At 31.7% G+C, this 144,179-nt stretch overlaps 3 protein-coding genes, 2 long non-coding RNA genes and 2 other non-coding genes across 14 annotated transcripts; 4 read left to right on the plus strand and 3 right to left on the minus strand.

Annotated features, from left to right (window-relative positions):
• Positions 1–7,595: 7,595 nt before the first annotated feature.
• LOC121116071 (uncharacterized) lies at positions 7,596–10,122 on the minus strand. Its single transcript, XR_005863754.2, has 4 exons — positions 9,989–10,122; positions 8,329–8,378; positions 8,089–8,247; positions 7,596–8,020 (listed from the first exon to the last, which is right to left on the minus strand). It is a non-coding gene; the product is annotated as an uncharacterized lncRNA (long non-coding RNA).
• Positions 10,035–16,707, plus strand: LOC121116070 (1-phosphatidylinositol 4,5-bisphosphate phosphodiesterase delta-1). Of its 8 annotated transcripts, none has more exons than XM_040710286.2 (11): positions 10,140–10,281; positions 10,406–10,773; positions 10,898–10,942; positions 12,184–12,402; positions 13,041–13,171; positions 13,230–13,387; positions 13,441–13,570; positions 13,632–14,091; positions 15,139–15,801; positions 15,874–16,344; positions 16,407–16,707. In XM_040710286.2, exons 2-11 carry the CDS (start codon positions 10,629–10,631, stop codon positions 16,493–16,495), a joined length of 2,511 nt encoding a protein of 836 aa, XP_040566220.1. In that variant the 5' UTR covers positions 10,140–10,281; positions 10,406–10,628; the 3' UTR covers positions 16,496–16,707. The 8 variants fall into 8 exon arrangements, with proteins under 8 accessions (XP_071744096.1, XP_071744094.1, XP_040566221.1 ...); XM_071887994.1 differs by having other exon boundaries at positions 10,173–10,269; XM_071887995.1 differs by lacking the exon at positions 10,898–10,942 and having other exon boundaries at positions 10,035–10,281.
• On the minus strand, positions 16,667–20,600 carry LOC121116069 (double-stranded RNA-specific editase 1). The gene is made up of 5 exons (XM_040710285.2): positions 20,001–20,600; positions 19,321–19,921; positions 18,009–19,262; positions 17,617–17,853; positions 16,667–17,550 (listed from the first exon to the last, which is right to left on the minus strand). The coding sequence occupies exons 1-5, from the start codon at positions 20,460–20,462 to the stop codon at positions 17,357–17,359; spliced, it is 2,748 nt and encodes a 915-aa protein (XP_040566219.1). The 5' UTR covers positions 20,463–20,600; the 3' UTR covers positions 16,667–17,356.
• Positions 20,601–21,819: 1,219 nt separating this feature from the next.
• LOC121116074 (uncharacterized) lies at positions 21,820–119,105 on the minus strand. The gene is made up of 5 exons (XM_040710290.2): positions 118,695–119,105; positions 56,592–57,009; positions 56,163–56,305; positions 23,426–23,617; positions 21,820–23,358 (listed from the first exon to the last, which is right to left on the minus strand). The coding sequence occupies exons 1-5, from the start codon at positions 119,020–119,022 to the stop codon at positions 22,409–22,411; spliced, it is 2,031 nt and encodes a 676-aa protein (XP_040566224.1). The 5' UTR covers positions 119,023–119,105; the 3' UTR covers positions 21,820–22,408.
• Positions 28,762–30,111, plus strand: LOC121116075 (uncharacterized). Its single transcript, XR_011779863.1, has 2 exons — positions 28,762–29,139; positions 29,271–30,111. It is a non-coding gene; the product is annotated as an uncharacterized lncRNA (long non-coding RNA).
• Positions 37,488–37,559, plus strand: TRNAT-UGU (transfer RNA threonine (anticodon UGU)). The gene has a single exon. It is a non-coding gene; the product is annotated as a tRNA-Thr (tRNA).
• Positions 37,814–37,885, plus strand: TRNAT-UGU (transfer RNA threonine (anticodon UGU)). The gene has a single exon. It is a non-coding gene; the product is annotated as a tRNA-Thr (tRNA).
• Positions 119,106–144,179: the final 25,074 nt, after the last annotated feature.

Below are 144,179 nucleotides of genomic sequence, written 5' to 3' on the forward strand. Positions count from 1 at the left end.
AACCATTAGTCCTACCCTACTGTTTGAAAGACAATAATCCATGCTTCATACTTAAGTATACAAAAAAGATTGTATTTCAAACTTAAATAAAAACTAGTTCGTGAATACATTGAGAAAGAAATTAGTTTATTTCCATTAAATTATAACGGAAATCGACCTTTTTTATTTACTATGGCCTCCCTCACTTTCAATGATGGCCTCCACCAACTTCCTGAAGGCTGCACAAACCTTACAGATGTATTATTCTGAAAAGTCACCCCATAAGGACTTGACGGTGGACTTCAAAGATGTTACAAACTCGTGAGGCTTGTTGCAGGCAGCTCCCCCGACCTTTGCCTAGATGGCACAGTCCTAAACATTCAGATTGGGAGAGCTGGAGGTCCCATGTTCCATGACCAAAAAAAAGTTAACATCAAGATAGTTTTGGGTCTTTTGGCTGTTGTTAAAGGGAGCTCCATCTTCTTGGAACACTATTCAAACTATACACTAAGCTTGTATTTTGGGTGCTCAAATAGTGTTCCAAAAAGATGAAACACGTAGTTACCCGAAGCAGCGCAATATAGACTTCAGAGATAACCTTCTTGTTGTTCTGAATTGACACTTCTTCTCATTGGACCCAATGACGCCCAACCCCATAAGTGAGTATGCATGCTATATTTTAAATGTGAATTTCGGATTAGTTATTAGTTCATTCACATCGAGGTCCGATATGCAACTGTCTATTTTGCTATGACGACCAATCGACCCTGACAACTTTTCGTCCTAGAAAATTATGACTGTTGGCTTGTGGTTGAACACATTCAAAAGAGGCTTGGCTCTAGACAACATCTTCTCCATGTTGACCGTCGTAATGAGGCTTTTCTTCCTCCTTGCTCTTGATTTTGCTCCCAATTCATCTTTAATGATCATTCGGAGCGTAACCTTACCCTCATTAATCTTCTGGGGCATACCGTAAATCGTCCTAACTGGATTTATAGTAAGGTGGTAGCATAGCCATGGTCTTTGTCCTTACTGTTCGCTTCCAACCTTTCCCATACTTTTTGGTGACTATTCCTTGGGCTTCAAATCGCTCTTAATACCATCCGGCTGATCCTGAGGTTATTGGCAATCTCAGTTGTGGTCTCCTGGCACACAAGCATTTTCAGCGCAATAATTATTACGGCTTCCATTTTGTTGTCTATGAAGATAGAGCGAGTGTTTATAAGCTAATACACAAACGTATGTGATTATGAAAATATAACGCAACCTCGCTGTTGTAAAAATTCCTATCAAAAACTTTGAGCTATGAGCATTTCTTTAAGTGTAAACTGGGGATGGGGAAACTATAAAAGGTAGTATGATTAAGGTGACATCACCTTTATGAAACTAAATTATCCCCAACTTTTGAATTGGTTTGGGTCATTTTTTTAATATCAATCACTCGTGCAAATACTCCGATTGTCTGCCACCCTAAAACCCATTTCCTGTAAATACAGCATCAAGAACAAAGAGTGATTGATTTACTTCAGCTAGAATAAATTTTTAAAAAAACCAATTTTTCAATTCATCGTTATCACAACCGGAAAATTATAGATTCTGACTTCTATAGATATTCTTGACAGAAATTATAGGATATCAGTGAGAATCTATTAATACTTTTTGGAAAAGACGGCGGTTGGCATGAAATTTTTTGAATTCTGAATAACCAGAAAAAATATTATCTCTTTAAATCCATTGGGTGACTCTAGTTCCAAGCATCCAGTCCAGATTATAGTTCATATCTAGAAATTATAACCTAAGGAGTTCTCTTTTTGAATCACAAGTTCATGAAATGTTCAGTTATATAAAATAGAAAAAAATCGACCTAAAATTAAAATGAATTATAGAAAGACTAAAATACATTTTTTAAATCAAAAAGAACAAGGTTAGAATAACATTCTATTAACTTTTAGGAGATCAAGGTAGCACAAAATATTAAAAATACCTAATCGACAATAACTTTGGAACATATTTAGATAGAGAGCTCAAATTTGTTTCATTATGAAGGTTTAATAAAAAAGTTTCATATAGAAAAAATTTCAAGACCAAAGTATAGTATTAAAGTCACACAAAAGCTCGAAACTGTGTAATTGACCATCACTTTTGAACAACTTGAGATACAGTGCTCAAATCATTTCTTGTGGGACAAAATACATATACTAGAATGAGCACTCGGTCGAGCACAAAACCTCCGCTTCAAATCAAATTGAGTGATGTATCTCATTGTGCTCCAAGCTTATATCTGATTATGCATTTTTTACATTTTGTGTTACTTTGAATTAACATCTCAAAATGTTATGGCTTCTAACTGTGACTATGTATAATCTTCGTACCAAAAATTTGATTAAAATGGATTCGTAACTTTTGCTGTAACCCTACACAGTGACTAACAAGCAAACAAACAGAGGTAAAAATATAACTTCTGTTCAACTTATTTGCAGAGGTAATAACACATATTTCGGATCTGGGTCCAAGATCCGCCTTATCTTTAGTGTTATGTTGCTACTAATTTCTTCTGTCCAGTCCAGTATAGGACTTGTTCTTATGAACAAATGAATAATACTAACTCATTAGTAGAGAGGGGGATTTAGTAAGAGCCCGAGGAAAAGGTGGGAGTGAGAGATATAGTACAGCTGAATTAAGACCCATATTAATATAAGCTGCCTCTTTTATGATTTTGGAAGGAGAAAATGAATTACTGCTACTTTTAAAATAGCATTAATACAGAGAAAATATTCTAATTATATTTAAATTCATATATATTAATTGTAATATGCATTTTTAAATCAATTTACAACAGAGATAGGCGAGAATTCATTTTATAGAGGGACAGATATTAACACATCACGACTTATTAAATAATGAACAAAAGGGAAAGAAAACACGCAACAAATGTTTTTATTTTTATTTTTTAATCACTAAACTTTGTTTTTATTTACAAACCTTTACACCTTTAAAGTATGAATCACCGACCTATATAATAATTATATAGGTCGGTATGAATACAAAAGATATTAAATTTCATAGAATACAACATCGCATATATTTTACTTTAACATAATGAAGAAATGATATTTCAGTTAGGAAAAATACCCACAGATGGAGTTTGGCAGCCTAACGAGTGATCATTCTAGTTATAATATACTATACTGTCTTTACTATGATCTCAAATCCTGCAATTAGGTAGGCAAATTCTTTCTTTTTCTTTTTTCACTGGAAAAAAGTACTCTTTTTCTGAGGACTTGAACTGGACTCCGTTAAAATATTCAAGAATATCAAGACTCGACTTGGACTTTCAGTATAAGAACTTTTCCCTAACCTCTGTAATCAAGCACAGGACCCAAGACAAGTGCCTTCAATGAATTTTACCATCAAACCGACATTGGGATTTACACTTTTGTATATTCCATTATGAATGGGATTTTCATCAAACCAATCATTTGATTTAAGACGCTTGACTCATAATATGAAAGGAATCAATCCCGTGTCTCAAGGGATTCCCCTCAAGGTTTTCAAAGATTATTATATGGCACAGATTTAATACATACATATATAAAAGCAATCAATATAAAGTAATATTGAAAAAATCAACTGTAACTAGTCATTTCTTTTTCTAATACCGAGTGCTCCATTAAAATCTGAACACGTTGAATTTTAAACTTTAAACACAATATAACTAATTAATTAAGAATAGAATTTCCAAAAAGTTAATACTATAAATAGATGTGTGTCCGAGCCCTCTTAATCATTAATATTGCCTCCCTTAGCCGCAATTATGGCTTCCAGTGGTGGTAGAAGGCCTGGCACCCACTACGGATGTAGTCCTATTTTATGGCGTCCCAGTGCTGGCTGACAGTAGCTTTGAGGGCATCAGTGTTTAGATTGTGGGCACTGCAGGCTTTCCTCTCGACATGTATCCAAGAGGTTAGCATCAGGATTTTAAGGGACCAAAAGTGTAAAAAAAGAGTTCAAAAGAACTTAAAAGACTCATTCAATAGAGTTTTGCAGCGGAGGAGATGGGTTACTTTCGTTGAGTGCGTCAAAAGTGGCCTCTCCACTCTCACAAGGCTCCTTCCCCCCCCCCCCACTTTTTTGATAGATCTCTCCGGTCTAAGCACGTTTCCTCATGGACTTGAGGGGATTGGCCTGGGCTGTTTTCTTTAACTCCCCCGGATCCAGTTGGACCTTTTTGACAGAGCCCTTCTTCCTCTCCAATGTTTGGACTTGCTGATGGCGTAAACAGTGGTCCTGGAGACGCCCATCTGCTTGGAGTGTGTGTGTGGAAATTTGTCGATTACGTTCAAGCTGCATTTTTCAACTTGTATGTAAGCTAATATGAATTAATTTCAATCACTCAACCTTCATTAATTATTGAATTAGTAAGTCTTCAGATTTTGATGGACCACGCGGTATATATATTTTTTAATTCGATAAGAAAAGCTCAAAGGAATTAACTCTCAGTAGAGTGAATATATATTATATTAACTATTTCATTATTGAAAATAATTGTTCACTATAGGTATATACTTTGTATTGAGTAACAAATTTAATCTAAAAATCCAAATGAAACACACAAGGAAAAAATAGTTTTGGATTCGAGAGAAAATTTTCGAGTTTGGTCGCTTTATAGTTTTTGAATTTTGCATTGAGTTAAGTTTTTGTTGGAGTAACATACCAGTTTTGAGATTGGTCGAGTTGGAGTTTTTATAATTTTTCCATGATGTAGTGTAGTTTTTATTTTATAATACATATGGTAGTTCAACAGAAGAACATGCTGGGATTATTTTTTCAAAAGTGACCCTAGATTACATTTGTATTTTAAATATACATAAGGGTCCTGCATATCGCGGTTTCAAACATCGTGAATTTTACATACTGCGGTGTTTGAAATTATTCTGACTCCCCATATAGTGCAGTATACAGAGTGCAATAGGGAAATTTTCCGCGTTATTATTATTATTATTTTATTGCGCCAATTAAGGTTTCAGGTAACATATCAAGCAATTTTTCGATACATGTGTTGTTTTTCTTGTGCATTGTTTCGATTTGATCAAAATCGGACAGAAAATGAGTGAACACGAATCAAAGAAGAAATGGGGTTCGGATCTTCTCGACCCGGATGTTGATCCAAAAACAATTTCAGACATTGTCGGCGTGACCGTGAGGACAGTCCGGAACATAAGGTGGCCTAGAAGAATGGGAAAGGAATCAAAAGGAAGGCAAAAAGTGCGGAAAATGGTTTGAAGCGAGATGAAACATTTCTCAAGTCCCTGGAAGCTAAGATCAAGGAAGTTCCAATAGTATCAATGAGCCGCTTGGCTGACGAGTTCAACGTAGACGAGATCACCGTCAGGAGGCAGTACATGATTACCTAAGCCTTAACAGCTTTGTCAGGACTCCAAGACATCTTCTCACCGACAGGATGAAGGTTTTACGGCTTGAAAGATGCAAAAAGTCCTTAAGAGTCATCTGACGACTGTGAAGATCTTCTCAGACAAGAAGATCTTCACAGTCTAACAGGTTTTCAAGGGCAGAAACGAAAGATATATTGCAACATCACCTGAGGGAGTCCAGGTCACCTTCAGAACAAAACATCCGGCCCTAACAACATGCTTGGAGTCGTGGCCTCTGATGGGAAGAAAAAGGATCCCTTCTTCTTTAATCCCAGTGATATAAATAAACAACAGAAAATCAAATTACCAGATAATTAATCCTAGAAAATGAGAAACTTTAGTACACACGTTAAGATAATAATACAAAATCTTGACTCTTCTATTTTTATAAAAGCTTATATGAAATATATACAAAGAGATATATATAAAATAATACTAATTTTCTATATTTCAAATGTATTTAAATACATTATATTTAAATTTCAGAATTAAATTAATCTAAAAAGAATTTAAATTTCTTGCAACGCTCTCCAAAATTTCTTGTTACCTTGGACAACTCTACAAAACCATCGGGCTCCTGTATTTACTATTTATCAACCACTAAAAACGATGCTTTATATAGGAAGGGTCTGGAAATTATGTTTTTCTTCCATTCGTTAAGGTCCAAAATCCTCACAGTAATAGGAAGATGGTTAGTTCCATATAGAATCACAAAATATGCATAAGATATAAACAGACAAGACTTTCATGGACAAGGTCCCCATCTTGACCTATAACTCCAGTACAATCATTGATGTAAGTAGAGATTTCAAAATTTCTTCATGGCATTTTGATGAATAAATGGACTGCATATTAATGCTAATAATTCTTTGCAACTGTCGTAGCTGTAGCATTCCGTGATTCCTTCCCAATACTTTGAAACCTGCGTACTATTTGTATATATAATTAATTAAGGTTTGAAGAATTGTAATTGTCTAGCTTGTTTACATTTTTGTTTTTAATTTCTCAAAGCTTGAATACAACGGTAAAAATTTTAAACTAAGAAGAAGTAGTATTCCCTCTATTATTATCCAAGACAAAAAACCCTGAAGGCGAAAACGTCACAAGGCAAAACAGTACCAGGCGAAAGCATCACAAGGCGAATATGTACAAGGAAAAACGTCAAAGGCAAAATGGGTACAAGGCGAATCCCCCTTACACGGTGTGGAGCGTCTTAGAGAGCAAGGTTGGGAAGATATAACACAGAAATGTGCTGGAGCTCAAGGCCAGCATCAAGAAGCAATGGGGAGACATGTCCGCCGATTATATTGCGTCGACTTGCCCCGGCCTCTTGAGGAGACTGTAATAGAGGCTGGAGGCGGCCATATTGAATAATTCCTACCAAGATTGATTGCTAAAAGTGTTTTCAATAACATTTTTCCTTACACTTTTCTAATAAAAAGTTGTAATGTTTTGGTTTTGCTTAATGATCACGAATAATTTCCCTATCGTGTTCTGTATTCCCCTTATATTGCATTTTTTTCATATTCTGATATTAAATTATAAAAACCATGTATTTAGGTATATAAGAATTTCAGTGGTTCTTGATGAGTTTCTTCATATTATGCCTATATTTTCATATGTATAAATTTTTGCATACGGGGAGTGTCCCTGTAAGTATTTGATTTGATGCCTAGACTTAAAACTTTTGGTTATGACTTATTATACAAACTTGCAATCAAAAAGGTTGCTAAATAAATATTGTTTAAGCTCCGATTATTAGCGTATCTTGTATAGCATACACTATTTTAAATAATTTAGGATGAATAAAATGTTTTTAATTTCCGAAGCATACAAAAAAAAAGACAAAGTAAAAATGATAAAGTGGACTTTGATATAAGTCTGAATTTTCTTATTCCCAAAAACCTCAATAAGCAGGGACCCTCTGTATTTACCTACCATAGCTATTAAATGATCATTTTGATAAATCATTTGGAGACGCCGCAAATTGAACTGAAATACCCTACCAAAAATAGATCATTTATAGATAAAATAGAATATATATTAAAACGGCTATATCACAATTAAACAAAGTATCATATATCAAATAAAGGTTCCAGACAATAATTAATATTCTTAGATATCTCCTAGATATCCTTACCGCTTTAGAAAATTACTCACCAATTTATAAAAAAATCAGAATAGTTATTATTCAGATATTTTTTATTGATAAGATATAGTAAAAAAATATATATTTTTAAATTTAATAAATAACATGTTCTAATCCTTCATACTTACTTTGATACATTTATAAAAAAAAAAATTGATGACCAAAATAAGCATTTTATTTTTTAGAAAATCAAAAGTTGAAATTGGTAAAATATTAAAAAGAATTGCATTCAATTCAAACATTCACAAACAAAAATATAAAATAAATTAATAAAATCAATGACATTTCCAAATGGGATAACACGATCCGCTTAAAAATTACAATTGAGATTGTGTTTTGTGCATAAATCACTGATATCAAAACCTTTTGACCTTCGCCTCTTGTTTATCAAATGCTATGTGATCTATAAACAACTACATTATTGAATCTTCACGGAACTTCCAATCGTATGAGCAGTCTTCTGTAAGAATCAACAATTAAAAATATGTAAAATATACCCCAGTTTTGTAATAGTATAAGTGTTCATACAATATTTTTATCCAATGAGTCGTAACCGTCCCATTTCTCCTTGATATTCTGATTCAGCTTCCATAGTTTGCCCTAAATTCTTCTATAACTATTTGAGTTACAACAACTTTTAACCCCTTCTCGACTGTTATTCGACGGATTCTTCATTGGCGACCCTTTCTTAAATTTTAAAATGACTTTTACAACAAGTTTTTACTATTAGATATAAAAGGTTTCATTCACGGCATTATGTGCACTTACGTTGTTCTTTTCTTTATATACCCCAATAGAACCACGTGTTTCGTATTCTCCTAAAAATGCAAATTATATATATTTTATTTTTATTTTTAGAAACTATAGTGCAGGTCCTTTTGAAAATAAAATATTTTCAAGTTTTTATCAAATGACGTTTTTTTAAACTTACCAGCTTTTTTTAGCAAAGATCAAGACTTCTTGTGGCCTTTTTTAAATGAATTATTTCATTATCTATTATTGATGTTTTTTTAATAAAAAATAATCCTTGTGCCATTCATGCCATCTTGCCGCAATATTCAGGTCTACCTAGTTTTAGGTGGAACCCTCCCCAACGAGGATCAACGTGATTTTAGGCCGGACCCCATCTCCCCTAATGGGCCAAGTGGTTTGTGAATACCCCCTTATTGGCTTCGAGTTTAATCTTTATATTAATATTCAGTTAGTTATAAAAAACATTATCAGAAGATTATTTGATTGCAAAATGACCATGCAATCCACACTATATATACACAAAGTGCTATTCTGGCTAAATAATATGACGCTCGGAGAATATATCATTGTCATAATAATACATCTAGTACGAACAATATGATGAAAACTAAATTATATATTTATCATAATTATTTATAAAAAACAAACTCATGTTGTAACGTTTCTTATAGTTATATTACTATTATGTACCTCATATATAAAATTGTATTGTATCAAACAGGGTTTAATACTTTGCTAGTATATTGGTAAATACTATCAGTTATTCCGAACCTTTTCATCACTACAGAGTCCTAAATATCTTGCGGCATATATAATATGATCAACTAATAAATGTTTATATATTTTTATATTGTAATATTTCGTAGAACCCTTAACGATATATCACGGAGAACAAGACTCCGAGTAGCTACAGTTGGAAACCATGGTCCTAAATAATCAATTTTAAAGTGATATATTCGAGAATCAACAACAAATAATCGATTTTAAAGTGATGTGATTAATTAAAAATTTATTCTAGATACCCCCCAATTAATAGCCATATTTTTATTAATTAAACGGAAGCTTGTAACTCTAGAAAACCTCTCCACGCAAAATGATCACAGCATTTTATAAATAGTTCATCTATGTATATATAATTAAATTTTTATTTAATCCATTTATAAATTTCCTTATCTCAATTGATAATGATAATTGATCTTAGTCATAATCGCTATGAGTCAGAAAACAAATTTGTTCAATACGTAAAAGAATTTATTTTTAATCGTCAAAGAAGTCCTCTAATGTCATATACTTACTTAAATTTAAAAATATAGCATTTGTTGAGTACCAAAAGCCTAGTAATTTCAGAGTTGAGATATGTTATTACATAAACAGTAGGTTCATTCATTTTAAATAATCAAGACTAGTGCAAAACAAAATGTATTCATGTAAGTACAGCATACTTGCTGTCTCTAGAGTGAAATTTAAATAATAAAATACATTATAGAACAATTCCACTCAAGGTAGGTATATAATAATTAATATATTATTATATGAATAGTGAGCAGCAGAGCATGAACTATAGCCTATAGGCGACAACACTGCATAGGTATGAAATATATGCCACAAGCTGACAATGAGAGCTCTAATAGTCGTATATAAATAACATAAAAGAGTTCAATGTTTTATTTTTTACCTAATATTATTTTTGCAAGGAAAGAAGGATTTGTGACGTCATAGGTATTCCACTTTGATTTTATACCTTGCTGGCTAGCTCCTCAGCTTTGCGTATATAAATGAATGTTGGACACTGTTTTATTATACTACAAAAACACATTTGTTAAATCAATAGAATATTAAATAGATACCCCCTACAGTCGTAAATTCGAATTGATTTAATTCATAATACAAATGGTTGTCACTTATTAAATAATAAACATTGAGCAAACCCATTTATTATTACGTCATCACTAATCAGTAAGAGAGCGCGTGAGTGATATTATTGTTACAAAAATATTCGTAGCGAGAAATTATTAAGATATAAAAATTGCTACGAATTTCTGGCTCATACATCATTTCATGAATAACTAATTTATTTTTTGATGATATCTAGTTCTAGGAACACAGTTATTATATTAAGGAGTGTTCCTGGAGGGGATCATTGAGTGATTCACACTACAGAGCTGCTCACTCTCTCTCTCTCTTCCTCTGCTCTGCACTCTAGGATTTGAGTTGTAGTTGAGCTGCTTACTTGTATAGCTATAAAGAGAATTGTCGAATATTTATGATTTCCACCAATAAAATGAATTGTTCTGCCTGCTCATGAATTTGAGCGTATGTTAAAAAACACACCCTACATAATATTGTCCACAATTTCACTACTAAGAATTAAAGTCATTCGCAATATTTGTTGCCGTTCACGTACGCACCCATCTCCTGGAGATTCGTCATCAATCATCAACATGACACAGGACAAAACGGGTAAATGGTTATTCTTGTACTAATAAGTAATAGATATTATTATAAATAAACGTCTTATTCACGAATTTCTATACAATAATATATTTAGAATGTTTTTTTTTATTACTATTTTTCTTTTCCAAAGCACAAATGAGCGAAAAAAGAGCCTTTACAGCAGGCATTATCTCTGGTTAGCACAGTTGGTGGTTTATTCAATAATTTTTGATTTCATTTTAGTTATTAAAGCATGTATTTATTACCTAAATGTGTCTTCTTTTTATAGTATAAATCCATGTGACGAACACAGTTTACTCTAGTCTACCAATTGCATGCTTTTTTTTTATGGAATATGACATCATTATTTTATTAATAGAAAAACCTAATTTGCTGTATAGTACTATTGTAGTGGATATTTCAATTTGTCCCTATTAAAGCCTTTTCAATTTGAATGTTTGAGTGCAATTTTTAGAATTTTCATTTCTTTTTTAATCACATTAATATTTGCCCTTTATTACTCCTTTGTACCTATTCTATTAATAATGTCAATCCAATGACTAATTTAAATTCGATTTGATTTTTATGAATATTAATATACAATTGTCTTATAGTAGTTACTTGAGCCTATTAATTAAAGCCTTCTCAATTTGAATGTGCAACTTTTACAAATTTCATTTTTTTTAAATGGTACGATATTTCATACCATTAGTCTATGAATATGTGCATATTATTTCTCTTTTGTAGAGCACACCCTATTACTCTACAACTTTATCGTCAATACCTAGTGCATAATTATGTCCCATCAACACAGAAGTAAGCAGAATGATTTTTTCCCAAAAATGAGTCTGGATTATATTTATATTCTTCCACGAGTTGTCGTCAATTACTATCAACATATTATTCTGATCAATCCCTTTGGTATGTCGTAAATTGTGCTTAAAGTAGCCAAAATTGATCGTCACAATAAAAGAAAGAGAAATTGATAGATTTTATTTGAAATGCCATATGGGGACCAATAAAAGTTCTTTAAACAAAATAAAGGTTCTAAACTATAGCTAAAATTATTGGGTATATTAATGCATCTCATAAATTTGAATAATAAGCATATAATGGAATCAAATATGTCTATGAAATTTGGGTCTATATATGCATGAAGTAAAAAAATTAATTGGGGTTTTCTCCAATTGTTTGTATGTTGACGCACAACATGTTAATGACAATTTTTAATTTGATTTTTTATTAATATAGTTAAAAAAATAAGTATCTTTTTATCACTACCACCAAGGATAGATAAGACAAATAGTCCTATTGGCTTAGAATTTTTCTTTATTACTAAATTATATATAAATATATATAGTCGCTGTTTTTTTGTTTTTTTTGTACATTGCTCAATCATGAAAACTAATTTGTCAAATACTCTTCTTGATTATTCAGATGTTTTGGAACGATCATTTTCAATTCAAGATTCCATCGATGTTCTTCAAAAGGGAACTATTCTATATAAAGTTCGTGATAAAGGCGTTCGTGGTGTCAAAGTCTATCAACGGAAATGCAAATTGGATTTGGAAAATCTCTGTGTTCTCTACTATCCCAATAAAAGACGTATCAACTCCTGCTTCAAGATTGAGGGTACATCTTCTTCTTGTTGTGACAGTAAATTCTTTAACACAATATTCAATAACTTTTCTTAATATTCATTCTGTGTTATTGGTTTAGATATTTACGACGACATACACCAATATCTCGTTTAGTCAGGGTTTTGCAATCTTACGGTTTTTCATTTTATGGCGTTTTTTTAGTAATAAAACCCACGATTTTATGTTGAAAATAATATGTATACTTTAATTTATTCATTAAATTATGCATTTCATGGTTTATAACAGTATTGATAGGCTCGGAACACTCCCAGACCATTTAGCCGAGGTATTGCTGTATATATTGAATCAAAAATGTGATTTCTTTATGCTTCAATTGAAACTTTATCTATATGAATAGCTTATAATAATGAGTACGTCAAATGAATTGAATCGCTACAATGGTGATTTACTTCGACACACGAATGAATATTTCCTCCGCATATCAATGGATTGCATATCCATCATTATAGCTAAAAACGCAAATAATATCTCAAAGTACTTACCAAAAAAAATAATTATTCACACTCACTTCTTGCTTGTGTAGAAATGCACTGTTTTACGTACTAAAAGTTCTTTATTTATATATATACATAATCAATTAAAGAATCCGTATAAATGCTCTTTTAACTGATGTATTATTTGCTTTTTCTACAGGTTCTCCTCACTATGACTTAACCAAAGTAACAGAGATTCGAATTGGACATGGTACTGATACTTTCAACACATTAGTCAAAATAGCACGTAGTAAACAGTCAGGTGCAGGTCTTCCAAGAGCATTCAATAAAGTATTTTAAGTATTGATATCGATGTAACTGAAATTAACGGTCATTTTTAAAATTACAGAATTTACCTGCTCATTGTTGTTTCTCTATGATTATGGATGATAACGAATCCGTTGATTTCATAGCTGATGATGAAAATACCAGAAATATTTGGGCTGACACCCTAAGTCATATGATCAGTACGCTTCACAGTCTCGGAGAACAGAAAAAATATGAATTGTAAATTAATCCTCTTTTTAAAAATTTTGTATTAGTTTGACAATTTTTTAAAGGTTTTTAAGAGAGAAATTTCGCAATGCTGATAAAAATAACTCCAATTGTCTGTCATTTAAGGAAGTACGCGATCTCATTGAGGATCTTAATGTTAAAATGGATAAAGGCGAATTGAAATCCTTATTTGAAGTGAGTTTATCGGGATGAAACTAATGTGAAAGTTATTATAATTATGAAAAACTTATTTTAGGAAGCAAATGGGACGCAAGGGAAGCCAGATGCATCACTCTCCGAGTCGGAGTTTGTGTCTTTTTACTATAGTCTTCTGAAAAAACCTGAGCTGGAAAAGATTTACCGAAAATATGCTAAAACCAATTCCAAAATATCTGTTGATGATCTTACTCGGTTCTTCATGAACGAACAAAACACGGAAATGTTGAAGATTGAGTGTGAGCAAATTATCGAGGCTTATGAGCCATCCAAAAATAAAAAGTATATGAGTAATGAAGGCTTTATTCAATTCATGATGTTTTCTGAACTCCAAAATATCACGGCAACCAACTTTATTTATCAGGATATGACGCAGCCTCTGTCACACTATTGGATTGCATCCTCGCATAACACGTATTTAACTGGAAATCAAGTCACTGGCGAAAGTAGTGTGGATGCCTACATTAAAGCTCTGAAAGAAGGATGCCGATGCGTTGAATGTAAGTGGTAATTTACGTATTTCATGAAGAATATTTCCAAAGAGAACATTGCCTGACATCTATTTAACATTTTAAAAAGTTAGCTCCTGGTTATCAAATTAAAATCTACAACTTTATCATCTTAATACCTGGCAAGAGTGCTGTAGTTTTCTAGGGAAGTGATTACATCTGTGTCTTATCTTTGCCCATGCAAAGAATATGTATTATAAAAAAATATTTGCCAATTTCTCCAACTAAAGGCTTTAGATAGTCTCATTGGATTGATAAACGATCGTAATGTTATATTGAATGTATTTCAGTATCAATTTTTCTCGATCCAAAAAAGATAGATCATATTCTTACTTTGACACTCAACTATTGAAATTAAAGATTCTCAATTTGAGAAGTTGGTAAATACAGAAATAAGGAAATGAAATAAAGTTGAAAACGGGAAAAATGAAATGGGATTTTCTTTGTACTTTGTTTCGGCGTTTTACATTTAGCCAGCCGTGCATTGAGATGATAAAATTGTAGTTATTTATCTTTTCATATATACACTGAATTTTTTAAATTAATTATTAATTGACGTTGGACAATTTTCCCTCGTACAGTATTATTAATTATTTTCATAGTCTATACACAGAGTCAGTTATACTTTGCAAAGATGAATATGTGAGGCCTTATCTTTCTTGTTATTAATTTGAATTTAATTTCATTTTTTCTTGGTTTTTAGGAAATAAATTACCAATATTTTTTAAAGAAAGTAATTTCGAATCCTAGTATTATTTAGGAAAATGAATTCCCGCAGTTTATATATTTTTTACGATAAAATGTGGGACTTAGTGGCTGTGGGCAAAGACGAAATTTGATTTTTCTTTTTGTTTGTTTTTATTGTCGAGGTATTTTGGAAAAATTTTAATAATACATTTATGACATTTTATTAGAAATGTCTTCAAATTACGATGTTCTTATTTTTTACTATTTAATGTGAGGCCTACGGCAAGTGTCCCCAAGTCTTTCACCTAAAACGGACAAGATATTAATACGTATTTTTATTCTCATTTTAAGTGGATTGTTGGGATGGAGATGAAAACGAGCCCATAATTTACCATGGTTGGACACTGACTTCTAAAATTCTTTTTAAGGACGTCATTAATGATGCTATTAAGCCCTACGCATTCGACCGTTCAGATTACCCATTGATATTATCAATTGAGAACCATTGTAGTCTGGAAATGCAAGACAAAATGGCGGATTACATGACTACAATCCTCGGAGATATGTTGTACACTCTACCACCTGATGAGAAGAAAGACAATCTTCCAAGTCCAGAAGCTCTTAAGCATAAAATATTGATTAAAGCAAAGAGATTGCCTCCAGGAAAGACTCAGGATGATGTTGTTGAAGATGACGAAGATGAAGAAGATGATGAAAGAGATGAGAAAAAGAAGAAATCTACAAAAAAAATCTCGAAAAAATTGTCAGATTTAGTAAATTATATTCATGCTGTTCACTTTCCCGGCTTTCCAAACTCTGATAAAAATGTTGTTTATTTCCACATGAGTTCGTTTGGAGAATCGAAGACGAAGAAATTTTTGGAGGATCCTCATTCTGCACAAAAATTTGTTAAATATAATGCTAAGCAAATATCTAGGGTATATCCCAGTGGGAAAAGACAGGATTCATCTAATCTTAAGGTTATGTACCCATGGAATGCAGGTTGCCAGATTGGTACGTTTACAATTACTAAATTGTGTACCTAATAAGTAATACCCATGATAATTTTGAATTTATTTCTTTTAGTGGCGTTAAACTATCAAACGGAGGACAAGCAGAATTTTTATAACCGGGCAAAATTTAGAGATAATGGAGGTTGTGGATACGTTCTAAAACCCTCTTTTCTCAGACGTCCAGATCCAGACTATTCTCCCAGTAGTCCATCAAATTTGATTACTAAGCCATGGAATATGACGATAAGGATCTTAAGTGGTCAGCACATCCCAAAACCAAAAGGAAAGATTGAAGGAGAGGTAATTGATCCTTATGTCAAAGTCCGGATTCGAGGGCATCCAGATGATCATTCTAGTGTAAACAAAGCAAAAACAGAGCCGGTTTCAAACAATGGTTTTAACCCCGTCTGGAACACAGCTTTTCATTTCTCTATTAAAGTACCATCCCTTGCGTTCTTAGAGTTCAAAGTAAAGGACCATTCGAAGAGTGGACCAGACAAGGATGTCGCATCTTTTATATGTCCAGTCAAGAATATTAAAGAAGGTACGGTTAATATTAATATTATTGAACTTATTATTACAACATACTACTTTTTATTCTTATAGGATATCGTCAAGTCCACCTTGAGGATTATAGTGGAAAAATTCTTAGTCCATCCGCCCTTTTTATACATATAAAAATTGACAAGGCGTAAACATCATAGTTGTTATGATCAATTACCCCTCCTTAAGAGTTTTCTCTTGGTTGCCTAACGCTGTCTATATATTTATAATTATTTTGATATACAAGTCTAGAATTATATAATTATTAATTACCTTAATGAAACATTTAAATAATTATTGGCGTAAATCAGCTTACACATATGTTCTGTTTTAAATAAATATTTTATTATATTTTTAACAATAATATTTATTGATATATTATTTTTTTGTCTTTATTCACATTTATAAATCTAAAAACATAAGTTATTTATTTTGCAATATCGTCCTCAAATAGTTTTCGAATGAAATTGGATTAACCACCTCGAGGAGCGTCAAAATAAGGAGTGTGGAAAAAGTTAAATACTTTGGGTTCTAGGATAACTGAAGCGGGTGAGAAAGAAACACGTAATAACTATTTTAAAAGGAGTGTTGAATACGCAACTAGACTTAAGTATAACTTCATAAATGAACTTTGACGAATAATGATAATGATTGCAAGGACCGCTGTTGGGTATGGATGTACTAGTCTATGAATGGAAGAAAAAAATGGCAGTCCTCGACGGAACAGACTTGACAACGCAATTGTGAAATCTCAAAATACCAACATTTGTTCAACACGAGATGGGGTTGACTAACTTGGAACATTCGATCATGATCGTATCTGAACAGTAGTTGAGATTTACTGATCTATCTTCTTAATTTGTTTATGGTCCAGATAATTGAAAATAATTAAGTAATTAATTTACTCTAGTACTACGAAATCTTCCATCTTGATCGAAGAAACGAAAACTTATCCGGATAATACCTCCTAATTGAAATGCTACTAAAAACCGTGTTGATATTTTGTGACTTCCCTAGAGGGAAAATTGATCTTGTTCGATTGGTTTATCGATCCAAACACCACATCCAGCATCTTTCAATGCCAAATTAAAAACCGATTTAGCTTCTTGATAATCTGAAGCCATTTGCTTCACTTCGCTATATCTACATGGAGAACGGAACGGCACTTTCAATATTCTTCCATTCAAATCCAAAAACTTTTGGAAAACTAATGGAACAATAATGTTAAGAAAGTTCATTCAATAATACCAATAATTAAAAAGGAAAAACTTACGCATCTTTTTGCTAAGTCTTGAAACACTATCATTTATTGTTTTCCCTGTAGAGCCATTCACAATCTCGGGTTGACCCTGATCCATAACCCAATTAACGCTGTAGTCGTGTGCTTTTGTGGCCTGACGCGTTTCAGGGGATGTAGTAGCCAACAAATCTGCATTGTTCATTTGAAATCCTTTAGGCAAATCGCTAATGTGAGGTTCAATTCGATCGTAGAGTGCTCGCTTCATATGACCTTAAAAAAACAAAAATAAAACTGATATATAATTATATAACACATTTAAAGAAAGGAACACTTAGTTTCTAGAAAAACTTACCAATGATAGATTACCTTATTTAATCTCATTAAATAATTAATTGATAAATTATTGCTTGTTTTATTATATATACCTGGATGAAATTTGGACCCAACAGTAATCGTTGAGAAATAAATTGGGTAAACCAGATGAGTAAGACATGCACCTTGAACACCGAGAACATTCCACCTGAGAAGTTTATCAGAGCAAGCCATTGTCAACAACCGATCACCTGACATTACTCCATCCCAAGTCTGAATTTGAACTTTAGGACTGATTGGAACAGTCCCCATTCCACATTCGATCTTTGAACGAAGCATTCCTCGAGATGAGTCACTCGATTTTTTTTCATTAGCAGGGGCTGCAGCCGATTGATTGTCATTTTCTACCAAAGAGGTTGTTGAACTTGACAACTCAACATTATTATTTTCATCCACAACTTCAATCGTAGGCTCATAATTGTTAGCATCTACGACTTCAATCTTAGGCTCATTATCGTTAGCATCTATGACCCACATCTTAGTCTCATTATTATTAGTATCTACAGTCTCCATCGTAGGTTCGTTATTATAAGCATCTACGATATTCATCTTCGGTTCATTATTATTATTATCATTTAATGGAGCTATAGTATCACTAAGTGGAAAGTCGTCTGATTTTTCGGCTAACGAAGATTCTTCATCCTCATCAACGGTTGTTCCAGGCTCAGCTTGTTCAACTTCAACAATGTTGCTCTTGTCAACAGGATCGTCCTTGATTTGTTTATCCTTAGTGACTACTTTATCTTTGTTACCATTTAAGGAGGTTTCATGCAGAGAGAAAATCCTAGCATCCCCACAGGGTGAAGTTGTAATGAAAAGATGAAATTCCACCCCGTCTTTCAAATGGCATCTTGAATTACCATCAAGACGATAAAATACCGAATCACCCTCCTTGTCAGATAATTTATCAAGTTGAGAATATAGGTAAAGTAAAAGACAACGGCGAGCAACAATCTCTGCATGAGAATCATTCACAACGCATCCCTCCAATGATATCTGCTCACCATTAATGCATTTGGTACCAGATGTAACCGCTATCACTATAGGGTTTTTATCTTCCTCAGTCATAACAATTGCAGCCATGACGCGTCTTTTGGAGTAAGTTGTAGTACCAAAAAGTTCCTGATATTTAGAATGAACAAGCTGACTTATTTGATCCGCAAATGTATGTCCAATAGCAGCAGCATCATTGTTTTCTCTAGTAGACATCATATCACCAGTCATTGGATCAAATCCTACTTTATGAAGATGTACCAATAGAGCTTTAGAAGCATTAAGCTTGGCATCTTTCTTAGACTTTCCAGAACCTGAAATATATATGTATGTAAACGTAAGCTAAATGTACAGATGTTTAAAATACCATACCTTCAAACGACATATTATTAAGCATTGCCTTGATTATGAAATTAGGCGCGTGAGACGGTCCTGTAGTGGATAACAATTGATACTGAATTCCAGGATATAATTCATTCAAAATAGATACTGGATTTTTGCCTTCTAGTTCCATCCAATCATCTAAATCACAATTGGCTCTTGGATTACTTTTTTCAGGAACAGACCGAGTTTCAGATCGCTTGTATCCACAGAGAACTTCAATCGCTTTCTGTGACGAAACTAATTTAGCTTCTTTTTTCGACTTTCCTTCTCCAACATAAGATTTGTTTTCAATGGTGCACATCATTGTGAAAGTCGGATTGTTTGGTGGTCCCGTTTGACTTAATACTTTGTATTGAGGTGCCTTGGGTGGAGGAAACATTTCATTTAACATCATAATAGCGTTTTTGATGGGAATATTGCGGAAATCCAATTTTTGTTCCTCCTCATCCTCTTCTTCGTCCTCTTTGGTAGATTTTCCACGCGTATTGGAGGTCTTTTTACCTTTGCGCTTTCGTTTCTTTTCCTTCTTATCCACAAGATCTTCTTTTGCAAAAGGACCTAATTTATGCTGTTTGATGTATTTCACAGCCTGTATTTAGAAAATAGGCACATTAATTCAAGAGATACAAGGAATGAAAACCCTCGGTTAAACCCAAGGAGGAACAAACCTTGAGGCAACAACGCTCGCACGCATCCTTCATCGTCGCACTTCTCCCAATGAAGAGTTGATCAAAAATCATGGTACGAATTTGAAAATTTTGACCATTCACTTTACAGGGTTTTTCGATTGAAAACTCCAACTTTCCATAAATGCCTTCCAATTCATTCCTCGAATAAGTTTTCATTTCTTCGTCTTCCACATCCAGATGGTCCTGAACAACAGAGCTGTCCTCCATAAATTCGGAATGGCAAGATGCAAAGGAAGCCACAGAAGAAGCACTTGGACTGGATGGAGGTTTTCTCAGCGAGAGAGGAGTTCCAAGGGGGATTAGATTGGGGTTCATGGATTCTCCCTTTCGCGGAGCTCCATCCCTACTATTTGACCAACTGCCTTTTTTGGCTGCATCGTCTTCTTTTCGAGCATCTACATTGTGGAAGTCGATTGATTCGGCGACTGGCTCTAATTTCATGACCCTGACCTTAAGATCGAATTGATTGCCAGGTCTATACGAAATATTAAATATCCAAGTCTAATGCTAATGAAGAGTAGGATCGAACTGCCCCACTTACTGATCCCTCCCAATACACGATGTGAATTTTATCATGAGCTGGAATATAAAAAAATATATTTTGAACTTGAGTACTTTTCTTAATCAATTTTTAAATGTTCTTCATACACCAACCGTTTGATTGTGTTATTAACTCGATATCTTTGGAATCCAGTCGGTAAATCCAGTCTGTTGGAAACAACTAGATTTTAATTCATAGATCCTGTAACTTCTCACACATGTGATATTTAGAAACAAGTCAAGTTAAAATAATGATAGGCAAACTTATATAATTGCAAATAGATTTGAAATAATTTTTGAGACTGATAAATTTGAAGCTCTCAACTGACATTAATTTGAAAATATGATTTAATTGATATTAATCAATTTTCTTTTCACAAATTGTAATTATCCTTTCTTAAACTATTAAATTTTAATTAATTGCATATATATTTTGGTTAATGATTGAATACTTTATTGGATATGAATTTCTGATTTCAAATACATGGAAGGAAAGGAAAAATTGAGTAATCAAAAGCTGTTTGGGGGATTAGGATAAACTGCATATATATATAAAATATAGTTAGTGTATCCTTTATGAGTACCCACACCGTTGGACCTAGGAGGCTGGAAATTTGCATGGGTGCCTCTTGATCCTGGTTAGGCTAAGACGGGGGTGACAATTTGGGGTGGGGGTCATATAAGGGGGACTTATTCCATGTTGAATTGTAAATCAAAAGATGATTGACGTCTCAAAAAACAACTTTACGAATAATGACGTTTTCTAAATTAATTAAAAAGTTATGGGCAAAAAAAGAAATCGGTGAAAATTACAATTTTGTGTTTTCAGGTGCAAAAAAATGGATTTCCAATGGAATATTGGATTCGTAAAGGAAATAAAGTTTGTAGAAATTTGACTGGAGATTCGTTTGTATTCAAATTTGACACATACAAATTTATGTTTAACTGAAATCTGTCATTTCTGAATATTTTTTCATTTTTGACGATTTTTATCGATACAACACTAATCGCGAGAAATTAGTCCAAAAATAAATACCCGCCAATCTAACAATGCTTTCTCCGCCCTTGGGTAATAAACGGATTATCCCTCAAATTTGAAAAATTACTTGAATACTCTTCGGAAAAGAGAACCAAGGTTATTAGAATATAATTTTAGAGATACTTTTGTTTATGGCTTTAGTCGTAATTATAATAGATCGTGAATAAATAATAATACATTAATTTGTAAACACGATGAAAAAAAGTACTGATGAAGAGGTTTTGAGGTTTTTACAAAAGAAAAGTTTCGTTTATTTCTGATTTTTAATATATAATATTAATTAATATCAAGTTTGTAAGGAACGACCCGAGGTAAAACATTGAAATATTATTAATTAATGAAATAAATATTAATCGTTGAGGAAAATCAAAAAATGTATAAATCATGGATAATTATTTTGTATTTACAATCTGAAAGAAAGATCTATGTATTTGTAGACAACAACTATCAATATTGTGTTTGATTATCTTAATTTCTAAAAATAAGCTTATAAAATAATAATAAAACAATAGTTGGCAATAAGCAAAAGAATTGATTGTGCAAATTTTCATTTGTAGAAAGCCGCATGAACCATTAATTTGTTTAATAATTGTTATTTTACAAAAGAAGTGAAAGCGTAGACTGAATGTTCATTATTTGCTGGTTGTCATTTTTCTTGAACGAAAAAGAAGTGTACGATGTATGTGTTATTCAGAGTTGACGATTAAAGGATCATGGAGCTTATTTAATGTAAAATAAAGGTTTTGGCACTGAGTTTGAGTTTTGGAATAATAAAGAATAAGATTCTATATTGTAGTTGAAGAAGAGATTATTTCGGAGTAAGTTCTTCATCTGTAGGATTTTCAATAATCCCCATATCGATAGCTAATTGTCTAAATCTCTCCACAATTTCCTCTTGTACTAAATTGATTGCCATAGAAATAACTGCAAGTCCCATAAGCAAGTAGATACAAGCCAATATAAGTTTAGCCTGACCATGTTCTGAGTCGTCATTGAGAACAGCATCTCCTGGTACAAAATCTCCAAAGCCAATTGTCGTTAATGTTATGAAGGAGAAATAGGCACCCTCTAGTAATGTCCACTTTTCCCAAGTTGAGAAAATTGTAGCACCTAAGGTTATATAACCACCCACAAAAGCCAAGACAGGGAGCACAGGAACCCGTGGAGGAGATTGCCCGTTCTGTCCAACCCCTGAAACATTGGATTCTTCTAGAGCGAAGGAAGTGGCCTTTGAGTACTCTTCCTCATTTTGGGTTGAAGGTTTCCGACTATTTGAATGATTATGATTATTATTAATATAAAGAAATTGTGGAGAGCTATTATTATTATTCAAGAGCGTGGTAGTGGGTGTCCCAGTCGGAGTGGAGATGCTCACAACACTCTGAAGATAATTATTCTTCGATTCATCAGATTCGTTATTTTCATCTTCAATGACATTATCGTACACACTAGGTTCTCTCTCATTGTTAAAGTCTGATTCAGGTTTTATTATTCCAACACGGACGGGTTGATCAAGGCTCATTTGACTACTTGCATCCAAAAGTTTGGGACTACGAGATGCTTTCGCTAAAGCAGCCCGTCGCTTTTGTCCGCGTATACAGAGAACACAGCATATATTAGAGTACAAAAACTGAAAACTATGAGCGAGGAATGTACCCATTTGTGAGGCCCACATTAGAAAGAGTGGCATTCCAAATATGGCATAAACCATGGTCACTATTCGCCCCCAATTTGTTTTTGGTGCAATGTTACCATAGCCTGAAAATAGTATAAAAACAATCATGGAATAAATACCAGTCAAATATGTATAAAACATTGTCATTACCAATGGTAGTGATAACAGTTACGGAATATAACAAGGCACCAGAAAAGTTCCACTGTAGAGTGGCAGTGTCTTCTTTGTCGTGGCCATCGTAGCCCTCAGTTTTTGCCTTACGAATAACATCCTGCTCGAATTTTTTGAGTACTTTACCAGCCTCACGAGTCCAGCTTTCTCTCCAAAGAACGTTGAAATGCTCTATATATCAAATTAAAAAAGCAAACAATTATATTTCCAAACTATAGTATTTTCGATTTTTGTAAAAAAACAAAAACGGAAGATAAAAGTTGGGCTAAAATTACTTTTGATCATTTTTACAAATTAACACACCTCCCTATGTATATTCAAGGTAGTAATTATATAAAGTAGTGTTGGGTCGTTCCTAGGTCTGCATTTCTAATCAGCATTTTGTCTAATCGGTCCGGTCTTTTTTATCATTTATCCGTCCTGAGTACCGATTAGTCAGCACTACAGTCGTAACTATATTTTCAACTTCTGAAGTAAACATGTTCGCCTATCTTTGGTCATTAAAAAAAATATATATATATATATAGATTAATTTAAATATAATTATGATAAATTCCCTGCGCTACTGCTGTTTTAAATGTAGGAGCTTCTCCGCTTAAAAGCAGTAATTCATTTTTAACCCTACAAAAACATATATCAGATAGCTAATATTAACAAGAGTTTTAATTTATTAGTACCGTATCTCTCGCTCTGCCTTCTCCTCGCACTCTTTTATTCCTTTCAAAAATGTCAATTCTATCTATGATATGTATTCGTATATACATTTGTTGGTAGATTAAAGTTTTTTACTTCACAATAATTTCTAATTATATTATTTTATTCTTTGACCCTTCATTCACTCAGAAACAAATTATTTTTTCTTATTTTGAGGAGAAGGAAAAAAAAATTATTTGTTCGACAATCTGCATTGACAACTTGTAATTTAAGTAGAAAATACTTGTAAAAGATCAAAAGGATGTGCAAAATAGTTGAGAATATTTTTATAATATATATACTAGTCCACGTCTTGATGATTTTTAAATGAAAAATGATTCGATGTCCCATGCTGTCTGTATGGGAAAAAATAATTAAAAGTCTTATAGATATAGTAAAAGATATTAATATGAACATGTTGACTATGAAGAGGTAAAGATATAATCAAATCATCATCAAAAAAGCAAACTATCAACATATCATTATTTTGCAATCTTTGTTACATCTCTCAACCTTTTCAGTCAAAAAGAAAAGGAAATTAATTGCCTGATAATCACGGTGTTGCTTCACTAACATAAAAATTAGTGATGGTACGATAAATCAGAATCGCAAAATTGGGTGTTGTGTATGGAATCGGGATAATAATCTTTAATTTGCGATTGTGATTCTTATGTATTTTTACTTATCACTGGTATTTAACTATTTATTACTTTCCCAAGTTATGAAACAAAAATATTAAATATATCCGTCAAGATATAAAACAAGGGCATGTGAATTTGTAAAAAAAAGTCTTATAATTTTATAAATATCTTAATAAAATAATTTATTATAAAAAATGCTCGAAAACTAAGAAGAAACCAATTGAATACAAACTAAACGTGAATTAAGTGTTCTAAACACATGCAGTTGGTGCAGATATAGTTATTTTAGGGGAATAAATTTTGTAAAGGGATATTAGAAAGCTCGGGTTTGGAAAGTTTGCTGTGTCATTACTCGCCCTGAGAAAATTTGGATTGGAAAAAGCTCGCTGGGGCAAAGGAATTGCCTCACTTTATCTGTTGTAATTCTTAGAAATTTACAGCAAAATTGTATTTTTTAAATATTATTTAAAATATTAAAAAATCAGAATCAGCACGAGAATTCTTACTAGAATTGCATCGGAATTGGGATTGGTTTTTGGAATAGTCACATCACTAATAAAAACGTATTATACATTTTGTTGTCAGCTGTCGATTTTTCTGGTTCCCCCTTCCAGCAATCAGCGTTTTGAGAATAGGCTTAGGAGAGTAGAATTCTTTGGAGGATTTTTCAATAATGCCCAAATATTTGGTACTAACAATTCTTTAATGATAATTCCATAGTTGAGAAGAATTGGATATCAACCAATTGGTTTCTGGCCTTTTTATGTTTCTTTTCAGATATATTGTTCAATAATATAATAAAAGTAACGACGTGAACAAGATTCACTCAACTCAAGTACAAAAATATACAGCTAAAAACGAGAAAACGTAGTGAATAAAAAAAAAAATATTGGATTTTGTAATCATCTGTTGATTTTTTGGCTTCTTATCCTCTTATCTGTATTCTGAACGTTGATAGGTTGAATAACTTGAATTATGTCTCGTTAAACTGAGAACTATTCTCAACAATTATGGAATAATAATTCCATAATTGCAAATAATTGGATAATAGCTACCAACTGATTTTGTCCTTTTTCCACCTGTTTATTTTTGGGGGAAAGGTTGCGTCGTAAAATATAAAACAAGGACTGGAAAGTTCTGAGCTTAACAAAGAAAACACGCTTTTTTATTTGAAAGTCGACTATTTTCAAATTATTATTGATTTTTTTTATTCGCTTTATGAGCAGAGTCCCCAAAACACTTTTCAAATCATTGCTAAGCTTGAACGGTATTTTTTCCCATAAAAAAGCAGTATAAAATTAAAACACAAAACTGTTTTTGATCCATTTTTTTTAAATAACAAAAATAGCTTCTGAATTATGTGCTGAAATTTGGCACACATAATCTACTCATAAATTCGAAAATTTGTGCCAAAAAATTATCCCAATCTGAGAGGGTCGGGTAACATGCTCTGGTCAATTTGACATGGCATGACCCGAACGTGTGTTGCTAAATTATTTTTATACATCATATTAATTTATAAAGACAGCCCAATATTTTTTAGACATATGAGTCAATTATGGAAATTGTATTTAAATTTGTGGAATGATTTAAAATACCTAAGAATTTGAACATATCTACCTTTTTAAAGCCAAGTTATTGACGCTCATTTACTCCTCTAATGCCTAAGACTCCCTTGAGTACACTTATTAGGGGCGTACGCAGGGAATGGGCTTGAGGGGCTTTTTTGAAATTTTTCTCGTGAAAATTTAATATTTGAATTTTTTTTTTTCAAAAAATTTAACATTTGAGATCTAATTTTTGAAATTTTTTGTGAATAACTATGAATTTTTGAAAATTTAGTCCAAAAATTTAAAATTTGAAGTTTTTTTTTTAAATTTTACATTTGAAATTTTTTTCTAAAAAATTTTATTAACAGTGAATAAATGTGGTTTTTTAATTTTTTTTTTTAAATTTAATATTCAAAATTTCTTTTGAAAAAAATTTTTTTGATTTTTTTTCGATAAAATTTAATTTTTCAAATTTTTATCAAAAAAATTCTAAAAACGCCCTTTTTTCCACAATGCTTTATTATTCCATGTTTTTTTTTTGTTTTTTCAATGAAGGAATAAATAGAAAAATGAACAAATGAACGGTAAAAAAGTTAACGAATGAAAAAGGAATGGTTTCTTTTTAGAGATGAACAAAAGAACAGAAAAAGAGTAAACGTGTCTAAGCATGGAATTAAGCAATACCATAAAAATCTAAATCATGAAATCATTCATGTCTTTTTTAAGATTCGTAAAAGCTAGAGTACCCAAAGCCTGTTCAGATCCTGGATAATACAAATTTACCTATACGTTACCCGAGTCCTTTGAATCTGGATCCAAGACTCGTCCTCTCTTTATGAAACAATATTATAAGCTTTTTAAGATCTGGAAAATCTCTCGGATTTTTTAGATCCGTAAAAGTTTGAGATCCTGAAGCCTGTTCGGGTCTCGATCTCAGATATTTTTTGGATAATACTAGTTTACTTATAAAGTACTGGGATACTTCGGATCCGAGTTCAAGATCCGTCCTATCTCTAGACGTGTTGTTAACAAGAAATATTTTGAGTAGAAAACCTTTGAATCATTGTTAATGATAAACAAAGAAAGGACCGTGCTTCTGTATCTTTTGTTTCAATAATACATCCATTTGAAGGAAATAGGGTATTTTTAACAAACCTGTCATATTTTTGAGTGTCCAACTTTACATATTTTGTTGATAATATGCCAATAACAACAAAAATAATAAAACTTCTAAAGTTGAAAGATGTTTTTCAGGCTATCAAATGGATTTATATATTTTTAATTCCTACTTTCTTTTGTATTATGTAGTGTGTTAAATGAATATTTCTTATAGCATCCGAGATGTTTGAGTGTCAAAATGACAAAGTGAAGGAGAGTGGTAACTCTTACACGATTGTCGATTACTCACCGCCCCCATCATTTTTGTGAACGTATTGGATGGAAATTGTATTCGAATATGTAGCATCATGACCTTACCTTTATTGTATCACGGAAATGTTCCTTCTAAAAATCAGGAAAAAGGCACGAAATCATCTGGTAGTTAGCCAAATAAGTCATTTACACCATCTGCTATTTATCGCTTAGGTACACCCAGGCTATCATTAGGTCGATTCTTGGTGGATCATCGGGCAAAGGAGAACCATGCCTCATTTGCCCTATGGATCCTTCCAAATCCGGTATCTTTTTTCGTGGAGTCTTTAAGTCAAATTATTGCACAAGGAGACAAAGTAGAACTATGAAATCATACTCCACAAAATCTACAAATAAGGATACAGGCAGCAAGGAAGGGTCCATAGTACAATAAGGCATTGTTATATTACTTATATTTTAGCTGTTTTTTGGAGCTCAAGGAGACTAGATAGGGGGTTAAATTAAAAATCAAAAAGTAACTGGCGTCTAAAAAATTCAACTATACGAATAAGGACTTTTTCTATATTTATCCAAAATTAAAAAAGTTATGAGCAAAATAAGAAATCGGGGAAAGTTGGACTTTGTTTTTTTTAAACCCTAACATTTAGTATTTTTAATTTACGGAACTTTCCCAGTTATTTGTAATATTGCTTGGTAATACTTAAAGTTAATAGAAATAAAAGGTTATACCATCATTGTCGAGTTACCAACTTACGACGTTTCTACTGATAAACGAGTCTATTGATACTAATACAAATACATTCTATACAAAAGTACATTCCAATATTATATACATAAAGGTTTTAATCTTTCTATGCAAGGACCTTACATCTCCCCCAAGACGACAAATGCCATGATATTTTAACATTAATATTGCATAATACATTAATCACAAAACATTAATATACAACACTGACGGATAATTATGTAATATTAATATTATGTAAGTCATTTTTAAGGACATTCTGGTTGATATGTTTTTTTATGACGCGTCTTTTACGTATTATGATATTCTACTTTCATTCTATATTAACAAAGTAGGAGCCTCCCGAGTTTTAATCATTACTCCACGTGTGTCTCACATCTTTGTCGTTGTATTTTGGATCCTTACTTGATTTCCAGGAATGAGATGGTTTCGATTTGGAGAGGTGCGATCATAATGTTTTTTGGTTGCGAGGTCTTTCTCTCTCTTTTTCTCCCCCGCCCTCAATCTTCAAACCACGTCAACATGATATCAGTGACTGACTTAGTTGAAGTCTTTCATAACTGACTTATGGGAGCCCACCCTTAATATTGGTCCACGAAGACGACGAGCTATGTTATCCCCGTTGAATTCCATTAGTTCGGAAGACAGATTCAAATGGCCTTGACGCTGAAGATTGTCGGAGTGATTCTAGAGGTAATGAAGTGCCTAGCTCTTGGCATGAATTACAACTTAATATCAACTGTTTAATTTCATTTGACCTTCTAGGTACTACTTTTTTTATATTTTGGAAAGATGTATCCCCTGTCTTCGATATTGTCTTACAGATGATAGATTCATTTGGAGTGAATTGAATGACTTAAGAAAAGACTAACGTATAATCCTCAGTTTTTGTAGACCATGCCATTAAACAATTAATTCATCGAGCAGATCTGGAGTAACGTATGCCGTGATGTCTGTTTCAGAGACTTCTCCAATTTTGATACGAAGACAGACGGCGCACATGCATCTCAAGCTTGAATTATTCGCTGTTGTGATGGAGAGTCTTTTAGTTGAGTCTCTTTCGATGTTGTACTCCAATACCAAGTCGTGAAAATAAGTAACTGTATCAGGCAAAGCTTTCATGGTAAAAGGGTGGCCTGACCTTGCATAAACTTCAACCTCGAGATATTGAGTGATTTGATCGTCGACGTTTTGATTGGCTTGGCCTATAGCCATTTTGAAATTCAGGAAATAGTTATCTGACACCTTGGTATTACATATATTTTTAAAGATGACCGCTAGTTAAATAGACAATAGAGGATTTGACTTAATTTTCATTATTTTGGTAATGTTAATACTTGATGTCATTTAATTGGAATATTGACAATCTCTTAATAGTAACTCGTCCGTTGGAAGTTCTCAAACATTGAGATTTTTTTAACCACAATCTTCCCCACCTTCCCCTAGGTTTTTCCACATTTGATTCTAAAATACTTATTTGAATCTCATAATGGCGGATAATATAATTTGAATGTTGTGTACAGTATATACGTCATCACATACAAGGATGTGATTGTTCGAATAAGTTTACAAAAATATATCTGTTGATGGATACCCATTATATATTTTACAATAACAAAATTTTTAAATCAGAGAGAATATAATATATGCATAAATATAAACAAACTGAATTGTTTTCATTCATAAAAACAAAAAGAGTTAGTGCAAATGATTTGCCGAAAATGTTGTAAACTTATCCAAATCATTCAATGATATGACTGTCATATTTTTCAAAGAATAAAACTTCTTATAGATAATCTGTATATATATAAAATACAGTTTGTGTGTCCTTTATGGTTGCCAACACCGTTGGACTAGGAGGCTGAAATTTTGCATAGGCACCTCTTTTGAACCTGGCCAGGTTAAGAGGGGGGTGTAGATTTTTTTTTGTTTCTATACCAAAAACACAAAATTGTTTTTTAGAGCTAAGGGAGACTAGATAGGGGATTGATTGGCTATAAATTCTATTAACTACTTTTTTTTGTGCAAAATTAGTACAAATCAGTTTTTGCAGTTTTCTTCGCAAATTTTGGTTTTGCATTTTTTTGGAAAAAATAAAATATCCTACTTCTCATCTAGGCACATTTTTTATGCATATATGTTGGTATGTTATTTGAAGTTTATGACAGATTTTTTATTTATTCATAATAATACATTTTACATATATTGTACAGGCGGTATATTATAATGCTCGCCCGCACTGAAGGGATCTAAACGTGAGGAAGAACTGCATTTACCATTGTCAATGGGATTCCCCGCACCCTCCTTGGCCCGAGCAACGCCGGGTAATATTTTGCTGGTTACATAGGTTTATTTTATATGTATGCTAGTAAAGAGAATGAAGATGAAAAAAGAAGGAGAAAGATATTGAAAAAGGAAAATTAGGTTTTATTTTGGTCAAAAACATGACTTTGGAGCCCCAAAAATATATCATAGAAACATGCTTAGTTATTTTATTCGTCTACTTTCTAAATTTCATACTGATCTATTCCAGATCGTTAATCGAAATTTTATCGTTTTCAAATCGTGGACCAATTTTTTCAGTCTCAATATATGGGTCAACTTTCTCTCCTATCCACCTGAGGGATTAGTTCAGGGGCGTCCACAGGGAGTAAGCTGGAGGGGATGTAGCCGCTTCCCAAAACTAAGGATTATTTTATTTTTACTATAATATTTTTCCGTAATTCGGGCGATGCAGCTGAGAAAAAAATATAAAATTTGGTTTTTGTGTGAATAACTATGGATTAAAAAAAATATTTGAGATTATTGAGCCGATGCTCATAATTTTAAAATACAATGACGTCATCAACATCCCATCCATAGAATCGGTCCACATAGACCCAAATAAAAATTAGACCGATCCAGACCATATTTTTCTTTCCAGACCGCTCTTCAATTGACCGAATTAGTTCGGTTCACTAATAATCTACGGGTCTCAGACCGGTCTAAGATTTTCAGACCGAAACCCAACAGTAGTTTTTATGCAATTTGGTCAATTTTCACATCCCTATTTAGCAGCAGGTGCTGTCTGGATGCAATAAAATAAGAAATCAGTTAGTTACTATTTAGTAGAAATAAAAAAAAGTTATGTTTGTTTATGTGGAAGAAAAATATTGTTTTAATTTTTTTAAATATGACTTGCAAATTTATGGTAAATAAATGTTGTCTATTATGAAATCATATATTATTATATATATAAAATTTTGAACAAGCAACATTCATAGTCAACAAAATGATTATAAGTAACATGGATACACTTTGTGTGTTTATATTTTACATGTTTTTTCAATCCCAATTTGTCATATTTAACATGACGTATACAATGACATGTTGTTCAACATATTTGTCATTTCAAAATGATAAATCATTTCTACTCTTCTAATTTGAGGAAGGAGTGTTAAATGCTTGCTTAGATTTATTTCTAGTTTTAGATTCGAGTATTACTGGAACTCGAATTGTTGGTACATATTTTGACATCTCACACCTAAGGAAATCAATCAACAATTTTAGGCCTCCATTTAGGCATCAGGAATTTAATACGGATGGAATAGAAAATAACTTCTCATATCAAATGAAGATCTTGAATTGAATTGTTTTGTATTTGGAAAATATATATTTTTGTACGAAATATTTTCATATTTATTGACGAACAACATGGATATTTTGAAACATGTACGAGGAATGGTTGTAATTTTTTGATGATGATTGCAAAAATTCGGTAGGAACCAAGTTTAGTAAATACTATTTGTAATCCAAATGAAGTTTTTATTGAAAAAATACAAATAATTGTAAAGAATAGGAGTAATAAAGTAAACTTTTGGACTTTTTATCTTACTTTTAATTACCTAAATTATCTCTTTTCTTTTTACTGATTCCAAATGAAACTGTCGTCTAATATTATCACTATACTATAAATTATGGACTATAAGAGTCTCATTTAAATGTATATATTTAAATATAAATCAATGATAAAGCATTATTTATTGGAAATGATGATCGAACTTTCAAAAGTCACTGGGTTGGAGTACAAAAAGATAGGAATAGACAACAGCAGATAATTATTGCTTGTCTTTGAAAAGATAATTAGTTTAAGTCCCTCGGACTCGGAGAGACTTCATAAATCCTTGGCTGGAGTTAAAATCCGGAGCAGAGAATAAACCATGAATGAGATATTGAAGGAACCATAGGAATTGGTATATACTATCATGACACCGGAGACAATTTATTCCTTCCCAAGGTGGAGTTGGTGGTATAGATTAAGCTTAATAGAAATACAAGGTTATACAATAACGCTTTTCCGACTGATGTTTGACATCCATCACGCTTTTTATAGTGACACCAAAAAGTATAACTGTTAGCAAGATAGCTATATATCGCCTTCCTTGACTGTTATTGTTAGAGTACTGTTGTTATACTCTATGACATCAAAATCTGTCTGTCTTGCCAAGCAGTCGGTACGGTACATCAAATTGAAAATTAAAGAAGTCCCTATTACATTTCTATTAACCTTGGTATGGATAACGTGTGAAAATCTCGAGATTTGTGTTCCCATCTGATTGGAAAGGTTTCTCTTCCTAATTATTTTTTCTACTTTATATTGGTTGGGTCAAAAGGGTGGCTGTTTACTTCAATACTGTAACGACACCTTGGCAAAAAGAAATATTTTTTTAGTTTGCTCACACACTATATTCTTAAATCATTGAACTTTGATTTTATCCGTACGATGAAAAAATATTTATCTTTCTCTGATGTCTTTTCTCAAACTCAACTTGACTCAATACTCAAAAACGCAAACTCGACTCAATATTCAATTACTCGAACTCGATATTTATAACACGACTCCAACACTACTCCTTTCTATGAAGTACTCGTTTATAAAATTATAATTATCTGTGAAAGTAGGGAAAACATGAACAATTTATTTTCAAGAAATAAAAGTTAAGTCTACTACTTAATATTAAATTAAACACTCCTAATGAGATTTTAATGCTTATTGTATTATTTTCAATAAACTTGTCCGTGTAATCTATAAATTTTGCAATTATGTATGTTCTTAATATATAAAAAACGAAAAATATAGTGACCAAGTCGTAAAAAGTATCAAATTACAGGATAATTGTGTTAGGTACTAACAGACTACTACTGCTAAGTTAGAGGGATATATAATCAATCAAGGGATGAATATTAAGACGTTGTGAACGTTGGCTTGTTGCTTTTTGAGACCATAAAATAATGTTGTAAAACGAGGAACTGCCTTTATGTATACCTTCAATGAATGGAAATATCCATTATAATTCCAAATCAATGGCATGCAACAGATACAACCCTGGGCCTCGAGTTATAAATATTATTGGCACAGTATATGTAGGTTTGTACAAATATGGTATTCCTTTTCTTATCCATTGTACAATCCATAGGTTGTATTCATGTGTTATATTCAATAACATATTCCGCCGAATACATTTTCATATAGTTTGGTTTTAGATTGGAGTGAAATATCATTTTGCGTACTATCGTAATTGTCTATACTAAGATCCACTAATTTATCATTTAGATTTCATTTCATGTCTACAACGTCTCAAATGAATCGAATCTATTAAACAAGTATTGATTTATATAATAACATAATAATATATAATTCCCGTGTCTCTTTAACTTTTGACCAATCAAAAAGCTTCTTTTAAAAATTTTAAATTAGTGGTGATGATGTATTTTATTCATCTTAGATCACAACAGTTTTAGCTCTAGCTATACTTTCATTCATTGGATAAAATTAATAACAATTATTAATTATTTATTAACAATGCTAATATTATCAAAATCTTGTCAGATGGTAAGTAGTAATTCTGCATTACATATATTTGTATTTATCGCCTGAAGACTATCACCCTATCCACATTTTTTCCTCTCTAGAATATTGCTTAATACTTTTCCTAATTCATTAAGTTGTGTCGCTGTATTGAATGCGGGGATATTCATCATTAGTCAATAATGTATAAAGTTACATTACTCAAGACATCTTTATCAACAAAAAATCACGAGCCATTCTTTTGATCATCAATATGCCATAAGTTTGGTTTTTTCGAATTTCGTCTTACTATGAGTCAATATTTGAAAAATACTTTAGTATAGAACTATAATTGTTGGAATAAGTACGATGTTTTTGATTTCATCAATTTATTCTGTTAGTTAATTAATTACACGGAATTCGATTTTACCCTTGACAATCTTGATATTTCTACAATGTGTCTGAGGTTTTTTTCTTTTCTTTTTGTGGACAATAATTGTATTAACTTCAAGATTGTTGGAAAAGAAGCGCTTTCTTGACTATAACAGTTATTAATTATTTATTAACGTTGCTTCCTAATAACATTTTAGGCGTAGTTCAGTTTAACAAGACTCTCCCCTCCCTTTAATCTACGTATGTACTTATTAAAAGAGGTCAAAAATACCACATAAGACCCTGTTAATTAAGTTATTATCCGTTGAAAATTATTTTAAATTAATTATCTACCTTTTTAAGCCCTTGGTCAAATGAATTTTACTTTTAAAAGAAAATTAATTTTCTCTTTCCTTAAATAAGCAAAACAAAATACGAGTTATTGTCATAATTAATTACTGACCTCGAAGTTCCTTATGTCCAGTGATACATAGTTGTACGGATTTACTAAGAACTATGTACATTGTAATTAGTTGTACATATTATTTATTTCCGTTAAGTCTTCCTTATCCACCCGTATTAAATTATTATCTCATGATTTACATGACCCAACTTATATATCATATGAAATAAAATTTCGAGAAAAAGGCACTTACAGATTTCAAAATATAAAAATCTGCGCAAAATGGGCGCACACCCAAGGAGATAATTAAGTATGAAGCTGGCCAAATTAACTGTTTATGATGGCGCCAAAGCTTTTAAGGAGTCTGATGGGCCGGAAAACCCTACAAGGAAGAATCATGATCGTTTTGGGTCAATATCTGATAATAAATTAACGGAATAAACGATTAAAATGAATCTTAATGTAGCCTCCTCGAAACGGATCTGAACCCCTTGGACTACTACGTGTAGGGTGTCTCGGAGAGAGAGAGTCCAATAAACGTGTACATATTATTGTTGACTCCTTGTGTGGTTCTATTTTTGAGGTAGTGCCCATTATAAATAAGGACCGTCTCATCAAGGCCTTTGCCCGGTTCACAGTCAGGTAGGAGGCTGTGGATGAAACTGGAGGTGGTTGGTTTGATTGATTATTGATTGCCCCCTACATGTAAGAGCCAAAGATGTGTGATTAGCTGAAATAATTTTGGGAAATAAGTTGTAATATACATTATCCTGTAAGTAGATTTTCTTATATAAATTCGTATTTAAATTTGAGGATTACTCAGCAAATTTGTGTCTTGGAATGAGTACATATGAGTATTTAAGAATCTTTTTATCTTTGTGAATCTTTGTGACGCAGTGTATTTTGATTTTAGCGAGTGTGGTATAGTACTAAATAGAATATCAATTGATTTAATATTAGGATAACTTTGGTCAATGCTTTATTTCTTGATTTTAAGCAAGATGCGTCTAACGACTTAACACCTTAATTTATAGTTTGGTTGTATTTGTATATTAACATTTGGTAAATGTGGAGCCATGGTATGATGGTTCTAGGATACTTTACCGAAATCAATTTTGCCAAAGGGACACTTTGCTGAAAAAAAAAAAGAATAAATATATTTGATGATGATTCATGGTACAATACTATCTAATTATCTTCTAGACTACTCCAATGACAAACACATATTGATAATATCAGATACAATCTCGGGATGGAGGATTGTAGATCAGGACTTGACAAGGGACATAGGATCTCTGAGACATTAGATCCTAACGAATGACTCCTTCTCTTCTTTAAATATTTATATCTTTCCAATTTATTTATCGGGCGGATGCCATGATGAGGGATGTGAAAAGTGTACAAATCCTTATGAACATACATTTCAACAAAAGTATATCTTGGTAATCTGCAATATATTAGTGCTCTTATTAATTATTTCTCCCTATTTTGAAAATTCAAATGTATTGGCAAGTTAGAAGCACTATACTTTATTTAGCTATCTTTTTCAGTAGAATTATGTTGTCTATCAAAGTTGCCAAGGTATACTTTTCTTTTTGATTTACACTCACGAGGGTTAGACAATTTTCACATCTTTGGTCATGATTTTTGTTACAAAAGTTCTAATAGCGACTCGAGATAATTGTTGAAGCATCTTCATAATGAAATTGATCAATTATCAATAATCAGCCCTCATTCATAGGAATGTGTGACAAATAATAACATATTTTATCTTTTGAAATCGGTGTAACATGAATGGGAATCATAACTAGGTAGTATTGGAGCAAGAATACGCGAATATCACATCATCAAATATATTTATTATTATTTTATTCAGGAAAGTATACATATATATACATTTAGGGGGGCTTGGTTTTTGGATTTTTTTTGAAAAATGTTTAGAAATTGTTAAATTTTTTTGCTTTGCTGCATAATTTGGACGAATGACCTTATTTTTAGGAAAGAAAGTCTTAACAAAAAAAATTTTACCTTTATTTTTCCATAAAAAATTTTCATCTTCCCGAAAAAAATTATAATACAAAGTAAACATTTCTTGATAAGGAGGGGGGGGGGGTGTACATCCCCACCTGCGAACTCCCCAGACACGGTTATGAATATATTATTTTGTAATTTACATTACTAATTATACATGTGTCTAACTGGGTAGGTATTTTATTATTGTTAATGGATATTTTATTTATGTATATATACGTTATATATTCTAAAAAGTAATCAATTGTGCTGAATCAATTAACTATGAAAAGTAAATCCATGTCAATACACTATTTTCTCCTAGACTCCTAATTTTCACAAGTGTTTTGATAATACATTGTGTATACATGTAAAACTTTATATTAAAAAGGTAGAAAATATAGTATGTGTATTTCATTAGTATCAATAGCCTCTATAGCTCAGTGGCAGAGCACTGGTCTTGTAAACCAGGGGTCGAGAGTTCGATCCTCTCTGGAGGCATTTATTTTTACGACATTATACCTATCTAAATTAATTTCGTCAAAAATAGTATTTTGTTACTATCTATATAGAAATAAAGTCTTATTACTTTAATATAGGACTGAATTTACAAGGGAATATTTTATTGATTCAATATTTATTTTAAATCTGTTCTAAATAATTCAGGATTCATTATTCCACAGGGGCCAAATATACATAAAATAAATTTAAATAATTTTTTATTGTAATAGTTTTTTTCTCAAATTGTCATCTTAGCCTCTATAGCTCAGTGGCAGAGCACTGGTCTTGTAAACCAGGGGTCGAGAGTTCGATCCTCTCTGGAGGCATTTTTTAATAATTTCAGACTCTAGGAATTCTTGATGATTGAATATGTATTTAATTTTAAAACATTGTTAGACAGCGAAAAGTATATTTTTGTAACAAATTGCTGTTGTAATAATGTCTACTGTACAATATGTTACACGTAATTTTGTCCCTTGCTTCCTCCTTTTAAATTTCAAATATCTTATTTCAGTAGAACACATTTTAAGGATGCATCAATAAACAGTGTTTTATTACAGAATTTCCTTTAAAAAGCTTCTTTTGTATGACTATTGATTCTCATTTCTTGAATCAATATAAAATTAAATAGAAACTTAGAGGTTCATTAACTTAACGTCTGCATAATAATATTTAGAAGAATGAGAATAGTATTTTTAAATTCTTGGAATGTGTATTCTCAATGATTTAAAAAAAAAATATTTTGTAAGAAAAATAGACGCTGTTTGGTATATCGTATCGAAATCAAAAGACCCATATATATTGTGCAAAGATTGCTATGTTGCACAATTCTTAGAAATGTGGATATTTGCTCAGACATTTTTTTATGGGGAATCAGAAAAAAGCTGGGAATGTAAAAAGAAAATGTAATTTGATCATTTTCACTGATGTCATAAACTGCATAATAATTATAGGAGACTCCATTCTGGGGGCTTTAAATTGATATTTTTACTACATAAAATGTACGTATTTCCAATAAATCTACATGAAACTTTATCAAATGGCTGTATGAATGAAAAAATGTACAACACTTGCATTAAATACTACTTATTGATTTTGTAGGCAGTCCAGATAGAGATGCAAACGGTCTTTTCAGCCTTCTGGGCACTGACACCGGCATGGAGGAAATCGTAAACGTGTTGCCTTTTTTGTTGTTGCTTTGACATTTTTAGACTCAGAGACATGGATTAAATCAAAACTTTTTATTTTTGTTTCAGCTGTCGTTTAGTAGGGTAATGGCATCTCGTAATTAAATGCAAGCTTGGGTCCCCACTCAGTACATAGAAATAAGTCGTAATTTTGTATCGTCGTCATTTGAGTAGATAATTTTCTGCTTACATTTTTATTCAAATTGAATTTCATTTTGCTATTATTACTATAATTAAAACATTTTAAATCCCCACATTACACCAAAATCTATCATTCTCTCCAGGTTTGAAATTATATGTCCAGTATAATTTCATTCATTTTCAGTTAATCCTAAAGTGTATTGTGAGTCATCTTCAAAAATGTTCAACGTAGGCTTTTTTTATAAAACACTGGACTTCGACCTATCAATTAATTAATTATTATCAAGGAACTGGGATACCTCTAAAATTAGATCTTCCTTGAGCATTTCCCCACTATGACATATGCATTTTTACTACATTGTATGTGTATACAACTTTGTCAAAAACCATTCTAGCTTGTTTTTGTGTTATCTATGATATCTATTTTGAAAATGTTATGAAACCTATGGCCTGAGGATCTTTCTCCTTGTTTTAAGTTGGTAATTATACATTGGATTAATATATATATTTAGTTATCACTTTATTTATTCACCCATTGCTTGGACTCTCTGTATAAGGAGGTCTTTTTCCACGTAGTATATACAGGGTGCACAAGTTATATGTAGCGCAAAAATGATTTTTTTTACCGGAATTTTCTCTCCAATCAGTTGTCCGATTGAAAAAATAAAACTAGATTTTGAAAAATTCATGGATTCTGATTTATTTTATTCAATAAAATCACGTCCAGTCTCAATGACAGTCTCTATACGAGAATAAAGCGTGAGCAGGCCTTCACCACTTGTTCCTTTGGCAAATCCTAGAATTCCTTCTTGATCCGACTGATAAGTTCGTCTTTGGTGTTGTAGGGGGTTTGATTGGTTTGTTGTTCGATCGTATCGTACGCAAAAAAATCCATCAGATTCAGATCTAGCTAGTTTGGAGGCCAAAAGTATGGTTAGAGGAACTCTTTAAGATGGTCTTGGAGCTATTAATACTTTTTTTCGAGGTATGTTTCAGGGATTCGAGTCCTGCTGCTACATGTTAGGCCTCCTATTAGCAACCATACCGCCGATCCAGGGCTTCATCTTGATATCTAGCACGACTAGGTGGGCATTAGTGTCGACTCTAAGGCATTGAGTGAACAAAAAAACAGTTATATTTCTATCACCTTTAAAGGCCTCAAATTCCCTTCTAACCTTGCAAACAAACGTCGCACTGAGTCTCAGAGTTCGATTAATTGTTATGTTTTCGTTCTGCCGCGGATACCAAGGATGGATCTATGCCTTTTCCAAATATATGGGACAACGAATTTGTTCATTGATTCCATTTTTCCCCAACGGGTGTAGGTTTGAACAGGCTATCTAACAAAAGAAAAAAATAACCAGCTACCTAAGTACCCGAGTTTGCTCTAGACAGTGCACCAAAGTAGCGAGATAGATAGCTTGCGCACCCTGTATGTGTTGATGATGAAACGAAGAAGATTTTTTCTCTATGTATCAATTAGCAAAAAAAAAGCTAAAAAAACTGTATGATGAGATTTGTGCAAACCTCAATTAAAGTAAAATATATTATGTACCTACCTACATGTTGTATTTTGGGTGGTCAAATTTCTCTTTTGTGCATAGCACAATAAATCAAGGATTATTTTGTAAAAAGAAGAATTAAAAAAAGTTTAAAAAAAATTACAATATTTTATTTGAGTCGAATCATGTAATTAGTTATAATGCTTCATGAGAAAATAATAACTATTATTTAACAAAGAGGAAGACTTATGTCATTCAAATTTATAGAGCGTGTTTTCAACAATGATAACAGCATATCGGTAATATTGGAGGCCTAAACAATTTAGTTTTGTAACCCCTTTTTTCATTGATATTAAGAAAAATAGTGAACTCGGAGATGTCAAGGGATAAAAGCACATAAACCTTACTGTCTATCAAAGATGTATATCTCTAATACCTAGATTTATTTATTCCAAGCATTAGTGAGCGGTGTTCAATTGAGCGAGAACGTGCTCAACATTTTAGAAGAGCGATGAAATAGCTCGAATTTTCGCTCAGTTATGTAAGTTTGAATTACTTTTTCTGTTTCTACTTCTTATCAGATAACATCAATAAATTTGAGAGATAAAGAAAAATTTCAAAGATTGCAAAAATAGACGGTTAAAGTTATGTCTCAAGATAAGATAGATGCTGTATCTGGGACTCTCAGATGTTTTTGGTTGACGAGTTTGCCTCACATGTAGCTGGTCACTTAAAGAAGATTCAGATATCGGTTCCCCTAGAGACACTTCCTGCTCCTTCCTGTGTGGAGATACCGTTGGGAAATAAATCTTTATTTTCTGTAAACGAATTTTCCCAACTGAAATACGATTTTTTTATATTTTGATGTAGTAAATTTACCTAGGATATCAAAATCTCACGCAAGCATAAGTTCAAAAATTTGAGAAACCTTTTTTCAATCTCCAGCTATTTATCAGGCTTAATTGGATGATAGTGCACGAAATCTCATAAATACATGTTCCCTGAGACAGTGGTTCCCAATCTGTTTGTGCCCAAGACATACCCAAAGACAAGTAAAAATTTCTTGACACACCTACTTTAAATAAACCAATCATTTGGATTATTATAAGCTATTGCAAATAAGGTATGATTTTCACAAATCGTACGGAACACTTGAACTTGCAATATATTGCATTTAATTCCAATCATGAATAGTTGTCAAATTCAAATATACACCTAAACGAGCGAAAAAAACGAGTGCCGCTCATTTTTAATTGAGTGGGAGCACGTTCAGGATTTTTTGGGCGGACTAATGCTCAATTTATTATAGATATGACCCTAAAATGTATTAAGAATATGTTATAACTAAGGGTGATAATTTTGGTGCGAGGAGGAAGGAATAAATACGCATGGCATCATTGTTTAAATAGTATACATCTTATTCAATGAAGAACGTTATCATTCCCACCTTTATTATTCAATATTAATATATTAGATGTTGATAGTCGATAGAGAACTGAATAAAATGCCTAAAATAACGTCGCCTTCTGTCTGGATTTCTGAAAATGGAGGCCCAGGAATTTGGAAAATACTTACCGGATGAGAAACAGATTGCTTGTCGGATTTGTCGATATAAATTTGCCTTTAGTCCCCTATCTAGAATTACACGCCACTCATTATCTTCATCTCATATCAAGAGCATGGAAGTTCATCTAAAAAACCAAATTAATGATGAATACATCAAGTCAGACTTTAACTCTGATCTCACAAAGATGCTTATTACATGTAATATACCCTTATTCATTGTTAATCATCCTACGTTCAAAAAAAATTATGGAGAAATACACGGGTAAACACGTCCATTCCTGAGGCACCATCATTAAATTAATGGAGGATGTTGGTAATGATGTCATTTAAAGAAATACCCTCATTGTAAATTGTGAAGTTGGGATAATTTTCAGCATGTCTTGAGTCATCTACATCAAATTACGATCAAGTTATGAGTAAAAAAGTAAAAAATATTAACTAATTTCGAAATGGAATTCTGAATTTTGTACTATTTAACAGTAAGTATTCAATTTTTTTTTAAATCTAACCATGAAATATGATTCTATTTTAGCTAAACATTTCCAGAATTATGATACACAACTCATTAAATGGCAAAAACAACGGCTTAAATGGTCACAACAACGGAGGTAGTTGCATTGGGTGTAGCATTATAATTAGCAATTGTGTGTATCCTTCATGATAATAGTATGTTGTTATACAAGTCACTTAAGGAGTAGCTATGGTTCATAAGCTCCAAGAAATGGTGTTCCGAAAACTCATTAAAAGGCAAAAACAACGGCTTAAATGGTCACAACAACATAAATAAGCACAAATATTCGGGGGGAAATCTTTTTTTGATGGTCTTAATAAGGAGTAATATGGCCGGCCATTACTACATAATTAGCTTTTGCTCTAAATCTTTACTATGTCATGTTAGAAAACTACATTAAGTCAAGAATGGTTGCCTGAATTGTCTTATCAGTTATAAAGGAGTCTTATTTTTATATCTAAGATAAGTAATTAAGGTTTAAAATTTGACTGCATGGATTAACTTTTCTTTTTTTAGATAAACATGAAATAAATGAAAGTGGGATTCTAAAAGCTGTTCGTACTAAGATTGGAAGAAGATATGGATTTAAATCTAACCTTATTTTATTATTTTGACATTTACTTTATTATTAATAATTATTAAGATCTCATCGGTAGAGATATATCTATCTTGTGCACAATTGTATATGCAACTTGCATATGAGGTAAAAAGGGTAATTATATTTTTGATTAAACTCCGCGTCTGGCTTGTGTTTTGCAACCTAAAGTTATGACATATTGAACTGAATTCCGATGTTAGAACAAGAAAATATTATTTGGATAAATCTATTATTTCAATATTCTGTATTTATAATCTATTATTATTATTAGTTATAGGATTCTAATTGTATAATTTTGTATATTTAACTTAAATGTATGATGGTTTATTTTTTTAGTATGTAGATTATATTTAATTTAAGCCTTCTATTTTAAACTTGGAACTTCAAATATATTTCGAAATACTCTTACTTTGTCGTTTTATTAGTTATTATTCTGAGAATATGGTTCATAATGAATTAGAATTTCATGGAGTGTGACGTTTTCAAACCTACTGTAACGGATAAAAACCGTCCAAGTCAAACCGTCGTAGTATATCTTTATTAAACATTTTGCTAATAAATACTTTCGTTATACCCTCAAAAATCATAATAAAGTAGACAACGGATAAATACTGATGTGATTTCAGTGAGAATCACATCAGTATTTTAAACAATGATACCATATGTCTTCCCCCCCCCCCATTTCTCCTCGCACGCGTTTTTCTATACAATATTACCAACTATAGTTATAACTAAATAATACATTATTGTTTTGAGATTAGAAAAGGAAAAGTGTTGTTGGGTGTGCTGTTTCTTTTTTTTTTTTTTTCATTATTTACTAATAATTCTTGTGATAACATCTCCCTCCAATAAAAAATATAGTTCTAGTATTCCTTGCCTTGCTGAAATATTGAATATAATTAATGTTATTCGTCAAATGTCTTAAAAAAGTTCCTCTTCCGCCTGGATTGCATCTAATTGGGTCTACATGTATTCATTTTCCATAGGATTTCATATTTTTTCATTTGGATATCCCAGCCACACGCCTTCTGATCCTCCCTTCATTTTCTGTTGAAGGGATCTTGCCTCTGTCCCACTCACTCGGTGGACCTCATCTTTTTAATGGAATGATCGTTCATTGTGCAGATGTCCCTTCCCATCAAGGTCTATGATTGTGACTACTAACCTCGTTAATCATTGCCTGTATGCTCAAAAATGCATAAATTTCTCCAAATCTTTTACGGAATAATCGTATATTGGTATAATATATATATACTAATGAGTTCTATAAAAATACATAATAATTGACTGAAAGCCAAAGTGAGGAACAGAAAAGGTTATCATCTTCAATCCACTGCTCCTTCATAGAAATTCTGAAGTCCTTATCTTCTTAAGTCAACTCTGTTTCATCTCTTACTCAAAGAAAAATATTTCATTGAAAAAAGACCTTCAGTTTCCTTGATGACTACCTGAGGCATTCTTTGAATGCTTTGCCATACAAACCTCGTCTGCACCCTAAACTTTTAGAAAACCAAAGGAAGGCCCAGCTTCAATTCTATCGTGAGCAAGAAACACTGAACTGCAGATGACTGGAAATGTATCCTCTTCAGTGATGAAAGTCCATTTGAGTTATTTCAGGCCCCAAATCCCCAAACAGATCGGGTTTGGGCAAAAGATGAGGGAGATGTGGAACCCACTTTAACTGTGAAATTTGCTCAGAAAATTCAGTTTTGGGCTGTTATCAGCCACCAGGCAGTGTCAGATATTCACCTGATTCCACGAAACCAAACTGTAGCCGAGTACTACATAACAGACATCTTCGGCAAGTTTATGATGTCAACTTTGTCTCGTACTGAAGAAACTGGACCTCCTTTGAATAGGAAAATGTTGTCTGATACATCAAGAGCCATTTTCCCCTCGTCACAACTCCAAAAAGGCACAAAAACGGTGTTCAGACAACTTGGATTCTTTCTGGGGCAAAGGCACATGGCCTGACAACACTCCTGATTTGTCTCCCATTGAAAATTTATGAGCCTTGGTCCACAGGGAACTCAGTGAAAATGCACCAGCAAATTCACCAGATGAATTTAAAAAAAAAAAAAAAACTGACAAAAGTCTGGGAAAAAATTTCTCCAGATACTTTGAATAATCTGTATGAATGGATGCCAAAACTCATAAAAAATGTATTGAGCTTAAAGGTCAGCATATTGGGAAGTAAATAAAGTTTTTCGCAAAAAAAAAAATCTCTTGTTAAGGTTATTTCATGATATTTTAAAAAACCACCATCATTTTTTGGACATACTGTATAATAGTACCAGGAGAACACAAGGTCCATCGCCTCTCCTGCGATTAATATTTAATAGGGCAGCAAAAGTTAGAAGGGACACGAAACTAAATATTAAGGAACAAAATAAGATACGAAATTTATTATCTAAAAGAAATCACTGTAACGAAAATAATTTTTTTTCTTGAAAGAATAGGTCTTGTCTAAACATGTAGCGCTGGAGTGGTAAAGTTTACACATGGCCTCCCCATTGAAAGTCACGCCACTCTGCGACTGATCTACAGGTAGTGATGTAAATCCTGTGAATTTTTTAACTGCCCCGTTTTTTTGTTTTTTTTTGGAATTGTTAATCTGAAGAATAAGTGTTCTTTTCCTTAGCAGTTGTCATTATTATTTAACTACTCAGAAGTGAACTTCCCTTCGTTCTACCTTCAATTTTTATTTAAAACCTGATTAAACATTCATATGTGTGTTCTAAAAATTCAAAGGATTTGTTGCGGAGTTATGGCTGTACGTCCAAGTTGAACACAGAGTAGAATTGCGGATTTACATTCTTACCAATGTCTTTTTTTATTTACTTCTCCCTCTCCTCTCTTGTTGCAGTTGATTGTTGCTGATCTCCTCCAAAAAATTCCTCAAATTATCGGGGTTACCATGTTGATTTAATATCAACTGTTGTTGTGGTGGTCCTTATTTATATTGACCGAAGACAGCAGTCCAGTACTGTCTAAGAACACATTTTGGCCTTTTTACTTTCTTTAAGTATTCCCCCCCCCCAAACGCTCCCAATCAATCCCTCGTGACGTACACTTTATTTTGTTGTCAGCTGTCGATGTTTCTTCTTCTTTTCCTCCAGTCAGTGTTACTAATTTGAAAGAGTTCTTATTAAACTGTGATCAATGACAAATGTAACAACAATTATGTTCTAGGTAATTCATTGTAATGCATAAATAATTAGTAAAAATGGAACCGTAATCCACCATCTATTTATTTTATTAAGGTCCAAAATTCGGTTAAAGTGCTTATAAAATTCGAGACAAGTATCCGTCTTATTTTGGTTTGAATATGTGTCTGAAAGTTTGGTTACCCGAATATTTATGTCTAAAGAGCCAAACCGATCCGCAAAAATGTAGATCCGTCCTATCCTTCTTCATGACGTCATTTATAATTTAACTGTTATCCTCAAGGAATACACCAGTTAAATATAGCCCATGACTTTTCTTTATATATTTTTTTGCATATGTAGGCATATTTATAATGATGACTTCATGTCCATATATTTAATACTTACATACTTTGTATGTAAGTATTAAATCTGACACAATAATATGAGACAATCATCATATTTGTACAAATGTATAAATATATAGGTATATGATTATATAGTGCGTACATGAGTGAGCAGACAAGTACATACGTAGGGGAGACAGGGACGGTTGTAACTACTGTTGTGTGAAGATGGGACGAACATGATTTTCTCGGATCTGGGTCTTTTCGAATCTTTAGATGTAAATAGTTGGGTACACAAATTTTCGGATCAAGATCCGAACATAAAATTAGATGGCTCCAAATGTATTAGCATTTTACCTAAAGTTCGGCCCTAAATAAAATCGAATAAGGATTAAGCTCATATTTTTACTGATTACTGATGCCGAAACATTAAATAACCCAACGTTATTACTATTAAAAATAATTATTAGTTATTACACTGTAAAACAGCTTTTTTGCGCTTAGGGTGAAACCCACATTTATTATTTTAAACTTTAAAGCCTTTATAAAAAAATTCAAGTTTTTAATGTATAGCTACGATTCAGCGGCATATTTCGACATGAAAGAACTATATAAATGAAAATCAAACTAAGTTGATACAAACATTCAGTATTTGAAAAATGAATCATTTATTACTTTATCTTGATTACCTTTAATAAATATGTATATAAACACCCTCGGCATTAATTACCAACTGTAAACGGAACATAAAGGCGGATCAGGCCTTTATTACATCTTGTTGAAGCGGGACATGTTCCTCCTCACAACAAGGTTCAGGGATTTCAACAAGCTATGGGAATGTTCGTTTACCTTCGTTTTCACCACTGACAACATTTAAAAGTTACCCCAGTAAAGGTCGAGGCAGTTGCTTTGATAACGATATCAATTGTAATATCTATTACATTAATATAAGTTTTGCCGTAATCTGGGGTACCAACAGACAAACAAAAAGAGGCAAAACATAACCTCAGTTCAACTTCATTGGAGGAGGTTATTATATTATTAAATAATTAAATGCAATATTTCTCGGATAAATAAATATTTCCTAGTAATTTATTCATATGTATGAAACCCTATAAATCCAGTGATCCCGAGAGACTAGTGTAATTAAATGAAACTTTTATTATGAAATAATAAAATACGGATTTCCCGGGGAAATAAATATATTTCCCAGTAATTTTCGATACGCCTAAAACCCCTATAAGTCACAGAATCATGAAAGACTAGTTTAACTAAATGAAACTTATATTATAAAATAATTAAATGCCGTATTTACCGGGGGAATAAATATCACACAGTAATATATTCATAGGTATAAATCCGTTGATCCCGAGAGAATAGTGTAAGTAAATGAAACTTATTTTATGAAATAATGAATTGTGGTATTTCCCGTGGAAATAAATATTTCCTTATAACCCCTATAAATCCGGGGATCCCGAGAGACTTAATTTAATCAAATGACACTTATGTTATGAAAGAATAAAATGCGATATTTCCCGGTAATTTACCGTAGGTGTAGAATCCCCATAAATCCCGGGATCCCGAAAGAGAAATCCTAGTACATACTCGTATACGAGTATGTATTTAAATGAAGTTTATGGACTGTTGTGTTCTAATTATTTATGCTTGTTTTTAACTTTTATATACTTTGTTCAAAGAAAGAATACTCTGTTTATAGGCAGTTAAAGCAAAGTCATAAACGTACCTATGTATGCCTATGAATAAGTATATTTCTATACCTATATGACTTTGAAATAAATCCCTTATGTATTTTCTCTTAAATATTGAAAAAGTTTATATAAATTTTCTAAGTACATAATATATTTAGTATTTGTTGTAGTATTTAGTCTACTCTAATCTACGGTGATTTTTTATGTCCTGGATGTATTTAATAGGGGAAGGCATTTATTCTAATCCAAGTGCTGCTCTCTTGGTTCGTTAAATTCCACGTGGACTCCCTAATTCTTTGAAATACTACCATGTACTAGACGTGGGCTGAACTATTGGATTAAAATCGGAAAAACAATATGTCAGGCAAAATATCCATCGTATTCTTAAAATTTCGATACTTCCTCTGATATGTTATATGAGGGGAACAGGAAATTTATTCTCCAGGGATGGAGAATAAATTTTAGTTCAATTTTGTTGCAACTGAATGCGTAATACTAGTGATGGGACGATTATCTGAATCGGGAATCAGAGAATCCTGTATTTTTCTGGATTCCGAATTGGGATCGGCATCGTGAAAACAGTGTTTAATTTGAGATTTTAATTCTCATTTATTACTGGTATTTAACTATTTATAACCTTTCTATGTTATGAAAAAAAAAAAAAAATCCCCCTCCAAATTGAGGAATTTTTGCTATTTTCTAAAAAAATTAATATTTGAAATGGAGATTTTGAATTTGGTTTACTCACACATATTTGATGACTTATATACTTTTTAAAAAGAGTGCGACACAAAGTTAAGTTACAAAGTTTGCCAACTTTACTTGTTGTTACTTTATGTACAAAAATCCTACATTTATTCATTACCAATGCTTCTCATGTCTGAGATAATTTATGTAAGACGGAACTCATTCGTCCAAGTTCGGTCTGGACCGATATCCTAGTCTAATTCGGCCTTCACACAAAAGTTTGGGCTTTAATCGGTCCCACAAAATAAAATATTTTCTTATTTAATAGAAAGTCCTCAAGTTAACTACAGGCCGTTACCTTCAAGAAACAGGAAATATAATATGCTAATTTCCCAAAAAAGTCAATTATACCAACTGCTCTATATTTCTTTAAATATTATCCCCCTTTGTTTTGGTATTGGTAATCAGAAGAAGGAATTTTCTTATCCTTAGCAGTTGTTCTTAGTATTTAATTTCGGAGTAGTGAACATCCTTACCTAAATATTATCAGTGATATTCAAAACCTGATTGAACATTCATGTGTTCTCATAAAAGACGGAGATAGTAACCCTGAGGATTTCTTGTGGAGTTATAATTGTAAGTCCTTGTTGGACTCAGTGTACAATTGGGGATCGACATGGGATTATTTTGTGGCAAAGGCCTATTTTATTTCCCTTTTCCCATAGTCACAGCTGATTGTAGCTGATCTAAGGAAACGCCATGACAGCTAAGCTGCTCTCTTCCAAAAAGTCTTACAATTAAGTTACCATCTTGATTTTCAGTTTCTTTTTTTATCAACATGCCCAAAATACACACGATTTTCATCAATAATGATTAATTCAAATTGTCAAAATTAGAAATTACAGATAAAATTCCATACAAGCTCTTTTTTCGAATAACTCCGGCAATGCCGGATACTAACTAGTAGGTAAATAAATTATACAAGTAAAAAAAATAAAATGATTTTTCACAAATCTTTAAGTTCTATATCTAATTCTAGTATTCCTTAACGTCCTCATCCTGGAAAGTAATTAATTTTCCTATCCAATTTCGTTTCTTAGAATTTTCGATTTTAATTTTTTTTGAGTAGATTTAGTCAACTTTTGATTAAAAAAAATTATCGGTAATTCAACTTTAGTGTTCTCAGATTAGCTAATTTTCCGCTAGATATAGTTTATTTTTGACTTGTTTAGTTGAGAAAAATATCCTTTAGCTGAGAGTCCGAAATCCTAGGTAATCTTGGCAATGGTTTAGACGATTTTAGTGATGTGATTAAAAATTTATCTATATGTACGATTTAATTAAAATTGATTATATTTAAACAATAAGTGTTAATATAATAGACCACAACACAGCTAGGGCTGGATCAACCTTATAGCAGACTAATCTAGGCTGCAGACTTGGACAAAGATTACTCTATACATGGTACATTTTTTATTTAGAGTAGAGTAGTTACAAAATTAATAGGGAATTGAATTAAAACAATTGGTTAATGAATTTCATAAGATTTTTTTTTTTTTGGCTGATCTATTAATTTTGGATTATCAAAAGTATCTTTGGATTTGAATCTGTTTTTACTCTTTATGGTCGAAATTAAAGTATAATTTTTTCTCGGAGCAGCCTCACTTGCCTCGCTAAAACTTTAAAAAAAATATAAATCTATTAACCATTCAATAGATTTAATCTAGTTTATTTGCACATTTAAATGTACATATAGCCAATTTTGGTAAAACATACCTTACAGTACTGTATTTAAACAATACAGTTATTATTTGATTATTTTATGTAAATTTCAAATAAAACCTCGGGGTTTCCTTTGTTTTTAAGTTCAAAAAAAGTATTTAAAGTTTAAATTTGTAATCCAGGCAGTTTGAAGAATGTTTGAAAGGAGAGTAGTTTGGCTACCATGACGTTTTATTAGATCAGCTGCAAGCAGCCAAGGGAGGAAGGAAATTAAAAACCAATCCCATTCTATAATTAATCATAATATATGTAGATATTTTTACAATGTCGATCTTTCATTCTACGCTTATAACTCCCAATGCTACTGTTGGGATTTTTGGGTAGAAAAGTTAAAGCTCTTGAAGAGATCAAAGTAATAGAAAATGCTATTTTCAATTACAAGGCTCTTATCGCGGAGAAACTGACACAGTTAAAACAATGAATACGTTAGGAAATTGGGCGAGCTATTCAACTTTTATTTCATGACAACATTGTCTCTGATTTACCTTGTCTTTACAGAGGTATTTTGATTAGAACTAGATTAAAAATGATTCTTTATTTTTAATCATTAAATAGCAAGAAACATGAGGTTAAATTTTGTTTGACCAACCAAGAGGAGCGAGAAAATGGAATTACAATAAAGTAATTTTCCTACAGATGTGCAAAAATAATGGCATCACAATAAGTAATCATTTGGATGTCTTTGGATTAAATAAATTTCATTCATAACTTCATTCAACGGGTGTTTTGCTAGTCTAATAGTAAAACATTGTTCAAAGATGATTAAAAGATATTTTGTGTTGAACCAATTACTGTACAGAGTACTAACAACTGACATAAGAGTTTTTGGAGTAAAAAGAGAGAAACGTAAAACAATTTTGATATCTCCTTTATGAAAATGTAAAAAAAAAAAAAAAAAAGATGCACGTTATATGCGGATCTTCAAACTTTCCTAACTTTTCCCTCTATTTGTGTTCCATAGGACAACGGAAAAGAAATTTTTTTTGTACTTTTTTGAATTTTGATTACGGGTATAAAAATTACCTATGCAAAGTTGCATTGTCCTACGTAGTCATTTTTAGGTAAGCCATCTTGTTCAAAGTTTGAAAGGAGACAAATGTTTTTTAATCATTATTTTGCCTTAATTAATTATGATAAACACAATTCTAACCTATAAAAAGATGAATAACGTTTTTTTTAAAATCCACTCTATGGAACAAAAAGAGAGAATAACGTAAAACAATTTTCATCTCTCCTTTCTGAAAATGTAAAAAATAAATAAAAGAAGATGCATGTTATATGCGGATCTTCAAATTTTCCTAACTTTTTGCTAATTTGATGGAGATATGCGGCCTAAAGATGACCTCGTAGGACAACTTAATTTTGCATAGGTCATTTTCTTTCCATATAACAACTTTTCCTTAATACCCGGAATCAAAATTCGAAAAAAGTTGAGAAAAAAACGACTTAGTTCTCATATCTATGCCTGTATATCTTTGAAACAGACCAATATACAATTTATATCTAAGAAATTTGCTTATTAGAATCTTTAAAAATTATCAATTGCTTCTCCCTTTCAAAATAAAGAGGTTCTGTGATTTAAAAGGTGAGAGATAAATTAAACTTTAGAAACATGGAAATTACTAACGTTGCATTTTATCTTCCCCAAACAATAAAGATTTTAAATCACCGAACTTCTTTATTTGGATAGGAAGAGATGTTGCAGTTTGAAGATTATAGTATTCAAAGTTCTTAGAAATGATTTACGTGTACAAACATGATATATGTAACATATTTTGTCTAGAGCGATCTGAACCGAAATTTCGATCCAGCACTTAAAATAAACCATGGACTGAAACTGACATTGTAGATCGAAATCTCTTTTTCCAAAAAAGGATTGTGATTTTTCTGTAGACCGAATTAGTTATTATTTTAACAACCTTTGACCTATCATAGTTTCCCAACCAATAGCTAACACTAATTTGGTGTAAAAAAAAATAATTTATAATTTTTGCAATAGATAGCTTTAGTAATGTGTATCTCACTTTATATAAGTGCAATTAGTTTATTCTTTATGGCTTTAGATAAGATTTCCTAATTATTTTTTTTAAAAGACAGTTTTGTGCTTATTTGATTCATGATTTGTTTAATATTGTTCAGTGTTTATCAAAGATGGACAAAAGCAAAGAGAAAATACGCTGTATTTTACAGTTTTTCTTAGATATAGGCCCACACGCAAGTCAGGTGAGTATAAATGTGAATAGTGTTTATGGTCTTGCCACTTTAACAACCAATTAGTTAGATTTGACTTACCAATATACAAAGATACACGTGTCGTTCAGTAACTTACAGTTTTTGGATATCTTAAGCAACGCAATTGAATGTTTTTTTAAAAATAGTATAACGTCATCATGACTCACTTAAAGTTTGCTATTCTATACAGTGATTATTTTTGATTAAAAAAACGAAAATAGTACATATCATATTCTTAATTCCCTATTTCGCAGTACATTTACAACACTTTCTTAATGAACCCTTTAGTTAGCTCAAGTGTTTTTTTTTTTTTACTAATGTAAGTAAAGGCCAATTAAGATTGAGTTCAGTAAAAAAATATTACTAGTGTTGGGTTTAGGTCTGGAAATACTAACTGAGTCTGAGATCGTTATATTTTTGTTGGGTTGTACTAATTTATTCATTTTACGAATTTAACACTAATATCTTATTTTCAATGTAGACTGTTTTTTGCACCAGAAGTGATATCTCGTACTAAAAGGACACATTATTTAAAATAAAAGATGGATAATTTAAATGAGCTTAAGCCATAGAGAATATATAGGGTGAGAAAGTTTTACTTGATGGCGCTGCAGTAGTGGATTATGAGTCAGCTGTTGTCGGGTGCATAGTTATGTTATGAATTGAATCCTGCTAGCATTTAATACTTATCGCTTTATTAGTTATAAGTAACTAATAAATTGTTAAAATATCGCATGGATGGTTAATGCCTTGCTTATGAAATTTCGTCAGATGTTATATGAAACATTTTGAATGACAAATTTGCGTTTCAAACAAGTGCTAAAAGTACTATTTCGAGAATTGAATAATACATACTTAATGTTATATATTTATAAAAATTCGTAGAAAGCAAAAAAGTTCAAAAAAATGAATTAATAGAAGTTGTAGCGCATACATAAAATACAATTTAAAATATCCAAGAATATTTTTACCCACCAATCCTAGACAAAAAATTATGATTTGTTTGAATGAAAAAAGATGTTATTATTATGTTAACAGAAATAAAGGATTAAATATTGCATAAATGGGTAGTGCTGTACAATTTCGTCTAATGATAGATGAAATATTTTGGTCTAGTAATTGTTGTTTAAAAATAAAATATTAAATATATTTTAAACTTGAAAAATATCAACTCGGAATAATTGAGTAAAAAAAAAAATCAAAGCGTATTGTGAACAATTATTTTGTAGGAAAAACGACGAGTATATTTGGACGGGTTGCGGAGATAGGAACATCAATGCGGGAAGTTTGTACAGTTACAAGAAGACTATTTTAAAAAATAACAACTTAGAAAAAACGAATTCTATCTTTGTTAGGTCAGACATTTTTCAGATCATCCTCGTATATGCTATAAATTTAGTATATATCTTCATCTCTTGTCACTGACATATTCATTGAAGGAAGCGAGACTGAAAAAACCACAAAAAACAACAACAACAACATGAATTTGAAAACGATTAAATATCTATAAATATGGATTAAATTGAATGAAGTATTGGTCCTAATTGGCATAGAAAATAAATCACTTAAGACCAAACTGGTAAAAATCAGTCTTGGAAGGGGTTTCCACACATATAAATATATTTTAAAAAAACCATAGAAGAATAAATATATAGATACGACAAGTTATTTTGAATCTTGGTATTATTATTCTTGGGTAGCAGAATTTAGCTGCTATAAAAAGAGTTTGAGTAGGGATGCCCTTCTTTTTGAAGAACAAGTTTGGACTATTTAACTTTAAACTTAGTTTTTTTTTAGATCAGCTGAGTTAATTGAATTGATTAAATGATTCGCAAAAACCAATATCCCAAAGGGAAGAAAAAAAGTATATCCCTATTAGGATGATTTACTCGGTAATAGTGTGACTGTGTTCTCTTTTCCAACTCTTCTGTTTCCCGGGTATATTTTCCACTACATCCCCGTTTGTTAACAGCTGAAATTTAGATCAAGCTTATTCCCAACTTGTCGCCTGAGCTGTATATTTATTTCAAATGTCCGCTCATTATTTTCGACGAGTGTCATCTTAGCGACATTCATTTCTACAAATTTTTGATTCAGGTGAACTTCTTTTCAGCGATATTTTCATATAACAAACATTATGAGATGAACAATGTCATGATACACAAGAGTGGTGTTTAAAATAAAAGGGGAGAAGTCTAGCAGGAGTAACTGAGGCTTTTGTTTGATGTCAAGTCTGTATGATTCTGTGCAAGGAATAATTTATAATAACTTATTGAGTGTGATGGCGTTCAAACACTTTGATCAATGGTTCTATGTGGAGCAGGATATTGTAAAAAAGAATGCACATTCTCCGGTTATTATCGTTGTGACTGTTATGAACGTATAACTTTAATTCCTAGGTTTTTTGTCTAATAATAATGTCATTCATAAGTTTTATTACATGAAAATGTAATATAACTTATAAAATTAATTTTGCTGAAAAGCAGTTTCCCTATATAAATCCTTTTCATTCCTTTCCATATGACTAAAACTGAGCAAAAAGTATGGATTAATATCTGTTTTGATATTAAAAAAGGAAAAACAGTTGTTGACAGTGATAAAATCTAATTCTAATAAAGAATAAATAGTTTACCTTCACCGTTGTCCAATATAATAATACTTTAAACTATTTTTATATTAACTCTCCTCTAGGATTATTTGAAATTTAGAAGATTATTTTTACTTGTGCAGAAACACGTCATATTCTATCCTTCCAAATCATAACATAATGGGCAGCTGATTTAAAAAAATAAACATTAATCAATAGTACTATATGTCTCGCTTCTTTTTGCATTCACCTATTTGCCCAGCCCATGGAATTATAGAGACCTGGAATAATCACGTAGATCTATTATTCCCACATGAGGGGAATATAAAAGTAGTTTTTTGGTTGAGAAAAAGGGGGGAGGGAAAATGAACCTCATTTTTTGCTCCATTCCTTCAAGAGTGAAAAAAGGAAAGAAAAAGAAGCTAAACTGCATACATGAATTATATGGCTCATGACCTATGTATGTACCTATGACAAAAACTATCAATTAATTTGTTAGTAGAATCACAAAAGCAATCAGTCAATACGAGTTAGTAGATATATATAGAAATCTGTATTATTGTTAATTATTAGGTGGATGAGGGTATACTGTATCACACGTGTCTTACTGTCATCACGGCTGTTCTTTTCTAAGCGTTCTTCATTATCATGGAAGTTTGGATCACGAAAACTGAGACAAAAGGTTCTGAATCCTCCATCTTCTACGACGCACTGAAAGCTCTTACAATCCATGAGTACTTCAGTCTCTTCCCTTATTTAGACCAAAGGGTTTCTTAACCGAGATGTTTCTGCATACATTTATTTTTTATTCATGTCTTCCAGGAATGCAATTGAAATTGCTTTAAATCTGTGCTTTTTTTTGTTTAATTTGAAACTTTAATGTGTCAGTAAGTTACACATAAAATAAAAAAAATTAAAAAGTTTTTTCAATGTTTTTGAAAGAGAAAATTGCATAGACGTCAAAATAAAGGAAAAAGTTGTTTAAAAAAATACAATCTATTGATTGAGAAGACGAATAAAAGGTTAAGAATCCTTGCCTTATGAGGATATCCTCCCCCTCTTGTCCAAAGAAGATTCTATTGGAGGTATCACGGTCAGAAAGACCTCGTTTATTCTTCATTGACACTTTAGGATGAGTTAATCCTCCATTGGATCCTTTTCCATCACTAGCATCCATCATCAACACTTTTTTAACAAGAGCACAAGACTTGGCTTTATAACAGAGTTCATCACAGGTCTTGACCTTTAGTTTCTGAGCCCTACAGAGCATATTACAAGTCGAGTTGGTGAGTGGAACATTATCACCTTTATAACGAGATATGACCTCTGAAAGGAAGTCTTTGTGACGCTCAAGGCGACGATCGCAAGTTGTGTATTGACTTTGGAGTCGATCTACCTCGGAGCTAAGATGTCTGATCTCCTCTTCTTGAAGGATCAGCTCTAATCTTAAATTGGCTATAATATAATAAGATAAATATAAGATACAGATATAATTTAATGTGTGGAGTACATACAAACAATCTTGAACAAAAATCAAGAAAATGGACAAATACCCAATAAATTTTTTTACATTATATTATAGACTTATATCTAGCCCAATATTTCATTCACAAATTTTGGTTAATTATTGGCTCTGTACTCGAACTTTATACCCAAGTTTTATGCCCCCTCTGAATAAAAATTACGTCTAGGGACTCTGCAGTTATAAAAAGATTGAGAATCACTGGTTTATAGTTTTCTTTTAATTTTTCCCCAATCTTAAGCCTTTCAAATATATAAAATCTATAAGTTTATTATCAATTCATTATGACGTTGAGTTTTTGCTACTTTAAGTGATAATTAGTGGTGTCCCCAAAGGAATAAACAGAATAATTTGACTATACAGTCCATGTAGGGCAGTGTTTCCCAACCTTTTCATAGTTTGGTGTATTTTTTTAAAACTTTACTTTAATTGGTCTGATGTTCCATAAGTAAACATAATAGTATTATATTTAATCTATCTGACTTAGGAATCCTCTTTGAAGTCCATTTATATAGAGTATATCTCTTTCCCTAGGAACGACCGGGGAGCGAAGCTATGCAAATTGAATTCAAGAGAATAATTTCTTCCGAGGACGTTGTCCATTGAGCTACGTCGTTCCATTTTTATTTTTGTCTAAGATTTTTAATGACCTTTTTTTAGAATAGATATTTGTTGGAAATTTTTGATGATGTTTTTATTTTCATCAAAAAATATTTCTTTATACCATTTTCTTTTAAAATACATTTCTTGATGAGTTTTTCTTTAACAAAACAGCACATTTTTTGATTAGTTTTTCTTTAAAAAAAAAAAACCATTTCTGTATAACCTTTCCTTAAAAAGATATTTCTTGATAACTTTTTATTGAGAAAGACATTTCTTGATGACGTGAACTTAAAAAAAGATAGTTGTTCATAACACTTAAAAGAAGACATTCTTTGATGACCTTTTCTTTAAAAAAAAGACATTTCTTTATGACCTTTTCTTAAAAAGATATGTCTCGATTATCTTTTCAAAAAACCTATTTTTTAATGACCCTTAAAACAAGAAAACATTTTTGTACGTATGATCTTTTAATAAAGCAATTTCTTGATTGCACGGTTGAGCCCTGGTTGGAACTCACTGATGTAGGGAATTGATATATATCTAATTAGGGAACAATGAACTGGCGGTTGAACGCCACAAATTTAATAAATTTTGTAATATCACCAGTTACTTCATACATATTATATTAGATTTTACTCATGTCATTTTTGAAAATCCACATTGGCTATACTCCAAGGCATTGTTACAAAGTCATAGGATATGTATACATAACTTTAGACGTTATATGTGTGTAAGGAGAAAAAGACAGTAATAACAATAATAAAAAGGATTGAATTTAGTGAAATACCTAGATCATAAATTATGAGTTCCTCGCCTTTGAAAAAAAAATGCATTTTCAAATAAATTAAAGCATCATTACAAGTATCACTTTACACAATAATCAGACTATTTTTAATTATTTTAAAGTATGGGATCAATTACACATTATTAAATATATGTTATTGTAAGAAGTGGGCTGGAGGGGATTTAGCCCCTCCAAATGAAGGAATTTGTGTTTAGGACACAAAAAATTTAATTAGAAAACATTTTGTTATTTTGTCAGGATCTCTTTTTTTATTTAAAAAAAAAGGTAATTCGATCAAATTATGCAACGGAGCAAAAAATTTATTCCAAAGTAAGCTCCTATTTTGTATTTATAGACTACTTCATAGGTATGTCCTGCACCTCTCGGAGCTATAGGTCGTCGACAAACAGACAAAAGATAGACAAAACTTGTCAAAAAGAGAACTCATTCGGCCATTAAATAAGTTTAGTTTAAACTTGTCTCAAAGAAAAGTTATCTCTAGATCAGTCCCAAAGAAAAAATCAATTTGATTGAAAATTCGGTCTAGGCAGATTCTATAAATGACTTATTGTTACGTTATGTGTGTGTTTTTTTTGTGAACATTGTCACAATAACGTCAAATGAAGCTAAATGTGTTGAGTGAATCAACTCATAAATTAGGAGAGTTGAGAAAATTGGTCCATAGATTGAGACCGAAAAAATCGGTCCACGATTTGAAGAAGATTAAACTTCTGTCTACGGTTCAAGATTGCGATCTGAACCGAAGTATTTTAAACATTTTTTTTTTAATTCTGGGGGATATGAGCAGTTTAATTAGTTCATATAAATAAAATTATATTCAAATTAAAAAAAATAAATATACTTTTTTTATATCATAATTTTAAAAAAATTGTTAAAATATTTTGTTGCATAACTAAATAGCTATCAAATAATGAAATATATGCTTTGGATCTATTCAAACCTTTTAATATTTGAGTTTTTCCTGTTCTATAGATAGTTTATAGATACTAAATATCCTAGTCATTTGCAGTTTGGACTACGGCTATGTCTGCCGCATGGCCCTTTGAAAATTTATCGTTGGTGGCTATAAAAAGGCAAAATATTGTTTGTATATTATTAGATTAAATAAAAAGCTCTGAACGTTCTTGGCTAGATGTTTTTAGTGAGCTATATCTCACAATTAATGCATTGCATAAAAAAAAGCTTAAAGTATGCTTACTTATTAAGCGTACAATTAAAAAAAGGCTCATTTACAGGTTTGTGTTCGGTGAAGCCAGTTGTAGGTTACAGCATTCCAAAATAGAAGTAAAAAAAGAGAAAGTTCGATACATTCAACAGTATTACTACGAACAAGGTGTAAAAGCAGAGAAGATGGCAAAAAAAAAAAATGTTTTGTTTATGGATCCAATATAGTATCGAATGCAACAGCAAATCGGTGGTTCCTACGATCCCGTTCTGGTAATATGGACGTCGAAGATGTCGATAAAATAATGGAAATCGTCGAGTTGGACCGACATCTGAGCACTTTTTCATTGGCCAGGAACTGAAGATTACCCAGAAAATCGTTTGGAACCCTCTAAATGGAATAATCCCAACTATGTTAATTTTATTGTCAAAATAAAGTGAAAAAACGCTCAGATCTTTTTACTACACCTATCATATAATATTATAAATATTATTGTTTAATAAAAACTCGATCATCAAAGCATAGAAAATAGGGTTCCCCTTTGCTTATTTTTTTTTTTTTTTTGGGTTTTTTTTTGGATATGAGTTAATTTATTATTACGATTAAAATAAAAATGTAATTCTTGAACAAACATGGTTCATTTATGAGCATATTGTTAGTCTGATTTTTTTTTCAAAATGAATAAACTAAATTGTGTGAGAATAAGATTGATTTTTTTTGTTATTTTTATAATATTCTTATGGCTCCTTACTCAAGTAAGCTATGAATTTATTCTATGCGATACGAATTAGTTTTTATTTTGCAGTTATTAACTACTACTGAATAATAACTCTACAGTTGGAAGAATCAGCTAACTACCAACTGATCTTGCCTTTGTGTGTTTCTTTTCGGATGAGAGGTTGCAAGATATAATAAAAGTTATGGCGTGTTCAATGTTATAACAATAATAATTTGAACAATTTTGTTCTAATAGTATTAATATTGAGTTATACATTGTTTCAGCATCAAATATTAGTATAAATGTAACGCTTTTTAAAAGCCCAATAGGCATACCTTTTTATACAATTCTGACAAACGTCGAGTTCTTTCTCTATTACACCTTCCAAATTTGTTGGTATGGGTTTCTTGTTACATCTGCAAGAATATATTATAACTTGCACTTTACGTATGATGCCTCCACCTTTAAAGCCCGGGAAAGATTTGGATAGGTGGCCACTACCCAATCAGTTTCTTACGGCGAGACTTGTAGTTTTTCTTTTAATTTTACTTGACACATCCTTACTAAGGATTCACCCTATTACACTCGTAGAAAATATGTGCTGACGTTTCTATTTTATCGCTACCGAATGTGCAGTTCATACTATCATCCTCGTTATTTGATTTTTTCGGATAAATTGATGAGGTAGCAATTCTGTAGCGGATCCATTTTGGCTTTGATGAAGAAAAAGGGGTTTTAAATAGTATTTTTGTATGGAAGTCACCCTTCCGGAGACCTAGTCTGTCCAACCGTTTGGTTACCAGCTTTTTCGCTGAGGTTTCTCCCAGACCTAGTAGTTCCATTATTGATCTTTAATTTTTTATTGTCTCCAAAGATATGAAAAAAGGGAAATGTAGAAATGGAATCTGTATCTTGATTCTATTTATTTTGGTCCAAACCTTTGGTAAAATACTAATAAAATTTGAGACTAGTATCCGTCTAATTTTTTCTCCAGATCTGGATCCAACAGTTGGGTGACCCGAAATTTATTCGAATATTTACGTCTAAAGATCTGAACCGACACGGATCTGGGAAAATGTGGATCCGTCCTATCTAACAGGGAGTCGAATGATTTCGCCTTTACATGAAAATATTTATGGTCCATTTTTGCGTCTTCTAATTAGTAATTACTTTTTTGTTCGAACTCAAAAGCAGCATCCGTGTTCTTAAAAACACATACATTTATTTATGACTCTGGTCCTCTATTGTTTACTAGCTGTACTTCTCCTTAATAATGATAAATAATAGTGATGGGATCCCCCCCTCCAAAAAAAAAAAAATACCGATGCCCATGTGGTTCTAACAAAAAAATTATTCTGATGCGGTTCTAGTAAAATTCCCGATTCTATAATATTTTAAATAATAGTTACAAAAAATACAACTTTGCTATAAATTTATAAGAATTACAATTGATAAAAAAAAAAATTGCCGTCCTTTATTTAATGTCAATAATTTTTAATTTAAGTAAAGGAAAACGATTCTTCTGCCCGGCGAGGTTTTTCGAAGGCAAATTTTCCACGGCAAACTTTCGAAGGGCGAGCTTTTCTTGATCTCATTACAAAACTTATTCCCCTAAAACAATAATATCTGCACCGACTGCATATGCTTAGAACACTTTTGTTAACATTTAGTTTGTGTTCAATTTGTTTTTCTTAGTTTTCGAGAATTTTTTATCATAAATTATTTTATTACAATATCCATCAAATTCCAAGACTCAAGTAACAAATTTACCTGGTCGTTTTTTATATCTTGACGGATATATTTAATAATTTTTTTAATAACTAAGAAAAATAATAAATAATCAAATACAGGTAATCAATAATTATACTCAAGAATCGGCATCCCAAATTAAACAGTATTTTTTAGATGCCGATTATGATTACAAAAAACGCCGGATTCTCCGATTCCTATTTATCGTCACATTATGAATAAATATGAATGAGGGTAAAGAGTTTGAAGAGTTACATCCTAAGGGTAGTTATCAGGGGAGGGGTCCTGTTCCAGCAATTATTGTTCAATAATTCCTTTTGGGAATCATTCATAACTTAACAAAAGCTGATTCGAATTCAACCAATCAATAGCTTTCATAACAATCATCAAAGGAAAAGAAGTAGAAAAAACTGACTGCTGACAAAAAAGTATACTGTAAAGTTTTCTATTAGTGAGGTTATGTCGTGGAATATGATATTTTTGTACATACTATTCATAAAATGTATATATGCATCTTTTTACAAGTTTTGTCTGATTTATGAGCACTTTTATTGGACGGTATACACTTATTTATAGTGCTAAATAGTTGTAGTAATTATGACCGTAAATGCATTAATTTATCAAGCAAAAAAATGCATAGTATTTGATTTTACATACTCTGAGTAATTGGATTTTTTTTTGCTCTTTTAAAAATTGAAAGGTTTATTATCCCTTTTATCACAATTATAAATATATTTTCTTTTTTTAATATAACGTGCACGCTCGATTAGATTGTTAGTTATTACAGCATCCATCTAGAATAAAAGAATTTGCAAATTGCAACATGGATAGGGTTGTCTATTTTCGAAGCTGTGATAATTATTCTTTTATTCTTAAAGAGATAACAATAAGTATAAAGTAATCAATACAGATCTCATTTTTGTAAAGAAAAAACTATGTTTAGAAATTAGGAAAGGTTATTGCGTGTGATCATTCTTCTTCTTGTTTGTTATTTAATAGGTTATTGTTGTGTTAAATTCTCCCTCTGAAGTAAGCATTCTTGCCTATCTTTGATGTCATAAAAAAATGCATAATAAAATATATATCCTATAACAATTTAAATATAATAATGATAGTTTTCCTCCATTAATGTTACTTTTAATCTAGAAATTTCTCCTCTTTATAACATTAATTCATATAACTAGTAGTCGTTAGTAACAAAGGTCTTAGTATGGTAATGCCAGAAGTCCCGCTTCGGCCTCCTCCTTGCCATCTTTTTTCCTTCTCAAAAAGGACATCCTTACTATTAACTATTCCGTCCCAGAGTAACACAGAGGATTTTTTGGTGGATTATAAGGGTAAGTCCATGTTGGACTCCGATTGTAATAATTGAGAATCAACATCGGGGTAATTACTGTCTAATTCATAGAGAGATACGGAGTGGGATTTATATTTATTTTTCTTGCAGCTAATTTAATGAAATGTCACATAGATTAGACAAAATGCACTTCCCCAAAATGTTATTTAAATTTTCAGGGTGACCTCCTTTATTTTCTGGGTTTTTTTACGAACCAGTATCTCATAATATTTGAATTTATGGTACGCACAGACAAACTCTGTTTTATGAATATACATGCAGTAACACCTGGCATTGCCTTGATTAATTAGGAGTTGACAAACAGACACATTTTGCATTGGTAACATAGAAAATAACTCCTGTATACATCCTTATTGTTATTCTTCTCTTTTCATGATGACACTCGCACGTAGTTACAAAATATTTAGATGTTCTCTCCTCAAAAATAAAAAAACCTATAATTACAGCTTGAGAAGATATAATGTTAAATGTTCCATTCCCGTTCTAAAGAATTTATACAATATTCGTTCTGCCCTTTTGTAATATGACGTCTGCAAAATAATTGATCACGAGACACCTTTTGTTTTTGCTCAATTACTCCGAGTTGGATTTACTTAGAAGGCTCAAATTTTAACATAACAAACCTTTATACGTCTGTTATTGTTTAAATCTATTTAAAGGTTACACTTTCAAATATTTAATGACAGCTCGATACTAAATTTTGTCCATTTTCACAAAAGCACTCACATCAACCCACCCAATCGACTGTTACATAGCAACTGACCGTCCAAAATGGCTGAAACTTTAGTGAGTAACTGTTAACAGATGCTGTGTTAGATATGATTAACTTTTCTTTACAAATGCTGTCATCTTCACGTTGAGGTCAGACAATTTTCAGACCCCACTCGTATTTATCTATTTATGTACATACATCTAATTATCATGTCGAATATTAAAATTATCTTCTCATTTCTCATGAATGTCCCACTGAAATGTGGGTATAAAATATAAAATACTCCTTCATATTTTATTGATATTAATTATTTGATAGCAAAATACTGCGTACAAATATTATCCATATTATTATTAATGGATAGATAAAGCTCAATTAAATTGATGGATTGGAAATAATAAAACGTAAATGAGTTCTAAATGGTGATTAAATATTATTGTTATTACTTATATTTCGGAATAAAGTCTTGAAAGAAGCTTTTTGAAAACATATGTCCTTTGTTTCGTAGTTTTTAATGTATTTTGATGATTTTTAAAAATATGTTTCATCTGTATTAATAATTCAAAGTTTATGTGCCTGTCTATCGAGGCCTCATTTTTGAATATGTTCTGCAGTTTTTAGAACTTTGACACAGTTTTATTTAAGTAAAAAACAATTTAGCAACTTATGTTGGTATCTAAAGCTCATCACGTCATATAAATCCTTTCAAATCCATAAAGTATTTCAAAATATCTTTTATTGAATGTTAATTTTTTAAGGTCTCTAGGATTACCCTAACATTATTCATAAAAATATTCAGGCCTTGTTATAGAATCCACCTCTTCGATCAATCAAGTCCGTTTGATCCGATCCTGGTACATTATTCTTCGTTTGGCTTATGCATAAGATTAATCTTCATAAGACTAATTAATGATTCTCCTATTTTTGGACCATTTTTATTTGAAAGAACGGGTTTTTGGGTAAAAATTTGTTCCTTTTAAGCTTCTTGTAATGTCCCAAATATGATGTTAGTCGTCAAAGATTCTACTTTTCCATAATTTAAAATATTTGGTTTATCCGTAAAAAATAGTGTGTATCTTGTTATTAATAACTCAAGGAGTCTAAGTTAACTAAGATTTGCAGTTTCCTGTTTTATCAAAGATAAAGTTTTTCTTTTTTGTTCAACAAAAACAGGCTTAAATTTTGTTCATTTTCGATTTATTTTATTTTTACATACCGGTGAGACATATATTATGTCTCTCTGGTTTTCTATTCTTATATTTATATACATAATACATTCATTACTTTGAACTACAAATTCCCATATATTGTGATTATGAATTATAAATTATTTATTTGTGAAGTAACTCTCATTCCGTAAATTCTTCCTCCTAAAAAAAAAAAAAAAAAAAAAAAAAATCGGTCGCCATATTGTTTGAGATCATTAAGAAACCAACTCCATATGGAATTATTGTTGCTTTTGAATCCAAAATGGACTCTCCACAAATCTAAATCTATCTGACTTCCACCCAGCAGCATTGACCACCATTGACACGTTATTCCTACAAACATCTAGCCACTAAGTGAAAAAAAAAAAAAAACATCGGGCATATACCACCAAATTTGGCAACCTATAGTTAGAAATCAGCTAGTGTCGCAATGCAATACTCGTGGCAGGGGGCAACAGCGGTGGGGCAACCAAAACCAAACAGAATCCAAACATGCTCAATACTGGCTCAGACGTTGTGTTGTATGACTATAGGAATTGAGTGTCACAGTTTGAATAACTATAATTGTCTCAATATGGTTTTCAAAGTTTTTTATAGAATATTAGCATTCGTCATAAAGACAATTAACGGTCCCATTTGGGGTTGACACCCACAGGTTGGGAACACCTGGTCTAAGTATTGAGTGAGAAGCTACGCGTGAGTGTGCTCATGAAAAACGTAGAGTAACAACAACGATTTGATGGGGAGTGTTCTTCCTTAGTATTAAAGCAAAATTTGTATGTTCGTCGACGCCTAATTAATGATAAACAGGGAAATCCCAAACCCTACACTAGCTCTACTTGTATGTCCTTACTGAAAAAATTGACCTTGCAATTCGTATCGCCACATAAGTATAAGGATTTTTAACACATCATTTGACGAATAATTTTATGATATGGGCTGACGTCCACAAACGGAAATAACATAGGGTAAAAGATTTATTTGACTGACATATCATAACTTTCTCATTTCCTCATGTACATATGTGTATTGTATATATGTATACAAGTTTCAAGAAACTTGGATATCTGACTTATAAATAAATAAAAAATATTTTATCTAAGTGTTTGTAGTTTGTACATATTAGGGGTGTGTTTTGGTCTGAAAATCCTAGACTGCTGTGATATCCATTATAATTTTGACTAATTTGGGACAGCTTCATTCGCATAGTAAGATTTGGTCTACGAAAACAGTCTGTAAAAATGAGGATTTTCTTAGAAAAGAGAAATACAATCGGACTAAAAATAATCAATTAAGACCGAACCGAATAAAAAAATCGATCTCAAAACAAGCCACAACACTATCAAATACGTGCCTTGTACAAATAGCTATGTGGATATCCTTCACAGTTTTTGAGATAACGCTATTGTATGAATGGGATGTTTATATCAACATGGGTTCACATTATATGATATATCCCTATCGAAAAATCTGATGTTTTTTTTTCTACTTTAAGTATAATTTATGACTATGTCAAGTTTTGTATTAATATAATATATTTTGTAAAATAATAAAAAAAATACCTAGAAGCACACTCTTTTTCTCTCCATTCTTTGTTTTTGACCATAAAAAGAAGAGGTCAAGGAATAGGGTGAATTACCACAAACGGAGTAATTTTGTAAGCTTTGGGGGTAATGGGCGTGGATATTATTTCCATGCAATAAAGGAGTACTTTTAATTTAATATTTGAAATTTAAATTTTCCAACTTTTTTACAAAAAAATTAATTTCCTGTGAATAAATATAAATTTTTGAAGTTTTTTTACGAAAAAATTTAATATTATAAATTTTTTTCAAAAAATTTCATATTTTCAATTTAATTTTGGAAATTTAAAAGAAAAAAAATTAAAGCATATGAATATCTGAGGATTTTTGAATTTTTTTCTAAAAAATTTGAAATTTGTATTTGTGTGTATTTTAGGCATTTAAAAAAACTTACATGGTAAGTCTAATAATTTGAAAAAGGTTTTGAAGGAAATAAGCTTACGTTTCATGACATTTCATTAGGCCAGGTACAATCAGCTAGTTGTGACCAAGGAAGAGGGAAACAAGGATATAAACAAGGACATTCGCAAGAATTACACCGATGTTGATCCTTAATTCTACTCTGAGACCATTATAACTCCGGAACAAATCTCTGTCTTTTATGAGCACACTAATGTGATGTCAGGTTTTGAATATAATTGAATGTATTAGGAAAGGATGTTCACTACTCAGGAGTTAAATAATAATGACAACAGCTATGGAAGAGTAAATTCATTCTTCAGATTACAATTACAAAAAGAGGGACCAGCTAAAAAATAGACACGACTTACATCACTATGAAGCAGTCATCTAGCACCTGATGTATTTAATAAAGATATTTTTATCTAAGAAATAACAATGTAGTCGTATTAATAAGTATTGTCGGTGTGTACATGTAGCACCGAGCGTAAATAGACTGTATATAGTGCTTGCTGATGTGTATCATAAATAAATGTTGGTTTTTAGAAATAACAATGTAGTCTGATTAATGAAATATTGCAGGTGTGGAGATGTAGCATCGAGTATGTATACAACAAGAACTGTTTTTGTTAGTGAGCGCTCTAGAAGCTAAAGTACTCACTAGTCCTCACGTCATATTCAATTATTTTTCTCCAACTCTTATAATTGTTCTTTCATTCTCGACGTGCAAACACGTCATATGAATTGATAGTGCTCATGAATAACAAAAAGTAATACTGAGGATTTTAGTGGGAGTTATCTTCTATTATTAGAGCAAAATTTATCTTTAACCGACGCCTAATTACTCGCAGTAATCCAAGAAAATACTGCTGTCTAAAAATTAAATATTAAGTTTAAAAAAAAAAAAATCCAAATAGTAAATTTTTTGAAAATGTTTTTAAAAAATCAACAGCTGTTTACAAAAAAAAATTAAATTATAAATATTAAATTCATTGGAAAATAATTTCTAAAACCCATAGCTATTCACATAAAAATTAAATATTTTGGGGAAAAAACTGAAAATTAAATTTTTGAAATTTTTAGTGATGAAATATATATATTTTATTGAAATTTGCATATTTGAAGGGAGGGGACTACAACCCCACCAGCCTACACCCTTCAGACGCCCTCAAACCCCTTTTGTCTTAACAATAAATATGTTTGTGGATGTCACAGTAAAGATTGAAATCCAGTAGAATCGTTGATTCTCCTAGTAAAGATCACAATCCTATTCTCTCCTAGGACAAATTACAATTTTACTGAGAGAGATAGTAGCATTGAATATTTGAAGAAGTTGCGTGTTTTCGAAAATATGACGCCAAGTCATACGCCTATTGTATTGTATATTGCAATTTTGTACAAAAATGATTCTTTCATTGCCGATTTCTTTTCTTTTTTCGTGAAAGTTATGCTTTGTCACTTTGTACACAATAGTTTAGGGAGTGCCGATTCCTTTTACTTGTGAACTGAATAACTTTTTCGGAGTGATTCAAACTGATATTTAAAAAACCTGTATTGAATCAATATAGTAAATTTTTAAAGATTAAATAGTAACAAAAAAATTGTAAACTATTAGATATAAGTTTATTTACTATATATAAAAGATACATTTAATAAATATGGTCGTGTCATTGATTACTACATTACGGTATTCATTTGGATCAAACTGCATTTAATCCAGATTAGTATTAAGAACTACAAGCTGATCGACCTTAATTGGGCACAGTTCAACATTCCTTATAGGCTAAAACTTCCAGATCGCATGAATAATGATCTAACATCTTTAACTTGTCCTCTAATTAAACCAATATTAATGAAAGGGTTCATTGTAGTTAACAAATGATTTTTAGTTAATAAAACCTAGGCAATCGGTCGGCCGTGATGTATTTTTGGATATCATATGGGATTTATTATGCTGAGGGAAGCAGCTGTGGAAGAATGTTTTCATTCAACAGTTTGAGTAGCCTCAAATAAATTGCTCCTTTAATGTACGAAATACGAATAATCGGTAAAGAATTCAGTTCTTTTGATTGCCCCATTAATGTTGCCTTCATAATTAAATGAATCATAGGGATGAACAAGATTCTTATTTTTGGTGCATAAATAGAACCAATTGGAAACATCAGTCAGACTGTATCAATTTTCTAAATTCCCATTGATGTGCTTAAAATGATCCAAATATTGTAAATTTTACTAACTAGGAACAAATATTCCCATGAAGTTATATTTATGGCTGATGAGTGAGTCGGGAGTCAGAAGAGTCACATTGATTTTCTCTTTGAGTTGGTTTGGAACATCGAGAATATGAATATTGATTTATGATTTGGAATCACAAATTTTAAAATAGCTGCTGATTCGGAGCCAGGATTTCGAAATATTATAGATCCAACCTCAAGAAACTATTCGAATCATACTCTTGTAATTAAATTAAATTATCAGTTCCTAAAATAATGAATAAACATATACAATTTCATCAAAACTACACACATCTAAGCATCAATTGTTCTTAATTTATAGATTGGAATAATATTTTGTGATTTTGGCTCTAAATCGAGCCCTTTGAATTAAGCGACTACATAACGATCTTGTACAAACCCAAACTGATGTTATTCATTTATTTTTGAAGGACAAATTCATCAGTTTAAATAATTAATTTTATAATATTTACGTAAAAATCCTTTTAATATAAATATACTTTAATTTTGTACTGAATATATTCAGTCAAGCTATCATTAAATAATTGAAGACTTGCTTAAAATACCACGTGATGTTGAGAGAAAATTACAACTACAACAAATATTAAAGCTTTATATGAGTTTACCAAGTCGAATTCATCATCAAAAGTTATATTTTACACCACAATTGGGTGATTGGAGCTTGTGCTCCTCCAGATAGTATTAGAACTCATTGGAACTATGCTAAAATGAAGCTTGCCCAAATGAATACTTGAAAAAATGAATGTTGCTAAGATGACCCTCGCTGAAATAATTATTGCTCAAATGAACCGATACGACATAGAGGGTATGACTTGGCCTCATATTATCGAAAACACACAACCCCTTCAAATATTCAATGCGCCTATATCTCTCAGTAAAATTGTAATTTGTCCTAGGAGAGAATATGATTGTAATCTCTACTAGGAGAATAAACGATTCTACTGGATTTCAATTTCTACTGTGACAAAGATAAGATCTAACTTATTAATTAATCAGTATAAGACAATCTAGTTTAATTGAAGATACAAAAAAACATAATATAACAACTTGCTCAGTCTCCTCTACTGTTTATTTTACATTTTGTACATATAAATTTGGACCTCCACTTCTATAAATGACATACATGGCTGGAAATACAAAATTCACATTTTTATAAAAGTTCAATTGGTGGAAGAGAAATGGCATTAATCATTAGTGTATTTTATATATGTATTTATTTGCATTTCATGCAAATATTTTACAGTCAAATGATTTCAAAGAAAGACGTGTTTCTTGTTTCTTTCTTCTTGCATTTTGCAATGAAAGATGATAGTTTGTTGTACTTTTAGGGAATTGAATTAATATTGTATGTATGATAAAAAAGTGAAAATCTGTTTAAATTCATAATCTGAAATCCTGGTTGGGTTTGTTGATTTTATTAGTGAGACACTTTTATATATCAGAAAATTTCTATTTGCAACTTTTCCTTCGTATGATAAAATCAAATATTTACTAACATCTAAAACAATTTTGAAATGGGTTTTAGCTCCCACGTTAAATAATTTTTGATTTTTTTTTAACTTTTTGTGAATAATTGTAAATTTTTGAAATTATAAAAAAAATTGAAATAAATTAATATTTGAAATTATTTTTACAAAAAAATTAATTTTCCAAATTTTCTCTAAATAACGGGGGATTTTTTGTGAATAACTATAGATTTTTATAATTTTTTTTCTAAAAGATTTAATTTTTTTAAACAACTGTGAATTTTTGAATAAATTTAATATTTGAAATTTCATTACTAAAATTTCTTACAAAATTTCAAATTTAAAAAAATTAAATTTTCAAATTATTTTTCTAGAAAAGTTTAATAATTCATGGATTTTCATGTAATTCATGGATCGGTCTGAGATCATTATAATTTTTCTAAAACCGAACTTATTCAGTCACAATCAGTCTTGTTGTTAAATAAGTTTTACACAAAAATGGGGAAAATTTCGGTCCACAATTTCAGAGCGTGGTCCGGACTGAAATAACACCATAGAAAAAATCACGTAAGACCGAAATTTAAAGAAAAATCTGTGTCATAGTGAGTTTCAACACTAATTTATATCTGCATTTAAAGTGCTTCAACATAAAAACAATTTTCATCCAAAATAAAGAAAATGATAAAATCTTAATAGTTTTTTTTTTTTTTTACTTGATATATTTGTTTATACTGTCCAATATTTGCTAGATATATTTGAGGCAATCTTGGACTTTGTATTCAATTTTTTGGGGTATATTAAGATACCAAATAATTTCCGCTATATATTGATGCTGATTGGTCTTTCAAATAAAATCTGTCAATTTCTGTTTTAAAAAAACAAAACTAAAAAACTTCAACTGCAATTTGTGGTGCCTCTAATGGCAATTATGAGCTTTTCATTCAAAATTGGAGGATATGTTACGATACCTAATAATTTTAGCTATAGTTTTAGATCCTTTATTTTATTTCAGAAACTGATATTGATCCCGATATAGTCTTTCAAATAAAATATGTCTGATTTCAAAAAATAACTTAAACTTCAATTTGTAGCGCCTCCAATGGGTTAATATGAATATTTTGTAAATATAAGTTTTTGTATAAAATTTTTTTAGAAAATAAAACTTCGGTCCATATTTTCAGACAGCATATTGAACCAAAAAAAAAAAATCCTATGTTAGTCCGAGTCTCAACGCTAATTTAAATCTATATATTTCCAAATAGGCTCTGTATTTATTGTAAGTTGTATATTTTTTTTTTTTTTGAGTAACGTAAGAATGCTTGGAAAATTTTATTTAATGCTCCATAAGTAAAAACGTCGTCTATTTATAGATTTACAAAATTCTTTGATGGACCCTTTCATATCTAATTCAATCAAAACGGAACTCATATCCTTTAATATATGATGAATATGAAGAACTCATATGGTATTTGATATTTGAGTACATACAAAATTAATGAATGAAAATAATCCAATCAATAGATGTGCTGAGTGAATAAATATAGTATTTTGACAAAAAATAAGTTATTTGCTCACAATATTTTTCTAATTAACATTCTTTAATAAAAATATAATATCCATATTTGGAAGGAGGTTTTAATAAAATTGTATCTGATATTTACATACTTATGACTTAATCTTTTAAAAGAATCTACTTGACTGATGACTATACAACGTGTCCCAGCAAATCGTGAATGAAACATTGGAAGAGTTTAATTGTCTTAATGAACCATAAATATAAATAATTATTAGGAAATAAAATTCTTCATCAGACCAAAGATAACTACCATGAAGGTCAAAAGAAATAGTGGTTCAGCGTTTCTTGACACGGGGCTGAGTTATGTCGAGATTTCACCACAATTTCTGCTCCAAGGGTCGTATTACCAAGATTAAAAAGCTGAAGGACGACGTCAAGAGTACTCAGAGGAAGTCTGGAAGCCACAAGGCAAACACCTCAAAAGTATCGTGAAGACAAGTTGGCAAATTTCTAGCTCTGGTGAATGTGATCTCAATCCTCACTAGACTGCAATTATTTTGACTAGAGGAGCTGGGGTATCATCTAGTGGAAGGCATGTTATCTACCATGTAAATGTGTATGACCTAAAGGCTGCAGTGGTGATTGAGTGGGCTGACAGGCTTATGATCAAGGCCATAATGGAGGTATTTGTATTTTCTATAATTTTCCTTCCAGAGCGTGGTGCATTTTTAACATCCAAAATTAACAGACGGAATCCACCAAGCCAAAATTGCGTGTAGTTGACTGTTACAGTATCAGTACAGTAAACACTATTCAAATTTTCAGCTGCAAAGCTTGCATTTTCGCCTTGTTCGCAGATAAACTGTAAAATATGTCGTAAGTTTCTCTTTGCTAATGTCCATCTTTGACACGAGTTCAAACAATACTGAGTCAAACAATTACAAAAGTGTCATAATAGTTTTTTTAGTGCCAAATCTTATGATTCTAACACTATTCAGTGTAAACCGATCGCACAAGATACACATTACTCACGCCATCTATTGGAAAAATGATGGATATCTGTTTAATAGACATACTATATAATATATCACTGTCGTTTAGCTTAAACTTTTTGAGAATCTTGATATAGTTGAGCTTGGGGAAATTTGTTCACGTTTCCCGGGAGACACTGTATGCATATTTTCATACCTTTAAATATGCATATAAAGGTAAATAACATATGTATGTAGGCCCCTAAATGACAAAGTATACAAATACTTGAAATTTGAGAAGTAGCGTATTTCCTGTCAAAAACATGGGATAAAAATATATTGTTATCATTATTTTTATCCCTATTCAATAGATTACCTGATTGATATTTGAAAGTGAAGAGGGGAAGAATGAGCATGACGAATGACTTATATATTTGTATATCCAATACCCATAAAAAATGTCCAAATATTGTCTGTCTTTTGGGTATATCTAGTTGATAAGAGGATATCATCATCATCCGTGACCAAAAGGAGAATTTGTATTTGATTCAAATCTTATGATATTTTGAACAAGACATTTTTGTCATTTATATTATACAATATAAGAAAAAGCAACCCTATGGAATCTCAAGCCTATCCAGTACCGTTTTAATGAGGGGCTGGGAGGGGAATTCAAAAATGCAATTTTTGCGAATGAAAAGGACGCGACTATCTTTTTGTATTTGTGGAATCTGGTCCCTTCATAGCACAATAATGTCCTCACAATATCTACAACTTCTATTTTTTTTTCCTTCCAGATTCTCTATTCACAGCTGACAAACAGTGCTGGTTTATATGATGAATATTGTACATAAGAACAAATTTAGTATCCTCAGAACTTCTACAATTAATAAGTATCTTTTGTCAGCTGTTGACTTCTTACCCACAGCTGAAAAACTGTGGTAGGAGGAAGCATTTGCCCAAGGACACGTATTTCAATGTAAAAAATAGAAACCCACACCGTGCGGTATTTATACTAACATAAAAAAGTATTCTTAAGGACTGCGGTGTATAAAATTAATAATTTGACTTATATACCAGTTATGCACCTATGAAATGAGAGTTAAAAAAAAATTGAACTTTTATTGTAAAAAATGGTTACAAATTTAATTTTTAAAGTATGCACCTTCGCTAGCCACACATTTTCCCATATTTCAGGCAATTTATGGATGTCTTTCCAAGAAAATTGTTCGTCTTTGGGTGCAAACCAGCCATTGATCCATTTTTTTTGCTTCAGTGTGAGAATCGAAGTATAAATCATTGAGTGCGTGGCCCATCGATGCAAACAAGTGATAATCGGAAAGCACCAGGTCTGGTGAGTAAGCCGCATGAGCAAGAGGTTCCCAGTTGTGCGATTCAATAAGCTGGCAGGTGGCTATAGAGCGATGGGGTGGTGCGTTGTTATCAAGGATAATTACCTTGTGTTGCCTGGCCTCATATTTTGGGCGTTTTTGGCATATGGTTCAAATCGGCCAGTTGTTGTTGGAAGCGATCATCATTAACGGTTTTACTGGGTTGTAGAAGGTCAGACCATATGATACTACACTGGTCCCAGAACACACACAGCATTGCCTTTTTTCCTAAGCTATATGGCCTAGCGGCCAATCTGGCCTTGCCCCCACAGTAACAACATATGATCTTTTTCGTTTGGGATTCTTGAAATAGACCCACTTTTCATCCTTAGTTACGATTCGATCCAAAGACAACTTCCTTTTGTACCGGGCGAGCAGCATTTCACAAGTGGTTTTGTGGTTTTCTTGCTGCCGTTCATTCAGTTCATGTGGCACCCATCAACCGATCTTTAAACATATTTCCAATGCTTTTAAACGTTTCCAAAGGTCAACAAACTATTGTTTTGCAAGCTGTTCTTGCGTTTGGCTATCATCTTTATCGAGCAATGCTTGCAATTTGGCGTCTTCAAACTTTTTCGGTGGCCGGCCGTGCTCTTCATTTCCCACGGCAAAATCACCACTTTGGAATTTTTCAAACCACCTGAAGCACTGTCCTCTGCTTAGAATATATCCACTGTAAGCTTCCACAAACATTAGATGGCTTGAGAAGAATTTTTCTTAAATTGGTAACAGAAAATGATATCCACACATCGTAGATTGTAGGCACAACATTAGACATTTTTACGAGCGGAAAAAGTGCGTTGTTGAATGGAAGTATACAGACAATGAATTAAATATTGTTGACACATTTCAAAATATGCATTTAGATTTTTGGACTGGTTTATAATGTTCAACTAGCGACACCTAGGGACCGATAGCCAAGTCTTATTTAATAGGCGTATACTTAATATATAAAAAATTAACTAAAATTTTTGTCAAAAAAATCAAAGCTTATATTGAACAGCAAAACACTTAGGAAGAATGACGGAACATTTATCAATTTTGGTATTTAAAATTTTTTTTAGACATATGATTAAGATATACAATGATAAATGTCATGACGTATTTTTTCATAATGAAGACGTTTGTTTGTCTGGACTTTAATGAATGAATAATGTATAATGCAAATTGTTTTCCTAATATTCTCCTTAATTAACATACTATGTACCCATAAACATGCATATTTATGGGTATACACCTACCATTCAAAGCACAGACATCTTTCTGTGAACAAATTTATAAAAAACTTATTTTTGGCAATAGTTATACATAGGTAGACAAAAATACATAAATGTACAAAAGTTATTATTTTTTCTTAATATAAGATATTTATATAAATGTATGCACATTTTTAAAGTATGGGGAACAAACAATAATAGTTTATTTTTAAATAATAAACATTCGTGTTAGGTTTGAGTCTGAAATTCCTAGGCAGCTCTGAGAACTTTATAATTTAAACTAACTCACTCCAACTTTGGCCTGGACTAAAACACACCTGAGTAGACTCAATGGCGTTGTGAAATATTTTTCCATAAGTAAGATGTCGCTTTTTATGATACCACAGATGACGTCACTTTTTTATTTCCTGTCATTTCCCTTCATTACTTATGAAACTTTTATTTTATTTTCGGAATTCACCTTGTTAATATATATATATATATAAAGCAAAGTCTGTTTGTATTGATGTATCTATGCTAAAAGTAAGTCATTTTGAGTGTAGATACGTCATCTAAGAAATGACAATACAATCGAGCGTTCACGTCATCTTTTAAAAAAAAGAGAGCATAGAGTCTGCGAGCTGTATATGCTGCCACTTTGGTGTGCTCTCTTGTGCAAACACAGCACAACTTAGGTAGCTGATTTTTGGTTTTTTAGGTATCTTGCTCAAGCCTATACGAGTAGGGAAAAAATGAATTTACGAATTCGTTGTCCCAAATACTTGGACCCGAGCTGAGAGTGACAACATAACTATTGTTGTAGGACTCTGTGAGACGTTCGTCTATAGGGTTTGCAGGGAAATTGAGTCTCATAAAGGTGACTTTGAGGCAACATCAATGCAGGCTATGGTCAAATGGCTCCAATATAATTTTCCGTACTTCATTTTGCCGGGATTTTGGCCTCCAAACTCGCTAGATCTGAACTTGATTGATTTTTTTTTGTGTCTGATCGAACGACAAAACAACCGAACCCCTGCTCACTCTTTCGGCCCCATATAAAGACTTTAATTGAGGCTGGATGTAATAAAATAAATCATATTCCATCAAACTTTCAAAATTGGGGTTTTTTTAAAAAAATCTGATGACTGGTTGTAGAGAAAATTACGTTAAAAAAATCCTTTCACGACACAGATAGTTTGTGCAACGTTTTTTTTTTTTTTTTGTTTAGAATGGTAATTTAACACTATGTAAAAATTTAGGCCAACTCTTATTAAAAGAAGAAAAAAAGGAAGTACTTTATATAAAAAAATAATGACCTTAGATGAGTCGACGCCTAAAGCTCTGGGCAATGTAAGGTACTACCACTAGTTCAGATATAAGCGTGAGTTCATGGAGGTTGAGTAGTTATCTACAGAGTAATATTCAATTATACTCGACTCCCCTAGCAAACAAAGAAAACTTCGCTACAAATAATGATGTGTCGTCCCTAGAATTGATTTCCTAATAAGTCTCTTCCCTCCCCTCCTTTAGTCTTTTTTATTCATCTGTTTGATGTTATTTATCATTCAACGATCCTAAGATCCCAATAGTCGGTCATTCAGTTATACGGTCTTAGCTATATTTTTCTACCTTTTAGAAATAAGTACTGTAGAACAGCTAAATGACGTAGTTATTAACTACGTCATTTCAGCTATAGTAGTTATCATAAAATACCGATAAGGGTGGTCCAGGGGGGGCAATTTTATTAGAAGCGGACTGATGGGTCTGCAGTCTTTTTAATTTTTAGACCGATCTAAAACCAGGTGCGACCACTATTTGGTTCAAATCTTGATCACGTGGTCTACGTATCACCAATTGGTTCATAGTCTGGACTAGTCAGTAAAATTTGGTTTATAAAACTGTATGCTTTAGTACGTCAAATTTTTTAGAAAATAAATTTCAGTTAAAAGAAAATTGACTGTCTAAGAAAAATATTTTTTTATGTGGTACGTTTTTTTATGAAAAGAAAATTTCGGTATCCATCGGTCTCTGACCGAGTGCCAACCCTAACGAACATGACGTTATCTTCTATGTCAAATACGCTTTATTGATCGAATACAACATATTTTTGAACTGCAAATATATTCATACTTAAATATAGGTAAGTATGCCAATATACAGTAGTAAAATAGCAGAAATATATTTGTATAAATATTATTTATACAGTTTTAAGTCAGAATCTATTTGTGCATATTCTATATAAAAGTATTGACCCATTTCTGAAAAGGTTTAATATTCATAAAAAAATACAAATATTTGTATTTTTTGCATTTATTGACAAATAATTTTCGTAAAGTATCTTTTAGACGTCAATTCAAATAATGTATTTGAATTTTCTTTTTGAAAAGTATATTATATACAGTCAAACCTCTATTAAGCAGTCAGACAAGGAAAATTGAAAAAGATATCTCTTAATCCAGATTTAGTATTTTGGAATAATTCAAAAATCGAAAAAAATGGATAAAAATATACAGTTTACGTCTGGTCAGTAATGAAATAACATTTATTCTCAGATACAGAGGAAAGGAAAGACAGAAATATGAGGGAAACATTCATTTATCTCCATGCAACATACATATTTAATTTATTAAGTCGTCAAGAACTATAACTTATACATCTGTAGCCAATTTCTTTGTTTTGAACTCAAAAGTACAAGAAAGTATAAAAACCTATGAAAAGTGAACTTTTAAAGCAGGTATATCTATCAACCTATGTAATAATTGGTGTGACCCATGGCCGGGGATAGTAAGGACACGCATTGTGGATTTTACACAGGCGGGAAATTCCTGGTAAATATCGAATTTAATTAATTTATTATATAAGCTTCATTTAATTTTATAATAGGTGGGGGAAAAAGTAATTTCGTTTTTTTGTTTTATTTCAATGCTTTATAAAAAACTTTTTACAATCGTCCGATTTAAGGCAAATATGCCCGGTTCTGTTCGATAAGATGTTGTAAACAAGAATCCAACTTTATATTGCCCTTCTCGTAGAAACCCTTGTCCCTTTTTTCGCGGGCCTAAATTTGAGAACAAATTGTACTCACAAGCTCGATGGCCAGAGATGGAAACAGGTGGTAGTCACTTGGTGCCAGGTCCGGACTGTAGGATGGATGCATAAGAACTTCCCATCTGAGCTTCTGAGCCTTTTGGGGCGTCATCAAAGATGTGTGCTACCTGGCGTTGTCTCAATGATGTCTTGTTGTCTCTTATTCACAAATAATAACATTTATTACTTCATTTTAAGAAATACTTAAATTTCAATGCATCTTATATTTAGTATCACATCTCGTAATTCAAAAATTTGTTTCGTGGGATCCAGCTCAAAGACAGTTTTAATTTGCTCATTATATATTTATTTTTTAATTAAAAAAAAGTCCTTTATTATACCTACTTAGGCAAAGTACTGAAAATTAATACTTTAAAATGGTTAATCTCGTTATTGAGTTGGAAGTTGTGTAATTTATGATTACAAGTTATATAATTTTGATAAAATCACAACTTTTGCAAGAAATATATATGTAAAATGTAAACTTATATAAGCAGACTGTAAAATTTTATTCTCTACAATGCATTATACTTTAATTGACTAACTTCTTCTTCTAAATTAATAAAACAAAATTTCTCTCCTGGGTATTGATACTAACATCAATCTTGTCTTTCTCCAATCTAAAAGGATGTTCCATTTAGGAAGTTAGGACATTTCATTATGTGACAATGATGTACAGTTTGAGTAACAAATGAGTTGGTGGAATTTGACAGAATTGAGTGAAACATCTCCTCTTTGCAAAAAATATTGTTAATTGTTTTGAAAAAGTCTTTAAAAAGTAACATTGAGTCAACTTAAGAGCCATCTAGCTTGTAAAATATAAATTATGTATTTAAAAAAAAAAAATATCATATCCATATTTTTATCTAAGAGTATCAGACTTGTATAAAGTGCTTATCTTATTCAGATTTCTCATCTAAGAAATTTTCAATGTAGTCATATTAATTAAATATCGCTGGCGTTTTGCATGTAGAATCGAACGTGTGAAGCTAAGGCTAAGCCAGGTAGCACTAAAGAGACTGAAGTAATCCCTGACTCATCAATCGTACCAACGTTAATAGAAATACAAGGCTATAACATAATGATTTTCCTACAAATGTTTGACTTCCACGACACTTTTTAATAGTGATGTCAAAGAGTATAACTGTTACCAAGTGTTGCTATAAATTGCCTTCCTTGCATGTTATTGTTAGAGTACCGCTGACTCTACTCTTTGACGTCATATCTCTCTTTCTTGCTCAGCAGTTGGTACGGTACATCAAATTAAAAATTCTGGTTAGCCCGATAACATAATGGCAATACCTTGTATTTCTATTAACCTTGATTCATTTGTCATATTTTTATTTTTTGACAAATTATTATTAATCTTTCATTCTTGAGGAGGGAACATCTATCATCTATGTATTGAGAAACTACGTGTGTGTGCTCTCATGAAAAAAGGTGAGAACACCGGTAATTTCTTGGGTAGTTATTGTCTACATTTTAAAAACAATTTTTGTCTGCTCGATAGCGCCTAATAACTCCAGGCAATGTCACGTATTACTACTATTTACTACATCAGTCATTCAAAAATAATTGATGTTATCATTTCATTTTGATATGTAAAAATACGCATTTATTATGTATTTACCAGTAATAAAATTAATACCAGAGGCGTCAGTTGGGGGAGGGGCTGTAAAATCCCTAAATCAAGGAATTTTATTAAAAAAATTAGGGTGAAAAAAAGAATCTCCAAAAACAAGGGATTTTTTTTAAGGATTGATTTTCTAAAAAAATAGATCCCTCCAGTAAATTATGCAACAGAGCAAAATATATAATTTTAGATTTTTTTTCCGAAAAATTCCAAAAACCCCGACCCCCAAAAATATAATGCTGCGGACGCCCTTGGCTATTGACATTATCACTTAATAATTTGGCACAGAATACAATTATAATATACAAATTTTTGTTCAATAAGTAATAAATTACACCATTAATATATGGACCATCGATGGAATATTCAATTTTTTGCATGCTCCTTATCACAAACCTACTTTAAATTATTCAAGTCAAATTAATCTCATTTTTGGTAGCAACTTAAACAATCTGCATATTCAAATTACAACTTGTACATAACATATATAAATATAACATCATGTACATTAATTGATTTGAGGGCTTTGAATATATTGTTGAAGGCCATGTAGGAAATTGAGTTCTATTTGTCCAAAAGTTGAGTTAGTAATGTCTGTATAAATCAATATGAAAATAACTGCCCATATAAATATGGCAAGAGGGACTGTTATATACTTTTGAAAAAATTATAAAAAGAAAGCAATTGAGGGGGAGAATTACTCACATAAATGGAAAAATATGTACCATTTATCCATATCTAAATGGAACTAAAAAAAACATCATTATATGAAATTATATATACTGATGTATTGGAAGGTTATATATATAAGGTTGGCATATACAAATCCCCCGGCCTAGTCTGTGTCGCTATTGTTTTTATTTATTTGCCATTTCTTGCAACATTATGGATGTTTCTCAATCATATACAAAATATGTTCAAAATGCAATATTAGTAATATAACTACAGTACATATTTAGATTGATTGTAGCTATGAAGATCTTAAAAGTGGAAGGTTCGTTGTATTTTTCATTAGTTATGTCACAAACGCTGAGAAATGTACCATAAAGGGGAACAAGTAACTTAGACGTATGAGTATAGATAGTTGGTTCGAAACCAAATTTTTATTTTTCGGTCAAAAGTTTTTTTTTCTTCCCCGATCGGGACCGATATTCCCGTACTTACTTATATCTAAATATGTCAATAATTGTTTATTTCTGAACCTTTATAGAATATTACTATTATTATACTGTTATTTTTAAAAGGACCGGGAACCATGGTCCACTCTAGTTACATACAGTCCAGTCTCTCTAGTTGGTACTTATAAAGGGAAAGTCGATCCTTGAGTCGTTATTGAGAGTGTTCTTTATTTTTTAAATTATTCCGTTACATATTGTAATATATTATCTAATACAGGATATATGTGTATAATATTTATATAATATTATATATATATAATATTATCGTATCATATTGAATTTAGCAAAAATATGAATATGTTTTGCTAAATATTTGTATTGCTCTTAATACAAAACTCCTATATCTAATTTGCTTAATAAAACGTTGACATTTTTTATGAAAAATTACAAGAACGGATCTCAGGGACTGACAGTCCTAAGGACCGAATGTAATCGACGTAGATCATGTATAATGCACTCAGGATAAACTATTCTTTTGAACTCAATGAGCATAAGTTCGCGCCCCGGTCACTCATAGAGAAAGAAATATACTTTATAAATTTATTTTTATACTACAAAAAAGTGTGGATAACAAGTTTTTAATTACTTTCAATAGATCTATAGCATATGCAGGTATGTCATGAAATGAAATAAAAAGTATTTTTTAAGAAGAGTTTTACTTTCATGAGAAAGGGTTAAACTTAATCTTTTGATAAAATATTAGGTTTCTGTAGGTTCTTTTAAGTAAAATGTCATAATAATACATAAATTGTATCCTTGTAAATTGTAAAATGAACATATAGTACGTAAAGTAACCTTTCTTCAAAAAAAAAAAAAAAATAGAAAAAAAGGCCCAAAATCAGTTGGCAGTTAGTCGATTCTTACATGCTATGGAATTATTTATAGAAATAAAGCATAATTTTTTTATCTGTATTTATGCTCTCTGTAAAGTCATTTTTGAATATATCTTAGGGGTACGTAATCATGAGTTAATGGCTTATTTTTTATCTACGAGTGTGTTGAACTAAAGCTCCCATTAAAAAAAGGATTGTGCCTTTAGTCTTTTGATGAGGTTTAGCAACGAGTCAGAAAACACTAGAGACTAAAGTACTCCTTGGCTCATCCCGTCATATTAAAAAAAAAAGTCAAGCTGTTATTCTTCTTCTTTTATTTCATAGGAGAAAACACATATCTATAAAGAAACTACACTTGAGTGTGTTCATGAAAAAAAGGAAGTAACACTGAGGATTTCTTGGGAGGTTATCTTTTAATTTTAGACTTGACATTTTAGAAAGAAATAAAGAGCGCAGGGAGAAGGTGGGAGCGATAGATATGATATTACTGAATTATAACCCTTGTTAACATCCGCTGTCGGTTAAATGACTTTAGGCAGAGAAAATGAATTTCTGCTGTAGTGAGGATAACCTTCTACATTTGAAAGAAAACCAAATTAGTGCAGGGAAAAAGTTATAATTCTTTTTAAATTTTGATATACCTATTTTATTATGCATTTTTAAAGGAATTGACATCAAAGATGGGTGAGAATGCGTACTTCTGAGGGAGAAATTAACAAGCCACGACGATCTATTAAATAATGAACAAAAAGGAACAAAAAGCACACGCAACCACTTTTCTAATTTTTTAAAGTAGTTATTCGCTTACAAATATGTAAACACTATTTATATTATGAAAACAATGTTTGTTTGTTCGTCAAAGCTTAATAACTCAGGGCAATGCCGGGTAACCCCACGTTATATTTAATATTGGAAGGATATGGTTAGGATATTGCTTACAGAATTAAAGGGAATTATTTCTAATTCAACTAGTCAACCTTCACAGCTAGTAATGTAAATCGTGTGTATCTTTTAACTGGCCTTTTTTTTTGGAATTGACAATCTGAAGCATGAATGATCATTTCCTTAGCTGTCGTCATTGTAATTTAACTCCTGAGTAATGATTTTCATTTAATTATTCACCCTACCTGGGTTAACAAACGTGGGTGCTCATAAAAAACAGAGAGTGCACTTGAGGATAAGCTGCAGATTTATAATTGTAAGTCCTTGTTGGACTCAGAGTATATTAGGGGATCGACATCGTAGTAATGCTTGCCAATGTCTTTTTTTAATTCCTTCTCCTCTTCTTTTCTCGTCACAGGTGCTTGCAGCTGATCTAACATGAATTCATGACTACTAAGCAGATCTCCTCCAAAAAATCCTTTTCAAATTATCAGGGTTACCATGTTGATTTTCGATTTCTTTTTTGAACATGCCCAAAATACACACAATTTTCATTATCATTACTCATAACACTGGAGAAAAGAAGGAGCAACATCGACAATTGACATAAAAATACGGAGTATATTTTTTTGTTTAGGAAGCAATAGGATTAATATTAACACCACACATTTTGTAGACAGTGAAAGTTATAATAATTCAATTACTATTGTTATCATAAATTATAATTAAGAAAGTTATGAGGTGTAAGAATTAACATGTTTAGTAATACCGGGAGTAGAAAAAGTAATGAGACCTTCGAAAAATACAGTTTTGAATGGGTGTTGTTGATTAAATCTTAAAGTTCGGATTATTTTTGAATAGCTTAGATTCTAAACCTTTGATTAATGTACAATGGACATGTTGTAAACAAAAAATATGTATATGTCGCAATGGAGGCAAGAAGATCCATTATAAGCAATTTAGTCCGCGCCGGAAGGACGACCTCGGACATCATGAATACCTTAAACGCCAGCAAGGCTAGTGTCTTTCGGCAGAAATTGTTTGACTGATGGAGACAACCTTCAGGACAAACTCAAGAGTAGAAGCCCCACCAAAGTAAAGCCTGTAGACATCATGGAGGCTTTTAAGGTCAATCCCTCGACGAAAATGTCAGAGTACGGTTACAGTACAACTAGTAATGTAAATCGTGTGTATCTTTTAACTGGGCCGTATTTTGGAATTGGCAATTTTAGAAAAATAAGGTGCATCAATCTACTGTGGGCAAGGCCATCCAAAAGGCTAGAAGAAGGTTAGAAGAATTTAGAGGTCACTCCTGCCCCAACGTCAAAAAGAACTCCGTCTTCAGCGATGCGAAAAACTCTTGAATGATCTGAAGCACAACAGCAACCGGGTAATTGTTTATGCGATGAAAATACCTTTGCCGTTGACCCCATCGACAACAATAAAAATGATCGGGTGGTATGCTTTAGTATGGCTGACAAAACATCATCAGGATAGTCATCAAGACCAAACATCCGGCCTCTGTGATGATGGCATCAACTGTAGAAAAAATTCCTCCAATTTGGATTCCCGTTGGATACCAGTTACCCACGGCTGGCCACTTGAGGTTGTTGAAGGAAAAGGTGGTCCACTGAATTTCTCCATTTGGTGGCAAATTGAGAAGAAGTCCTGAAAAGTCCGCCACCCGAATATTGATGGTCTGAAGACCTTTGTTAACCAGCAGTGCAGGATTATGAAAAAGGACAACTTTGCCAATGTGTGCAAGGGGCTCTAGAGGTGGTTGGAGGTTGTCATTGAGGCTGATATTGGTCAGATTCATATTTAATGTACTTTGTTTTAGTAAAAAATATTATAAACATCCTCATCAATTATGAATATTTTAATGACTACTTAGAGGCAAGTCTCAGTGCTTTTTCTATACCCGGTACATTATATAATATTATTATAGATGATATGAAAGCACATAGATATACTCATATGTATGCTGTCATTCGACAAAGACTAAAGAATAGCGAAAAAGTAAGATAAAGAACAAGGATGATGATGCTAGGAGAACTCATAATAAATGATACTTCATCATTTGTGTCTATTTAAGCATTCATTTCTTATTACGTCACAAAAAGTAATACATCTATTTTTAAATCTTCTTTAGGAGTAGTAGTGATGTTCGTTTTTTTTCCTCACACTAGTTTCATGCTGAGATTTTTATTTGTAGAAAGAAGTACATTATTTTTCGAGTACTTATTTATAAAGGCCATACTTGATTAAATTTAAAAGGTTCTTAAATACGGGGATGTGTGGCTCATAACTAAAAGTCTTATAATTAAAAAGGACATATAAAAAAGTAGAAGAACAATGTCTAATTACTTTATAGTCATAAGTAAAGCCACAGAGGGCTTCGGTCGTCTTTTTATAAATAGAAGAATCTAATGATATAATTATTGTTGAAGATCAGGGATGACGTCTTTGATGATATATATTATTTAAAAAAAAAAAAAAAATTACTGGGCATACTTTCTCTCATAAGAACAATTGTATGGAAATGAAGTATATATTTTTCATAGTCTTTAATGTTCTTTTTATGGAAAATAGTAATAATTCAATTAAAGAAGAATTTAATGATTGCTTACAGTATTTGTATGTATAAAGGGTGCGTATGTGAAATCGTTCTATTTGATAATCCTTTTTGTAGGCCGGAGGGCTGTGGCTAGTACTTTTTTTTTTTGAAGAGGGGGCTTTTTGACAATTTTGAATTAGTATTTTTATGCCCCCCTCCTCAAAAAAAGAGGGGGGACCCGAAAATTGTAGTAGAATTACTAAATTACGAGAAACGTGGTTTTTATGGAATCAAAAAAAGATAACTCAAAACCAATTTCCGATATGTTAAATACTACATATATTTTTTATACATTATACGTTCTGTCAAAAAAGTACCGGGCATTGTTAAATAAAACATAAATTTCTCAATTCATCATTAAAATTTATTTTTTTGCCTTTAAAGTAATTGCCATTGGATGCATTACACATGTGCAAAAGTTTTTTTCCAGTCCTCAAAAAAAAGTTATAGGTACTTTTGGGTATGGTCTTTAGTTCCTACAACGAATTTTGTTTTATGAATTCAATAGACTCAAAACGGGTTCCATGGAGTGGTAAAATAAGTTTGGGGAACAAAAAAATAGTAACACAGAGCAAAATCAGGTGAATATGGTGGTAGATTAATTGTATTTATTGCGTGATTGGCTTTGAATTTTCTCACAGTCGTGGCTCATCAAAATGGCGCGTTATCGTCGTTTGCCCAAATAGTACCCCTTATTTACTGTTTTTCCCTTTGGAACAAATTCATGATGCACCAGACCGCAGATATCAAAGAAAACACTGACTATTATTTCCTTGACTTTTGATAGACTATCTTTTGGTCCTCCTGGAACACTTTGTACGACTTATATGGACGGGTTTTTGATGAAACTGATTCACCAAAAACTTTTTATAACATTTTGAACGAATTTTCAGTATATGAAATTTCATTCGCATCATCAAATTTAATGCACACTCTTTGTAAAAATCGTGGAGCTCTAGTGAGTAAGACTGACTTATCCAGCTGTTGCAAGCAAACTGGTCTACTGATCACACTCAAACTTGGTATCATAATGAAAGACAGTGTTGCCGACCTAGAATTTTTTTTTTTTAATCCCTTCAGTGCGGGCAATTTTTAACGATTCCCGGTACTTTTTTGACAGATTGTATCTTCCTTTATAAGGTATAAAAGCCTTAAAACGCTGGCAAACAGATTGACAGCTCTTGGCGATGAAGGTTGTGTCTAGAGCGTACCCAGCTGCCATGACGACAGCTTTCTGGAATACAAATTTGGATCAGAGGTGGCAGACATTTTTACCCAAGACACCCCAAACTGCAAAGTCCAGAGGGATGAGGTCAGGATCAGATGAGTCCCATATGGAGGCCGGCCAGAAGTGATTTATAATGTTGCCGCAGAAGTTTTGGTTCTTTCTGCCTCTCTTTAAAAATGAATTAACTTTCGCAGGGGTTTGGTATTTAGCATGAGGAGATCATTAAATTGTCTGTTTTTGCTAGTGGGCGCTCTAGACACTAAAATACTCGTCTGTCATCCAATCATATTAATTTTTTTTCCCAAACTCGTCCTATTATTCTTTCATTCTGGAGGAGGGAACACATTCAATGAATGGATATACAAGTAGTGCTATATCAATCCTTATTTGTTAGATCCAGTCCAGTCTCATGACTGTTCAAATCAGTCATTGGAACCAGTCTTTAAGACGGTCAGTCCTGCAGGCTGTCCCTAATATGACTGATTACAAAGGCAAATAATTACAACAGGGGGGGGGGGATTTTCTACGAATGAATTGATGACAATAATCCAATTTATTTTTGAGCACAGAATCCAAAACTAATCTCAGTTTTTCTCTCAGTCATCTGAATTTTGAAATATTTGGGATTATATTAATTCGGGATAAAAAGTGTGTTTGTTGATTCTGTATCTTTTTCGAAACTGTATATATTTCCATTTTTAGGCTAAAAAAGGATTAAAAACGACACTTTTCTTGAGACCCTTATAACTTATTAATAATAAATAGTGATAAAGAATATCATAGCTTATATTATAGAGAAATATTCAATGTATAATTTAAATAAAGATCTGTTTAAAAAATATGCACTTCCAGGAATTTTTGTTCGATTTTGTAGTGATTCAATTTTTTATGGGGTGTACTAGCAAATAGTCAACATTGCCATCATATTTTTTCCGATTTCCCTTCCAATTTCATGACGTCATGCCACATAGAAGAGGAAGATGGAGGAAATCAAAGGAAGCTACTTCTAACTTGATCATCAATCTCAAGAGATGTTCAATTCGGATCCCACGAGGGCCAACCCGAGGAGAATTTATTTTAGGAAAACTACCGTACCATATAATGAAGTATAGTGGACACTTTCCTTGGGAATGATATACAAGGATCGAAACAATAAAGCGTTTTATTCATGATGAGTAGATAATTTTAATATTTCAAAAGGGGATCACTTAAAAAATACTAAATGGAACAAAAATCCTTGGAGATGCATATTTTTGAAATAGATCTTTTCTTAAATGACATATACATTAAATATTTATTTAAAATATACGCTATGATATTCCTCATCGCTATGTATTATGAATAAGTTATAAGGGTATAAAGAAGAGTTCGTTTTTCATCATTTTTCAGCCTAAAAATGGAAATATATCGAGTTCAGAACAATAACCCTTTTTAATCATAAAAAAAAAAAACACCTTACACATTTTTAAAAACTTGTTATAATTTCTACTTTTAATTTGGGGGTTGTTTTAAGGGTCAAAAATGACTATGAACGATAATAGTCCAAAATTACTATAATTCCAGATATTTCAAAATTCAGATGAATGAGAGAAAAACAGACATCAGTTTTGGATTCTGCCCAAAAAAGAAAAAAAAAAAGTTTTTTTGCCTTAAATTTGTTTGCACTACTGAATTTTATAAGTGTTAGGACTTATATGCAGGACTGAACTGGACCGAACCAAGACTGAACTCGACAGGACTTCAGTCTTCAGTCCTAAATAAGGATTGACACAACACCAGTTACGTGTGAGTCTGCTGATGAATTTTGGAGAGTAACACTAAGGATTTATAGGGGAGTGACCTTCTATTATTTTTAGAAAAAAATTTGGATTTTCGTAGACAACTAATTCTGTGGAGAAAAAATTGTTTGTATGAGTAACAAGTATTCAGGATGAGGAATATGCATCGTTACAGGGGTGTCTGCAGGATTGTATTGTTGTGGGGCTTGGTTTTTCGAATTATAAAAAAAAAAATAAAATTTTTTTTTTTTTTTAAATTTCAAATAAATAACTTCTCAAAAAAATTTAAGTTCTTGGAAAAATGTTCAAAAATTAATTTTTATTTCAATAATCTATTCACATTCACATAAAATAATTTTTTTGGAAAAAAATCTCAAAAATCCAAAGCTAAAAACTAATTAATTTTTTTTTTTTTTTTTAAATTTCAAAATAAATAACTTCTCAAAAAAAGTTAAATTTTTGGAAAAATGTTCAAAAATTAATTTTTTTTTTCAAAAATCCATTCACATTCTCGAAAAAATAAATTGTTTGAAAAAAAAAATTTAAAAATCTAAAGCATTAAACAAAAAATTAAATTTTTTCAAAAAAAAATTCAAAAATCCACAGCTAAAATCCAAAAATTAAATTATTATTATTAAATGTTTTGGAAAATAAAATTCACAAATATATAGCAAAAATTAAATGTTTTTGAAAAAAAATTTCAAATATTTTCTTTTTATTGTGTGGGGACACACACACGAACCCTTGCAAGTTACCTTGAAGAGAATAATGCAGCTCGTGGCACCTCAAACAATTTATTCGTACATTTTAGCGTGTGCACTCTGTACACTAATTGTACAACACTTACTGACTTAAATAAAAAAATTATATATTTTTTTAACCTAACTGTCCAAAGTATTTAGAGAGTAATTATTAATTTAAATATCTAATAAATTGAAATAATATTATTTTTTAAATTTTGGAGGCCACGAGATCTCCTTGACATTCATTCTCACGAGAGAGATGAGGATTTATCCCGAAATTTTATACACATCACAGTACATAAATACATATGTATGCAATTATGTATAAAATGTTTGTTTAATTAATGACAGATTGATGGGCTTAACATATTTATTACATACACATTGTAATTCATCAAAGTTATCATTTGACTCTCCCCCCTCTTTAAATACATTATTTGAACATAATAATAATATCCGCTTTCAAAAATATTTGTTTAATAATAAATTGCAAATGGTTCATTAAATATTGATAAACAAGTGTTTATGAAATAACTAGGGAAAATAATTCACTTATGTGTATTATACAAAGTGGGGAGTCAAAACTTTCAGTAGTATGAACAAATAACAAAAATGGGATTTTTATGGAATCAGGAAAAGACAACTCAAAACCAAGGTTACTAAAAATTTCAAATTTTCAATTTGATGTACCGTACCGACTCCTCGGTAAGACAGACAGAATTTGAAGTCCAAGACTATTAATCATATAATTTCTAGTATTCTCGTTGTTAAACTATATGACGTCCAATTCTGTCTGTCTTGCCCAGCAGTCGTTACGGTACATCAAATTGAAAATTCTAGCAAGCCTGATTAAATTATGGTCTAACCTTATATTTCTATTAACCTTGTTCAAAACCAATTTTTAATATATTTAAATACTAATTTAACAATAACAACCTGGGCACACCAGCAAACATACTGGTAGCTCTTGACGATAAAGGCTGTGGCCACGGTGTACAACGCTGTCATGATGGCAGCTCGGAGCGAAACCAAATATGGATGAGAGGTGTGGCAGACATTCTTCTCTCATATGACCAAAAACGGAAAGTCCAAGGAGTTGAGATCAGGGCTGGTGGAGGGGCAAATGCAGGCAGGGCAGAAGTCAACCTTATTGTTACCACAAAAGTTTTGGTTCTGATTTGCAGTATGTGGCTGTAACGGCCCTTTTGATATTGAAAGCAGTCCAGATGGAGATGCCGATGGTCTCTGCATTCTTTTCAGGCCCATCACTAGCGCAGTGGAGATCATACACAGGCTGCCTTTTGTTTTTGCACTTAGAGACATGGTATAAAAACCCAACTTTCTGATTTTTATTTTGGCTCTTAATGAAGTGAAGTGCAACAATAATAATAAACACATAAGATAAATTATGCATTCTCTATGAGGCTGTAAGCACTTCAACAAACCCACCTTTACTCTCTTTCATACATGAGCAGCACCACCGTATCTAAATTTATTTTCAAGTGAGGGCCAAATTATAGGTATAATAATGAAGTTGTGAGGAAATCCTCAGTGATTAGTATCATTCTTTTTATTTTGGGGCGGTGGGGACGGTTATGTAGCTGCAAAACCGTGATTTTTATTTTTTATGGGGGTGGGGGCTTTTTTGACAATTTTGGCAAATATTTTCTCATAACATTTTAAACAAACTAAATTTGAACGTATTACCATTCCCCCAAAAAAAAAAAAACTTTAAATTCTTTGGTCAAGGTAACTACATAAGAATGGGGGATAGGGGGCAACTGGCACACAAAATAGTGATTGCTTTATGCTTAGAAGTTTTCTCTTCAAACATTTATGTATAATGATATTAGCTGTAGAAATTTTAAAAAGATGTTGAGATTGCCACGTAAAAATATTTTTCTCGAGGAATAGTTCATATATTATACAACTCTAATTATATACATAATTTTTAAACGCGTTAAAGACTGTTTTTTTCTATTAGTGCTATAGGGATTGAATGAAAGAAAGGACTGAATTAAAACTATCATGAAATAAATGTCTTAGGAAGTTAAAATAGCTTTTTTAATTAATTATAATTATCATTACACAAAATAAAAAGATGAGCCCAAAAAGTTCTAGTAAATTCTTTAAGACATTCATTGCACGATGATTATTGTAATTCAATTCCCTTTTTCTACACTATTTACTCGCTCTTGGTTTGAACTAAAGATAAAAAACAAAGAAACAAACACCACGTGATCAATATTTGGACAAATAGTGGTCGTAGCTAGTGTTGTGTCGCTTCCTTATTTCTTATTCAGTATATTCAAGTCCCACATCTTGCTCCTTAAAGAAAGTAAAATTGTTCCATGATGACGTCATTGAGGTGTTTTACTATTTTTTATATATTCTGTCATAAAATAATAAATTATTATATTACATTAGAATGAAAACATAAATATTATTTACATATATCATAAACAGTGAGCGGTCGTTGTTTAACTACAAACTTTGAACGATTGCAACAGCTGCACATGCGTATAATGGACGTTGTTTGTTGCTTTAGCAGCTAATTGGAAGTGTTTGACGTCTGTTATAAAAAATGGCATTGATCAACAATAGTGGATAAGGCATAGTGTACCTTTTACGATCCGATACAGAGTTGAAATTGCACACTTCATAAACCTGGGCAGTTCCTTTGTCTGTAGAGCTTGGAAGGAACTGGAACTGACAGTTACACCCTGCTCCTTGCCATATTGTAAGGAAAACGTGTACTTGATAGTAAAAAAATGACTTTGTTGAACACAGTTTTTGACCTCCAAGCTCTCGGACCTCAATCCCATGAACTTATTTGCGTAGGGCACAGTTGAGTAACAAAACAACAGATCATCCTGTAACATCAAAGCCGAAATTATGTATAGGATCTGGGAGGAATTTCAGAATCTACGAAAGTAGACTGTCATCAAGACCTTGCTCCTGTTTCTGAGGTCAAGTCGAGTGTGTTATTGACGCCAAAGGGGATTATACTGAATAATAATTTTTTTTTAATATTCAGATTTCATTTGGCATTATTTTTTTCTAATAAAATCAGATGATAAGCTTAGGAGAAAATCCATTAGAGAGAAAAGTTGTGTTGGTTGTTTAATAGAGGTCGTTGTATATGTTATTTGTCTAAATAAATCATTGACACTTATATGAAAAATTTCAAGGAACGACAGTTAAGGATCTGCCTCAAAGACTGCCAGTTCTATGGACCAATAGGAATGCTCCTAAGACTGAAGTGGACAGAATAAAGAAGTACCAACATAACTATAGCCATAACGAAACTTTTTTTGTTGTTTGTGTTGAACGTTTCTCCATAACTAACTGCATAGAGTCCATGAATTCACCCCTTTAATTGAATGAAACAGGTATATTTGTGGAGGGAAGAACCAATTGTATAAGTCATGAGGGAAAATGACACATAATTATAAAGATCTTATTGGGGGGGAAAAATAGATATCACTACGGCCACAGGGGTGTACGCAGGATGATGTTTTTTGGGGAGCTTGATTTTTGGAATTTTTTTGAAACAATTTCAAAATCCACAAGCACTCACGAAAAACATAATTTTTTGGAAAAAAATTGCAAAAATTAAATTTTTCGAAAAAAATTGCAAAAATGTATTTTGAATATTAAATTTTTTCGAAAATTATTTTGAATATTAAATTTTTTCAAAAATTATTTTGAATATTAAATTTTTTTCAAACATCGTAGTTATTTAGAAAAAAAATATATTTTTTTGTTGATAATTTCCAATATTAAATTTTTTTACCTGCTTCATAAATTGCCCGAATGATCGTTCTTTTTAAGAAAATGTCTTAAAAACAAATTTATTGCTGTTTTTGCGTAAAATTTTTTAATCCCGTCCCAAAAAAATTCTATTAAAAAGCATACACTCCTTAATTATTATTATTTTTTTTGTAGGGGGAACTACAGCCCCTCCAGCCCTTCCCCTGTGGACGCCTATGGCCCATGTATCTCCTTAAGCTAACAGGCACGTTTCACTACCTCGTTTTAAAGCTTTAGTGTAAAGAACAAAGAATCAAAATAGGAAGCGAACAATGTGGTGCCTATTTCATGTATCGAGTATTTATTGGAATACGTGACTTCTGTTTTTAAAGAAACTGCAATAGTCATGAAACTATTTCCCTTGACAAATGAATAACAGATCGATTTAATCTAAGCTATAATATATGCTTAATGACATGAAACATTATCATATGCATGACTAGTTGGATGCTATGCATTCCGATGGAGGTCAACAAACAACTGACTCACAGGGCAATCTATTTATTATTTATTTAAATGTAAATTTCAACATTTTTGTACACATCAATGCAAATTATTTCATTCGGATGAATGCTATTTTTATCTTCGTCTTCTTTTTTGACCAATATTGCAACAATACCAGCAAATAATTACGATACAGTCAACGTCTTTCTATTTCGTTTAAATGATGACCATCTACTCTGTGATTAAAAATAGAATGGGTCTTGTACCCGGATCCAAAGTATATGTATGTATGTAAACTCATATCATTGTAATATATTCAAATTGATATATATTTGTTTTATTATACATTATAAGAAATCTAATTTGCCAAAACAAAGGGCAAGATGATATTAATATTATCTGATAGCCTGTCCGCTATAGATAGTTTAAATATTACATAAACCAGGGGTCAAATTGGTAGAAGAAATTCCTTGCTGTAAAAATACCCTCAACAATTCCAAGAGTGATATCACAGTTGTATGGATAAAGGCTTATAATAATAGCATAGGGAACGAGTTTGCTGATGCTTTGGCTAAGGAGGGTTGAGAAGGGGGTACACCAGTCTCTGTCCCCAATTGCGTGTGCCAGGGTAGGTAAGCTCTCAGAAAAGCCACTTTGAATATGTGTCGAACTATTTGACAAACCCCAGCACCTTCATGAGTTCATGTACTGCTATGTACTCACATTGGCATCTTCAAAGAACATATAAAATGACTGGTGTTGTGTGGGTCATTATTTATACGATCCAGTCTTAGGAGCGATCCTATCGGCATGTATCTCAATTATTTTCAATTTTGTTTGCCCGCTCACACTACCTCAAAAGACAGTGGATCCTTGGGAACGGTCCTTAATTGTCATTCCTTAGAATTTTTATAAAAATTACCCTGGTTTATTCAGCCAAATAAGATATATGAGTTATGTATTAAGAGCATACACATATCTAGCAAAAAATATTCATACTTTCATTATAATGCAATATGATATGAAAATATTATATTGCTATTTAGTTTTTTATTTATTCTAGTATATAAACGAACGAATTAAAAAAGGAAAAACACCCTTTTTGACGTCATGAGGGATGAATTTTATCTTCTCTAAGGACCGACAAGTGATACTGGACTGGAATGTGGTTCTCAGTTCTAATTAAGGACTGACTGAAAACTAGACATGACTCGACCTTCATAAGCTCTTGTATGTCTACAAGTAATATATTTCAACAAATAAAATTTGATTTATTGACTTCAGTTATCGGATTGCATTATGACATACTACTACTAATAAAGATATGTAATCTCTTCAATTAGGAGTATTACTGCATACTGCTATGTATAGAAATGCATGAAATAAATTCATGTTCTTACATTCTATTGCTAAAACTTAAATGTTTAAATATCCTATATAGATCTATGTAATTTAAACGCTTAAATACTATAGCCTACCTATTCACTCATAAAAAGATCGATTCATCATTGATTACATTTTTGACAAGTTTAAAAAGACACTAAGCTAGTACATACCGCTCATAAGTATATATATGTAAATATTAGTGTTGAGACTTGCTCGAAAATGAACTCACCTCCCCTCCGATTTGGTCTTAAGTAATCTTTTTTAGACCGAGTTCATTTTTCTCTTTGATGAATTTAGAAATGATTGAGTAAAATATCAGCTAATACAAGGGGTATTTATGATGTCAGATTTGTTTGTTTTTCATATATTAATAATTATTGGCAATTCCAACTATAGACATGATATTCAACTCTGATTGACTCTGATGTGTAATAAAAGTTAACCAATCAACTTCTTTCCTTTAGTTGGTGTTGAAATTATAATACACTTTTTACTGAATGATAAAATGATTTACAGTAATATCTTTACATACGAGTTCCTGGAACGGAGTTCGTAAGTAACAGTTATTTATCCCAAAAGAAATACTTTTTTAAAAAAAAAGGAGCCTAAAATGGCTCTCACTTCCTATTGTCAATCACCGACCAGCTCGTATCTTGTTGTGTCACACAAGTTAATACTAATACCTAGTGATGCTAATCAGAAGCATTTTGGGCATGTTAAAAAAAGAAAACGAAAATCAAGACGGTAATCCTACCCATTTTTCTTTGGAGATGAGCTGCTTAACTGTCATGCCGTTTCCTGGGATCAGCTACAATCAGCTGTGACGGGGGAGGAGGAAGTAAACAAGGACATCGGCAACAATTACTTCGATGTTGATGCTAAATTCTACTCTGAGTCGAGCAAGGACTTACAATTATAACTCAGGGTTGATCTCCGTCTTTCATAAGCACATATCAGTGATAGCCTGTACGTTGTAGAAACAGAAGGCCACTCCTCAAGAGTTAAAAAATAATGAAAACAGCTTAGCAAAATAAATCCACTCCTTAGTTTGCCAACGGGCGAGTAAAAGAATGCAGCCAATTTTTATTGCTACTTGCATCTAGAGTTTATATTTTGTAAGAAAAGAAAGAACGCAAAGAGGATGCAAGAGCGAGACATATGATACTCCTCAATTAATACTTTTGTGAATATCAGCTCGAGAACCTTCTACATTTAAAATAGCATTAGCGCAGGGAAAATAACATAATTACTTTTACATTAATGTATATTTATTTTATAAAAACAATATACACCGAAAATTGACGAGAATGCTTACTTCATTTTTTCTAATTTTTGAAAGTAGGGGTTTCACTACACACAAGTCAACTATACTTAGACCCCTTCCCATAGATGGGGTTCATTCATTGCAGAATGAAGATTTTAATCAGCTATAGTCCTACTATGCTGAGATATTTAGATTTATAACAGTCTCAGAACGGTCTAAGATTTCCACATTTAAGCCCAGCACTAATATTTATATAGATATGTACGTATATCTAAATAAAAAATCATTTAAATAAAATATGTATTTATTAATTATTAGTGTGGGCGCATTCTCAATCATTGTACATATTTTTAACCTTAAAGTACTAATGTAATTAGCCTACATTCACATATTAATAAATATGTACGTAAGTTATATAGATATATAACATATGTAGGTAGGTACAAGGCAGATACATCAAGAGAATGTAAGGAATTTAGATTGAACAAATAAGGGAATTTGTAATTATTTTATGTCCATTTTTTTTTTTTTTTGATTTTCAGAATGACAAATTTGAACTACTTTTATACTATAACTGAGGATTGGATCATTGGAAAACCTGAGAAGAAAGCGGGATCATGACTTATGGTAGTACTGAATGTAGACTTTTATTACAATTAGATTTCTTTTATATGATTTTGAGGAAAGAAAATCAATTATTGCTTCAACGAGGAGAATATTCTACATAAAAAAATAGTACATGGAAAATATTATGGTTATATTTAAATATTATTATTATTTTAAAATAAGCCAAAGGTAAGAAATAATGCTTCTATCAAAGATAGATGTTAAAATTACGACGATATATTTAAGAATGAACAAAAAACACAAAAAAAGTTACTTATATTGTACATGTTACAGGCAATCTGCAAAATGCCCGTAAGAGCAGGCAATGCCCAAAATGGCCGTAAGTGCGGGCAATGTGCACATCCACCTAGCCGCAGATCCCCAGGATCCTTAGACAAATATTGATTACGTGACCTTCGTTTCTCTACTTGGTTTAAATTGGTTTGGCTATAAGTTATAGCTTTGAGTTACACTAAATTTACAAAATGCCCGGACAATCTATAAAATTTTCAATAGAGTAGTCAATGGTTATTTTAACTTTAAATACATTGACAGGTGAAATGATTGTGCGTAATTTGATCATTAAATAATTAAGGATTTTATTATGATATAATTTCATTACAAGCAATTTGATACTCTAGTTTATTTTAATTGAAATTTATACATTATCCACACAATCAAACATTGTATGATAATAAATTGTCACGAGAGACTCAAGTCTATTTTGCAAAATATACCTCGGCCAACAGTTGTGCAGGTGGACAGCTGGTACCTAAGGGGGATCAAAATCCATCACCACTACAATCCTGTGTATCAAGTAATTCCTTAAAATATATTATAATACACAACGACACACGGGTTACGCAAGTAAACCGCTTGTCCACAACGAGGATCAAAACCTATCACCACCGCTATACTGAGTATTAAGGACCTACTTTAATATCCTATAATACATCCCGACTCACAGGTTGTGCAAGAGAACCACTAGTCCAAAAGGTGGATAATTATCTGGCTAATGACCCACCTTTCGACCAGTGGTTCACTATTACAACCCATGAGTTGGGGTGTACTATGGGATATTGCAAGTGATCATTGATGCTCGGGAAATTGGTGGTGGTGGGCAATGATCCACTTCTTTTACCTGCAGTTCTTTTGTACAAACCGTGGGTGAGATGTATCACAGGATATAAAAAGGGTCCTAGCTGCTCAAGGAAGCGGTGGCGTAGGTAATGATCCACCTTTGGCAATGGTCAATATAATTTATTTTTAATATATAGACCCTTTCAGTGTGGGCGAGCAGTATAATATATATATTTATAGCAAAGGTTTATCCGGTGCTGCTCGGGCCAAGGAAGGAGCTGGAAGTAAAATATATTATTTATTCTTAACGTTTAGACCCCTTACATATGCATAAACTAATTGTTTAGATGATAATCCCATCTTTTATTTTTATAAAAAATAACCAAACCGGAACTTGCGAAGATCATTGCAAAAAAAAAAATATATATACTAATGTTGCACAAAAAGTAGTAAATAGTATTTATTGGAATAATAAAGAGATTACTTTCTTATTTTGCCAATAACCTTTTTAATTTTGAATAGATGTAGTAAGCCTACTTATTCGTATAGTTGTTTTTTGAGACGCCAGTCAGTTTGTGATATATAATTCAATCTTCTAACTAGTCTCTTTGAGCTCTAAATAACAGTTTTATATGATCCCCCCACAAAAAAAACAAAAAAAACCGCCATCCCCTGTCTTAGCCTCATCATGTTTAAAAGAAGAGCCCATGCAAAATTTCAGCCTCCTAGATTCAACATAGTGGGCACACATAAGAGCCACACAAACTCTATTGTATATATATATAGAGAGATTCTGTAAAAACATTTTTGGTAATATTAATTTATGACGGCAAATGTACGTTTCTCGCTACTCCAACGCAAGTAAAACCGACTGTATTTCCCATAAAACTTTCAAATCTCTCTTCTAGAATTAAATACGACCCACGGCGTTACTACTTCTACAGCCTAATTGCCACTCATTATAATAAGGGAAGCTATGTTTGATATATTTGGGAATAATTTATATAACTCTGGGGATTTGGGACAGAATAATGATCATCAATTAGTGGTTTTAATAAAAAATTAAATAATACCCCATTAATAATTGTACCGACCATTCATGGAATAATAAAATCCTGCAAAGTTTTCTTTGAATTTTTTTGGTTAGAATTTGTACTTTGTTCTGAATCAAGTTACAATTTGTACATTTATCTGCATATTTCTTTTTACTTTTCAACCGAACATATTTGACAAAATGACCTACACAAATTCGTTTCAGGAATTATACGCATAATTATTCACCTTACAAAAATAATAATTATAAAAAATAAACTGACCGCATCTTGTAGATAGATTCATAGACACTTAAATACATATCCTATGTTAAAAATACTGAAATGCTTATAAAATAAGTATTCATTATTTTTTTAATAAGAAAAGTCCTTCATTTTTCTAAGCATTCTATACCGAATTTTTTTAGACATAAAAATATTTATTCGTGCCTTAAATTCTTTCTAAATTCGTTTTTTTCTCCTGCTAATTTCTCGCTTTTTATATATACGTGAAAGTGTTACTTAAATAGATCGATACTTCGAATCTTAATCTAATCCTACCCCTCTTATATATTAAGATTTACCTCAGTCATGATGTACGCTCTCTGTCGTCAAAATAGATTCATTATTCTTTATCTCTAAATACATGTCTATACATTTAATAAAGTTACAAAAAAGATACATACATATATATAAATTAGGCTGGGGCTCAACATACTCATAACCCTCCGTTAGACAACATCTTCTTTTTTTATAACATGATTATTGAATTAGGTAAAAAATTAAAAGTAATTACGAAAGTGGTCTCAAAAGTTTCCGACATCAATGTGAAGAGGAGAGCACTCGTAAATAAAAACTAGTCACATATATCTAGTATCTTTTGACAGTTACTCACCAAAGTTTCACTCATATTTGTCACAGAGTTGTTATATAACAACCGTTTGAGTGATACACACTTCTCTCAGCGAAGTTACTGATAAGACGAGTTACCTAGATGGAAGCATCGCTTGGAAAAGTGTCCTGAGTTAGATGGAGACTATTTATGAGTGAACTCACTTAAACGACGACTGTTACATTACAATTACTCGTACAAAATGGCTGAAACTGTTGTGAGTAACCGTCAATAGATGCTAGATATATGTGACTAGCTTTTATTTACAACTGCTGTCATCTTCTCGTTGAGGTCGAAAAACAGTTGAACGATAATAATAAATACGTCATTCAAATTTTTTATTGTTCTTTTAACTGTTCCATCCGTATTTCACTCCTAAATATCAATGAAATACTAAAAGTACTTGAATAAGTATAGGACATTTTACTTTGTGTCTTTCATGGGCACACAAACTAATTAATAATTTATATTTATTCGTCCCTTCTTCAAAATTAAATAATATTGGTATCATCTTTGGAAACTAAAAACCCCAGTTCAGATTACTAACTAGAAAAAGCAATTCCTGCCTCTTACGGTATATTTTATACACTTCTGGTTATTTATGTTAGCAGTAGATATGTTATATGTTAAAGTTACTATTTTTATGACATTTTCTCATACGATCACTGCAATTTAGACATTATTTTCATCCTTTGTGGCTATCTATTATGTAATTAAAATTTTTATTAAAAATGTTTAATTTAATTTTTTGTTTACGACTTGTACATATATATATATATAATTATAGTTTTTCTATTACTAAAAATTGACTACTTAATTACAGACATAATTCATACACAAATATATATATGTACATATATTTCAATTTACAATTTAAAATGTTAGTTTAAATAAAGAAAATAGTCAATTTAACTATTCTACAATACTTATATTTGCACAAGTTGTTTCTAGTGTAAGTAAATAGTCTATTTATTGTGTATACAGTTAGAACTTCTATTTGTGTTAAAATTCAATTTAAATCGCAAAACTATTTGCACTATTCAGCTTTCATGTGTTGGAATTAACGTAAGTGTTTCTTTAAATATTCAATTAATAATATTGGAAATTTTTTTTATAAAAATAGATTCCTCAAGTCTTATTAAATAAAGATCAGTCATTTTATGAACTACCATTAATTTTGATAAAATATCAATTATATCTATTTTTTATGTAGACATTTGTGACCCGTCAACATTCAATCAAGCTAGAGTTATTTTTTTCTCAAAATTATATATGGATTACATTTGTATAATTATACGAATAAATTTTAATATCAATACTTTGAAAGAACTGCAAGTTGCACATAAAGTAGCCAGAATTGGTAGTCTCAATAACAGAAGGAGGAATTGATAAATTTTGTTTGAAAGGGACCATATCAGATTCAGTATATGTTTGCAATCAAATTAAGTTTTTAAACAATCGCTGAAATTCTTAGGTATCTTAACTCATCAGCCAAATTTTAGTAGTGAAGTACTAATTAACTTAAATAAGTCCATTAAAAATAACCCTGTTTGTTGGTATATATGAAAAGGAAAAAATGGAATTAATATGATGTAAGAACTAAAATTGTAAACACTATTTCATATTTCAACTATTTTGATCAAGACATATTGCCTTAAAAGTTTTTGCCTTAGGACAGTTCGCCTCAAGTATATTTCGCAATAATATATAAATAAATTAGATTTATACGTCGTTACTTTAAGTTCAAATGGATGTTCCTTTTGAATTTTTTTAATCAAAATATTTAATATATATTACTTAAAAAAATATTGAAAGATTGTTATGAGGAAAGAGCAGTGATTTCCTCTTTGTTATGATCCAGAATGTGTCAGAAGATGAGGGAGTTGACTGTAGTGAGGCAACCCCCTGAGAGTATTCAATGATGTACTCAAATGTTGATTCATAATTAACAGCCAGTCGCCTCTTCTTGTGACACATCCTGTATCATAACAAAGTGTAAATCCCATTTCTTGCCTCATATTATGCTAGTTTGTAATAATAATCTATCATGTCGAATGATAATGGATAAGGAACACTGTAGAATGTAGAAAGGATTTGCAAAATGTTCCATTCAAATCGATCTCATCCTTTTTTATTTTTATTTTTATTATTATATTATTAATTGTATTACATATTTTATCTCTGGATCGAACTTATTTTTGATCGTATGGTTTGAAATTTTGGGGTATAATTCCATCAAAATAGAATATTCCAATAGAAAACAATCATTTACTGTTTTATTTTTATGTAAGTAAGTAATAAATATTACATATTTTTACTTGAAAATTGAAAGGAGAACATCACTTTCACTCAAAAATATACAATAATGACATATAAGTATCATTTATTCATATATTAAGGTGAAATATCCCAAGACAATATGGTTTAAGGCAAAATGTCCTGAGGCAGAACGGTTAAAAGTGGTAGGATCAAACGCATAATTTCACCCTAAAACAGCCCACACAACCCTTACAAATATACAATTCGACTTTCAACCCATGAAATATAAAGCATAAAATCTAACTCTTACACTAAAGTTGTTGGCTCTACCGTAAAATTTGATTACATATAAATTTTAAATTGTTATGCCCATGTCAATGACGTAGTGATCTAAACGAGAAAAATCTCTTTTATTAAAAATACAATACCCCTGCCTTATCATATACCATTATTTGGGCTAATTGAAGGAAATGAAATCATCATAAATTTAAGTGTGTATGTTGAGATGAAATATTGATGACTCTGAGGTGTAATAATTTAAAGGATCCTATGAAGTGTTTTTCTTTCTTTGCCTAGGATTATTTCTGACTATTTAGTGTAGGTTTTATTTCTAAATAGTTTTCTCTAGTTACAAACACATACGTTGTTTCTTAAGAAGCAGCGAAAGAATAATGATTCCTGAGTAGTAACCCTGCATTTCTCAAACATTATCTCAATAGCTGTAACACACATCTGTGGCTAATTTCAGGTATTTTATCTTGCTGCATATTCATCAACTCTTTGATGCCTGGTACTTTTTACTTTTTACCTTAAAGTATTTTGTCTCAGGACATTTTGTCTTAAACCCTTTTGACTCAGGACATTTCGCTTTGAAATTAAATAAATGAGGCTTGAAATTGATGTTCCTTTGAATATTTTAATAAAAATATGTTATTTGTATTAATATGTAATGCTTTAAATGGATGTTTTCTGTTGAATTAATGATGGAATTATGTTTTTTCCTCGTATTGGGCTTCTTTGTTAATCCATGAGTATTTTCTAACATGAATAATCCATAATGTCTAATGATAATTAATACCAGATTAGTGATTCACACTTCTTCCGTTCGAACCGTTCTCCCGTTTGTCTATTTTTATTTTTCTTAAAATACTAATTTTATTAACTCCGATTCAAACTCATTACATAGTGAAATTTCGATAGGATGCATGCATTTAAATTTTGGACATAATTCTATCATTATATATTTGTATTTTAAGGCAAAATGTCCTAAGGCAAAATCGTTTTTCACCATATTTCCTGAGGCAAAGTATTTTAAGGCTAATGCCCAACTTTGCATTAAGTATGTATGTCATTTCGTTATCTTTTTTTTCATAGGCAGTATTTAAACCAAACATTTTAAAAATACTGTCAACATGTTACTACAGTATTTTATAATAGGACAATAAAAGCAAATAGACATATAAAATATACAAAACCTAATCCTAATTTTATTTAAAATGGCTTTATAGCTTTTTAAAATATTAATCATGCACCCGTCAAGCTCGGAGGATATCTAGAAAAGTGTTCCTTTACCTTCTAAACTTAAAGTACAGTGAAATGTTTTAAAACAGGGCACTCCCATAGAAGGAGGGAAGCTGTTTCTCTTTCTGAACTGCAGAAATAACAATTAGGATTATCTGATTGTTGGGCATCCTGATCCCTCCAGTGTTCCTGTCACAACACAAACCATTTTTCAGATGGTGTAAAGAAATGATTTGCGTAGTTCATACGGGCCTGAAGAGCGGAAATATCGACGTTTCTGCGATTTAATACTGATTTTACCGTATCGAATGACGAACGCAACCATAATATTTGAATCAATTTAATAGGTTTTTTAACTTCCTCCTGAACGGAAGTATATTTCAGCTAGGTAGTTTACTACTGTTTTTCCTCTGCAACCCCATTAGTCAAGTCGTTACCTTTATTGTATCTCGCAACCTTTTCTAGATACTTTGTACATGACCCTCATATCTCATGAATGAACTAAAATTTGACACAATCACGTCCTTACTTTTATTGTATCTTACAACATTCCCCCTCCAAATTAAAAAAATATCATATAAAAAAATGGAAAAGGGCTCAAAGTCAGTATGTACATAGCTAGCCACCTTTTCTCAACTATGGAATTTTTTTTGGTAATTGTTCACAACTAAAGAAGAGCTCATTCGAATTCAATAATCCACATTTATAATTTTTGTGTTAGTGAGGTTTAAAAGTTATAAATGCGATGGACTAAACTTTGTTTTTAAATTTGGTATGGAGTCTTAAAGGGAACAGTGCCTGAAGGAAGCAGGCTTGAGCAAAATTTTATTACTCTCCATTGTATATGTAAAAGTATTTTATAGATGATGATAAAAGACTGACGTCATTTGTAAAATGTAGCCTATCCATAACTTGGCTCTACTCGTAAAAAAATTCAGATAATTATTTTACGCTTGAAGGATTTCTTATCAATGAAAATTCATTATAATATGAATTTATCTATACATTTGGTTGGGAGTCGTAGATTTAGTATTATTTGATGAGGCGAAAGTCCTCAAGATTTTATTTATGTAGTAATTCCATTCACAATTATAAGAACTACTCAAATACAGTAAATTAATTATTATTAGCAACAATTTTGATAAACAAATGTTGAAATATAGGTATGTAGATTAGGTTTTGGTATTCGAGTATTAATGGAACTTAAGAAAACTGAAATTTCCTCAAGTTGACAACTTTTTGAAAATTACTCAAACTAGCTCTAAATACTTTTTGGGAAAATTCTACTTTGCATGAAAAACGTTTGAAGAGGGATTTTTTTTTGTGAAATTTCTTGTACCATTCAAATGGAATTACAGCCTCTGTTAATGAAAAAATTAAACTAGAATGTCAAGGTAATACTGATATTATTTTATCCTTCTGAATAAAGGTGTATTAAAATTTCAACGTCAGGTAAAGGAAAGAAGTTGATTGACTAACTTTGAATATCAATACAATGGTTGGAATTGCGAATAATTATAAATGTAAGAAAAATAAACAAATGTGACGTCATATTATACTCTTTATGTCAGCTGATAATAATAATTAATCGTGCATATTGTCGTCAGGGTTAATCTTATCTAGTGGTCAATATTTCATTATTTTCAACTTTTCAAGAGTAAAATTTAAACCAGAGGTTTTGTGAGGACATTTATTTTACAAAATCATCTGAAAATAGTGTTCTGTGCAACTTTTATTCTATATGTGAGCCATCAGCTCTAATAACTGGCTCAATACGAGACCTAAACCCCTTGGTTGCATTGACTATGTAGTCAAACTTGAGCTTGGTCAACACCTTCTTGATGGAATCCTCTAGAGACTAGACACTCATGTGAGGAGTAGCTCACACTCCCTCCTCTATATGCGCCTAGATAGAGTAGTCCAAGGGATTTGGATCTGGAGAGAAGTACAACAACGTGTTGTTGAGTTCCCAAAAGTCTGGAATGTTGTCTCACAGGAAGGCCTGGGTCTTAGCGGTGCAATGACACGGATCTCTGTCTTGAGCGAAAACAAAGTTGTCCCCGAACTTTTTTCTGGTACAAAGTAGCCCTTTCTTATACAGAAGTTGGATGTAAGCATCTGCATTGAGCTGCTCCTTCTTCTCCTCAAAAATGGCTGGGTAGACTCCACAACGCCCAAGACCATTGTTCCAACTAGATTTTTTGTTTTGAAGACATTGTCTCACTAAAGCTGAGACAATGTCTGGATGTTCGGTTGTGATGTAGTGGCTGTTCTGCTTATTCACAGTGTCATAAACGGTGAAAAAAGTTTCATCAGCAAAACTTTTCCCGAATTTTTGTTAGCCTTGAAAAAATTTAGAATCTTCTTTGCTCTTTCCAACCGTCGCAGCTGCCTCTGCTCAGAGATAAGAAGTCTATTTGTCCTCCTTCGTGATTTTGCACCAATATCATTCCGTATTGAAAAAAATAAAGTGTACACCACTACATAAGATCAACCCTGTATTTCATTCTCTATATGATACATTTTTGTAAGTTTATGATCATAGCGTCCTTTTAGGCAGTGTTAATCGTTTGCTCACTTTGGTATGTAGAATAAAAGCAAAGCTTTTGTAATAAACTGTGATAGGCAGAACTTATAAATGATACTACAGACAAATAGTGCAAAGATATTGACAAATACATTAAAAAAACCTTTTAGTTTTGACAATTTGTCATGCCAATTAAATTATTGTGAACGTTCTACAAATTGTATATTTCCTTCTTTGTAACCAAGTACTTACTTAATAAATATTAGTGTTGGGGTTTGACCTGAAAATCGTAGACCGGTCTGAGACCGTTATCATGCTTAGAGGACTGAACTAATTCGGTCCTGTAGAAAAATTTAGTCTGGAACTGTATCGTTTAAAATCCGGTCTAGAGCAATTCTATAGATGAATTGTTTATGATGTGACTTGACTTGCAAAATTATGAATATCGACCTATAATAACGTCATATGAAGTTAAATGTTTTGTATTGATCATATTTGTACAACACGTAAATCAGTATAGGGGAGAAAATCGGACCAAAAGATGGAGAGAAAAGAAAATTGGTCTACGATTTATAAAAGCGATTAACTTTTGCTGAACCGAAACATCGGTCAAGAAAAATCACTTTAGACTAAACGAAAAAGAAGTATTTTATCGAGTCTCAATACAAAGGAGTATCTACAGACATGCTAGAATCCTAAAATTTGATCTGACCATGTGTAAATAAGCATAACCATCTCTTATTTGCAAAGGAACTCAAGTTTCATAATGGTTCAACGCACTTCATATCAAAATACATAAATGTGTAGTGAACTGCTACTACAACATAAAATTGATCCGTTGAGTATTTTTTTTAAATGGAGCTCTGTCAAAACAAGTTTTTTTATAAATGACAGTTACATTATTATATAATATCAAGTCTTTGCAAAAATATAATCAAGAATGCAAATTTTACCTTGGATTTTTATGGCTAAAAATAAATAATATGTTTATAAATACGAGAGTGATAGGAAAAGTTTCCGATACAAGACATTTTTTCTGATTTTGATTCCATCTTTTAACATAGTCTCCTTGTAACTTTACACACTTCTCCAAGCGATTTTTCTATTTTTTCTATGCCAAATAATTGTTCTCGAGAAACTTTTTTCTTTTTGCTTAATGTCTCCGAGTTAGATTGACTTAGACGCGTCAAATTTTAACCCAATAAGCCTTTACATCTCTGCACTTGTATGAATCTATTTAAAGGTGTCAATTTCAAGAAAGAATATTTAGTGACATCTCAATGTTAAATAACAACAGAGTATCCAAAATGGCTGAAACGTATGGGAGTAGCTGTCAACAGATGTTAGATAGATGTGACCAAGGTTGACAACCTGAACATTCTTCAAATTTTAAGGGTTACCATTTTTAATTTTTGAGTTCTTTTTTTTATTTTCCGAAAATGCTTAAGATTTAATAATTTAAAAATAATAACAGGTTCAGAAAATGAGAAACACTACAACAACTCTAGCGCCAAAAATTTGTAGGATTTACAACTTAATATATGAGTATGTTTGCTTGAAAAGATGAAAGATAACAAAAAGGAAAAATATGGCTTTCGAGGGAAAATATATTGAGGCAATTGAACAATTTTTTTTAAAAATAATTAAGTAACATTCAGGATCTTTGTTAAAATGAGTTGTAAAGGGTGGGATTAGGTCAATTTTAGAGAGGGGGGGAATTAACTTTTTTAAACGTTTTTTTCAATATCTTTGATTAAAAACATTTTATTTATTTCATATTTACCAAGTAAAAAAATGATGAAATCATTTTTTTTCTTCACAAATTCGTTTTTTATAGTAAGATCATACATGAAGTATACCTCCATAATTTATTTTGTTTGAATGTCAGAAAAACATGTCGGAATACATTTTTTTATTAAGCAATTATTTTAATTATGTAAAAGTTAGATGATTAATGAAGAGTAGATGTAGTGTTGCAGATAAGTTAATCGAATTCAAAACTAAAGCTATCAAAAGAAATGACGAAATCCGTTTGTAGGATAAGAAGGTTTTTTGGCCCCTAGAAAACTTTTTTCCTTTCAAACTTTCGCACAGATGACATTAAATTATCAGTTCTCCTCGTGATGTTAGACATTTATTCTTCCTTTTATAAATTTATATTCTTAATGCTTGATCAAAAGAGTGATTTCACAAAGTTGGATACGTTAATTATAGAATAATTAATGTCACTCCCGCCATTGCAGGCGGAAAAAAGTATTCCTGTAGCCAACTCCACTTAGTCAAAAGTGGATCACATAGACTTCGTATTGCATCTTGGTTTGCAGTCTTGTCGAGAATAATCATTGTTAGACAAAAACTATACGAGAGTGGTCTGAAAAGTGTCTTACCTCATCGTGAAGATGACTGAACATGTAAACAAAAGCTAGTCACATTTATCTAGCATCTGTTGACAGTTACTCATCAAAGTTTCAGCCGTTTTTGAGGAGCAGTTGTTATGTATCAATCGTTTGAGTGAGTTGTTGTGATTGTTTTTATGAAAATAGAAAAAATCTGGCATCCCTTTGTTGGCACAGTCCTCTATTTGTTAATGTAGATGAGACTTGGATACACCATTATACGACCGAAACAAAGATACAGTCCAAAGGGTGGGCTCCTAAGATTTTTGTCAAATAGTGAACAAATATTTTGAAGAGAAAAACTCAAAGTACATTACGACGGGTTACATAAATCGTAGCATCACTGGGATAAGTTTGTAGAGTTCACGGAGACTATGTCTCGTGTATTTGATAGGTTGGAAACTTTTCAGACCACTCTCGTAGCCTTTACCATATTATTTCGAGCTTTATAGTCTTATTAATAGATTATGTCTTTTCTAATATGTTCAAGAGTGAGTAATTGAAATGTCACTTCAGCTGAAGAACCCTAATACAAATTTGTAGAAATCTGGAAAATTGATAACCTACAGCCTTCAATATCCATAAGGGGATGAAATGTACATTTGTTTAAATTATTTCATTGTATTATTCACCCAGAAATAGCTGACATGAAAGCGTCCGATAATAGCACTCTCAAGCAATATATATATAAATATACATATATTAATGGAAAAGACAAAGACCCCTTCCAAACAGAAACGTTTTGTAAGAAAAACACAAAAATATTTATCCGTTTTGAGCTGCCATTCACACGAAGTTGGTGTTTAAATGCGCTCATTTTTCCTTCTCTAATAAGTAATAATAAGATTCTTTATGGATACATCAACCTTCTTAACCAGCTCAGATAGATGTGTAGACGCGATTTTTATGATTTCAATATAAAAATACAGCATCGTTTTGAAAATGTGTCTCAGAGTAGAATTGAAGATCGACAACAGAGTAATTCCTGCTTATGTTCTTGTTAGATATTCATGTAGTGGTATTGGTATTTATCTACATTCCTCTCACGACTGCTTGCAGTTGCTCTAATACAGCATCATGACAGCTAAGCTGCTCTCCGTCCAAACATTTTTCAAATTGTTAGAATTACCACGTTCATTTTCGGTTTCTTTTATTTTTACATACCGGCAGGTTATATTTTATACATCAATGTGTATAAAACATGTCATAAAAAGCGGGAGCGGCTTTTTCGTGTTTGTAATTGGAAAAGGCTCCTTACTTTCTAAAACTGTTGTCATTATTAATGAATTATTGAAGACAGATTTCTTTTATTTTTACATACCGGCAGGACATATTTTATACAACTCTGCTAAACAATTATATAGTAGAAGAACTCTCAATGAAATATGAACTTGTCTGTCAATGCTGCAAATCTTTAGTATAATTACAATTGACTACTAATGTACTTATTTATTTTATGTATGTTGAATATATATATTTGAAATAGAAGAAGGTACAAAAATTAATGTTTGTAATTTATACTCTGTAAGTCTCCATATACAATATTTTTTTAATGATTGACATAGTTTTGAGTTCTTTTGCCTTCGTTTGTTTGTTGCTTGCTCAATACGTGCGATATGTACAAGTTGTTGAAAGAGTTATAACTTTATAGAAAAAGACATGTGTACAATGTGCATGTGTGCCTTAGGGGCTGAACAATCTATTAATGATTGATCTGTACAAATTATAAGTGAAAGTAAGAGTACATAGTAAGTACTTAATCCTATTCTCAGTTGGATTGACATTAAGAGTAAATGGCAATCAATAAGAGTGTCATCTATATTTATGAAGCAAATTTGTCTGTCCGTCTGTGCAGGACTCATTTTAAGTGGGCATTTAATATCTTAAAACTGCATGACTACTTCATCTGAGAAAGAACAATGGAGCAACGAGTACCTCTAGCTAAAGCTCAGCCATTTTTAAGAATGCCATTTCTGTAAAGAAAAAATGAGTGCAAGGATAAGGTGGGAATTAGAGTAATCTGATGGTAAACACTTCCTTTTGGAGGAAATGAATTACTGCCATAAAAATGAGAACGTTTCTACATTTAAAATAGCATTAGGGCAGGGAAAATATTGAAATTATATTTAAGTTCATATATTAGGTTGTAGAAAAAGTAATTTCACATTTCCCGCCCCTTTTTTAACAAAGCATATCTTGTACATTATTGGGCACATAGGATTTTACGATAAAGTGGTGCAAAGGTGTGAGTGTATACTATAAACGCTTGTTGTACAGTATTGCGCTACAACTGTTCAGTCGTGAATTACCGTGCATCGAGTATGGAGGTATCACAGGAAGAAATTCGCCATATTGTAGATTTTTACTACCTGCAAGGGAAAAACGATTTGAAAACGACTAAGAAAATTTGCAATATATATGGGGCCGATATTCTTTTGGTGGCACAAAAGGGATATGAGTTTTTTTCTCCTCTCAATTCTACACTCCATTGTGAACAGCTCGACTGTTTGAAGCTGGCGATCGAACAGAAGATGCCAGCATTATTTAATAGGAGAGGAATCTTGTTTCACCAATACAACGACAGGCTGCAACAAGGTATCGAACATAACAGGGCATACTTGTATTAAATCAGATGATTGTAATGCTTCCTATATACATTCAAATAAACCTATTATATTTATTTTACTATTAATTTTTAAAATAATTTACACCAAAATGGCAAAACTAATCATATAATACTAATAACCTCTGACCGCAGGCTCAAGTGTGCCTGCTACAAAAGGGATCGAAGAACTGAGAAATTACTTAAATGCCATAACATAAGTTTAGAAAGTCATTTTTCATATGACAAAAGAGTTTATTAGATTTAAATAGCCAAATATACACCAATATAAAAAAGTGAAAGTCATAAATCCTAATTTTATGAAATTTTTTCATTTTAATATCAAGCTTATTATAGGCTTATATACATATCGAAAAAGTAGTTGATGCGTGTGTTCTTTTTTGTTCATTATTTTATAGGTCGTTCTGGCGTTGATAATTTACATTGTTTCCGTGTGTAAATTGTAAGCTCCCCAACGCGTATTATAGCTTATCCTGATGAAGCTTTGTGACACAACGCCTCTTCCAACATCGTATTATAAAAGTACCTAAATAGTTGACAAATGACCTTAAATATTTTGAAATTTTATATCACTGTTGTGATTTATTAGTTCTTATATTCCTTTTGTAGTGGGCGTGCTTGAGCCTACGCTTACAAGTCGCTAGTATTAATTATTATATAGCTCAATGTGTCATATTAAAAATAAAATAAAATAATATATACATATTATTAGAGAAAAGTTTGTTTGTTTTTTGTCTTTTGGTCGACACCTAATAACTCCAAGTAATGCTGGGTACTCCGGCATCATTCCTACAATATTAGTCCTCTTGTTATACCCTGAAGTTCGACTTAACCCATAAAACCCAGACATTTTATAAATTTATAAAAACGTCCCCCGAACACTATAGGCATGATGTAGAAAGAGGTATGCCCAGGCAAATGCTGAAAGTTGATCTCCCTACAAATATCAGGCATTAAAAAAAATCAAATTACTGATATTAGCCTCTCCACTTTAAACAAAAAGTGCACAGAGCCTGTCACTATCAGATACCAAGTGGTCAATTAAAATCTGAACACTTTGAACTTTAAATTTCAACAAGATATAATTTATTAATTAACAATAAAATTTCAACGAAATTAATACTATAAATAGATGTGTGTCTCAGCACTCTTAGCCATTAATGTGCCGCCCTTAGCGGTGACAATGGCTTCCAGGAAGTGGCAGAAGGCCTGGCACCCACTGAGGATGTAGTCCTCTGTTATGGCGTCCCAGTGCTGGCTTTGAAGGCATCAGTGATTGTATGACGGACATTGCATTCCTTCCCGTCGACATGCATCCAAAAGGAGTTGTCGAGAGGGTTAGCATCTGGGCAGAAGGGGGGGGGGACGAGTATCAAAAAATAGTTCTCAAAAGAACTCAAAAGTTTCAAAAAAGAGTCTTGCAACGGAGGAGATGGTGTTCTTTCACTGGTGGGGTCAACCAATTTTTTGATAGCTCTTGGGATAGTCTGAAGTGAAATCCCAAGATCTCTTGCATGGGCCCACATGGAGTTTAGGGGATTGGGATGGCCTGCTTTATTTAACTCATCCGAGTCCAGTTTGTCCTTTTGACAGAGCCCTTCTTCCTTTGCAACGTTTTGGATTGCTGACGGGGTAGAGGGTGCTCCTGGAGTCACCCAACTGCTTGGAAGGCGTGAATGGAAATTTGTCAATAAAGTTCAAGTGTCATTTTCTCGACTTGTACATAAGCTAGAAAGCTCAAATTTGTTTTGTTTTGTAACTAATTGTTCATGCTTTAATATATTCAAACATGAAATAATTTTAATTACTCAAATTTTATTGCATTATTAAGTGTTCAGATTTCAATGGACCACCCAGTATCTATGATGACATCATCTAGCAAAAGTTGTTCGATGGGGCGACTTTTGTGTTTGATTTGGATTGGACTGGGTGACAATATTTTCGGTGAACCATATCTCTAGTTTTAGGTGTTATTTTTTGATAATTTGATTTCAAAGAGGTTTTTGATGATATTTATGAGACCAAATTCCCATTTCTAGACTGTTCTAATTAAATCTCTAACTAAATCTTAGTTCGTAGCATTGACAATCTCTAATAATTCGAGAAATTAGTGGATTCGTCAGAAACAAATAATTTTGGTTTATTTCTGGTTACAAGAGAGAGAGGTCTACAATTTTGAAGAGCTAAACTTAATACATTTTTTATGTTTTATCTTGAAAAAGGGAGCAAATAATTAGCATTATTTAAAATGGAATGCCTTCTTTGCTCCCTTTATTTCTAGGCTCCAGGCTATTGCAATCAAAGAATAAGATTGCATGCACTTATATGTTTATATACTTGAATAAACAATTTTTTGGTATAGTTTGGGGACATTAGAAAACGAATACATTGGATATGAAAATCTTTGGTTCAATATTTTAGAGTCGATTCCTCTTCTAACAAGAGAAAAATGAACTTAATTTCTACTTAGTTCGAAATTCATGTCGTAAGAACCAACTCAAAAATGATGCCAACAGAGCACTGACTTCCCAGAAATTATTGAGTGCCCATTAATTACTTATTTATATACCTATTTTGTCCATCATTAAAAATATAAGAAAAACATATGCATGGAGACCAAGCTTTTTGCTTGCTAGCAACACTTTCTCGTTATTTAACCTTCTTTGTTCTTCAGCTCTCTTGCTGTAAGTGAACTAAATATTATGTAAATAGAAAATAATATTAAAAATGACTTTTAATAATGAGCTTATACGTGACGTCATCATAATTAATGTTGCCCACTTTGGGGGCCTAAAGACAAGTTTTATTACAAATAAAAACACTCTTTCTATTCGTAAAAGGAAAATAGTAAGTTATTGAATTTAAAAAAGGAACCAACAAAAAAAAAATGATTTAAACTTTACTGTCAATTAATAACCAATCCCTCTAATGACTAGTTTTAATAGTTATCTGACCATAAATAGATTAAAATATGTTAAATGTTATCATCGGCATGAAGTAGTACTCAATAAAGGTTTCAAGTTTGATCAAAATATTTTTAGGTTTGATTTGTGGGAGGCCTACTTAAGATTTAGGACAGTGCATCAAAGTTTTAGAACCGATACACTACTTATTAGAAAAAAATATATATTCGATGGAGAATCTATATCACGTGTTTATTTACTAACCATATAGGATGAATCGTACATCTTTGTAATAACTCTTAGTAAATAACTTGTAACAAATTTTGTCTATTATAAAAATATATTTAACAAAAAAAAAGTACAAATCTAGACATTTTATATGAATTTTCAAATGATTTACTTCATTGTTTGCCTGTCATTTGGTATTGAGTAGTAATGAATATACTCACAAGTGTTAATTTTTTTAAGTTTTTAAAGCCATTTGATGAATTTTCATACATATTTATTTAAAATTTGTTTAGTATAAATATCAACCATGTAGGCTGCTCCAATGTCTTTAGCTATGATACAATTTATACTTCATAATGTTCTTTAGAAAATATGTATTGAATCTTGTTTTTGTTTTTTTTTAGATTTAGTCTTTCCCTAATTGAATATTTACTTTAATTTAAGTTGATTTTTTTGAATTGACAATGTATTTTTAAAATAATATTTCAATATCTGGGGTGGATAAACCCCCAAGGGAAGTAATGAAAGTTGTATTAAAATAAAACATTCAAAGAATATTCAATTATTCTAATCACAAGTATTACACAAATAGTAAAATATTTTTACAGAAATAAAAATTTGTATAAGAAGTAAATCCTTTAGGGTGTTTCTATTTTTCATTTTGTCGAAATGTCAAAAATCTCACTAAAAATCCATTTGTATTGCTGTAAAAATGCAATTGAAAGGGGTTTAGAGAAATTAAAAGGGTTATAGTGAAATTAAAAGGGCTTTAGAGAAATTGAAAGGGTTTTAGAGAAATTGAACAATGTTTAGAGGCAGTGCAAGGTTTTCAAAGTTTTGAAAATTGCCAATTTTTTCAGAAAAAATGACTTCTTTCTCGATTATCGTGAAAACAGTTTACAATAGAGCTTATAAATTCTATAACTATTTAAAGATGACTTAATTTACCCTAAGAAATATTTCTGTTGTTCCGAGAAAAAAATAGGCAAAATAGTTGTTGAGAAAACTAATACATTAAGAAAATATAATTTATTATTTGGATATGATCGTCCCTTTTTTTGGAATGAGAAGTCAGTCCCATTTATCGATCCTTTAAGCGGGACACAAAATTCAAAGTGCCCTTTCTGTAGCATTATTAATAATATCCACATCAGGAGAACTTTTGTGTATATTATATTATATAAATATTGATCACAGTTTATATTTCAAAATGCTTCTTCTTAAGTCATAGAAGAGTTGCTTTTATTCCATGACATTATTAAAGGAGGTATATTTAGTATTTATTTTTGTATATTAATAGGGCTCATGTCGGAGGATTTATTAATGGACAATGGTTTGAATGAATTGAACAGCATTCACCGGGTTTGTTTTATCTGGGATCGATATCCCTTCTCTGTCCTTATCATACAAATATATACAGGTACTCCCCAAGGGGAAGGCTTGAGGGCCTGTTGCCCTCCAAAATTAACGATTATTTATTTTTTCTAGAAAATTTAATATTTGAAATTTAATTTTAGAAATATTTTTCCAGAAAATTTAATTGTCTGTGAATAGCTTATGATTTTTGAAATTTTTCTACGAAAAATTTAATATTTGAAGAAAAATTAAAAAAAAAAAAAAAAATATGAACAGCTGTTGATTTTTGAAATTTTATATTTGAAATTTTAAAATTTTTTTCCAAAAAAATGGTTTTTTTACGAACCACATTGAATTTTTGGAATTTTTTTTTAAACAAATTTAATTTTTCCCCAAAAATTGTAATAATTTGGATTTATTTTCCAAAAATTTACAAAGCTGTTCCCTAAAAAATATATAATTCTGCAGACACTCCTGATATATAGGGGTCATTTCATGAGAAAATTTTACTAGGAAACGTATTAACTAAAATTTGGTTTGTCGTATTATTCAAATTAAACGAGCACAGAAATAAAATTTTGGATCTATAACTTTAACCAACTCTGAGCTTTTGAGGTCTTAAATATGAAGAAATTTTATTGTCTTTTTGATTAGTAATATCTCGTATACATAATTGAAAAGCGATCAATTAGCAAAAATTTTTGTAATGAAAAAGATAATTAGTATTTATTTTTAGAACTTAAATTTTTTAAGTTATAGGGTCTTTGATTTTCTTAAAATTTTTAACTGTGTAGAGGTAAAAAAACCCTTAAAAAAAATTCAACAACTGTAGAGTGAAAAATTCATGGAGTTAGGAATAACGGTATTAATTATAGAAAAAGGTAGGTTTAATTGAACATATCCTTTTATATGAAAATATCATAAATGTATAAAAAATACTATAAATTTATAAATTTAATAAATCACACAATTATTCAGAAATCCATGAATTTTTTACCCTACCATTATTTTTATCTTTAAATTTTAGATCATTAAAACATTTATATGGTTAAATCTAAAAAAAATAATATATATACCTTGAAAAAATTGAGGTCATACAGTAATGTACTAGTTTTTTGTTTTTTTTCATTTCTTTTTCATAAAAAAAAATTAAAACATAAATATTGTTGAGTTTGATTGCTTTGATTGCTTTTTGATGGCGTACTATAATTTTCTATACTTGCTTTAGTTTACGAGATATTGCTAATTCAATATTCATAAAAATGCTAATTTATTCATCTTTAAGGCCTCAAAACTCAGAGTTGGATTGAGTTACGTATCCAAAATCTCATTTATGAGGTAGTTTATTATTTTTAATACTACATATCAAATTTTAGTCAAATACATTTTCTTTTAAAAATTTCTTATGGAGTGACCGATACAACAGATGAGCTGAAACGACGTCCGACCTTAAGAAAGAAAACACGTTTTTTCGTTCAAAATTGTTTTTTTTTTTAAATATCTATTATTTTTATTATTATTTGCTTTATGGAACAAAGACCTCATAACGCTTTTCAAGCCATTGGTTAGTTTGAAAGGTTTTTTTGTGTTGCAGAAGCAGTTTAAAATTAAACAGAAAATGGTTTTTGATCCAATGTTTTAGCAATAACAAAAAGAACACGTTTAGCACAATAACTCATAAACTAAATAACAGATTGTCATGAAATTTTAATAGCTGTCTTTTGAAGGTTTGTACTAACTGAGTATGAGATGAATAAATAAAAAATAGCGTCATCTATGGGCTTTTTACCTCATGTGTTATAGGTATGATGGAATAAGAAATTTTAATTTAGTGAAATAAGTAATTAGTTATCAGTGATACTTATGCTAGCTATGAAAAGCTAGAAACGGAGGGGGTATGATGTTATTTTCTATGGACGATGTTAAGATCTACGTAAACCCCCTCCTAGAACATTCCGAATTTCATCATGGGGAGGGGATTTAGAACCACTGCTCTTACACATATCTTTACTTTGTCATGACAAAAGACAATTTTTCTAGCGTGCAATAAGCAAAACTTTCAGGTAAGCGAATAAGTAGACACGTACATAAAGTATTTAAAAATCTACGCTCAATTTGAATATTGTAAAATAAAAAAAGTTAAATTGAATAATGATTACTGTTATAATAATTGCTTATAGTTATTCTCTAACGAATTTTTTTGTTTCATGCCTTACCTGTAATATTATATAGTTCATCCAGCGTCACTTTTCTCGCATCTCCCACCTTCACCCTCGTTTCAATCTCATTGTCCTTCTCAAGATGCACAAATATAAAGGCTCCTACGATTGAATATCCAATGACGAGCGCACAAAGACCCACATGACTAAATAACTGAGCAAAGAACATTTTCATACAGGACTTGACCTTTTCGGCCGAACAGTTTCTATCTGAAATCGGGTCAGTTCCATCGGAATGACCCTCTCCATGTTGGGTGTGATGATGTCCTGAGCCTGAACTCATGATGGAGTTCATACGTCTAAGATCACGTCCAAAGAGAGCCATTCTTCTGACTCCTTGTGTTTTGAAAAATGAACTAATTCAAAAGTTGAGAATAAATGATTTTTTGAGGCGTTCATTTTCGTGTTTTATTATTGTTGTTATTATTTTTCCTTACAAAAATTCCGAAGGTGATTTCTTAAATATGTAAAAGCAAGAGAGATGGGGGAATAATATTTGCAGTATAGGTAAGAAAAAGCACTTAAACACGCCGGTGAAAGAGTCTACTTAGAAAAACGAATCACAATTCTATTATCATCATGACATAATTATCCTTTGATAATGTCTTCATCTGTGCAGTACAGACTCTACTCTTAAAATAATCAACCACTGGATAAATATTTTCTCACTTTAAAAAAAAAAAAAAAAAAAAAAAAAAAAAAGCTCAAAATCTTAAAAATACGCTTTCTCAAAAAGGAAAAATCATACTTCAAAGAGTAACCATTTAAAGATGTAAGGTTGTGTGATATTTATAAAAAGTTCCGTAAAATTAATTACTTACATCTCTGTATAAATAAAAACTGTGTATTACAGTTTGTTCTTCGAGTTAAAATGGCAAACTTGGGAACTGATCAGCCCACAATTTGGCTATAAAATACTTGACTACGTCCTAGGTAATCTATTTTTCTCCAATCAACATTTAAAATAAGAATATAACTTTGATCATCGAACTTTTAATTTTTTTAAATACTAATAAACCAAAAAATATATTAAATTAAGAACGTAAAAGTAGATAATTATACATTTAATTAAATTTTCTTTGTTATTTTTTAATAATCCTAGGGCAAAATATATTATATGCAAAAGTCATTAGTGACAAAATCAGGGAATATTTCGAGCAACTTTTATTTCTGCCAATATTTGATTTGATTTATTTAAACAGTTTATTTTGTTATAAGCTTCAAATAAACTTTTATAAGAAATCCAAACAAGTTTTGTACCTCTTCTTTTAGGATATTATATTAATTATGGTATTTAAAGATTTCTTTTGAATTCTTTGCCCACCTGGTCTACAATAAGGCATTTCAAATATTTTTGCACACATAATAAAAAAATCTATTTATATGAATAAAATGGATGGTGTATTTTAAAACGTATTTTTTGAGGAAAAGAAAAATATACCTACATATAAGGGCTATTAATCCATAATAATATTTTATTGTAGTAAAAAAATGTCAAATAAATTGCTTGATGACCTATAAAATAAACCTGATTTAAATTACTTACTGGTATGAAGGAATGTATGTTGTGGATAGTCTATTCATTCCTAATAAAGTTTTTATATATTTAACAATTTTGACAAAATATTAGATCGTATAATTACAAAGTAAAATGATAGGCTGAATGGACAACTTGTTAACTTCTTATTGGTTGGTGTTTTCTAATTAATAGTTATATATGTTGAGTACAATTTGTAAATTCTATAAGGTACAACTTATATGTCCCGCAATGCTCACTCGTAACTACTCCATACTTAATTTAAATATAACCATAGTCATTTTAATTCAACATTTAATTGACGCTATCAATTCATTTTGATAGCGTTAAGATGACTCATTGATTATGGATTTACGTGTAATATATTCAACTTTGGGAAATGTTGTGTCTGTCCGTATTTAGACAAGAAGACTGCAGTCCCGTCCAGTTCAGTCTAACTTCAGTTCTGCATGTCCGTCCTAAAAACTTATAAAGTTCAGTTCCTGATGACGTCAATCAAATTTATTGTTTCTTTGTAAATCCGTCCAAGTTCTGACAATCCTAAAAACCGATAAAACCAGTTGGAGGACTGGACTAAACAAATTATTAAGGACCGACACTAGACTATCTGTGAGCATTTGAACTGAGATACCACATAGTATTTATTAATTAGGAATTTTTATAATAAAAGCCAAAAATTGCACCACTAATATATTGACCATCTAAGTGAGCGGAGACCTATAACATTTTCTAAATATCCACCTGAGCCCCAATCCCTATCCCATAATTAACATAAATAATTATTTATGTAATCTATCTATTACAGAGGACTAGACAATGTACTGTGGATCTTTAGGGCTCTGAGGAGCCCCAGTTGAAAACCACTGATCTAAGAATATTCAATTTTTCCATTAGCCTCGTTTTTAAGTCTCCTGTAAATTTTTCATCTTATTTTTCATTTCAGCTGGTACATTTTGCTAATTATACAAGCTACAACTTGAATAAAAACTAACATATATTTCTTGAACAAGTTAAAATACTATGAAACTTAAGTATTTTGTATATATTCATGAATAAATTTTATGATAGTCTTAAACATATACTCTTATTCCCAATCCACAAGTTCTTTATTTTTATGATTATCACTACTAGTGCCCGGGTTGTATTTAGAGACCGCAAGTCTATAAAGTGGGGTTCCAAAACTTGCAGTAGCAATTAATTACCATTTTATCCTTGTTAATTTTTAATACTGAGGTTTTATTACGCAACTAAATGACTGACAAAATATAAATATACAGGATTTGTTTTTCTCCCATGTCTTGTCTCCAAGTGTAAATATGTCGTAGTAAAAACACAAGAGCTAACGCGTGTACGATCTCCTTCGCACCGGTGTCAGTCCCAAGAAGGCTGCAAAGACAGTTGCCTAAACATCAAAAACTCCATTAAGAATAGGAATGGTGTTGAAATTTTTATTCTGAACCTAATTATCTTACATTTTCGTATGCAACACTATGGCTTACTTTTGGCCCTCCTCTAGCCCTGACTTGAACCTTCTGGACTTTGCAGTTTGAGGTGCCTTTGAGAAAAATGCCAATCTGTTCGCCGGGGTGCCAAGGCTGTTATACTGTGTGAAGGAGGACATATTGAATACATAATATAGCTAAATTTAGTATTTAAACATATTAATAATTGGTTTTGTTTTGTCTTTTCTTGATTCTCTAAAAATCACGTTTTTAGTAATTTAGTTATGCTACTGCAAGTTTTGTGTCCTACTCTTTATCTGTTTTGAACTTTGTATCCTGATCCAACACAAAAACAATAAAATTAAGCAGTAAGTGATGCACAAGATAATTTTTGTTCGATTGTCCTGTAGGTTTAAAAACCCTATAAATCCCAGGAAAACGGGATCCCGAGAGATAACTTCTAATTGGCACATTCATTTATACACAAGACGCAAGAACCATATAAAGGCAGAATATAAAATACATTGATACATCTGTTATACCTATAGGCTAACTGTTCTAAAGAGCTCAGGTTTTGATATTTGTATATCATATAATATCTATTATATTATATTGGACATTCTATAAAAGGAAGTTCATGACTCGCAAGAGGGGAGGGGAAATAATATACGTGACCTTGCTGATTATAATAGATCTATATAACATAGGTACGACCTACTGTTAAGAATCAGTTCTAGACGAAATTTTTCTGGTTCCATCTTACTTTATGTTTTACACCGAAAATACAGTCCGGAGCGCGATCTTAGACCGTAGAGTGAAATTTAATTTAATGGAACGATTTTTGGTATCAATCTATGGACCGATTATATTTCCTATCCTTCGATGAGTTACACAAATATGCTTTATGCAACACATTAAACTTCATATGATGTTAATGTGCCGATGACTACCATTTTGAAACACACAAGACGTCATCAACAGTTCATTTATAAAGTAAAATGATATAAGTATTTAATTTTTTCGCTGATTTTCTATGAGATTGAGGTCCGGAGAATGGTTAAGCAACCTAATGACCTTAGTGTGCTTTTTCATGAGCCACTCCTTTGTTGCTTTGTCCGTATTTTTAGGGTAATTGTCGAGCTGGACGACCCATCCATGACTTATTTCCAGTTCCCTACCCTGAGGGAAGGAAGTTGTCGCCCAAACAGGGGCAACTGCAGGAAATTTTCTAGTAAGAAACAATAGCCCTTGATTTGGAGGGAGGGGGCTACATCCCATCCCACCCCCCTATGGATGCCCTTTACAAGATGGTACATGGCCCTGTCCATCCTCCATTCGATGGAGTGGAGTCATTTTTCTCCTTGGGAGACAAACACACCATACTTGACGGTGGAAATGATTTTTCTGGGGTTATTATCATTTTTATTTCACCAAGCACCCCTTTAATCATTTACGAATGAAACCATGGAAAGGTTTGGTTGACTTATTCAATAATTTACCGATTTTTTCCCGTAATATCAACTGGTATGGTAATAAAAACAAACACTTTTTGTAAAAATAAATCAGACCAAAGACAACTCATATGGAGTCCAATATAGATCAGCTCTCCTTGACGTAGGAATGAGTTATGACAAGATCTCCTGGATCGTCTCCTACTCCAAAGGCCTCATTATAATGATTGAGAAGTTGAAAGACGACAACAAGAGCCTTTTTTTTTTTATCTGCAAGGCCAAAAAACTCAAAGGTGGTGTATAAACAACTTGACGAATTTCTGACCCTGATCAATGATGTCTTTGTCCTCGCTAGATAGCAACTCTCTTGGCCAATGGTTTTGGGATCTTAGGTGTCATCGAGAGAAATGCCTGTCCCACCTACAATGAGCATGTTGACGCCCTAAACTGTGGAGAGAGAGTGGGCTGACAATTCGAAGGAATATGTGAAGAAGACCTGCAAGGTCTTTAGGCCTTGTATCGAGGCCATGGGGGCCACTTTGAGAATCCATTGTTCATATAAAGTTTCATCGTTTTACTATTTGATCATGAGTAGTTTGGAAAAATACGGTCACGATTTGCTAGGATACACTGGATATTAGTTTTTAAATAAGGAGACAGAGAGTGACGCCATATTGCAACAAAATTATACAACTCTGAATGATAATCATCATTAACATATAGAAAAAGCGGGCCAGATCCCTGAAGTAATCTTTACCTTTAGAAGCCAGGCTACAGAAAGTACCTTGTGGATAATATAATTTTTTTAGTTCGTTCCTGCCCTATTGAAGGAGATGTATTTTGGGTAAAGTTAAGACCGTTTTTTGATTGACGACTAGACTTGTATTGGTCCAGATATGGTCTTTCAAATAAAATTTGTCAATTTATCATTATTTTTTGTATGACGATGGATTTTGGCTACTTTAAATGCAATTTACAACGTAGCCAAAGGGTTAACAAAAAATAACTTGTTGTTTGAAATTGATGAAAATTCGTCTAAGAATAAAAATTTAAATCAGGCTCAATTTTTAGAAAAATCCTTTGAAGTTGCTTTTGTGTTGAGGGGCGACTTATCCGATCATGTCTACCATGTGTGGTCACTGGTCAGTCATTTTTTGAGAGAATAATACGAACACATATTTAATTATATATTATGTACATACATTTTTCTATAAAAAAATATTCTTTTATAAAAAGAAAATTCATGTATTTGTATTGTCAACATAAAATATGTAAAAGACAAATACATACATAAATATCTTTATATAATATTGGAATTGAATTTGAAGAATTTCACTTCGTTTCCTTGTATTTGTCTTTCTTATTTTCTACCTGATTAAAGACATTACTAATAAATTATGTAGATATCTAATAAAAATATTACATACATGTATGTAGGTTGTTTGATGGAAATGTTTGTATGTTGATGTACCTACGGGTATATACCTACGTAGAGGGTGCGTTATTGAAAAAGGGACATTTTTAATCTGGAATTTTAACTAATTTACAATGTGCAAGGTAAAATTGTGGAGTTTTTGATACTAAAACAAGTAATTTAAACTTTTGCAGGAATGAAAAGGGGTACAAATTTGAGGCTTTATCACAGACTTCTTTATTGATTATATCTCTCCATTTTTCAAAATGATTTCCTTTGGACTGCTACCATGGCCTCGAACCTATCCCTAAAGGTGTTTCAGCACTTCTTGATGAAGGCCTCGTAGAGGATAGCACAGACTCTTTTCTTGACTACACACCAAATGGCATAGTCGAGAATAGAACCATCTGCGGAAGAGATCCATAATGCTTTAACCAAGTCAACAATTTCTGGCCTCTCTTGACACGGTGGGACTTGGTCGCTCTTAAAAACAGTTGACGATATCGTTGTACATAAGAGGCCTTTACCAAATCCTTCACATACATATTCATAGTGTAATCACTGACATTGAGAGTCTTCACTTGCTGCCTCATCGAATTTGTCATAATTCTGGCAATGACGGTATCCACATCCTCCAGCTTTTCTATTTTCCGGCATCTACCGCTGCCATCGAAACTCTATGCTTTTAATATTGTAAATTTGACTCCGAGGCACTCTAGGACCTTTATGATCTCCTCGGGACTCACTTTGGAGTGGAGCAAATCCGACACTCTTTGCCTTCTCACCTCCATACTGACAACTGTTGATTTTTGAAAGTTTTATTTATTGTTTATTTACTGGAATTGTCCCTACTTTTAATAACACAATCTAGTATTTTAGAATAACCGCCCAAAAGTAATGTAGATTTATATAAAGTTAAGTCTACGATCTTACCTTTCACCCTGTAATTTAGGAAACAATGAGAGATTCATTAACCAAACTTTGTACAAATGTTGGTACATAAATTGCCATTTCTCATCTTTCATTTAGCCTCCATCGACTTTGATAATGAGCTTGTTTGCTGCTGGAAGCTCTCACATGTGATAATAATGTAATTAGAAGACATGGAGTTCCAATGATCATAAACAGAAGGCTTGAGAGCTTAGAGATTCGTTGCCCTCGTCCGAACCCCTCTGACCTCAACATGTGGCGAGAAGGGAAGGTCGTGCAGGTTGACATCTGGGGACATATTTTACTCCCACAATAGAATGTTGCTCTCCAAAAAGTACTCTGTGCTGTGTGTACCGATGCACTACGATATTAAAGCTCGTCTCGATGTCAATACTGTCATTAATGGCCTTCTATACGATGTAAATAGTCTGCTTGCTGGCTTAAGTCAAGTTTTGGATCTCTATTGGTGTGTGTTCCGTGCTTACTAGAGCAGCAATCTTGATTCTTTATCCCTTTCTGAGGCAATTTTTGGACTGATTGTGTTAATTCTTATGGAAGGGAGGGGGGAGGGTACATACTCAAAGTTTGTCAGATGATTGGAGGATTTATAAATTCCACTCTTTTGTTTTTCTTATTCCTCATTTTTATGAGTGTCCAGATTTCAATTACGCATCCGGTATATAGGAATGAAATTAACAATAGAGTAACCTTATATGTGTTAGTGATGCGACAACTTTGTTAGAGATCGGTTTTATTCATAAAATTATATCAAGCTAATTCACCAGTGGTTTCCATAACGTTGCCTCATTGCTTTTTAGATACACTACGTAACATTAATCACATACCTATTTTTTTTTATAAATTTAGTATAATTACCAGGTATCAAATTTTTTGCCTACCCTTATTTTATACAGTGCACCAGAAAGTATCTTTAGCATTCTAAGTGTGCTCAGACTGTATAAAGTTCGAGAACCACATAGCCACACCGATATTTACAAGCGGTCTCAAATTGTAGATCTGAAATTCCCTATAGATCCTTTCTTAAACTGTATATCTGAGCCATGGTCACTTTAGTGCAAAAACTAAACGGGGCTGAAACCAAGAGGTCAACCAAGCAAAACGGGCAACTGATTATTTAAAAGTTGGAATTTTTTACTCTTTATTAATCAGGTGGTAGGGCCTAGAAATGTTCTCATCCTGGTCCTATCATTGAACTCAGACAGCTAGGGCCGGTTTTAGGGGGGTAAGTGTCCCTGGCCCAACTCGTGAAAGAGGTCCTATGCTGGGAAGAACTTTAGAAAAAAATGCATATGCATTGTATACACTACGAAGAAAAAAAAATCAATTTAAATATAGAATGAAATATTTGTTTCTAAATATTTATTTCAATGTAGTATGTACAGGATTTACTAAAAAAAAACCATAAAAAGAGAATCATTCTTTTCATGTAAAAAATCGTTATCTGATAAGTACAGATTTTAATAAAAAATGTCCTGCATTTTATTTTTTTAAAAGGGGAAATAAATCAAGATTTAAAAAAAGGATAGGACCTGCAAATGGTAAAATATGCCCCAACAACGTCCCTGAGTATAGTGCTCGAATTCATACTAGAGTCATCATTTTTATTAACTCGACCTTTGATTCGAAACTAAAAGGGCTTGGAAAAGTAATGATAAGGTTCTGATTGTGAGTCCATGTAAAGACCAAATGACCAAAAGATGACTCGATTCAGGACTTGGACTCCGTGATTCTTATGGACTCATCGGCAATGAAAAAATAGAAGGACTCGAATACACCTCTGATATTTGGTTTGAGTGTGTGTCTACAACAAAAATGACTCGAGTACAAGCCTTGTAACGTTTGAAATCTCATACTCAGAATACACTTTAATCTTATCAAAACAAATACCTAGTAAACTTTTTATGACGTCATCGACGTAATATTTCCACATTTGAAGTCATTATAGAATATCAAGTTAGCTGACAGAGTTTTTATATCATAAGATTAATCACAACGTGTATTTTTATAAAATTAGTCTTGTTCTCAGAATCCGTTATTAGATTATGTTCTCGGACCGATCCCCAATTACTTTTCGAACCCAATCGCAACACTAGTATGCATTTACAGCAAAGATAATTGCGAAATATGATGTATTGAAACGTTATTGTTTTATTTCTGAAATGGTTAATGATATGTGCATTAATTTATGATTTCTTCATTTCTTTTAGAGTTGGAATCACTTATATCTATTGATACACTAGTATATACTGTTATCGTATGTACAAATAGATGTTTGTACATACATACTAGGGTTTCTCAATTCCAGAGAAACCCATTTTTGAACTACTAGATACCGGGAAATATCGGGATCCCCTAAGAAAATAATAAATACAGTAAAATTTAAGTATTTATTTTGCTATTTTATCAAGATATTCAAGCAAGTCTTACTTAAAGAGACTCTATGAAAAAAAAAATCATATTCAACTATGATAGGTTTAAAATCGTCTCCTTGCGTTATGTTCATAATTTGAGTCCAGACTTAGCTCCAGTAAAGAATCATGATTACTCAGGTGACCCTCAGTGTTGATTTTAAGAGGACACTTGGCCCAAGGCCTTGCTCTTGGTCAGGTCTCTGCGCTGCACATAATTTGTAAATACATGTTGTGTGCTAGTTGCAAATTGTATAAGTTGCAATTTCTTCGTCTTAAAATGCATTATTTAATTGTAACATTAGTCATTCTAATTACCAACTCTTAATTGATACTATCATTACATTTGATCTATTAAAATTACTTTTTTATAATGTATTTATCATGAATATAACCTTGGGGGTTTAAACATTAATTTAGAACAAAGAATATATATTTATTTTAGTAATTTTTTTGAAATATATGTATACCCAAAAATTATACTCATTAATAATATATATCGATAATCCATAGAATATTGTAAAATCCTGCATTAAAAAATATGATGCTTGTTTGCAACTAGTACAATCTGCTTATACAAGTTGCAACTTGTACAGCACATACAGAATGGGGACTTAAAAAGATGTAGAAATATGACTCAATTATGAAAAACTTGATTTTTATGGAATCAAGAACGGACATCTAAAACCAATTTCGGATATGTTTAAATAGTACATTTGGCTATATTTTTTCTCTCATATGTCTTTCTTTACCATTAATAAGAGCCTTGATAAGCTGTCAAAAATATTGGGAACTCTTGACGATGAGCCCGTGCACATGGCGTACCACTGAGTGAAACCAAATTTGGATGTGAATTGCAGCAGAAATTCTTCTTCAAGACACCCCAAACATCAAAGTCTAGAAGGTTGAGGTCAGGGCCGGAGGAGGGCCACATGGGGGCAGGCCTGAAGTCAGCTATATTGTTGATGCAGAAGTTTTGGTTATTGTTGGGTATATGGGCCAGTAATGGACTTCTTGATTTTGTTGGGAGTTGGATGGAGATGCCAACGGTCTCTGAAACCTTTTCTGTACCGACAACGGCGCGGAGGAGATGGCAAAGGAATTGTTTTTTTTATTTTTGCTCCGACGTTTTTGCACTTATAGACATGAAATAAAAACAAAACTTGTTCATTTTTCTTTCAACTGTCGGTTAGTTGCGTAATGAAACCCTGTAATTAAAAATTAAGGGGATAAAATTGTGGTTAAATACTTCTGCATTTTTGGGTCCCCACTCTGTTTATATATATGTGTAACTAAAGAAATACCTAAGTGTTCAGAAAACGAGGTCATTTTTAATTGCTCTACTTAAATAAAAAGTATTAATATATTTAGAGTGCAAGCTCAATTATTATTATAAACAAGTCAAAGCAATGAATAATTATAATTATGACTTGGGGGTGTGGGCAAAATACAAGCCATACACACACAGAGAGGAGTGATGCTTTTCTTAAAAATATTTGTAAACATTCCTTCGAGCAGTTAACATGTTTTTATAATGATAATTATTATTGTATGTAGTGTTCAATGTAAGACCAAGAGGGCTTCTTCTTATCTGTAATTAGTATCTTTAAACATCTTTTGTACCCAAGTATGTATAATGTATGATTTTTTATACGGCTCATCCATTCCTAACCTGGGTTTGTTATCATACCAATGATAAATAAAGGAAAAATTAAATGTCAATGTCTGGGAGGTTTAGTTTTAAATATAATTTCTTTTCCACTACTTTTTTTAAGCCAACTTAAGGCAATTAAAGAAGAAAAGGGAATTAAAGTAATTATGTTATGACTGTCTTAACAGCTAAGATACTCACGCAATGAACAAAACAGAAGAAACATCACAAAAAAACAAAAAAAAATTGAAAATCGCAAGTTATTCTGAAATTATAATTTTGTCTTATAAGAATTGAATTCGAAATTAGAGAATAGGGGTTTCTTTTTGATCAAAGTAGCACTCGTATATAAAATCTAGTAAACATAAATCCATTAGTTTTAATAAAGTTTTTTTATTGCAGTAATGTTTATTTCCTTGTCAATCAAAACAGTGCTTACATGACGGCTGGACTCCAGGATTTCCATTATTTTATCCACATTTTCGATAATGGACCTTCCAGAATCTGGAGCATCCTTGACATCAAAATCAGTCTAACAAAATTGACGAAATCAAAATTCCACGTGCTTGGCTGTTACAATATCAGGACCATAAACACTATTCACATTTTCAGGCCTGCGTTTTCGCCTTATCAAAGAAAAGCTGTAAAATCTGGGGTATTTTCTAATTGATGGTGTCCATTTTTGACGTGCACTCAATCAAACCTGAGTCAAACAACCAGAAAATTGTATCAAAAGTTTTTTTAGTACGAAATCTTATCCTTCTAACATCATCTATAGAAACCCGATTGCAATTATAGAACGCCATCTATCGGGAACAGAAGGATTTTTTCTTTACTACACCTATTATATATTATGATACTGGTAGACCAATTCGAATGTTATTTATTTGTTACTAATATTTTTGACGAGATGTACGACTTATATAATTAATGATTACTTGCTACACTACATACTAATAGTTCAAAATACCTATAATTTGAGAACATTCTCGAAATTTTTTTGAGCGTGGAAAGTAAAGTTATAATTCTAGGTCAGGTTGGGTTTCTCTCTTTCTTTAAAAAAATTAAAAAGAAACAAATACGGGGGGATATGACTATCAGAAAAATGTATCGTTATTAATTAATAGTATCAATGTATTCCAAACATGGACAAATACATTTATTTTTTTGGCATTTGGGTCATGGATATTTAGGAATACAAAAAATAATTTATAATTGGCAAAAAAGATGTAATCATTGTATTTTCTCTCCATGGAATCACAAATATCAATTTGTGTAGAAAGATTTTAATCATTTTTGTATATATTTATACATGAGGATTTATTTCAAGCTGACCTTTTAAGTACCTAAGTAGAAAATGATTTGTCGTACGTTCCTCATAAAAAATAACAATTGCCAAATGCCAACAACCTTTTGTTGAAGACTTCATACATATATGGAATGGAATATTAAATACCTTTATATGTTATTACGTTGTTAAGAAGAATTTATGCTCTAAGAAATGGTTTGATGGATTTGTAAGGTTACTCCGATTTTTTATCATGTCTGTCTTCCATTGTTTTATAGTGACTTCTTTTAATTAGTCTTTATGACAATCTATTCATATGAAATTTGAGAGTAGTACAAATATCTTGTAGTCAGTATGTAAAAAAATCCAAAATGGACAAAATAACATTGACCATTAAAATAATGGTCATAGGCAGAGGAACTGAGTTGCAATGACGGTGTATGAGATTCGTAGCAAGCAGATATCAGAGGAAGGAAATCCACACAAATTCCACTTTGCTTTTAGTGAGACTGTAATAATATATGTATTGTATCATCATTGGAGTTGAAGGCGGGAGTGAGACATAGAGTAGACTTGAAAGAAACCTATTAAGATTAGCGGCCTGTTATATGTTTGTAAGGGAAGAAAATGAACTTTTTCTATTATTCTACATTTAAAATAACATAAGTGAAGGAAAAATAGTATAATTTATTATCCATTTTTTAAACAATTTACAACAAAGATAGGCAATAATGCTTACTTCACAGTAAAAAAGTTACGACGCCCTCTGAAATAATGAATAAAAAAGAGGAAAGAGCACACGCAACAACCCTTTTTCCTTTTCAAATAGCTATACTTAGTTTTTTCATTACAAACATGTCAACACTAACGATGATATGATATTTTGGTCTTGAGCGATAATATTATGAACCAGTGTTTTAAAAACACTGTTCAGGTTGCAATTTACAACTACAAAAAATCTCAAACTCGTTTATGGGCATTTTTTTTACAGCTCTAACAGTTAATATATTGTAAATATTTCTCAAATTCTACACCACAGAGCAATAGTGCGCTCTAGCAAATATCTTATAGTTTCCTTTGTCTATCACGTTACTACTTTTACAATATCTCGCAACCTTTCATCTAAAAAGATATTTAAAATGATCAGAAATTAGTTAGTAGTACGGTTGTATTGGTTCTTAATATTAAATCTAAATTCGATTGCGTGCCTGTGATTAGTCAGTTAAAAACATTAATTAATAATTAAAGTAATAATTATTCTTATGATATGAGGATATCATTTATCAAAGAATAGGGGTTTTTTATTTTCAGAATCGGGAATTGTAGTTTCTCTCATGAACAGACTACGACTACTGAAACTACGTGTAATTTTTTTTGCTATCTTTTATAATTTTGGTTTGTTCTCGTAAATTTATGTGTAGCCGAATACGAATATAGCGACTAATAAGAAAATACACTACGTCATGGCGTTTAGGAATTTATGTAGACGATTTTATCATTCTAATAGCAATTTCGCTAATAGATTTTTCAACTTTTCATCTTTTTTAAATCTTTGATCATTGATCTAAAATCTACGTTCGAAAATTGCTCCAAAAATTTTTTAGAGCCGTAAACTAATCCATTTGAAGATATATAATTCCCTAAGGATATCAGGTTGGTCCATTTACTTCATCAGATCAGATCAGAGAAGTTTATACGTAGAGGCACTGTGATATCTTGCCCATTAGTAAGATGGTTATCCAAATTTTTTAAGAGATGAGGAACATCAGCAAAAATGAAAAGATCCTTCAAGGGAGAGACGGGAATAGGTATTTTATCCCTATTGATTTAAATTCCTAACTCCTTCTAAGCTCCTCGATTACAAGGACACATATCTGATGTTATGTGGGTGACTATCAATCCGGACTTATGAGCAGCAATTGCAATTTCCTTTAAAAGGGGTAGGCAACGACCTGCTTCCAACGAGTTTTGGCTTCAACTAATGCAAATACTAGATCATGTGTAATCAACTAATCACTTGACGGTTTAAGGTTATCGTAACTTCCTACAAATTGGTCACCGACATCATATTCGAGAGTTGATTTAATCGAAATTTCGTCCATCACAAAACTACAATACTTGTTGCTATCTTCCATGGCTTGGGTCTTCAGTTGGAGCGGGATCATTACAGTATGGAGGATTCCTGGTTGAAAATCGGTGCACTTCAGGTTTTGCTGTAGAGTCCGATTGCTTGTAAGTGGATACCCATGACTAATTAACATTTGATAGCCACTTGTCGCACAGGCTAACCTCAATTAGAGAGATTTGTTAATCATCTTATCTGACCATGTCCTCACTTTTGAGGTCAGACTCAATAGATTTATCTGGTCTGAGTTGAAAATATTTATGAGGGAATTTTTCAGATAAATAGCCACTTGTCGCACAGGCTAACCTCAATTGGAGAGATTTCTTCATCACCTTATCTAACCATGCCCTCACTTTTGAGGTTTGCCTCAATAGATTTATCTGGTCTGAGTTGAAAATATTTATGAGGGAATTTTTCAGATAAACATATTTCTCTTCGCCTTTACGGACCCTTAGTACAGCCTTAGTCTGAGCAGCCTTAAGTACAGAAAAACTATCATATTTACATTTTTTAAGTAATTAGAAATCCTACTTTGATGTTGTTCAAAATCTAAATGTTCCTACCCAATAGTTCATAAATTTTCTAGAGAGGGAAGATAGCCTTTGTTATTATCTGCTGCAGAGTCTTCCAAATGAGGATCATTACTATATGTATGATCTTGGGAACCTAATTTCATGTTGCCTAGCTCTAACAACCCAAAAAAGTATTACAAATACAATTTTTCTTATGTTAATTTACCTTCTCCTCCATCATCTGATTTTCTAGATTTCCGTGTTTCTCTTTGCACAATAGGCTTCACGTGGCTGAATAAGGCAAGAATAGCCCAAAAACAACACTTTCTTATCCGTTTGGAGTGGTCTAATCTTTGGAATTGGCTTCTTTTGAAGTGCTTTTAGCACAACTGAGAATGAGTGGAAGGCTTCCAATTGTTCTCTTCATTCGTAGTATCCATTTCCTTGATATACTCTTATCCTTTGGAAAGGAAAAAAGCGTGGCATCTTTGTCTCCAGGGTTGATCTAACCTTTAACAGCGCTACACTCTAATTTTGGGATTTCAGGTCGATTTATTGTAAAAATTACTGTGTCTCCACAGTTAATAAGATTTGAATAAGGCCACAAATTTATTTCAGGAGATTGTCAGGTCACGTCAGTCTGTTTGCTTGGTGTTGTAACTCTTCTTGTTGCGTTCTAAGAAGTACTGAACTACATAAATAGACAATTGTAGTTGGTGGGATAGCCAAATTTTTGGTTGTGTTTGATAATATGATAAACAAAGACACTTGAGGTAGTTTGACAGTTCGTTAGTTTATTTTTTAACTTATGGTTATCTCCACCAATATATTTATGTATACGTAGATAATATCAAATTAACCCCCTTCCTACATACCTAACAACAAATCAATAATCACTTTTGGATGAGTAAGCAAGTCAGTCAATGTCATTAACACATGATAAGATCCGTTATTCGTTTATTTCTAATTAAACAAGAGATCACTTAAAGAGGGATCTTATGTAGATATGTTTTATTTTTATATAATGTTCTCTGTTTCCTACTCATCTACATATTATACAGGGATTGTATAATCAAATGTGCTTATTTTTAATTATGGTCTGGGCCGTGAAGTGCCGTAGTGAATGTCTCAATTTTTGCACAAAAAGATTTTTTTAAATGTAATAGTTTATTCATTACGAAAGGTTAGTGTTGAATCGGTATAAATTAAAGTAAAAAGACTACAATCCTATCAGTCCGGTCCATATAAAGTTTGTCAGTTCTAGGATCGGTTAATATTGGTCTTTTATGATAACTTTGATGTTTGAATTGTTGTAGTTACTATAAAAGACCGATCAGGACGGCTCCTAGTGTGTTCATACCAGACGGAGGTTAAGCCTGAAGATTTTTTGCAGAGTTGTACGCCCTTGTTGGACTTGAAATAGAATTGACGATCGACATCGGAGTGATTATTTCCTTTGTCTTTGTTTATTTACATCATCCCATACCCCTCATGAGGGCTTCTTGTAGCTAATTTAATGAAAAGACATCAGAGCAAACTGTTTTTCCTCAAAAACATTTTTAAATTGTAAGGCGTATTATCATGCTTTTCGATTTTTTAATGCCTAAAATGCTATCGATGAGCATCACCTAATTGAATTGAGAACGATGAAAATGAAACTATTAATTTCGTGAGCTATGACTTGACCAAATGTATTCATCAACGATTTATTTTTGTACGACTAAAATAAACAGTGAGTAATGACGAGGCTGAATGTGACAAATACGGGAGTAAATGTAATAAAACGAAATTGACGAATTCTCAAACACCTTTAAAATCTAAATTAGTATGTTGCGTTGAGAGAAGCCACTATCCATGCTAGTCCATTACTTAGTCATGTAAATAGTCAATGTCATTATTGTCAAGTGTAACTTTGCAGTGAAAGGGTGTGAGTATTGTCGTTTCTCCGTTACGAGTCCATAAATTATATTCAGAAACGTATGAAAGAACTAGCTATAGATATAAGTCATATAACTTTGGATCCATCTCATTTGTTGTTCATAATGTTAAATAAATTATCCTCAAAATATTTTCAATAGTACTTTTATAGGCTATAAAATATATTATTGAAAAATTGTGTGTTGGGATCGGTGACATTCAAAATACTGGAGTCGGAGTCGGAAACTTTATGTAACGACTCCACAGCTCTGGTAGAAACATCCTAGTTAATAGTAAATATTGCTGGTGTACATGCAAATCGTTCTTTTAAATTTGCTTTATTTAATTTCTTTATTACAGCTCATACAATCATTGTGCTATGTTACTCTTTTCTTTTGCGTCATTGTGAGGGATGGAATTAAAAAAAAACAAAAAAACATTTTCTCCTCAAGCTCTACTAAAGTCCCATCCCTAGTCATTTTTGATCGAGGGTGTGTGAATCAGTGAGCATAATCTACATATATGTTTTTTGTTTCATTATTATTCCAACCGTCTAGTTTCCATCTTCTTTTTTGTTCAATCTAACAGAAGTAAATGAAGCTCAATTGTAGCAAATCCATACATATTCACAAATAACTGATTGATAAAAATTGGATCTTCTATCAGAGATTGACAATATTGTATTTGTTGTATATCGTATCTACATGTCTATTACCTGTGCCTTGAGGCCTTTTTCTATGTAATCAAAACATGGTAGGCATTGAAACATTAATAAATAAATAAACAAGTTTTTAACGCGTTAGTTCCAATTAAATTTAGTTAATGATATCTGTTCATTAACTATACATATACTTATATGTGTGAAACAGTTGAAAAAATAAATATAAATAATTGTGAGGAACATTTACTATAGTTATATATTAGACTGCCCCCTTTTCGGGTTAATGCTTTTCTTCAACTGTTGAAAAACCTTTTCTGCTGGGAATGATTAAATAACTGACTATGGCACAGTTTGAGGCTTCCCAGGCCATTTTTAGAGCAATAAAATAAAAGGTTTTAAAGAAATTTTAAGAGTGAGGCAACTTTCATGTGGCATAATGGGAGTTTGGGTCAAAATTGGCCATTAAAGGGGGTCCCTTGTACATTTACAAATATAATTATTTATGTCAAAAATGATACTTTTTATATTCGTGAATATTTGATTTATGTGTAAAATTATTGTGCACTCTTTTTTTTAATAATTTGAGGGGTCGAAGATATGCTTCATGATCTCTGGTTTCCCTGTTTTATCATACATAAACCAGCAAAATATAGTTGTTGTAGACATAATAGCTGCTTAACACAAGAGAGAAACGTTACATTATATAAAACTAAATTACTGGGAGTCAAGGTATATCAATCATCTTTTTTTTCAACGACGCCAGGGAGATCGGACGAAAAAAAAGTTAATAAGTTGATTGTATAATAGGTAAAGAAAAACTAAGTATATCGATTGTAAATTGTTGCATGTGCTCTTTCTTAATTTTGTTCAATATTTAAAAAATTTGGGGTTGTTAATATCTCCCTCTAAAAAGACAAGAGGCCCATAAATAACCAATTTTGACATAAAAATCCCATTTTTGTAATAACTACTAAAAAAAAATAAAGCAACAATTTGGCAAATTATAATAAACAAATAATATTCCAGAGGCGGAAACATTAGTGTAAATTTAAATATAACTTGTACTACGGCAATAAATAACCTATGAGACTACAAACTTTCCTGAAGTCTGTTTTTTATCATCTTTAGTAGAAAAGGTTCTATGTAAAATGCCTTTCCTATTTTGTCAAACGGAAAGTAGCCAAATTTAACTCTAGATTAAGTTATAATTGTTCAACAAAAATGAGAAATATTATCTAGTGTTATGTTTGTTAAAATAGGCATATCACAAAAATAATTAGTACACTTTTTTAATCATAAGATCATATTTGTCTGGGTACAATAGGCCTGAAGGGGCCAGTTTTGACTCTAAAATCCTTTTTTAAAATAACTATAATGCCTTGTACCACGCTAAAAATGACCTGAGAGCTTTGTACCTTTGGCAAAGTCAGCTTTTTTCGTGTTCCAAGGGAAAAGTATTTTTTGGAGAGGAAAAAAATATGTGCCCAAAAACGGGACAGTCTAACAGGCATACTACATATGCAGAAAAAAACAAAGCAGATAATCAAAATACAAACTTATATTCTATTATTATTATGTTTTTCCACATTTAGTACTCATCATTTCATATAATATAACAAATATTTGTGGTTATGCAAGAGCGATAAAGATAAACAGAGAGTTGCACATAGAGAGAAACAAAGGTACAAAGAGACACATACCATAGGAAAAACTTTTAATACCATTCTCACGTAACCACCATAATAGATTGCGGACTTGTTTGTTTGTATGAGCAAAAGAATTAAAAATTATAATCTACATATTACATAATCCATCAATAATGCATGAGTGACTCAAAATTCGTCGTATATGTATATTATTACTATAAGTTTCTTACTATCATCTCTTTTAGAGGTCGTAGTAGTTGAAAATACATCGCGCAACCTCTCTTAATTTCTTCTTATACAGGATGCACTAGCTATCTATACCTCTACTATGGCGTCCACTCTTGGGCAAACATGGGCACTTTGGCAGGCGATTTTTTTTGTTAGATAGCTTGTTCAAATCTGCACAAGTTGCAAAAAAAATAAAAAAATTGAATCAATTGACGAATTCGTTGTCCCAAATATTTGGAAAAGGTAGGGAGCCTTTCTTAGAATCAGCACCGCCGGACGGAACAACTTAACAATTGCTCGAACTTTGGAACCCAGTGGAATGCTCGTTCGCAATGTTAGGAGGAAATTTGAGGCCTGTAAAGGTGATTTTGAGACACCAGCCATGCAGGCTATGTCTCAAATAGATCTAAGACAAAGATCTAAGACTAAGATTTTTTGACGACTTCATCTTGCAGGACTTTTTGCCTCCAAACTTGCTGGATCTGAATCCGATGGATTTTTTTTTGTGTGTGGTGCGATTGAATAACAAACCAACAGGACACCCTACAACACCAAAGACGAACTTATCAGTCGAGTCGAAAAATACTTCCGGAATTTGAATAAGGATAAACTGGCAAGGGACTTTTTGCACTTTCGTCCTCATTGAAAGACCGTAATTGAGGCTAAAGGTGATTTAATTCAATAAAATAAATTATAATCCATCTAACTTTTAGAATCTGGTTTTATTTTTTGAATCTGATAACTGTTTGGAGAGAAAAATACGTTTAAAAAGGAATCCTTTTGCGTCACAGATAACTTGCACACCATGTATTAAACTAGTTAGAGTGTTTTAATGTTTATAAAAACAAACACTCTTTTTTCATTAATATTTAGGAAAATAGTGAACTATGGGATATCAAAATGGGACCAACAAATAAAAGGACTTAAACTTTATTGTCTATCAAAAATCAACTCTTCTATTGCTTAGGATTATAAAGATAGCTGATTCTTTTAATCTGGAAGAAGTTTATACCTAAATATCTTGGCAAGCCACAGATCTATGTTTGTGAATGTGTGCTGCTCATCAGATTCAGATGACACAGTTGTATTAGAAAAAATAGAAAATCTTCGAGATATCCTCCGAATACGAACACCGCATGGTCAATATTGTGTGTTTCTGTGCACCTTCAAAAACATGGCCATTTTAACTAGTAATAAATAAATAGAATACACAATTAAATGAATGGAAATATGGTCTTTTTACTCGACGGATCTGAACCCCATGGACTAATATGTGTCTTGTAGATTGTGGTTGAAGCTGAAAGTAGTTGGTTTGGTAAGAGCAAATGATATGTGAATTATTGAATAAATTCCGGGAAATAAATCATAATATAACATAGATTATCGTTACATTTTTCGGATTTAAAATCCCTACTCTGTATATCTTACCCTTAAATCATTAAAAATATGTTATTAAATTATTATCATTGTTTCCATTGTACAGTGGGTGTAAGCTATCTATGACACCAGATTGGTGCGCTCTCTTGAGTAAACGCAGGTGCTTAGGTAGCTTTTTTTATGTTTGATAGCTAGTTTAAAATTACACCAGCTGGGGAAAAAATTATAAAATTGCTTCAAGTCTGTTTCAATACATTTCTTCGTCGAAAATTTTTGGTTTGCTCTTGAAGCATTTTTTTTTGATACATTGAGTTTTTTGTTGGTGTAAATATGTTTTTTTTTTTTTAATTACTTATAAATCTAGCTATTTCTTATCAAGATTTGACATATTTACTTAATTTATTTGCTTTTAAGTAGTTCTTTTGCTTTTACTACTCCCTTTTGTTTTTCAATTTCAGCATACACATTGCTACTATTGCAACATCACGCTCAACCAAATCAAAATTTATGCTTATATAATAACAAATTATATCTTTTTGATGCTTCCAACTAATTAATCTTTAACTCATCAAAATTATTTTTGATATATATTTGAATGGATATTTACAATTCCAAATTGGATTAAATAGGTAGTTAGAAAAATATGACAAACTTAAATTGTGTAATTCTGAGTCTATATCTACCAAGCTGACTATACATAAAGATGAGGGAGCAATGAAATTCTACGCTTGTGGTTTTTTCATTATCAAGAGAAGAAGGAAAATTTAATGACGTCACTGTTGAGGCACATAACACTCTGTACTAAATAATTGTAAAGTAATAATATTAAAATCCATTTTAAGGCCATACAATTTAAGTAAATAAATATAATTAAAATTCATTTATAGTACAAAATGGTAAACTTAGTACCATGGCAAAAAGTATAAAAGGCAAAAATATTTACCTCATATTGATATTAATATCTATAAAAGTAAGTCCTTTCCAATACTTATTTCGATTGTTATGAAACTTGACGATATCCTTGCTTGATACTTTATAGAATAATAAAATCAACTTTAGAACTAATTATTTAAAAAAAAAAAAAGAAGATTAATTTGCATATTAATAGTAATGAACTATCTCTATGTAAGCTTATATTAATTTGCTTTATGTATATTGCCTAATTGGTCATTTTATTATATAATATAAGAGTGGTAAATAAAAGAATAGCAATAAGTAAAAATTATAGGATACATATTTTTTTACATACATACATGAATAATAAATATTAATTTGTAAATTGACCAATCTGTCTTAGTTTACTCAGATTATCACATGCGTTCTTCAGTTTGAGTTTTTTATTAAGGTTATTTACTTCAATTCTTGTTCTTGTTTTTACAAAGGATATGATGACTTTTTCAGGGCAGTAAGGATGATGATGACTTTTTCAGGGAAGTAAGGATAATGATGATTCAATTAGATGATTATGCAGCCTTTCAACTACGTTTGGGTTTTGTCAATTGTGTCTTCATGGTTACAATGAAAAGCCTTCAAATGTTTTTCCAGACCATGACCAAATTTTAAAAATTCAGACAAGGGATCATAAAGCCTCCTTAATAGACCAATTCATTCCAAGGGCTAGACGTTTCTTCATAAAATCCGAAGAAAATCCCTAGATTTGGATAAAGTTCTTTAATTATTTTTTTTTTGCCAAAAATCCTGCAATATAAGCCAGACCCTCATCTGAACAATCATTGGAAATTTGAGATGATTCTCTTGTATCTGCTGTAATTAATTTTTTGGGTTCAAGAGCTTTAAGAACTTCAGAATCTTCATCATGCTCATTTTCTTATATATTTGACAAAAAGTAGTTACTCGTCATTGATTAGGTAACTATTTCACCATCATCTTCATCATTTAACTCCTATTCAACAGCTGGATTTCTTAAGACAAGTTTACAACTTTTTCCAATTAAAATTACTTTTAGTCTTCTGAGGGCTGGATGAGTATTATTTCCTGTGATGGTACGGATCTGTGAGAATAAATTCTCCAGATAATCTTGATTTAGATGAGCGGTTAAAATGAATTTCATTCCATTATCCTTGATACTTTGAAATAATGATTTTGTTGAACTAATGGAGATTAAAATTCCCTTTTGAAATGGAAGCTGAAAATTTTCCCCCATCACTTTCATGGACAAAATTAACCGCTCCATTTCGATCAAAGCATTTTTTTTTTCCTGTATGATCTACTAGCATTCATACAGTCAAACCAATCATTAACTATTTGAATGATTCTAGACTGACTGAGATTTTTTCTTGTGCCCATAGATGAATAAAAATGCTTTGGACAAAAGCTACATTTCCATTACATTCAAGATGGGATTCTTTAGTAACTTTGAAGTTTATATTCAACTCACGACAATCTACTTCAAGAAGGTCTTATAAGTCATCTTTAGTCAAACTTGAAGAATTACCATGCAAATCATTGAAAATATATAAATGATTTCAAAATAATTTGAGCAAATAAGAACAGTCAGCGAAGGCATAAATTTGGCGATTTTTTACCCGTAGGATTTTCAAATGAAAAGTTGTCCGGAGAGAGCTCTAACTGGGAGATTAATGATTTATTACCTAAACCAAAAGCATTGGTTTTGATTAAAATTCCAGCTTATTGAAGTCTTTCAAAGATGGAGAGGAACAATTTCTTTTTCATAGGTGCGTCGAATTTCACATATATATCTTGCATGAAAAAACCCTCTCACCATTGAAACCTGCATTTTTTCCCCCTTGGTCCAATATTTGCTTAGGTTTAGAAGAAATTTCAAACGTCCCTCTAACTTTCATCTCATCCAAATAAAGAAATACCATACGCTCTTGATATTCTCCTGAGATACTAATTTTTTAAAGAGAGAATTTTGATGCTATCTTCGAGGAAGTCAGGGCTTTCTTGAGTCTGGCCATTGGGCAATGGTAGAAGTTTCCTGGAACGTAAATATTCATAGGGTCGAGAAGAATGGTTCGTAAGATAGGGGCAGTGGTTCCATCCTCTTTTGAGTATCCTCGATTGAAATTATTTAAGGGATCTATAATTCTACTTACTTGGATTTTGGAGTGACTCTTTTTTAGGGTGGTCCTTATTAAATTTTGTTTAAACTTCTTTGAGTTTAGTAACTTGCACTTGCCTTTGTACCGACCAAATTCACTTTTCGTCAAAGAAAGTGCTTTCCCAAAGAAAGGTCATTTGTTCCCCACACTGGGCTCAAATTTGTAAACGTGAATCTGAGTGACGTCATGTTCACAGGCTCTTTTTGGGACTCAGTGATCCGGCTACAAATTTCCATGAACCCTTCATTACCAGTCTCTGTTTCCGAGCTCATATTGATTTCCTGGACCATACTTGCTTCCAATGACTGTTTCCCAAGCTCTTTCCTTACGAATATCTCTGGAGGATTTGTGTTCATCGTAACTGGGAGAAGCAAAGGAAATATGGAGTGAGGGGACTCCATCACTTTTTAGTTTCTTCCTGGTCTTTAAGTCAAGAAGCTCAGCCTGAAGATTCCTCTCAAAATCATTGGATGTCACATGTCTATCACAAATTTTAGTATTCTTGATATTAATTGGATCTTTTCTCCAATTGTCATTGGAATAATTCTTGCAAGTGCCCATGTTTATTTTCTTCTCCACCTTTTCCCTTGTCAGAGCTGATTGTATCTGATCTAATGAAACGCCATAACAGTTAAGCTGGTCTCCTCCAAAACATTCTTCATATTGTCAGGGTAAGCATGTTGATTTTAGGTGTACTTTTTCTTAACATGCCCAAAATACACACGATTTTCATCCCAGCTCACCTGTGTCTTACACCTATAGTCCAAACACGAATCCGTTACCTTTGTGCAGAACTTAAAAACTAACACCTAATCGGACTTGAATCCAATACTAATATATAGTAGTAAATAACAGGTCCTCACCGTAATAAGAAGGAAACTTTTCATCATAAATTAGCGTGCAAAAACAGGAACAATTATCTGGTCAATCACCTCCTCCATGGCAAAAAAATACAAATCTAGTAGAACAGGTTCAAGGAGTCTTCAACGTTGTTCCATACAATTATATATGTTTTTTAATAAAATACTTACAATTTATAGAGGAAAGAAATAAGTTTTTGACGTTGGTCATCTATTTTTTAGGGGAGAAGAAGCAAGGGTTTTGAGTCTAATATAAATTAAGAGTGTTATATGAGATTATAGCTTCTTGTCACTTCTTCCCTATGTTTTTTTTTTTTGCAAAATCATAACTGTTCTTCCAACATAAAATAATATTTGCAAAAATTTACATAGCCGATGTATGCTACTGATAAAGAAGTAGTAAGCAAATGCAAAAAAAAAAAAAACCCACAGATGGTTTGCAAGGACCCAAACCTTTAGTATTAATTTGTGGCCCGTCAACACTGACGCAAGCTAAAAGGATTTTTCTCTAAAATGTGGACTGCACTTGTATTCTTAGACAAATTATCTTCAATTTATATTCCTATTAACCCTTTGGAGGCATTGTAAATTGCACGAATACTAGCCGCAATAGATTGTCACAATAAAGGAGTAGGGAATTAATAAGATGTATTGAAAAGGCCATATGTGGACCAATATAAGTCTTTATAATCAAATAAAGGATCTAAACTATAGCCAATTCTTTGTTAAATTTACTCATCTCATAATTTTGAAAACAAAGTCTATAACTGACTAAAATATTCGATAGTGTTTAAGTAAAATACATTAGGATTTTCTTCTTTTACCTATTTTTTGTTCAAGATTGCTCTTATGTTGAGGCTCCACATATTAATAAAATTAATTTTTTGGCATAATATTGTGTAGTAGGCAAGTAGAGAGTAACGCTAGG

This window comes from Lepeophtheirus salmonis, chromosome 4 (assembly GCF_016086655.4).
Source record: "Lepeophtheirus salmonis chromosome 4, UVic_Lsal_1.4, whole genome shotgun sequence".
NCBI lineage: Eukaryota > Metazoa > Arthropoda > Copepoda > Siphonostomatoida > Caligidae > Lepeophtheirus > Lepeophtheirus salmonis.

What these genes read in the sequence shown, in the direction of transcription:
- LOC121116069 (XM_040710285.2), bottom strand. Translation starts at nt 20,462, where the DNA reads ATGAAATTAGAGCCAGTCGCCGAATCAATCGACTTCCACAATGTAGAT. An exon ending in GCGAGCGTTGTTGCCTCAAG is followed by an intron (nt 19,922 to 20,000) that starts GTTTGTTCCTCC and finishes TTCTAAATACAG; the next exon opens with GCTGTGAAATACATCAAACA. An exon ending in TAATAATATGTCGTTTGAAG is followed by an intron (nt 19,263 to 19,320) that starts GTATGGTATTTT and finishes TATATATTTCAG; the next exon opens with GTTCTGGAAAGTCTAAGAAA.
- LOC121116074 (XM_040710290.2), bottom strand. Translation starts at nt 119,022, where the DNA reads ATGGCTCTCTTTGGACGTGATCTTAGACGTATGAACTCCATCATGAGT. An exon ending in TGAACTATATAATATTACAG is followed by an intron (nt 57,010 to 118,694) that starts GTAAGGCATGAA and finishes ATTATATTATAG; the next exon opens with CCAATTTAAGATTAGAGCTG. An exon ending in AACTGTTATCACTACCATTG is followed by an intron (nt 23,359 to 23,425) that starts GTAATGACAATG and finishes TACTATTTTCAG; the next exon opens with GCTATGGTAACATTGCACCA.
- LOC121116070 (XM_040710286.2), top strand. Translation starts at nt 10,629, where the DNA reads ATGTTAAAAAACACACCCTACATAATATTGTCCACAATTTCACTACTA. An exon ending in ATCTTCTTCTTGTTGTGACA is followed by an intron (nt 12,403 to 13,040) that starts GTAAATTCTTTA and finishes CTTTTTCTACAG; the next exon opens with GTTCTCCTCACTATGACTTA. An exon ending in AGGATGCCGATGCGTTGAAT is followed by an intron (nt 14,092 to 15,138) that starts GTAAGTGGTAAT and finishes TCTCATTTTAAG; the next exon opens with TGGATTGTTGGGATGGAGAT.